Here is a 128504-nt window from a genome sequence, read left to right on the forward strand (position 1 = left end):
ATACTCTGGCCACTGTGTCTGCTGCCTGCAGCCACGATTACCTGCCTAGTAGACTCTTAGCCTTCTGTAATTGGAAGCCCAAATGAACCCTTCTTCCTGTAAGCTGCCTTGGCTGTGGTGTTTATCACAGCCATAGAAAAGGAACTATACAACCGCATGAGCAGATCCAGTGCCAGCCAGGACTGAAAGAGACACACAAAACAAAACTGAGTGTGTGCTGACTCGTGTCTGTGATCCCAGCACTTGGGGGGCTGAGGCAGGAGGATTGCTGAAAATTCAAGGGCAGCCTAGACTACATCATGAGACCTTCTCTCAAAACACACACTTACTTTACTGTTTAAAATAACCCTGGACTTTTAAATTATAACCTGTTTTTATGTTCAGGCTATCTGAGTATTATTTCTCCTGCAGTTGTACATAAAATGTTTTTACATTTTAAAAAAAGGACAAATACTATAGAATTGTATTACATGAAATATATAGAATATACAAATTCATAGAGACAGAAAGATTAGATGTTATCTCAAGACAGAGAAGAAAGGAATATAGAGAAATGATTTCCTAAGTACAGAATCTCTGATCTGTGTGATGGAAAAACCCCACAAATGGACAGTAGTATCAGGACATAATACCATGAAGGTAATAAATCAATACAATTAATGTAGTTAATGAATATCATAAATATAATTATTGAATGAATACCGGGAATGTAATCAATGAATACCACAAATGTAATTAATATCATGAGTGTAATTAATGAATACCATGAGTGTAATTAAAAAATAAATTAAAAAAACACTCACATAGAGAGAGAGAGAGAAGGGGAAGAAAGAAAAAAAGAAAGAAAGGAAGGAAGAGAGAAAGGAGGAAGAAGAAAAGGGATTGTCAGTTGGGATCTTCTCAATTTCACGTAAGGAAGTGTACAGAGGCAAACACGGAATGCCTGCCACCCATGTCACAGGAAACCGTGCTCTGAGGCAGACCCAGGAGCCCGAGGGTGCAGCCAAAACTCACAGAAAATTACTCCCAGGCCTCCAGACTTCCTCAAGGGACTCCAGTGTTTAGTCAGCTGGACTGGGGGATTTTTGTGAACGAGGGTTTTCTTTACCTCTGTTTCCCCAGTTTTTGAATGGGACATGTCCCAGCTGAGATGTGTGTCAGTCTACCACTGCATGCCAGGCGGGGGAAGGGCGCTTGTCCAATTTCACAGAGCCGAAGGACGAGAGAGTTTACTCGAGAGTTGAAGCTGTGCCCTAGGCTCTCCATCCACATCCAGATCTGATGAAGATGGGACTCCAAGCCCACGGGCGGAGAGATCTTGGTCCACTTGCAAAGGAGTGAATGCATTTTGTGTACTAGAAGGGCATGGATAGGAGATGGCCAGAGATAGGACTGTGCTTGCTTAAGTAGCCCCTCAATATCCCCGACCTCCGAGGGTTCACATCTCATATACTCCCTCGTACTGAGTTGCTGAAACTGCAGAGACTTCCAGATGCCAAGGACCCCAGACTTGGGCTCCACGGTTTAGTGCCATACTCAGCAATAGATGGTCCCCTGGTGTGTTAGCTAAATCTTTATTGTCAACTTGTCTGGATTTGGAGTCACCTGGGAGACACATTCTGGGCCCGTCTGTGAAGGATTTTCTAGAAACGTTTACTGGAGGAGGGAAAATCCACTCTGGTCCTGAACAAAAAGAGGAGGAGAAAGCAAGGAGAACACACTCATAGTTCTCCCTCTCTCCCTTCCTCCCCCCCTCTCTCCACTCTCTCCCTCCCTTCCTCTCTCTCCCATGCCCCTCCTTCCCTCCTTTTCCCTCTCTCCCTCCCCCCACACACCTCAAGCAGCTCACCCCACCCCCACCACTGCTCCCAATGTGCTTTCTGCCCTCCCTCCGTGACCCTCAAACCGAGACCTACAAAGCCCCTCCTTCCTTACGTTACCTTCCTGTATAGCCCAGGCTGGCCTCGAACTCACAGAGCTCCACCAGCCTCTGCCTCCCAGGTGCTGGGATTAAAAGGCGTGCACCACTAAGCTTCTGTCAGGGTTTTGGTCCCAGCAGTGAGACACCTGAGAGAGGCCAAAGGCTGGGGGACGGGATCATTTGGGGGTGGCTTGTGAGACCCTGCTCTGCTCTGCCTCCCCCCCCCCCCCCCCCCGCAGTCCGACTACACCTTCTCAACAAGCTGTCCCCGACTTCTCTGCTTTTTGTGATATCAGTGTTCTTAGCCTCCAGTCTGTGTTTCCCTCAGAAAGCTCATACTGAGCGGACCCCTGAGGAGGGAGGCTTTGGCTTCCTGGACTCACCAGAGAGAAAACGGCTAACTTGAGGGATCCTAGCTCCCCTGGGAGTTCAGGACTCTCACCCCGAGGTCTGTCAGGCCAGATCTGCTGCTGCCCGGCATCATTTTGTATCATCCTTTTCCTCAGACTCTGCCAGGAGGGATGATTGACAGCTGGCGCTCCTACTGGGGCTCATTAGGAGAAGCTGGGTGGGGTCTGGGGTCTCGGGCTGCTGCCCTCCCCTGCCAGGCCCAGGCCCCCTGCACTGAGCTAAGAGTGGATTGCAACCTCCCTGTCTGGATGGCCTCTGCACCCCACCAGCTTGAGACCCCAGCTGTGCCCTGTGGAGGATCAGGTTCTGCTCCGGCAGGCCTGGCAGTCAGTCTGGAATATTCATAAATTCCAGAGCCTCCCGCCCTAGCACCTGCAGGGCTCCTCGGTCCCCCTGGCGAGTGCCCTCCCCTGCCTTCCACTAGGAGAACACACCACCCTCAGCTCAGCATCGATCTCCACAGATTGCAGTCTTGTAGCACCCTGGACCTGCCGGCATCGTTTTTGGTTTGCAAATTCAACCTGCCAAAAGCTCCTTAGACTGCGTGGTATTAAAAACCAGATGTAGACATTGCTTTGTGTGCCTGGCTACTGGAGAGAATCACTCCTGCTGTTGCTGCAGGTCTGGTTCAACTCTGTTTATGTCTCTATTGTTACTCCACAAATAAGGGAAAAGATAGGTTTTTCCACCACCAAGGAAAGAGGGCAATTGGTTGTTGGCCAGATGATCAGGGGACAGGGATTTTGTTTTTAATTATTTGAAAGTATGTGGAGACGTTCACTTGAGTAGAGGTGGGTAGAGGGGTCAGAAGAGGGCATTGGATCCCCGGAAGCTGGAGAACCAGGCTTTTATGAAAAGTACCCTGAGGTGGGTACTGGGAACTAAACTTGGGTATATGCACCCCACTGACTACGGGAGCCCCTCTCCTGAATCTAAACCAGTCTTAGTCACCCACAACCTGGCAGGTTCAAAAGCTCTTCTGGCCAGTGAAGTCAGTAGCTCCCTCCTGAGGGCCTGAGCTCTACCCTCCTCCCTCAGCTCTGCTTTCCTTTTGTTGGGACAGGGACAAACCTGAGAACGTGAGAAGGCTGAGCACTGGTCACTAGGGAAGGTCCAGGCTGCACAGCCTGCCCTACAGGTTACCAGGGATGGCGGCTGTAGGTGGAACCCGAGTAGTGTAATGGGTGTCAAGTGGCTATCCTAAAGGGAGGAAAGAGGTGTCCCTAGACAACAGTAAGACTGACACCGTGTTAGAGGCACCATTCTGACCTTAAAACCCAGCCTGTAGGCCCCACCACCTGTCAAAATGGGAACAAAGACCTCATCCATAATTCCAGGATCGTCCCCGAATAAAAAGTCCCTAAATGTACTAACCTTGTTTTTTGGGTTCTGTGGTTCTGCTTCCTGATAACTCAAGTGTGACAGCAGGATATGGTTTTTGTTCATAAAAGACAAAGAACTGTAAGGCCCAGGGCTCTGGGATTTGGGCAAGTTCTCCGTGAAGTTGCCGGTTGGCAATGAAGACTTCCTTTTCAGCTTTAAGAGTGTCTGGTCTCCAGTGGGCTTACTTCACCACACCTGAAGTGCTCTGCGTGTGCCTGAGCACCAGAGTCCATCCACAGGGGGATTCTAGAACAAGCATCTGTTTGACACTTGTCCTTAGGCCATGGATGGCCTCTCTGAGCTCCGCTCTCCTCATCTGTAAAATGGTACCACAATGCCTTGCTTAAAGATGTGTCAGGAAGACCCCATGGCATAGCATATGACTTCAGGATGCTGAACAGCGCACAGCACAGTAAGTGATACAAATAAATGCTAAGAGAATGTTTTTCCTTTTTTTTTTTTTCTCAAGACAGGGTCTCACTATGTAGCCCCGACTGGCCTGGGGACACTTCATGTAGACCAGACTAGCCTCAGACTCACAGCGATCTGTCTGTCTCTGTCTCCTATTCTGAGATTAAAGGTATGTGCCACCACTGCTCAGCTTCCCTCCCACCCCCACTCTTTTGGGTTTTTGAGACAGGCTCTTACTCTGTAGTCCAGGCTGGTCTAGACCTCATGATCCTCCCTCCTTTCCATCCCTAGAGCTGGGATTACAGGTGTGCGGCTCTGTTCCCACTTCCTGAAAAGATTTTTGTTGTTGTTGTTTTTAGACAGGGTCTCTCTACATAACCCTGGCTGTCCTGGAACTCACTCTGTAGACCAGGCTGGCCTCAGACTTAGAGACCCACCTGCCCGTGCCTCTCAAGTGCTGGGATTAAAGGCGTGCGCCGCCGCCGCCGCCGCCGCCGCCGCCGCCGCCGCCGCCGCCGCCGCCACCACCACCACCACCACCGCCGCCGCCACCACCACCTGGCCTGAAAAGATTTTTAATTTGTTGACTGAGTCCTAGACTAAGAAACTGCCCAGAGGGATGGTAGAACCACAGGAGGCAGGAGGTGGTCTGGCGGGCACAGCAGCTGTATTTTCCTAATGTGGAGTCTTAGGACTCCCCTATGCCCTTCTCATTGCATCAATGAATTCCAAACCTGAAACGAGACCTGTGTGTGTGATGGATGTGGATATGTGTGCACAGGTGTGAGGAGGGCAGAAGAGGACATCAGGTGTCCTGCTCGGCCACTCTCTGCCTTAGTTCCCTGAGTCAGGGTCTCTCACTGAACCTGGAGCCAGGCCGGCAGTCAGCAAGCCCCAAGCAACGAGTCCTCCATCTCTGCCCCTCAGAGCACTGTGGCAATGTCCAGCTTTTAACGTGGGTTCTATGGATTCGAACTCAGGTCCTTGTATTTGTGCAGCAAGTGCCCTTACACCGAACCGTCACCCCAGTCAACACCCAATAGGTTTTGGGGTTCATTCCTACCCAGTGCCCACATTGCTGCTTTGTCGGGCTGGGCAATCTGCATGGGTCAGCCCTTTTCTCCTCTCCAAGAAAGGGTAAGGCGCAGCTTGAACTACCACTGCAAAGCCAATTCAGGGCTGAACAGAGAGCTCCGTGTTTAAGATCGAATACTCTTCTTGCGTGGGACCCCAGTGTGGTTCCCAGCACCCATGTCTGGCAGCTCATAGCCCCTGAAACTTCAGTCCCAGGTAACTGATGGCCTCTTCTGGCATCCACAGGCACTGCCCTTGTGTGCACACCCGATTCCCCGTAGCATGTTTGTGCATAATTAGAAGATAAAGTGAAACAAAACACACACATACACACACAAACACACACACACACACACGCACACGCACACGCACGCAAGCCCCAGGGGTTGAGGGGAAGGGAGGGAGGAGCATTGGTTGGCTCATTTTGTTGCTTGTTTGTGGTGCTATGGTGGGAACCCAGGGCACCTCACACTCTAGGCAAGTACGTTTGCTTCTGCCTAGGAGAGTTGTTTTTTTATTGTTGTTGTTTTTAATTAAATATTTCTCTTTCCAGTGTCCAGTATAAAGGCCTGTGTAAACAGGCAGAGATCCCACAGGTGGCAATTTTAAGGGTGATTCTCCAGTAGTAGGAAGATGGCCAGCTTCATCCCTCGCCCCGTGAAGGCAGTTTGGGCTGGCTGTGGCCCATTCTTTCTATTTCCCCAGTGGCTGCTCTAACTGTCCTTCCAGAAGTCTCCCCGAGGGCTTCCTGCACGCTGGATGAGGCATTTTACCAAATGATCTTGGTCCTCAGCACCCCGCCAACTTTGCATCATTTTTTAAAGTTATTTATATTTTAAATTTTAGGGTTTTTTTTTTTTTGTTTTGTTTTTTTGTTTTTTGTTTTTTGTTTTTTGGTTTTTTGAGACAGGATTTCTCTGTCTAGCTTTGCGCCTTTCCTGGAGCTCGCTTTGGAGACCAGGCTGGCCTTGAACTCACAGAGATCTGCCTGCCTCTGCCTCCCGAGTGCTGGGATTAAAGGCATGCACCACCACCGCCCGGCCAAATTTTAGTTATTTTATTTTGTGTGTATGGGTGTTTTGCCTGTATGTGTATCTTTACACTCCATACATGCCTAGTGGCCACAGAGGCCAGAAGAAGGTTCCAGATCCTTGGAATGGAGTTACAGTTACAAGCGGCCGTATGCATTGAACCTGGGTCCTGTGCAAGAGCAAACAGTGTTTTTAACCACTGAGCCATCTCTCCAGCCCTATTATCTATCTATCTATCTATCTATCTATCTATCTATCTATCTATCTATCTATCTCTTTTTTGAGACAGGGTCTCTGCATAGCTTTGGCTGTTCTGGAACTCATTAATTCTCCAGTACTGGGATTAAAGGCGTGCACCACCATACCTGACCTGTTTTTTTAATTATGTGTATAAGTGCACATTAGTGCAGTGTTTGCAGAAGTCAGAAGGTAACAGATCCCCTGAGCTCCAGTTGCAGGTGGTTGTGAACCTGTGTGTGGGGGTGCTAGGTCCTCTGGAACAGCAGTACACCCTCTTGTCTGCTGAGCCATCTCCCCAGGTCCCCTTCCTGTTTTTAATTAGCAATACCAACTAGGAGCCTATGTGCAAGCATCTCAAAATGCTTTGTGATGTTTATATTCTCGGTGTCCATTGTAATTGCCCATGTAAATAGTCATGGGTTCATTGCCAAGTTCAACAGCTGCTCACTGCAGTGTCCTTTGTCCTGTAGGCTTTATGTTTTATAACTTGGTGTGACTTCACGTCGATAACTGTCCTCAGTTTATCGCCACCCACTCTTGATTTCTCTGGATAGTTCCACTGGAGTAGAACTATTGCTTGTTAACTGTTTTTTTTTTTAATTTAATTAATTATTTTAAAGATTTATTTTTGTTTTTTATGTGCATTGGTGTCTCACCTGCATGTGTCGTGTCTGTGTGAGGGTGTTGGATCCCCTGTAACTGGAGTTACAGCAGTTCTGAATGGCCAGGTGGGTGCTAGGGACCCAGGTTCTCTGGAAGAGCAGCCAGTACTCTTAACTGCTGAGCCGTCTCTCCAGTTCTTGCTAACTGTTGTTATCATTCACGATGGACCACCTCCATCCGAAACTCCATTCTGATAGACCCTGTGAGCTCTAACTCGCTGCTCACAGTCATCACCGCAATGGTTCCCTGGAGGATGAGAAAGCAAGGTCAGAGAGAAAGCCGTACGGCCCCTTCCCTAGACCACAACCCAGTAAATGGCAGTGGTGGCATCGAAACCAGGTGGTTTGCTGCAGAAACCCAACTTCCCCTACATCCAGGGAAGTCTGTTACCTGGCTTAGGTGGGAAGACCCACCTGCTGCAGGGTTTCTTGCAAAGCCAGAGGCAGGGCAAGGTTGCTTGTCTATCTCACGTTGATACACTGCCCCCACGTGGCCACATCTTTGAACTTCACCCCTGTTTGATCTCCCAAACCTTGAAGCCCTCCCTCCCTCCCTTCCCTTGGTGGGAAACAGACAGCAACCTGGGACAGACAGACTCTTACCTCCTTGAACCTCAGCTGTATTCTTTCAAAAATGATGTGATATCAGGCTAATAGGAAATATGAAGTAAAATAACGCATCCTAATTTCTGGTCGGAGATGCAGTGCTTAATTCCTTCCTGTCTGAAATGAAGCGCCCTCCCTGGTCCTCATGCCTCAGCACTGGGCAAACTGTAAGAAGGACTGGAGGTCAACAGCAGGCCACATCCTTGTCCAGAGGGGCTAGAATAGCTTGGTGCTTTCTGCCTAGGCTCAGCTCTCCCTCTCCTCTCCCCCTTTTAAAGTTAATTTATGTGTGTGGGCATTTTGCCTGTATGTATATCTGTGAGCTATGTATATGCCTAGTGCCCAAGGAGACTGGAAGAAGGCATTAGATCTCCAGAAATGGAGTTACAGACCGTTGTGAGCCACCAGGTGGGTACTGGATCCTTCAACTTGGGTCTGTGAGAGTGGCCAGTGTCTCAGCCATCTCTCCAGCCCCTCAGATCCACTTTGAATGGAAGGCCTGAAGCCCCTAAGACAGGCTGAGGAGATGTCTCATTCAGCAAATTGTTTGCCATACACACATGAGGACCTGTGTTCGATCTCCATCAGTCACATAAAAAACTGGCGTGGGACCAAGCATGGTGATGCATGCTTTTAACACCATCACTCAAGGGGCAGAGGTAGCTGGATCTCTGAATTTGAGGCCAGCCTGGTATACACGAGGAATTTCAGGCAAACCAGGGCTAGAGAAAGACCCTGTCTCAAAAAAAAAAAAAAAAAAAAAAAAAAAAAAAAGCTTGTCTAGACAAATCAGCTCCAGGTTCAGTGAGAGAGACTGCTTCTAAATAAATAAATAAAAATAAAGGGTGATAGAGACAGAACAAAATAAACTATGTGGACCTCTGGCCTCTACATGCTTGTGTGTGTGGTCATGCACACACATATGCACATACATGCATGAATATAAATACACAGATGCACAGACATACAAGCACACAAACACACGTATACACAGGCAGGCACACAGACACATACACGTTCATGAATACACATTGACACACACATACACACATGATGCCTTTTGAAGAAGTCAGAGAGAACATCAGAATGAATCCTTGTTTTCTAGAACGGCTGTTATTCTGGGTTCCATGCCAGAGAGGCTTTCCTTTGACTTGAGTCACACTTCCTGGGGACCCGAGATGGGGGGATGTTTATTTCTTGTTTTTATCTCAGTGTAAAGCCTTCTCAAGTCACCAGCATGGTGGCTCTCAGAGCCATGGGGACACCAGCGCCACTGTGGGTTGGCTGCTCACTTTCCCAGAGGGGGCTGTATGAGGAGCCCACTCAGACAGGCCGGCATGCAGACAAAGGCAAAATCAGCATGGTGCCAGCTCTTGGTGTCCCCAGGCCTGCAAGCTGACATCCATCCGCTGCCAATGCTGCCAACGGTTATCACAGACCCCGGAGAGCTGCGGCCATATGGGGGCTGGAAGGGAGGTGAGGGAGAAACGGCCTCAGTGGGGGCTGGAAGGGAGGTGAGGGAGAAATGGCCTCAGGGCAGGTTCCCACAGGATGAGGCGACCCCGGAGAAGCTCCTCAGGGCACAAGAGTGCTCGAGCTTGTCTTCTCCACAGGGAAGGGGCTACTCTGCCTAGACTCATCAGACCAGACCATGGCCAGATTCTGCTCATGAGACATTTAGAGTTGCCCCACACACGCCAGAAGAGGTTCCCTAACTTAGCTTGTAGACCAAGCTGGCTTGGACTCAGAGATCCGCCTGCCTCTACCTCCTCAGTGCTGGGATTAAAGGCGTGCGTCACCACTGCCCAGCTGAGGATCACATTTTTGTGTTGACGTCATCATCATGCTCCATAACCTCTCCAGCTGAATTCCATCTTGAGCACCACCTGTTACACCTGGCCACAGGATTTATATGGATCTAAATGCTGAGTACTTTGCCAAATGGTGCCTAGAATTCTGCCCCAAATGGCTGTAATTATGGTGACAGCATTCCCCTTCCAACAGTGCACTAGGCTGTGGAAGGCAATTATTCGCTATACTGTTCTAGAAATTGTAGGATTAGTGGAGTCATCATTCAACCCAGCCCACCTCTGTCCGAGGTTCCACAGGCTGAGGGCAACTTAAAACAGCTGTGTGAAAGGAGAGACTGGCCCCAAGGTTGCTGCTGGACAAGGACCCTAGGGAGTCTGTGAGGTGGGATGTGGGCCAATCCGATGAGCAGTCCACAAGCTCGCCGTAGAATGGTGAACACATGGGAAATCACACTGCTAGAACTCACACTGTTTATTGCTTGGGCCCCGGCCTTCCACAGCTGTGCCTTCTTCCTCCTCCAGGGCTGATTCTGTGTTCAGGCTCCGACTCCCAGACATAAGGTATGGGGGCTACTGGTGACACACCTTATGTGATGGATACACTTGAACTACACGGGCCATTCTTCTCCACGTCCCCACACGTTCAAGGTCACACATTCCTTCCTCAAAATGCAAGACCCTCCCCTTCCCCTAGGAATCAGAAACAGCTCAACTACAAACAAGCCCATGCTATGGACTTCTCATCAACTATGGGGCCAGGTACCTACCCCCCCTCTTCTGAAACATATAAGGGAACCCCTACTCTGCTACACTGTAAGACTGTGTTTCAAAAAAAAATCACAACAAAAACTGAAACGGGGCCCTTGTCAATGAAGATATATTGCCTTCCTGAGGGCTCTCACAGGCAGCACTGGCCAGACACTCACGTGACAGGTTTAAGAACCCGCATGTCCTCACTTTCTTCCCAGGGACAGGCATACTTCTTCCTCGGCCCAGTCCACTTCCACATTAGGAAGACCTCTGGGAGAAACCTGCTTCAAGAAAACTCCGAGGTCCGGGACAGTCACAGGTGGGAATGTGACGGATGGGGTGGGGATGTAGCTCAGCTGGTAGGGTGCTTGCCCAGCATGCCTGAAGCTCTGGGTTTTAACCCGAGCACCACATAAAGCCGGCATGTAGCACTGTGGTGCACTCAGGAGGTGGAGGGAGGACCAGGAATTCTAGGTCATCTTTGGGTCACACAGTAAGTTCGAGCCAGCCTAGGATACAGGAGACTGTCTCAGAATGAAACCCCACCTGCATGGATGGACCCATCGTGTGTGGCAGCTCCATCTCACCGTCACACGGTCCCATTTTCTCATATGTGAGGCTGGGGTCCAATCACTACCATTGGAATCTGGCAGGCCAGCCAGGCCTACACAGGTCAGGACACACTGACAACGTTCCTTTTACACGTTACAAAACAGTGTGCTACAATAGCACTGTAAGGCCTAAGCACTGTGAAGAGGGCAGCCCTCTCCTTTCCCAGCTGTGAACCTGTAATTTCCTAGGAATGTCACAAGAAGTTCATTTACAGTAAAAGACATGTCATAAGCCAGGCGGTGGTGGCACATGACTTTAATCGTAGCGCTCAGGAGACAGAGTCAGGCAGATCTCTGAGTTCGAGGTTAACCTGGTCTACAGAGTGAGTTCCAGGACAGCCAGGGCTACATAAGAGAAACTTTGTCTTGAAAAACCATTGAAAAGACACGTCTTAGCCCTCTTGTGACTTCTGGTTTTATCAGTCTCTAATCTATCAAAGGCACCTTTAGAACGACCATCATATATAAAAATTGGGAGTGGATTCTTTAGTAACCCTAGAGACATAACTTAAGAGGCACCAATATCACATCTAAGGCTCTTTCACAGATCTCCAAGTGTGACAATGCTTGGATTGGTTGAGCGGCTCACACCTATACCTGCACGTGCCCCGCCCTTCCCCCCCCCCCCCAGTACCTGTAAACCCTTGTCCTTAAACCTGTTGAACTCTTAATAAACTCCAACTTTGCTTCACATGGGTTTGTCCTAAGATTCTTTGTGTTGATGTCAAGAATCTCAACTTTAGCCAGGTGGTGGTGGCACATGGCTTTAATCCCAGCACAGGCCACGTGTATCCCAGCGGAGGTCAGGCTGGTCTACAGGGAAGAGTTCCAGGACAGCCAGGGCTCAGAGAAACAAAACAAAACCAACCAATCGCTGGGCACGCCTTTAATCCCATCACTCGGGAGGCAGAGGCAGGCAGATCTCTGAGTTCGAGGCCAGCCTGGTCTACAGATCCAGAACAGCCACAAAGAGAAACCCTGTTTTGAAGAAAAAAACAAAAAACAAAAACAAAAAATCAACCAACCAACCACAACAACAACAACAACAACAACAAACCCACCAGAAAACCAAAACAACAAAAACCAAAACAAACTTGACTTCAGCTAGAGCAAAGGCTCCACTGGAGTGGTTCAGGCTGCTGTCGGCAGTACACAGAACTCTATCTCCCACGCACCCCCACTGTCTAGGACATGAATGATGGGAGTGTGAATGGTTAAGGGTGGATTCTGTACACAGGGGAGTCATGCCATTGCCTGCTAAGGAAAGTCTGGAGACTAGGCTCCTGGTGACCAGAAGGATCTCTTAGAAGAGAAAAACCACCATCCAGGCCTGAAGGAAGCAACCCCCAATTATGTGCAGATGACTAAGCGTGGGCTTCTAATCAGGCACATAGAACACTTGCCCACCATCTGCATAGCCAGGAGCCACTGGGACACAAAATCAGACTCCATGGATCCTTCCAAACAAACTGTTGCTGTAAAGTTTTAAGAAAGCCAATCCAGCCACTATCCACCCAGATACCTGATGTTCAGAGGCCTTTCTGGGAGGCAGATCATTAAAAAGTTTCATCACCTAACAGGGCCTCACTATGTGGCCCTGACCTGCCTTCAACTACGTAGACCAGGCCAGCCTCTGCCTTGGGCACTGTGATTGAAGGCATGAGCCACCATGCCTGGCTAGATCTTCTTTGAAATCTGAATTTGCTGATGAAGTTGAAGAGGCAAAAAACATCACAATATTTGTTACTTGGTGCTGAAGTCTAGGCTCTCCCTCACACTAAGTGGTGAACCAGTGATCTACACCACTGCAGCATCACATCTGTCTGCAGCAGGGTTCCTTAAAGAGCAACTGAGCTGTGGACTGACAGGAAGATAGGCTTTAGAACTAAGAGGGACCCAAGCTTCAGGACAAAGAAGGGCACTTAGCATGTCTGCAGCCAACATACAAAATGAAATCAGATCTTCTTACACTGTTCTCAAAGCAAACAGAAAAGCCACCAGAAGAGGGCGCTGGACCACAGTGACTCAACGGGGCTATGTTCAATGCCAGTTTCAGACTGCCACGTGTAACTGGAGAGTCTTCCAAGTGTGGCTGCGGTCTTGTGTTCCACCCTAACTTCTCCCCACTCAACTGGACACAAGGCTGCTTGCTGTTTGAGCTGGTTCATACATGCCCCACGTCTCCCATGAGCATGAGGCTGAGCTACGAAGAGCAGGTACAACCATTACCCTCTGCAAGCATTAACCATTTTTCCAAGTGGGGTATAGTGTATGCTGTGATCTCAGCAATTGGGTGGCTGAGTGAGCCCAACTTACTTTGGGAGGGCCTGTCTCAAAAAAACGAAACAAGGTGAGTGTATGTGGTGGCTCAGGCAGGATTTGTTTTGTTAAAACCAGTCTAGGGTGAAAGTTTCAAGAAGAAATTGCACATGGAATTAATGTATGTGTCCCCCAAATTATGGTTGTAAGAAAAGCCCCAATAGGTTGCATTAGTTGGCATCACTATTAGGTTTTCCCTGTATAGAGTGGATATATCTGTTTAGGAACTATTAAGGCTGATGTTCTCCATCATGCTCGGGATGCGTTAATGCCCAGCTGAGCTGCAGAGCTGAACATCAGATGCCAATCACAGGTGACATCTTTACAAGTGAGGCCCTTCCGTTGCAGGGATCCCACTCCCTAAGTCCCCAGACTCCAATCTCCAACATTATCTACCACCACTCCCTTCTCCATTTTACCCTCTTCTAGCTCTGCCACCCAGTCCCCATCCGCCTTACATTTCCTGTTCTAAGTAGGACCGTGATGTCTGTGCTTTTCTCAGCAGCAATGAAATACCGCACAGGCAGTGGACTCTGCTGCCGGGTCCAGCGTTCTCCTGGGAACGCGAGCTAGGACTTAGGCAGAGAACTCGACTCTTCCTTTGTCTGAAGATGGAGCCCCCAGATCAGAAGACACAAGAGGCTTGGTGACCTTAAACACCTACTGGGTACTAATGAAAACACTATACTCAAAAAAATGTCAAGAGAGAAAAATGAAGGGCTGAGAAGACACAAGCCATCCCAAACTATATTTGGAGGTCTCGGGTATTTGCTACAGCACAGAAGAACCCATGACTTTAGCCAGGTGTGGTGGTGCACACCTTTAATCCCAGCATTCAGGAGGTGGAGACAAAGGCAAGCAGATCTCTTACTTTGGAGGCCAGCCTGGTCTACACAGAGAAAACTTCTAAAAAACAAAACAAAATCCCCACTACTTTGTGGTTGTGCATGACTAATCCCAGCACTCAGGAAGTAGACAAGATTAGGAGCTCAAAGTCCACCACTACTTTGTGGGTTGGAGGCCAGCCTGGGCTACATCTAACCCTAGCTCCTAACAAAACAAAACAAAGTACACACCAACAAAGAAACAGAAACAATCCAACTAATCCAAAACCAACCAACCACCACCAGACTATCTGGTTTAGCAAGTCTAGGCTCTAATTCTGCCAATGAAAGTGAAGCAAAATAGCAATGTCACCAAAATACACTAGATTCCACACAAAATGTCATCTTCTGATTGTGGCCATGAACAAAGAAGTCCACTGTTTCTACTTGTCCTATGGTGGAGTTGAACAGTTTTAGGAAAAGTCAATGAAAGAACCGAAACCGTGAGAAGAGTTCTGTCGTTCCCTATGGTTGCCCACAGGGTCCCTTCACAGGGTGGTGGCGTCCAGGGTGAAGTGGGAGTCTTAGTGCACTCCACACTCCACCCTGCAAACCACAAAGGCACAAGGACACCACAGACACACTCTGAAGTCTACATAGTTTTGGTTTCTACAAATGATGAACTCAAGCTCCTTCTAGAACATCTTGAGCACAATTAGTTCCAAACAGGAAGTGAAGGCAAGAACTGTAGGACTACATTGATCTCATGGACACTCCAAACTCCACAGCGAAGAGCTCTCAAATCGGGATTGGTCCTTCCCTGCAGAAATGATGCAACCTGTTCAGTGAAGTACATCCAATAATATGATGACTCGGGAACTAAAGAAAAAGGACACAAGAATTCCAAGGGCTTAAATATATTTTATATTGATAATCTGTGTCTTTCTACCCTAAAATAATACATTATTATTGGTTACATACAGGATGAGGTGAGGTATTTGTAAAATAGCTGATAAAAATAATTAATATACAATATTCTACATGAGATGGACTCTTAACGAACTTCTAGGCCTTCTGAAGGGTTAAATCCATCTTCTAAATTAAACTGCCCTGAAAAGACTTATAGCTGTTCCCTAAAACCACGTTGAAAATGGAGGATTTTAGGTTTTCCCAGAATTTGTGCAGAAAAGGGTAAGTACATAATTGCAGCTACTTTCTCACATCCAAAGTTATACATTCACACAAAACCAGCATCTCCACGTTTAGCACAAAAAGCAAAAAATACTGCATTAGAGACGTAAAAAAAAAAATCTGAATAATAATTAGGTTAATTCAACACCAAAGAAATTCAAGTGGCCAACAGTCTTGAAAACGCTTTATTGAAATGTGTGAGTTATGTGCAGATGTGTCTGAAATGACCACAGCTGGCAAATGACTTCTGAAACTTCTCAACAACCGATTAAAAAAGAAAAATCCCTACCAGACCTGACTTCTAGTATAACCAGAAGCCCAGTGAAAGGCGTTCCCTTTAAAACATTTCCATCACAGAGACCAACGAAACAGCTACTGTATCTGGAGTTGGTGGAGTCTGACGTTTCCGAGGAGAAGCAACAGTTTTGTAGACATGTAAGGTGACTTCTGTTTTTGGTACATTTGGATGAACATGGACTTCACAGTTCTTGAGAACACCCGGGGGGTTCAAGTCTGTATGCTTGTCATGAGGAAACAGAGAGGAAAGGACAGGATGGTGGAGAGAGAGGAGAGCAAACAGAGAGAAGGGCTCACAGGGAAGAGGACTGGAGCCAGACATGATTACGTTAAGTCTAGTTAGAAATTTATCAGAAGCTGTGCACCTTTTTTTCAAAGTCCTAAGTTTACATTCCAAAAACTGCCCCATCCCCAGACCCACTGCCCCTTCTTGGAGCTAGTGTGAAAAACTGAAGCAAACAAAAAGCACCCATCCTCCAAACCCCCTAACGACCCAAGAAGGCTCTACTTTTTAATTTTTTTTTACATATAGGATTAATAATATAGGCATATAGGTGGCATGATTCAATTAAAAGACTTTACTTTTTATGCCAGGAAGAAACCCCCAATAAAATAAAGGTGCTCAAAATAGCATTAAGAATTTGGTTGACAAAATCTGGGAAGGCAAATCCTCAGGGGCTCCCCTGATATTGATCTGTCTCAGCAAACTACAAATACATAAATAACGCAAAGTATGATTGAGAATGTGAGATTCTTAAAAACAAGACAACATAATTCAGGTTAACTTTGCTGAACAGCGAATAAATGAAATTCATCTACACCTGAATGAACATATTTAACAATCAAAAAAATTTAAACAACCACAAAAAGGAAAAACTTCCAACAACACAAACAAGATTTGTTTAAAGGGCACAGAGATCCCCTGCAGCAGATCCGCCTTCCCCGGTGTGTCTTCTTCTACTGATGAGGAACTAGACAGGCCGGCTCCGCAGGAGCAAGGTGGTGAAGAGGGCGAAGGACAGTCACACAGCGGAGGGACCCACCTGGCTAGGACCCCCAGGTCCCACTGCAGAGCTGGCTTTGTGCATAGGAGGCACACGGAAACGGGTGAGTCAGGCAGACATTATTCAAAAGCTACTCTGCCCTGTAACCATTGAATAATGTTGGAAAAGCTTTGGGCTTTGTATTTTATTTTTATTTTTTTTAATTTTATTTTTAAAGTTTTACTCCTTGTATTTAATTTTTCTTAAATAACAAGGTCACTGAAACTCATGCACGCTGCAAAAAACCTCATGCAGTAGTTAGGTAAACCATCCAAGCAGTTTTTATTCATTAATATTCATAAATACACACAGCAGCTTCATTAGAGATCTCAATTTTCCTCTTCAGTTTGAATGTGGAGTATTAGGAGAGCCTTTTGCATGTCAAGGTACAGGAAGCAGAGATCACCCTGCACTGCTACCTACATTTACCTGCTAGAAGTAAAAATTAGTTAAGTGGAAATGATTATCATATATATTTTCTCTCTTCCTTTTGAATGTACACAATGTAACAAGAGTGACAGACCTGAAATTACAATCACCAAACAAACCCGGGATAGCTGTTGTCCACTTTCATTGGCAAATACAGCACAGAGGACATTGTCTGCGAGTGGGGAGGTCATCAAAGAGGAGGTGGTGGAGGCTCATTTCCTTTATTACTCTCTTTTAAATTTAGGGTTTCTAAAGCAACATCTAAAGGCATAATATCTACACAGCCCATAGCACCAAAATCTGCCATCTCCCCCCGATCATCCTCATCTGAGGACGAGCTCTCTTCACGCACTAATGTGGACAGAAGGAGCTCCTGGACAAACAGGCTGCGGTCTGCACGCTCGCTTTCCATGGACTGGCGCTCTGCTTCAGACATTTTGGGATCATTCAACCTGTAGAGTAAGAAAGAAAAGACGGCATGGGTAAAAAGTCACTGACTAATGCACGGCAAGGCCAACTGCTACGGTCTGCATGGGACAAGCACACGTTCCGGTTGGTGGCATCAGGATCTCAGTTACGTGCAGATAAATCCCCACACTGTAGAAGTCATGTTCCTGGGGTGCAAACCTGAGTTCAATAGATTCAATGAGATGAAAACAAACAAACACACAAACACACAAAACAAAACAAACAAGCAAATACAGAAACAAAACCTGTGCTTCCTCTGGAGAAAAGCTCTCTAAACACCTGAACAAAGCCATTGCTAACAGACTATTCTTGGGAAGAGGTGATGTCCCCAGTCAGAATTTCAGCTGTGGAGAGTGCAGTGCACACAGCCGTGACCCTGCTCACAGAACCAATCCACGGTAACCAGAACGTGCAGCTGAAAAACTGCATCCTAAACCACTTCAGACTCTTCTCTCTCCCACTTCACTTCACTGAAATACAGGTGTGCACAAAAACGCAAAGGCACACACCATGCATTTTCTTTTTCTTCTTCTCCACATTTTTCCTGTCAGGTCTTACTGGGCGGCTGGCAACCGGCTACGCAGGTCAAGAAAAGGGGCCTTGAACTCTTAGAGACCCATCCACCTTTGCCTCTCCAGTGCTGCAGTGAAGGCTTATGCCACCACAACTGTCTTTCTCTTTTTAAATGTGTGCACGCCATGGTGAATGCATGAATTCAGGCCAACTTTGCGGGGTTAGTTCTCTCCTTCCACCCTTACATGGATTTTGGGGACTGAACTCAGAGACTACTGGATTTGCTATGCTACCTCATCTGCCCATCATGTCATTTTCCTACTAGAGTAGGAAACACAGATATGACAGTCAATGGCTGGCTGGGAAACCAAGGGTCATCCCCACAGAACCTGGTCAGATGTTAAAATTTGAAAATTCAGCCAGGTGTGGTGTCGAACTCCTTCAATCTCAGCACTTGGGAGGCAAAAAAAAAAGTTGAAAATTATACTTATTACCTATTATTACTTCTTATCAACTTGTTAAAATGGGTCAAGTTCTTCCATTAAAAAACAAAACCAGCTAGGCAAAACCACATGCCTTTAATCCCAGCAATCAGGGAGGCAACCAGATCTCTATGAGTTCGAGGTCAGCCTGGTCTACAAAGCGAGTTCCAATACAGCCAGAGCTGTTACACAGAGAAACCCTGTTTCGAAAAACAAAAACAAACAAAAAACCCAACAACTAGGGGAAAATCTGCTTCGTGTCAGCACGGATCTTCTCTTTCTCCATTTTAGTGACAGGCAAAGCAGGCAGCTGTAGCATTGGCTCAGGAGAGGAGCAAACCAGAGGGCATCGGGCAGTGAGGGCGAGAGTATCCACCTGGCAGCTGCTCCTGCTGTCTGGCCAGGGCCCCCGAATCACAGAGGAAGCGCATGCTGTGATGACAGCAGACCTGACTGTTCTGTGGGCATCCTTCTGTGCCCAGCGGTTGAGACTTACCATTCACAGGAAGAGGAAACTCAAGCAGAGATTAGCTAACTTGCTCAAAGTCTCAGTTGAAAAGCACCAGGGCATAGTGAGCTCTGTGGCTCAGATAAGGGAAGAGCTAAACTAGAGAACTCCAAGGGGCAAGTACGTGGGGGTAGTCAGTTACTCAAGCGCCACGAAAACCACACTGAAAGGGAACTCGTGGTTAAGAGTACTTTAAGAATGTCACAGGGAGTACTGACAGACTGGAGCCTGAGTAATGGCTACACATTCCCAACCCAACTCTCCAAGTGATAGCGGATGACTGTTTGCTGTGTGCTCAGCTTTGGCAAAGGCCTTTGGTCAATGTGGACAGGGATCTAGAAGTCCATCTGTAACATAGTATCAGATGAACTGGAGCCATCAAGAGAAAGCTTCCCCTGCTGTTAAGATTCAAACTCAATACTGTTCTAACTTTAAGGGAAGTAGCTAAAAATGCCTAATTCTTGAGGGGCAGATAAAATATGGCACAAAGGCTCAATGTTTCGATGGGTTAGTTTTGTTTGAGACCCGAAAAGAAGCTTAAGATCTTCAAACTGGGCTGGGCGGCAGTAGCACACACCTTTAATCCCAGCACTTGGGAGGCAGAGCCAGGGGGATCTCTGTGAGTTCAAGGCCAGCCTGGTCTACAGAGCAAGCTCCAGGATAGGCAAAAAAAAAAAAAAAAAAAAAAAAGAAAAAAAAAAAGAAAAAGGGAAGGCCTCTGCAAAGACATACCTCTCTGCAAAATGTCTCCTTAAATCCACAATAAATGACAATGATCAGTATTTTAAAAATCCTCTTACAAACAGGAGATTCCTGGGGGAACCCGGACGACAAAACTGAAGTTTGAAGACAGCAAGTGGTCCGTTGAAGGGCTAAATGTATTAAGTAGCAAAGTTGGGGCTCTAAACCAAGGGTCCCTTTTCATTCTATGCCTACACAGTGTTCCTACCTATGCCCATGAACTACCGCACGGAGAGCTCAGTGTGAGATGAAAGAGTAAGTAGAGCCGGGCGGTGGTGGCGCACGCCTTTAATCCCAGCACTCGGGAGGCAGAGCCCCGCGGATCTCTGTGAGTTCGAGGCCAGCCTGGACTACCAAGTAAGTTCAAGGAAAAGGTGCAAAGCTACACAGAGAAACCCTGTCTCGAAAAAAAAAAAAAAAAAAAAAAGGATGGAAATACATTTTGAGCTGGAGAGATGGCTCAGTGGTTAAGAGCACTGACTGCTCTTCCAGAGGTCCTGAGTTCAATTCCCAGCAACCACATGGTGGCTCACAACCATCTGTAATGAGATCTGGTGCCCTCTTCTGGCCTGCAGGCATACATGCAGACAGAACACTGTATACATAATAAATAAACAAATCTTTTTTTTTTTTTTTTTGGTTTTTCGAGACAGGGTTTCTCTGTGTAGCTTTGCGCCTCTCCTGGAACTCACTTGGTAGTCCAGGCTGGCCTCGAACTCACAGAGATCCGCCTGGCTCTGCCTCCCGAGTGCTGGGATTAAAGGCGTGTGCCACCACCGCCCGGCAATAAACAAATCTTTAAAAAAAAAAAAAACAAAAACAAAGAAAGAGTAAGTAGAAATTACAGCTGTCTCCTCTCAGGTCCCCGAGAAGCACCGTACAAATTATAGTTTACAGACTGGATTCTCAGGCAGTCAAAGGTGGTCCTCGAACTCATCAGATAGCTGAGGATGACCTTGAACTCCTTATCTTCCTGCCTCCAGCCCCCCCCCCCCCCCCCCCCCCCCCCGCCAGTGTTGTATTCCATATACTCACTTTCATGCTCCCATTCTGTAAAAAGATTTATACCCAAGTCCTCAAAAAGAGCAGCAGGGCTCTCTAAGCACCTCTCTAGCCCTCCGAAAGTGTCTCACGTGTCCCAGGCTGGACGTGAACTCCCAGTGTGGGAGGAGAGCCTTGGCCTTGGCCTTCCTGAGTGCTGGCATTACAGGCTGCACCAGTGACCGTGCTGGGCAAGACTCTAACACACTGCATCCCACCCTCAGCTGCAGCTTTAGCGGCACGTGAGAACTTCAGCCAGGAGAACTGAGTATCACTGACAGCGTGGTAAGCCATTTTATAAAGTTAATTTGGAGTACTAATCTTAAGAATTTAATTTGGGTACTAACTTTGGAAACTCATGAAAGCAAATCTCCATAGTATGGAAGTTTTTGTTCTTGTATGTATCTGTGCGTGTGGTGGACACCCGTGCACCGGTTCAGTCTGTGAGGCCGGAGGTTGGCACTGCGCGTCTCTACTGCTCTCTGTCTTACTTTTCAAGACGCACTTTCTCATGAGATCTGGAGCTCACCAACTGGCCAGCCTGGTGGTCAGTGTGTGGTGATACTGTGTTGGTGCTCTAACAAAGAAAGCTTGCCTGAAGATCTAAGGGTGGAGCTAGCTATTAGCTAACCATAGAGGTCTGGAGAGCTGTATAGACAACAGATAAGAAGTGATATGGCTAGGCAGAGAGAGGAAGTGATAAGGTGGAGCGGAGACAGAGCTCACCCTTCTTTGGTCTGAGAAGTCTTGGAGGTAAGGTGACTTTGGCCAGGGCCTTGGCTTCTCTGATTTTTCAGCATTTACCCTGATATCTGACTCTTTATTATTAAGGCCAATTAGAATTCACGCCTCATCAGTGAGTGCCCCCCCCCCCCCATCCTCTTGTTTCTACCTCTCAGGGCTGGGATAACAGAAACATGCTACTTTATGGATGCTGGGGATCAACTCAGGTTCTCAGGCTGATGCAGCAAGCGTTCTACCCACTGAGCCATCTCTAAACTCTCTTTTGTCCTTTCTAACACATCTCAGCACACTAACGGAAAATCAGAAATAACATTAATTATGAAAGAAATTTAGCTGATAAAGAACATATAAATGAAATGATACTGTTTTAAGTGTTATGTGTAATGTAGGAAAGGAAAATATTTTCAATGACAATCTATACCTTGTGAACACAAAACCAACATCTTTACTTTATCTGAAACAATAGTTTCTCATGTTCCTGGGGGAACACGAACTACGTGGTTTTGACTGGAGGGCTGTAAGTTAGTTGTAACGGTCCGATTAAAAGCAGAGTTCTGAAGTGGATGTAGTCACACACACAAAAGGCAATGCTCACTAGCCTGGCCGGCGTCAGGAAAGCACCCTACCTTGTTAAAAGGAACTGGGAGTTCTGGAGAGCCTGCTGGCTGTTCTCCGTGTTGGCCGTGTTGGCTGTGGCCGTGGACTGGGTGATTGTAGTGGTGACGCTGCTTGTGTTAGTGCGCCGGCTTGCATTGCGAGCTGTCTCCAGTTGCTGACGTGCTGCCTGCGCATGCTGCCGCTCGAGCTGCAGCTGCATCTGCAATTGTTGCAACTGAGAAGCGGAAGGTCCTGAAGAGTTAAGCTGTCCTCCTGCAGAACGTCTCACTCCTGACAACTGAGACAACAGCTCTGCCAATGGAAATGCAGACCGTCAATCAACTCAGGAAAACCAAGTGCTGTGGACGGAGAGGCTCACACAACATACTCGTTCCCCACGGACCAACAACACCACATACCTACATACAACTATGCCCGCTCAGGCACAACATCCGAGAAAATTATTCCATAAAGTACACCTATACTTCTTATTTAGACTGAAGACCCACCTACAGGTGGGATCATAACCAAGCCCTCTTAACAGAAGCAGCATGAAGGCAGGGTCAAGCCTACTGTTTACTCTATTTCCAGCTTTCAGAACAGGGCCTGGCACCCTGACATCAACATTTATTCATCTCTGATCATTTAATCCGAGGAATTAGCAGGATGAAATCCCAGAGTCCGGAGCATTTCTAAGCGTGGCCTTATATTCTCACTTCTTCCTTCTCTCTAGTATCTTTGGATACTGCTCTTCCAGATTACTGGGCAGTGCTCTGCTAGGCCGGTCCTCCCCACCTGGAGCGCTGGACTCTGGTCTATTACAACCCATACTCCTGTTTTAGTGCAGCTGCTCATGTTGTTGTAACATCATCCTTCAGTACATTCTACAACAACACAGTTCTCAAACCAGCATGCGCATCCATCCCTACCTTCCTCCCCAGAAGGGCCAACTGAGTTCCTTAGTCCTTGAGATGGAATCATGGCGTTCTGAAGGCCTTCTCCACTCTGAAATCTTCCCTAAAGCCCTTCTTCTCCCCTAACGCCTTAGAGAGATGCAGTAGCACATGGACTCCTTTACACTGTCCATTTACAAATGTCAGACTTCTATAGATTTGGAGATTTGGAGGAATGCAAGCACAGGGCCGGATGCTAAAGTAAAACACAGACCACCCGAAACACGAAACCCTTGCCCTTGCCATTACGAAGTGGAAACAAACTTACCAGCTATAGGATCCATGGCTTCCCTACTGCTTGGAGAGTATGAACTCTGCGAAGACGAGAGTCCCCCAGTAGAACTGCTAGTAAAGTGCATGTTTGATCGACGAGCACGAGGACCTCCTAAGCCCCGACCAGGGTGAAACATTCTACGGACATGTCGAACACCACTCGATTCATCATAACTCCAAAGTTAAGGAAAGCTTGAGTAGTTTATGAAAAGAAGAAACAACAATAACAACAACAAAACACTGGAGCTCTTGCTAGTTAGGAATTTCTAAACTGTAAGCAGCTTAAAATAGCACCTTTAGTTTAGAATATAAATGTTCCAACTCCATGAGGCCTGATAACCCTAAAAAAGATACTCAAATATAAAGCAACAGGTATAAACGAGGCATGATAGTACATGACTGCAATCCTAACTCTTAGGAGGCTAAGGCAAGAAGACGGGAGTTTGAGGCTAGCCTGGGCTATACAGTGAATTTTGTGTGTGCTGAAAGTCAAGAACTTTCTTCTAGGTTCTAGACCTGGAACATGGCCAGAATGAGGTCAAAAAAGCTACCTGGTCAAACAGCTAAGGTAGTTTTAATATTGAATTTTATGTACCAAAAACTATACAGGAGCTGTATAAACAGCTCCTGCGACACATTATCCTCTAAAGTGAAAAAGAGCAGGCCGAATAATCTAAATTCTGTAGATGCAGCTAGTTTCTGAGTTAGCTTTAATTTCTGTCTTCAAATTTTATTTTCAGTACTGTTGCTAGACAGAAAATACTTGAACTGCTGTCTCATTGGACACAGATTAATATGCACTCTTCAAGTGAACTTCTAGAAGCCTCATTCTTCTCAGAGAATGTGAGTCAAACACAAGGTCTTGTGCAGCAAACAGCTGTGAAATCATGAAGACAAAAAAGCAAAACCAAGGTCAGGGAGTGGTGTGCACACCTCTTTAATCCCAGCACTCGGGAGGCAGAGGCAGATGGATCTCTGTGAGTTTGAGCCAGCCTTGTCTACAGAGTGAGTTCCAGGGCAGCCAGGGCTACCCAGAGAAACTGAAAAAAAAAAAAAAAATTGAAAAGACAACGTTGTATCTTCACAGAGGCAAACACCAACTTTATGATGGCAATTTTCCTGCTGGCTTCTTGGTTTTGGCTGGTAGTTCTGGAGTCTTTAAGGACAGGATGAGCAGCCCTGCATGTCCGGTTCAATGTGCAGGGTCTCACGGTAGTGCTTGGGACGAGCTTAGGGTCTACAGAAGGTTATCAGGAGTGTTGTTAAGAGGCAGCTGGGTGAGAATAGCAAGTTTCGGAAGACATCTGTCAACAGTGAAGGAGTGACCGCTGACCACAGGCAGACACTAGACACTGGTGCTAACAAATCAGGGCACCACGACACTGGAGGGATCTGAAAACTCCTCATGCCTTTAGTACCTGCCACTGCAGCATTTTGTCTTTTAAAATTTGGTAAAAAATAAAAACATGTGAAGTACCTTTCATATCCCTGTACTTTTCAAAATTTTATCTTTCCTCGGTAACCAAAGACATTCACAGAAGGCTAACAAAATGGGTCTGGATTATGTGTGGGACAGTCTTTACTGAATGTACATTGTTTCACCAGAAGCCCCAGAATTTGTTGAAAAATAAATTCAGGTTATTATGTACTTTCTGTTACTTTGTAGTGCCCCTATGAATGCACAGTAACTCAAAGGCCTAAGTATCCTTAGCACACTTAATTTTTTTCCCATCTTTAAAAAAATTTTGTTTCAGCCAGGTACTGGTACCTTTAATCCCAGCACTCAGGAGGCAGAAGCAGGCAAATCTGTGAGTTCGCGGTCAGCCTGGTCTGCAGAGTGAGTTCCAGGACAGCCAGAGCTGTTACACAGAGAAACCCTGTCTTTGGAGGGTGGGGAGGGGGGAATACACACACATACATTTTTATGTGTTTGGGTATTTTGCCTGCATAGATGTCTGTGTACTATGTGCATGTCTCTTGATCACGGAGGTCAGAAGAGGTATCAGAGCCCCTAGAACTGGAGTAACAGATGGTTTTAAGTTCCCATGTGGATGTTGGAAATTGAACCTGGGTCCTTTAAGAGCAGCCAGTGCTCTTGACCACCGAGTCCCATGTCCAGTCCTAATTTTTTCATCTTTTTATTAAAAACAAAACAAAACAAAACAAAAAACAAACAAAACCAAAACCCCAAAACCAGCTGGGTGTGGTGGCACATCCCTTTAATCCCAGTGCGTAGGAAGCAGAGGTAGGTGGATCTGTGAGTCTGAGGTCTTAATTTTTAGTTTTTTTCAATTTTAAGACAAGTCGAAGCAAAACCACAAACACACAACCGGCGCTGTTTCCTTTACGCTGCTTTGGCTGCGCTCCGCACACAGTGGAGGTCTCGACGTTCTCTGCCGTCCACTTACTGCTAGCCTCTAAGTTGGCTCAGGTTCCTAATTTCTCAGATTTATTCTATTTTCTTCAGCTTTCTGTTCATGTCCACCTTCCCTTAAGAAGCTGTATCTCGGGGCTGGAGAGATGGCTCAGAGGTTAAGAGCACTGGCTGTTCTTCCAGAGGTCCTGAGTTCAATTCCCAGCAACCACATGGTGGCTCACAACCATCTGTAATGAGATCTGGTGCCCTCTTCTATAATAAATAAATAAATAAATCTTAAAAAAAAAAAAAAAAAAAAAAAAAAAAAAAAAAAAAAAGAAGCTGTATCTCCAGCTGGGAAACTAGGATCTGTGAGTGCGAGATCAGAGCTACAGACCGAAAAAACAACAAGCAGTTTGGTCCCCAACAAGTCCAAGCTGGGGTTCTGGAATATGAAGAAAAGTCTGGCAGACAGGAAGGTTGAGGAACTTTGAACTGACTTAAACTTTCATATGGATAGAGTCCTAATGGATGACAGATTTAGAAAGACAATTTATAACCTAAACGCAGCATAATCAGTCTACAAAACAATAAAGTCAACTTTTATGAGAAGGTCAAGCAAATAAAAATAATCTGGAGGTTATGTCTTTCTCTCTGGGAACACTCTCTCAGAACACCCTCAACGACTATCCCCCCGAAGCGGCACGCTGCACCTGGAAGGATATTAAATCTCTAGGGGCTCTGTGTTCAAGTGTCAGATGAGCTGCGAAGTCATCTGTGACATGATTAGGATCGCCTCCAGGTAATGCTGCACATATCGGACAAATCTGCAAAGCAAACCGAGTGAGAGGTCAGGACACAGTTGCTGAGAGATGACACTGCCCAGGATCAAGTGTCAACCCAGCAGAGCCACTGCAGGTCTGAGCAGCCATGCTGTCACTCAGCTGCAGTGCCACGTCTCAGGGTCACAACACAGCGGGTCTCGACAGTTAAATCTGACTTCTGGCAGAACCTTCGATCAGTAGCGCCGAGCCACACTGGCATGGTCTATCCAAGCAGTTTCTGTTCAAACTTTAAAAATAAATGTTTTTTCCTAAATTCAGCCTTGAATGGTAATATCAGACATAAGTTCAGGCACGCTTCTTCAAAGCAAGGTAGGGCAGCAAATGCTTAACTGAAATGCAGCTGTGGGCTGGGGAGCAGAGAGAGAAGGATCCTTGGGGTTCCCCGAACAGCTAGTCTAGTCTACCCAGCAAGCTCCAGGCCAATGAGTGATCCTGTCTTAGAAAATCGAGGGAGCTGTGCAACAGCTATAGAACGTGTCCAGAGTAAGATGGACAATGGGATTATGCACAATTGTGCACAATTATGCAATTTTTGAAACAACCTCAAGGCAAAGGGAGAGGGGGGAGAAGCTTGTCCTAGAACCTTATTTCCAAGAAGGATGGGCAGTGTGGTGCAAGTCTGTGACCAGGCCAAGTTCAAGGAGTAATTACTTCTGTGTTTGCCTTACGGCAGGAGACACAAGCGACAGTGACAATAAAGCAATGTGCACACAGGCAGAGGCGGTGAGAGCCGGGGAGGAGCCTCCCTCCCTTAGAGCTTGAGAGAGAACCACAGGGCAGGGAAGCAGGTGAGCTCGGCAGCAGTGAGCAGGGGGCGACGGAGAAGAGGAAGAGAGGAAGTCATGTCTTTGAGCAGGTGAGGATGAGAGGGCCAGGGGAAGGGTGCTTAGGACTGGCCAGTATCCAAAGAGCTAGAAAGGGAGAGCTACAAAGGACTGGTTATGCTTTGGGGCTAGAACTTAGAGAGGGGAGCAGGATCAGCAGTGGAGGATCTGTAACCAATTCCTGGAGAGCTACTTTGAAATAGCTTTATCACGATTAGTGACTAAGGAGTAGGGAGAACAAAAGACAGTAAGAAACTATTGGAGGAAAGGCTGTCCTCTTCCAGCTGATAGGCTAACAGTGGTTTCCAAGTCTTAACAAGAGGCAAGAAAGAAAGAAGGCCCGACAGAGAAGAGGGGCCAAGGACAGCAGCTCAAAGTGGAGGTCTGTGCATCTCCACTGCTTGTCAGTCACCTCACGAGCACACGTGCCCAATATAATTCACAGGCTCAGGGACTATGTAGCTCCCTCACAGTAGCATGGGAGGAGGAAACTAGGAAGATGACCCAGAAGTCAATGCTGGGTCATGGAACAGACCAACCGATCTGACTTCCAGAGCCCAAGCAAACACAACTTCCCACCTCTGTGACTAGAGAGCCAAAGCCCCAGAGTTTGATTGATTTTATGACTTGTTCCAAAAAATAACTAAGAAAATCTAAAGATGTTCACAAGAAAACACAAGGAAGCAGATGGCCTGCCAGCAGAGTTAGAAAGGCCAGGATGGAACATGCCCAAGGGGAAGTGAGAGAAGCCAGCAGACTCCCAAGCCCTTCTTACAAAGGTCAGGCACTTTTGTTTTTTTGTTTTCTCTTGAACAGAAAAGCTGTGGTATCTGCTCTCAAGTTTACAAACTGAACCCTTCACTAGAAATCCGGGTCACTTGGTGCCATTCCCGGGTTCTGGTATTCCTGGCAGGGGTCTGCTTACTCAACTTTCTAAGAGTTTCTGCCTTGCCTAGCTAGATCCTAAATTTTTGGGGTTTTTGAGACAAGATCTTATATGCGGCCTAGCTAGCCTTGAACTTGCAGTAACCCTCTTGTCTTTGCCTTCTGAATTGCAAGTGTGTGCTACTATGCTTGGCTCTGAGAGTATAAACTTTTTGAAAGTGTACAATGGTTTGTCTGTGTTTTTTAAACCATGGCCAGATTTTAAAAGCAAAGCAAGGCTTAAAGAAAGAGAATCGCAGTCTAGGCGGGGGTTTGGTTTGGTTTTAAGGTTTTATTTTCTACTTATATGTGTGTGTCCCCTGCTTGTGTGGGTACTTGCAGAGGCCAGAAGAGGACATCAGATCCTGAAACTGGATTTAGAGATGGTTTTGAGTTGCCACATGGATGCTGGAATTGAACCTGGGGTCTCGGGAAGAGCAGCGAGAACTCAACCATTAAGCCATTTCTCCAGCCTCAACACATTCTAGTTATTTAAAGATTAAACAAGCCTATTTTGAAACTTCATTTAGCAGCAGAATTAGGTACAACTTTCTCAGAGGATCATTAAGATCATAAGATTTGTTTTTGTTTTTTTTGAGGGAGCAGGGTTTCTCGGTGTAGTCCTGGTTACAAACTCAAATGATCTGCCTATCTCTGCCTCTCAAGTGCTAGGATTAAAGGCATGTGCCACCACAGCCCAGCCTAAGGCCACATAACATTTTTATCTAGTGAGAAAATAACCATTAAGCAGAAAGCATCTTTCTCCTACAAAAGCTCCCTTTAGGTTAGCCTTGGATAAATCCCATGGCAGAACTGCACTAAGAGAGCTGAAGAGCTTCAGGACTCTGATGCACATATAAGTAGTGTTAGAGGAAGTCTCCTCTGGAGATACACATTCCCAGAAGGAAGACAGAATGGCAGCATAAATATTCAATGTACTAAGTGCACCAATTAGACAATCTACAAACTAGAAAGCACCTTTGAGATGGGAATGTAAAACAAAGAAAACCATGGTCCCCACAACTGTATGTGTTTAGTTTTATGCTAAATCTCTGGGTTCATTGCAGCTACTCCACTGAGCCACTGGGCTAAAGGTTAAAGGTACTCATGGGGAGTACTGAAAACATTCAACCTAACTTCCACAAAGACTAGGGGTAAAGAGTTACTGAGGATGAAACCTTTACTAGGAAGGGTCATTTGGCTTAGAAGCTGGCACAGAAAATCAAGAGACCAGATTTAGAAATAAGTAGAAAATGCTGTCAAGTTTGGGCCACTACAATTAACACAGGTGAGAACCTGGAAAAGAAACTCAAGCTTCGGGCCAATGGGAACAGAGGCCTGGCCATCTTTTATGCTGTGCATTTTACACTTTGGAAACTCTAAACATGCCCGAGGCCTTAGGGTCATGCAGGGCTGCATTTTCTGAGGAGTAGAGGAGGAAACAAGAGAAGAAAGGAAAATGCAAACAAAATGGGGTGAGAGAAAGAAAAAGGAGGTGGAATGGAGTGGGGTGGGGTAGGGTGGGGAGGGACCCTCGAGGGAGCAGAGCTGGCTGTCAGAAGCACAGACTGCTAGTTTTGAACAGGCTTCTCCATTGTGGTACTCAATTCCTTCACAATACGGGGAAATTCTACACAAAGGGTAAGTCATTCATTCTGAAATATGACAGCCTGTCAACATGAATATTTATCATACTACCATCACCACATAGCACAGTATTCTCTGTTATTCATACATGAAAATTCCGTAACACACTGGTTTAAAATTGTAACAACTTGTCAACAATAAGGCTTACTGAATTGGCTTATGTCAGTGTTTCCTAAATTTGGCTAAGAATACAAGTCACCTGGAGTACTTGCTAAAAGTGCTTTCCTCCTAGGCCTTTGAGAAAGATTGGGAAGGTGTAGACCTGTATTTCTGCACAAGAATCCCAGGTCTTATGGCTGGGTAAGTTTGGCAAAGAACAGCTGACACAAAGTGTGGTATTTAAAATCTCTATCTCCTTGTTAAATAAAAAGCCACATGTTATTGTTACTTATATAATCAAAACCACTCTCATCACAAACATCCCTGCTACTGTTTGGGCTACTCACTTCTGGTTCATCTTGTCAGCCATCTCATCCGTCCTGCTTTTTATCTGCAGCCCTCTTGAGAGCCTTTACCAAATGAGGCGAGGCCTCACAAAGATGGTGCTGTTTCTTTTTTTTTTTTTAAATGAAAGATTTATTTATTTATTAGGTATACAGCATGTATGACTGCAGGCCAGAAGAGGGCACCAGATGTCATTATGGATGGTTGTGAGCCACCATGTGGTTGCTGGGAATTGAACTCAGGACCTCTGGAAGAGCAGTCGGTGCTCTTAACCTCTGAGCCATCTCTCCAGCCCCGATGGTGCTGTTTCTATGTGGTCTCTGGCTTGATTACCAGCCAGCAGATCCTGAATGTAGGGACACTCTCCCCCCAACACAGGGTAGCTGCCCACCGGAAACCCCTGATGTATGGTAGGGACCTGAGAAGACAACTCAAGTCAGTAAAGTACTTGTCTTCCAATCACAGGATCTGAGCTGAATCCCAAGAACCCATGCTGCTGGGTATGGTGGAGCATGCTTGTGCTTCTAGTGCTGGGGAGGTAGAGACTGCGGAGTTCTGGGGCTCACTGGCTACGCAGCTTACCTGTGCGTGAGTTCAAGGTAGCAAGAAACCTATTCTCAAAAAAAGGAGACCCTCTAAAGGTAGCCAGCAGCATTCTTGCTCTCCACAGGAGCTCCCCAGTTTCTCCCCTACAATTACTTCCCATCTCAAGCAGGTTCAAATTTCCTCTGGTTTCCTCCTCCAGCAAACACAACCCAGCAGCCTGTTTGCTCTGGGTATTGTGCACAGCTGGACAACAATAGGAGAGGGTTAGCTCTCCCGTGTAATGTGTTTCTCTCAGCCTTCTTAAGGACTTTCTTCAAGAGCATGGTGGCACACACCTTTAGTCCCAGCACTGGGGGCAGAGGCAGGTGGACCCCTGTAGGACAGCCTGATCTACAGAGTGAGTTCCAGGACAGCCAGGGCTGTTACATGGAGAAACCCTGTCTTGAAAAACCAAACCCAAACCAAAGAAACAAAGGGAGGGAGGGAGGGAGGGAGGGAGGAAGGAAACTCCTTGCTCATTTTATTCATTTGTGGGTACAGATAATCTATTAAAAAACACTGCCTGTCTGGGGCTGGTGAGATAGCTCAGCAGGTAAAGTGTCTGTTGCACAGACTGGCAACCTGAGCTGGATCCCCGGAACACATGTGGAAAAAGAGAACCAACTCCACAAAGCTGTCCTCTGACCTCCACACAACATACTGCGGTGCACACCCCTCTCCATGTCACACACACAGATGCGACATAAACCTAGCTTTCTCTGAAGTAGGCTGCAGCAGGATGGGGAGATGGATGGGGAGCTGGGCAGGTTCTTACCCTCTTACCATTCTCAGACTACCTGAAAATGGCCTCTGAACTGGAACTCTTGGAAACGCTACTGCTTCTTTTTTGGTGCTGGTGACTGAACCCAGGACTTGGTACATGGAGCCACCTAAGTCGTAGCCAGCAGCAGACACCGCTCTTCTTGTTAACAGGAGCACATGTGGCAACAACTGCTTCAGCAGTGGGCATCTCTTGAGAAAGTACCTGAACTGAACTCCACAGAGAACTCCTCTGAACCTTGAGGAAGGAGAATATCTGCTTTCTCAAAAGCACTGACTTCTTGACATCATTTACTTTCTCCTGCCACTAAGTGTCTGGTGTACACCCATTCTCTGGCGACCATCAACTTGTAAGGAACAGCTTTCTGGGGTATTTCCTGTGGTTCACATTCATCCATGCAATCATCATAGCTAGAACTGTCATACTGAAAAGAAACACCAAGTCACCCAGACAGTACCTACCATTCCTTGTTTCTCAGCACAAGCATAGAGCCATGAAGACGCTATCGTTTTTCTGTAGAGGAGCTGAAATATCCCCATAAAGTCAGGGGACGGCTTCCTGGCTGTGAAGGTTCTTTCTCTGTTACCTGGTCTTACTGTAGGATCCAGTTCTATTTCCCAGCGCGATGTATCACTGTTTGCTATTTCCTTCTCAACAATGCATCTTGGCTGTGTCTGAATGATGCTGTCTCCTTCCGATTCTTTTCAAAACCACATCACATTTTCAAGGGCGCCCTAAGTCAAAAGCTCCCCGACTGCTTCTTTCACTGCTCTCTCACTGAGTCAAATAGTTTATGTTTGGGGAGAGCAGATTCAAAGGAATGAAAAAATAGGCAGTTTCTCTAGACAACAGGGCTATAGCAATGTGTGCGTTCTTTATTGTACCTTTAAAAGAAATAATTTACTTAAATTTATTTTATGTGCATTGGTGTGAAGGTGTCAAGTGCCCTAGAACTGGAGTCACAGACAGTTGTGAGTTGCTATGTGGATGCTGGAATTCAACCCGGGTCCTCTGGAAGGGCAGCCAGTACTCCCCCCCTCCCCCACAGAGTTTCTCTGTGTAGTTTTGGTGCCTGTCCTGGAACTCACTCTGTAGACCAGGCTGGCCTCGAAGTCACAGAGATCTGCCTGGCTCTGCTGGGATTAAAGGTGTGCGCCACCACTGCCCAGCATGAGCAGCCAGTACTCTTAAGTGCCGAGCCATCTCTCTAGCCCCATGTCTTTTCTTTTTTAAAAGGTGGTTATTTGTGTGTGTGCAGGTCCCCTCACAGCTCATGCTGACTGGAGAGCTCGCCATGCACTGAGCCCCACACTATACTATCTATGTGCAGTGAAGCTAGGTGTTAAATCTGTTATCACGAAGAGCCATTATACTCAAAGAGTTCTCTAACCTCAGCTTGAGCCAGGCATCATGGTGCAGACCTTTAATTGCAGCACATGGGAGGCAGTGGCAGGTGGATCTCTATGAGTTCAAGGCTAGCCTGGTCCACACAGTGTTTTAGGCCAGCCTGACCTGCCTCAAAACAAACAAAAAAACCAAACAACCCCTTAGGAAACAAAAACCACACATGAGGGGCTGGAGAGATGGCTTAGAGGTTAAGAGCACTGACTGCTCTTCCAGAGGTCCTGAGTTCAATTCCCAGCACCCACATGGTGGCTCACAACCATCTATAATGAGATCTGGTGTCCCCTTCTGGCCTTACATGCTATATACATAATAAATAAATCTTAAAAAAAAATAATAAAAGCCAGGCGGTGGTGGCGCATGCTTTTAATCCCAGCACTCGGGAGGCAGAGGCAGGCGGATCTCTGTGAGTTTGAGGCCAGCCTGGGCTACAGAGTGAGTTACAGAAACCCTGTCTTGAAAAACCAAAACAAACAAACAAACAAAAACCACCACACATGCACATATGCACGCGCACACACACTGCTTGAAAAGACATTGAGAAGCTATGAATATTTTGTCTTGTATTTAATAATGGTGATAATAGCCCTAAGAATTATCTAGGCAGTGTTTCTTCTATTATTAACCTTTGTAAACAAGCTTTGCTGGTAGCTACCTGCAATCCCAGCACTTGAGAGAGAGTGTTGGAGGATCAGAAGTTCAAGGGCAACACAAGAAGGTTATATGCATGTGTATAATTGTCTGGATAGGGTCTCACTATGTAGCTCAAGCAGGCTAGGAACCTGATCTTTCCACCTCAGTCTCCCAAACCCTTTCCTCTCCCCCACCCCTCGTACACCTTTCGTCTTCTACATCCAACAACTCAGTTCAAATAGCTCAGGCTCCCCCATACTTGCTACCTCTTCTCGGCTCTGACTCTGCTGTGTTTCTCTACTTTCAGTCCAGCACCTTGAAAATTCACTTCCGGTTAATGTAGGTAGGTCTAATAATGATGTTAATCAAGTCTGAAATGCTTTTTTTTTTTTTTGAAGCCAGAGTAGCCCTGGCTGTCCTGGAACTCACTTTGTAGACCAGGCTGTCCTGGAACTCTGACAGATCAGCCCGCCCCTGCCTCTGGAGTGTTGGGATTAAGTGCCACACCATGCCCGGCCTTGGGATGCTTTTTAAAGGGGTGTTCATTGGAGGAATAATAGGATTTGATGCAGAATGAAGACACAGGGGCTGGCATGATGGTTCATCAGCTAAGAGGGTGCTTATTGCTCTTGCAGAGGACCCAAATTTGTGTCCCCAGCACTCATGTGGAGTGTCTCACAGCCATCTGTACACAATTCCATGAGATCCAACACACTCTGTTCTCTGAGGTAGGGTACCTGCACATGTGTGGCGCGCATAAACTCATGCAGGCAGGCACACATACATACAAACAAACACCTTTACAAAAATTAAGATACAATAAGGAACCCAGACATTGCTATAGCCCTGCTGTCTTAGAGAAACTGCCTATTTTCTCATTCCTTCGTGAATCTCCCCAATCATAAAAACGCAACCTCAAGCTCCCCTCTACAATGCTGATACTGCTCGAGTCTGGAGCAGAAGTTTCAACAGGCTTTCCTAACAGCTCGTGCTGACTGGAGATTACTACTGTGCACTGAGCCTAAAACTGGGTGTTTACCCAAACCGTGCTTTCTAAAAACCGGGACCCCCTTCTTCACCTATGTATGCGGCCCATACGAATGAAGGTGAAAGCATGCACCGAGTCTTGCGACCGTGCCTTCAGAGAGAGCCATCTCCCTCAGCTATGACAGGCAGTGTCCCCGGCTGCCACATGTAACCCCTCCCCCACTCCAGTCAAAGAACACAAGCCACGGAAGCCAAAGCGCCATCCCATCTGTTTTAGACCACGTATAATGCCATCACCTGGATTAGCCAATTCATTAGGCACTCATTAGTGCTAACTTTCCACTTTATAAGCACAGGAGGATCAGGCATGGTGGCACATGTCTTAAATCCTAGGAGTTGGTAGGCAGACACAGGCAGATCTCTATGAGTTCAAGGCCAGTCTGACCACAGATTGAGACCCAATCTTAAAAATGAACCAAAACAACAGCAGCAATAACCACTCAGCTTTAGAATAACTCCCATCTTTTTGCAAGGTAGATTTTGTTTTTTGACTCTCCCTTAATACAATGATTTTTTTAAATTAATTCATTTATTGTGTATGTATGCATGTGTGCTAGAAGTTGGAAGACAACATATGTGGGATCAAAGGCGTGCACCTTACCCTTTGAGCCATCTCAGACCCTCAATTTATCCTTTCCTTCTCCTTGATAGCAACTCAAAAAACTTCTACTAGAATGCTAATAGCGAAATTTCTCTTAAAAAAAAAGAAGTCCTATTATCTGATTTTGAATTATGAGAACTCAAAATAAATATTTTATCACAATCTATGTCAGATGATATTTTTCTGTCTTTTTGGTTTTTTTAGTTTTTCGAGACAGGGTTTCTCTGTGTAGTTTTGCGTCTTTCCTGGAACTCACTCTGTAGACCAGGCTGGCCTCGAACTCACAAAGATCCGCCTGCCTCTGCCTCCCGAGTGCTGGGATTAAAGGCGTGTGCCACCACCGCCCGGCTATTTTTCTGTTTTGTTTCCTGGTTTTCTTGCATTTCTGGAGACTGCACCCAGAGTCTCTTTCCTACTAAACAAGAGTCTGACCACAGAGCCATACCCTAAGCAGGGACTTGCTTTTAAAGGGTTCTTCGGTATACTCAAAATTAAGCTTTCTTGAATGATGAATCTTTTTTTTAAGATTTAATTTTTTTATTATGTATACAGCATATATGACAGCAGGCCAGAAGAGGGCACCAGATCTCATTACAGATGGTTTATGAGCCACCAGGTGGTTGCTGGGAATTGAACTCAGGACCTCTGGAAGAGCAGTCAGTGCTCTTGACCTCTGAGCCATCTCTCCAGCCCTTAAAATGCAAGGGGTTCTAGTTGTTTAATACAGAGGACCAGACTGGGGGGAAAAAGGGCAGAAAAGGAAAAGGGGGGGGGGGGGCTAAAGCTGCTGTAAAATTCACTAGCCACTTCAACTCACTGTGAGCATTTACTATGGCAACTGTTTACAGTGACAGGGCCTCTTGCCCCGCAATGGTCCAAAGGGATGCTGATTATTAGCAAGCATGGCTCCTAAATCCTACAGTGAAGTGTGATTGGCCTAGAGGACATGTGCTGTTAATGCTGCAATAATAACAAATTGGGCAGTTAGAAAAAGAAGACGCTAACACTAGCCATCAAAATGAAGGGGTTTACTCTTGAAATTCATGATTCAATTTAAAAATATCTGGTTTGGGGCTCAGTGGGTCAAGGTCCTTGCTGCCGAGCCTGATGACCTGAGCTCAATTCAATACCCAGAGCACATACAGCGATGGAGGGAACCAGCTCCTACCCTTCCCCTAAAATCAATCAATAAACATTAAAACAAAAGGTTTGGTTCAGCACAACAAAACATCGTGGGCTAAGTTAAACTCAACAGGAAAACAGAAAAACGACGACACATTTTCTACAGCAGTTAGGATGGGAACAGACTGAGTCAGGCCTCTTTCTGCTGTGACTAGGGTGACACAAGAGGAAGCCAAGTTATCTGAAAAGAAAAGAACCAACCAAACAGTGTGACGACAGTACTCTGGGGTTCCCCTTGGTGTACTCAAGTGAAATCTGGTTTAGGACCAGACGAAGTTAATCCAATCTTAGGAATTAGAAGCACACACTGTCAGCATCCATGGGAACAAAGGTTAGCCTGTAGCAGAGGCCTCTGGTCAAGTTTAAATACCTGCATGCCCTTGAGTGTACGACTTCCTGTCTCTGAACTTTATCTGTTTTGAGCACATCTAGAGAATTACTATTGGATGTGGATGCAAATTCTCCGCAATCGGGATCTCCAGTTGCACAAAGACACTTCCCTTTATTACTGTTAGCAACAGCAAGAAGGAAGAGCTGAGGGTTAAGATCTAGCTCACTTCCCCACTACAGTCATACCCTCCCCCTCCCTCCCTCCCTCCCTCCCTCCCTTGATCTGCTCTCCCTGTGAAGCAGTATCTTGACTGAGACTCACTTCTGCAGACTCTTGTGGGTGTATTTACCATTGCTTACAGTTAGAAAGAAGCATATTGACTCTGAGGTGAGGTTAAAAAAAAGTCTAGAAAGTTTTCAAGTTAAGACTTCGTATTTTATTCTAGGCCTTTTTGCTTTTCGTCACTGGGGGGAAAAGCAGGCAGGGAGAACTAGGAGGCACTGAGTTTTGACGTGGAAGCAGAGATGTGATCTGATTCGAACTAAGAAAGGCCCGAGCCGCAGTGTTCTGGACTGCAGAGGGAGCACTGCTTAGTTTAGGATACAACCAAAGAATGAGTTTCCCCGAGAAAAATTCCTTAAAGACACAGGCAAGCTCCGGGGCCCTTTCTACCTTCCCCTGTGGCCTTGGACGAGGCATCCCTGCATGTGTCTTGAGGAAAAGCAGCCTGAGGGCTCTAAAATTTGCTGCTGAAGGTAACTTACATCACTAGAGAAGAAGCTCATTATACTAAGCAAGAGGTGGACGCGGCGGCAGGCCTAGTGTCAGCCATGTCAGGAGGACACGGGCTGTCATTACATCAAGATGCTTCACCTACCACTTCTGTTGATGTTTCTGCGTGCTCAGAAGTCACATGTTCCTGAAGAGATGTTTCCGTGTAGCCCATTTTTCCACAATAGGGACAAGTAAAAGACTGGGGCTGCTCTACAGAGAAAGCTTCCCCACCATAGTACAAATCTGAAAAAGAAAACAGAATTCAACTGAGAAATACCCATGCCTCTTCTCAATACACAAGGACAATCACAGCACACAACAGTGTGAAGGGAAAGGTGTGGCCTCAAGTACCAATAACCCTACTCTCTTGGTAAGTGAGGTTTTGGCTGTTTTTTAAAATTAATTTTTGAGACAGGATCTCACGGTGTAACCCTGGCTGGCCAGGAACTCATCAATCTGCCTGCCTCTGCTGAGATTAAAGGAGTGTAGATGAGGAGTCTAAAAACTAAACCAAACCAAACCACTTTAAGAGTATCAGATTACAGTGGGAAGCCTGGCTTCAAATAACTCTGTTAACATTTCTAAAACCTTTCTTTCCACATAGGACTCAGCATACTCTTCCAAAATCTTTTCTCCAGATAGCACGTAAGAGGAAACAAAGCACACAAGTTTCCCCTCACCTATAGTTTCCAGGGTTTCCCAAAAGCCCACGGATACGGTTTGGTCCCTACCCTGCGGTACTACTGGGAAGAGGTGGAACCTTAAGGAGATAGGCCAGTTAAAAGAAAGGTTAAGTCACTGTTCAAGAGAACAGTGGGACCCCAGGCCCCCTTTCTGTTTGTTCTCCACCTGTCAGGAGACTGTTGTCTGTTCCTGCTAAAACAGATTATGCCACCATCTCCCAGAGCCACACAGCCAAACAATCAGGCTAAAACCTCAAAAACCAGAAACTGAAGTAAATCTTTCAAACCGACTCTCTCAGGTATTTTATCACAGCGATGGAAGGCTAACATCCTGCCTCTATACATACTTCAATCTGAAGCTGCTTAGTCTACATCTGGATCTCATTATAATTTTACTGTATTGTTTTTTCCTTCTTTTTTCTTCTCCCTCCCTCCCTCCCTCTCTCCCACCCTCTCTCCCTCCCTCCCACTCTCCCTTAGGTTTTTTGAAGCAAGGTTTTCTCTGTGTAGCCTTGGCTGTCCTGGCACTCAGAGAGATCTGCCCACCTCTGCCTCTCGAAGACTGGAATTAAAGGCGTGCTCCATTACCACTCGGCTTCCTTATTTCTTTATATACAGTGGTAACACTAATATTGGAAGAAAGAACAGAAAGATGTACCATGCACAAGGATGTAAGAACTCAGGAAAGAAAAGATGACCATGACCAATATACAAACTGTTAGCTGCAACTATCTGTCTATAGAATATGGATGGCATCCTCAGAGCAGGAAGCCTCCCTAGGCATCCAGCTCTGGTGGATGCCAAGTTGAATATGGTATAAGCACAATTCACTGCCCCAACAGTTCTCTGAAGAATGAACCAGAGTCTGTGGAAATAATCTATCTGCATCTTTAGTATCATTCTCCACAGGTAACCTAGAAAAAAAACCATAGCATCTTTAGTACGTTATCCTACTTCACTACAAAGATGTATTTCATTTTTTTGTTTTTGTTTTTGTTTTTTGTTTTTCGAGACAGGGTTTCTCTGTGTAGTTTTGCGCCTTTCCTGGGACTCACTTGGTAGCCCAGGCTGGCCTCGAACTCACAGAGATCCGCCTGGCTCTGCCTCCCGAGTGCTGGGATTAAAGGCGTGCGCCACCACCGCCCGGCGTATTTCATTTTTTAACATGGGGGAGAAAGCTCAATTTTAAGAGTCTAAGATTACTCTGTGAGAAGAGAATGATGAGCGGGGCATGGTGGCTATAAGTGAATCTAACCTAGAACCATGGAGACTGAAGAAGGATGACCACAAGCTCAAAGCCACTCTGGGCGGATAGCAAAACCCTGCCCAAAACGAGGGATGGGGGAGGAGAAGGAGAATATTAATTAAAAATATCACTCGTGTGTGTGTGTGTGTGTGCACATGCATGTGTGCACAAGTGTACGTGTAGGTGCATGTATATGTGTGTCTATGTCTGCATTAAGACTTAGAAGGTAGCTGGGAGGTGGTGGCGCATGCCTTTAATCTCAGTGCTTGGGAGGCAGAGCCAGGCGGATCTCAATGAGTTCGAGGCCAGCCTGGTCTGCAGAGTGAGATCCAGGATAGGCACCAAAACTACACAGAGAAACCCTGTCTCAAAACAAACAAACAAACAAACAAAAAAAGACTTACAAGGTAGATTTGTGGTAGTTAAGAATTAAGAAGGAAAAAAGACAAGGATGGTGGTGTGTTCCTGAAATATTAGCACCTGGGAGACAGACACAGGAGAAACATGAGTTCAAGGCTAGCCTAGGCCACAAAGCAAATCCAAGCAGCTTAAGTTGAATAGTGAGACCCTGTCATAAAAACAAATACCCAGTAGCAAATAACAGTAAGTAGCAAAAATAATTTATTTACCCAGTGAATAGCAAACCCCCAACCATGACATCCCTGGTAAAAGACTAAAAGCCTTTTCCCTGAGATGAGGAACAGGACAACATCTCCATTCTTGCTACTCTATTCAGTATTTCCCTCGAAGATCTAACTACAGTAAATGAAAGGTATCCAATGGAAAGGAAAAAAAAAACCCCACGATCCTAAGAATTCATGAGGTTAGAACTAATCTTAAATTACTAGTACTAATAAGCCAATGTAGCAACATAGCAAGCTACACAATTCACATATAGAATTTTTTCTATAACATTTACAACAAATATTCCAAAGACAAAATCAATTTAATTTCATTTACAAGAGGCAAAGAATACTTAGAAGTATATTTAATGAAAGAAATATAATTTATTCTCTGTTAACTATAGAGATATGAAAACTCTAAGATAAAGATATTTTATGTTTACAGATCAGATTTAGTAACAAAATAACAATACTCTTCACACAAATCTATAAGCTCAACATAACCACTATCAAAATCCAGTTGGTTTGAGAAAACTGGACAGTGTCCCGAGAAACTCAAGGGACCCAGAATGCTCAAAAGTCTGAATAGGAATAAACTCGAAGACTCAGAAATTTTAACTGTCTACAAAGCTTTGGAAATGCAAACATCACTATCATGAGCAGAGATTCAGATCAATTGAAGAAACTAAGTCCAAGCCAGGGGGCGGTGGCATACTCCTTTAATCCAGCACTTCGGAGGCAGAGGCAGGTGGATCTCTGAGTTTGAGGCCAGCCTGGTCTATCTACACAGTGAGTTCCAGGACAGCCAGAGCTACAGAGAAAGAAACCCAGTCTTGAAAAACCAAAAAATTAACAATAAACAAATAAATGGGTCAAAATAAGCCCTTGTTATGGTCAACTTATTCTAAACAGAAGAAAACTAATTAAAAAACAATGGATAGTTCAATGATCCCAGAAAACTGGATACCCCCATATAAAATGGAGCAGACTCTCTACCTCAACTCCAAGTGAAAAGAACTAATTTGAATCTTAGCACTTGGGAAGCAAAGAGAGGCAGGAGAATCTCTGTGAGTTACGGCCAATCTGACTACAAGTGAAATCCCATTTCAAAGGAAAAAGTAGCAATTTTAAGAGCATGAAAAGATCTAAATGCTGACAGAACTGGAGTCCTCAGACACACATCCCAGCGACCTTAGAGTGGGCTACGGGCTTTAGATGACACCAAGACACAAAGCAAGGAAAAAGAACAAACTAGGCATTTTAAAATAAAACTTCTGTACTTCAAAATACAGCACCTAGAAAGTGAGAAGATAACAATCGGAAGGGGAGTCAAATCACTCTTCTGAAAAGGAACGTGTATCATATATATATGACATATATATCACACTAGATATGCATTTAATGTACATAATATACATATATCTAATATATATATAACCAATATGTATACAAATAGCTAATAAGCATAAGAAAAAAAAGCTTAGATCATTAACTATCAGAGACCTGAAATCAAAACCACTTGACATACTGTTTCATGCCCATCAGGAAGCTATAATAAAAAAGACAGTTAACAAGTGTGTTGGCTAGCTAAGAAATTCCAGTGAGATGGATAGCTTTTCCTGACTGCTAATGTACTCTCAATAACAGTCGCATGCTATCAGCAACAGCAGTCAGCCTGATTTCATCACTTGTTTCCAGAGGCACTCTATCTCACTGCTCACCAGGTGTGGATTTTTTCAAAGGGTTTCTTAAGCAAACTATAACTAAGAGAAAGAAGGACAGAGGAAAGAATTTTATTTGGAATGATCTGAATCCTGGGATATGCTGGTGGGGATAGTTTCAAGCTGTTCTGCTTTTTCATACCCATACAAAGCCCTCAAGTGACAACCTCTCATTAGGAACTTACCAAAATCTACCCTCGTTAATATGCACTGCATCGGGTGGTCAGTTGTATGCCTGGTTGTCGTTGCCCCGCTTTCATAACAAGATGCACAAAGATCGTAATCGTAGCAAATTAAACACTTGTATCTGCGACCTCGAAAATTTCCTTTTAAACATGCATCACAGCTGACACCTATAAAACAAGAAGAAGCACCTTCAATTAGCAGCTAGAACATAGTGGAGCCCAGCCATCCCAGCAGTGGGGTAAACTGCTTGCTCAGAAAGGTCAGTTTATGATCCTAATGACGATGACGACACTGAGTTGTGTGTGCAGGCAGGGGGACTGCGGCGAACTTGAGGCTGGCCTTGTCAACAGTGAATTTAGGCCAGGCACATGGTGACAAACTGTCCGGGAGGAAGCTTCAAATATCTCAAGACACGTAAAAGCCCTTGCTATGAAGTGCCTTGTGACCAGAAAAGGTGTAGTTACAAAACATTCTTTCCATAGGGTCACGGTCCAGTTTTTGCCAAATGGCTCAAAAATGCCACCAAACACCAGGCAGGTATAAAATTTAAATTTTAAACAATAACACACACAAAGAAATGCCATAATCAGACTCTAAGTTCATATCAGAAACAGATTAGCAAACACTTAAATACTAATTCTTCAGCTGCCATCAACAATTCTTAGCATGTTCAAATGAAGATTAAACAAGGTGGCAGGCACTCTGGAAACAGAGGCACGAAGATCTCTGTGAGTTTGAGGTCAGCCTGGTCTCCATAGCGAGTTCCAGATCAGCCAGGGCTACACAGTGAGACCCTGCCTAAAGAGAGAAAGGGAGGCAGGGGAGTTGGGGCACTTCAAGAGGCAGATAGCAGATCTGTGAATGAATCAAATGATTAGAGTTCAAATGTTTTAAAATTTAAATTGGGGCTGGAGAGATGGCTCAGGTTAAGAGCACTGGCTGTTCTTCCAGAGGTCCTGAGTTCAATTCCCAGCAACCACATGGTGGCTCACAACCATCAATAATGAGATTTGGTGCCCTCTTCTGGCGTACAGGCATATTGTATACATAATAAATACACATTTAAAAAAAATTTAAATTGAAAAGTCAACAGGCAGGCTTAACAGTAGAAAATGCCTTTTATTTAATATATGATACACTTGTTTGTGAAGAAAGCTCATATATAGCTGAACTCAAAATGAAATACTAGATGAGTGTGTTAGATAAGAAAAGACGCCCAGCAGTGGTGGTGCACACCTTTAATCCCAGCAGAGGCAGGTGGATTTCTGTGAGTTCAAGACCAGCCTGGTCTACAAAGAGAGTTCCAGGACAGCCAGGGCTACACAGAGAAACTGTCTAGAAATACCAAAAAAGAAAAGGCAGTTTAACAATCTATCAATGGTATTACTTCACTCCAAAATAGAAAGGCATACTATTTTTTTGAAGCAATTTATGATTCTACCTAGATTAGTCAAATTCACAGAGAAAGTAGAATATTGGTTATCAAAGCTTGGGGAAAGGGGAACAGGGAGTGTCTGTCTACTGAGTAGAGTTCCAGTTTGGGATGATGGGAAAATTCTGGAGACAGATAATGGTCATGACAACAATGTGAATGGACTTAGTGTCACAATAAAAGGCAGGCCATGGGGATGGGGGGAGACCTATGAATAAATCTAGTCAAAGACAGGAATCTCTTTATGAAGCAAATTAGTAAAAATGTATTCAAAGGCATTAAAGATTTAAAATACAATTTAAAAATGTGGGTGCTAGGGAGCTGGCTTAGTAAGTAAAGTACTGACTGCACAGGCATGAGGGAGGACCCAGGTAAAAATGTGGGTGCAGCAGTGCCCACTCAGTCCTAGGATCCCTAGGATTTGCTAGTCAGCCAGTATAGCCAGCCAATCCGTAAGCTCCAGGTTCAGTGAAGGATCCTGACTCAAAAATAAGGTGGGGAAGAGATCCAAGATGTCCAAAGTTGACCTCTGGTTTCCACACACATGTGCATAAGCATCAGCACACATGCCATCATGTACATACACATAAAGCACACAAATACACAGGAAGGAAGGGGTGGGGATAGACAAACTAGGCCACAGAACAGAACTGAAAGTCTAATAATGGATGCATGTATTAAGACCATGAAGGCAAGGTCAGTACAGAGCAGTGGGAGGAGGAACAGCAACCAAGGTGCTGAAAAGCTAAGGACCAGCTCAAAGATCACTGTGAGAGAGCAATGTTTTCCTCCCCCAAGGCACCACAGGACCAGAGGCTGGAAGGCAGCCGCGAGAAGAGGACTTCAAGGGGACACCAAGCTAAGCTGGACAGTGCGGGAGTTATCTGTTAACTCTCCATCTTTCCCACACATGGGACAGCAGGTAAATTCATCTACATCAAAACCAACGCTTCGCTTCATATTCTAACATGCTAGAGGGAATGAAAGGCCTCATACTTGTTATGTACAATGTTACAGACAAAAGTCTGGTATTTAGAATATGTTAGGAACTCTTACCCATCAATAAAAAAGTAACCAACAGCCAACAGAAAAGTGGACCATTATCAAGGGGCACCACAACGAACAACAAACCTAACTACTACAGGAAGAGATGCTTAATCTCCTCAGTCACCAAATACCACAAAACCATCATTAGCTATCATTTTATAGCTAGCAAAAGTTCTATGCTATTAAGTGCTAGAGGGACAAGGAGCTGCAGAAGTAATTCAGACCTTACTGGTAGGTGTTCACAACAAACAACACAATCAATTAGTCACTGTTCTATTGCTGTGAAAAGACCCCATGACCAAGTCAACACCCCCGCCTCTCCCCTCAAAGACAGGGTTTCTCTGGGTAGCCCTGGCTGGCCTCAAACTCAGAGATACAACTGCCTCTGCCCCTGCTGGCACTAAAGGGGTGCGCCACCCTCACCCACCATCCAAGGCAAATTCTTACAAACAAAAGCACTGAACTGGAGGCTTGCTTATAGTTTAGAGTCTTAGTTCATTATCACGGCGGCATCTACGGTGCTAGAGTAGCTGAGAGCTACCCTGACCCCAAGAAGGTAGGCAGCAGGAAGAGAGACACTGGGCCTGGGGGCGTGGAAACTCAAAGCCCATCCCCCAGTGACACATCCTTCCAAGCAGTTCACCAACTGGAGGCCAAGCAGCAAACAGGAGTCAGTCCACGGGACCTTCTCACTTCCACCACCACACTTCCCTCAAGCTGCTGCTATTAGTAGCTTGTCACAGCGACTTGTCATAGAGTATGTTCAAGGTACTGGGAGCACAACAGTGCAAAAACACTGTCTCGCCTCTGTGAAGCCAGGCAACGTGCGCCCCAACCCCCATCGTATACAAATGTGCACATGGATTTGTACACACGTGCACGCACGAGCACATGCACTAGCACATACAGGCACACACATACAATGTAATTTAACAAAATAAAACAAGAATGGAGAAATAGCTTAGTGGTTAAGAGTACTCCTTGTTCTTTAAGAGATCCCAAGTTCATTTCCCAGCATTCACAACAGGTGGCTCACAACTGTCTTTAACCAGTTCCAGAGACTCCAGTTCGATGAGATCCAATGTTTTTTCTGGCCTCTGTGGGCACATGCACACATACCCACATACAAATATTAAAGACACAAAAACCGTGGGGTTTATTGATTACAGTTATTTTTATTTTCAAGATTTTTAAAAAAGACTTATTTATTTATTGTGTATACAGTGCTCTGTCTGCCTACTTGCCTGCACACATCTTATTATAGATGGTTGTGAGCGCCAAGTGGTTGCTGGGAACTGAACTCAGGACCTCTGGAAGAGCAGTCCAGTCAGTGCTCTTAAATTAACCTCTAAGTCATTTCTCCAGCCTAGTTTTCAAGATTTTCGTTATTTTTAATCCTGTGTATGTGCGTGTGCATGCATACCTAATGTCCAGAGAACGCATCAGATCCTCTGAAGTTAGAGTATTAGGCGGTTGTGAGGCACCTGACTGACAAGGGTGCTGGGAATCAAACGCGGGTCCTCAGGAAGAGCAGCAAGAGTTCTTAACTGCTAAGCAATCATCTCCCCAGCAGTTCCTTTGTTTGTTTTTGAGACAGATTCTCATTATGTAACCCTGGCTGTCCTGGAACTTACTATGTACACTGTGGTGGCTTTTGTCTACCAAGTGCTGGAGTCACACGGTTTTGTTTATAGTTTTTTAAAGCACTACTAAAGTAACACTACAATGACCAAGGCTATTCTCAGCACAGTCTTGGACCAGGGAGGTGGCTCGGCAGGTGGACGTGCTTGCCACGTGTGCCTGACATCCTGAGTTTGATTCCTGGAACCCATGGTGGAGAGGACTCATTTCTGAAAGTTGTCCTCTGACCTCCAACATGTGCTGTGGCACAAGACCCAACACGCACGCATGCACGCACACGCGCGCACACGCGCGCACACACACACACACACACACACACACACAGAATTTTTAAAATAAAAAGAGAAACCTGCAGTCCTTTGAAGAGGACCTGAGATAAACAGGAAACAAATCACACTAACTTTGCAATTAGCAGAAATCAGGGTAATTTTGCTTAAGGAAGAAGGAATCTGAGACAAATGTTAACACATTACAACGCTTACATGCTGAGAGTATGTAGGGAAGCTTCCCTGTTTCTACTTGAGGAATCAGAGGAAATAAAAGTTGGAATAAAAATAAAATAAACAATAAAAAGGTCTTACAAAAGGAGAAAATATTTCAGGGGTTCTATTTTTGAAAATACTAACTTATTTATGTGTATGCATCAGGGAGCTGCAGGAACCGGAAACTAGGGGGCTGGCTCTTTGAGGGGCTCTATTACATCACCCCTGCTTCTTGAGGAACAACCCTTTAAGGCAGCATTAGAGAAGAGGAAGAGATGGGGGCAGGGAAGACAGTAGGGGAGGGAGGTGGACATGATCAAAGTACATTATGTACAAACATTTCGACCCAGGGAGGCCATGAACTCAAAATCCTCTTGCCTCAGCCTTTGGAACAGCTGGGATTAAAGGCCTGTACCATCAGTCCAGGTTAAGAATTCCTCCAGGTACGTGCTTATACATATCATATGTCTTTTCACAGGGTGACAAGTGTTCAAATCTGGCTAGCTCTTCCTAGGCACCTTCTTTCTGTCAGTTCAAATAGGGCGGGATTTCTCAGCTGTTTGCAAACTGACGTCTATTACATTCTTTCAGAGCTTTGCCATCTTCTTATCTAAAGCTTTCTCATCTGGCCTCACCCCTTCAGAACACTGCAGAGTAACAATCAACATTATTTCCAAATACATAAGCTTTTCAATTTCTGTCTTCTCAAATATATAAAGAAGTCTGTAAGGACCTGTTTAGCATGAGAACCAATAACCTGTGGCCCATGACATTAGCACATAGCTGAATTCTTAAACACTACAGCTCAGTGTACTACACTTAAATCAACACAGAAACTGTCACCAAAAAACAAGGTGCAAAAGACACATATAATGATATAAAAGACTGCCATAGTGGTGCACGCCTTTAATCCCAGAACTCTGGAAAGTTCAAGGCCAGTCTGGTCTTTAAGCCAGGGCTACATAAGGATTCTGCCTAAAAACAAAACAAAAAAACAAACAAAACCAACAAACTTAAAGAACTAAAAACAGTGGGCGTTGGTGGCGCACGCCTTTAATCCCAGCACTCAGGAGGCAGAACCAGACGGATCTCTGTGAGTTCGAGGCCAGCCTGGACTACCAAGTGAGTTCCAGAAAAGGCGCAAAGCTACACAGAGAAACCCTGTCTGGAAAAACCAATCAACCAACCAACAAACAAAAAAACTAAAAACACCCCCCCAAACCAAACAAACAAAAAGACAGTAAATACTGTATATATATTATGTATGTAACTCGTGGGGGCCAGAGGCCTACCCCAATGGCCAACCCACCTACTTTTTGAGACAAGGCCTTTCAATGAACCCAGCTTGAATTAGAGATCCACCAGTCTCTGCTTTTCTCTCACCCTGACCACCGCCCTGGGATTATCTTTAGATGTGTGAGTGATTCGAACTCAGATCCTTGTGCCTACAAGGCAGGCAGGCACTTTACCAAAAGTGAGCCATTTCTCAGTCCCCCGTTCCCCCCATGTAAAATTTAAAATATATAGTAATACTACATCGTTGTGCATGGTCATATACACAGCTGGAAAACATGCTAGTGTATGTGTGGCAAGAATCCATCAAGAATCCACCACCATGGGCTGGGTGTGGTGCCTCACACCTTTAATCCCAGCATTTGGGAGGTAGACACAGGCGGTTCTCTAAGTTTGAGGCCAGCCTGGTCTACAGAGTGAATTCCAAGACAGCCAGTTCTATAAAGAGAAACCTTGTCTCAAACATACACACACACACACACACACACACACACACACACACACACACACACACACACACACACACACACAGAGCTTTCTCTCACCAATGAGAGCCCATTAATGAGACCAAGAAAGGGTGCAAGCTGGGAGTGTGGCTCAGCGGCAGAGCACTCGCACAGCATGCAGAAGGCCAGCTTCCATCTCCTGTACTACAGAACAAAAGAGGGCACAAAGTACAACCTGCTGTGTGTACAGCACTGTCCTGTACCATGCACTGGGGGAGACACACTGCCTCATCTCAGCCTAGGGGAACCTGTAAGAAGCTTTTGGTTGGTTTGGTTTTAGAGATAGGGTTTCTCTGTGTAGCCCTGGCTGTGCTGGAATTCATGGAGATCCTCCTGCCTCTGCCTCCAAGTGCTGGGGTTAAAGTGCACCACCACACCGGTTGAGAAGCTTTGTTTCTGTAGTGTTGGGGCTGGAACCTGGCGACTAAGTCCAAGCTAGAGCAAAAGATGACTTTTGGTGCCAATTATGACTTGTTTTATAATAAGATATAAATGGGTAAAACAGATGACCTAGCAAATTCATCATTAAAACGATGCCCCCCCCCCCCCCCCGCTTTTTGAACCCAGAATTGGATTCTGAACCTCAAACTCGTCTAATTCTTGTAGAAACTATTCAAGTTTCCAGGTCACTGAGTAGCTCTCCCATGTGCATATGAGCTTGGTACACTAAGAACCCCAGACAGTGTAGACGGCTTGACCACAGCATCCAGCAGCTGTCTAATATGCTGTCTGGCTACACTGGCCCAAGGCACACAAACAGCAGTAGCAAGCCTACATCTGAGAGGCTGGCCACATTCATTCACCAGTGAAAAATGTCACCACAACATGAGGAATGAGGAACTGTGTTCACTGTTGAAGCATTAGGAAGGCTGAGAACCACAGCTCTACACTGTCCTATGCAATAAGAGCACTGTGAACCCATCGGTAGCTAAGTGGGCCTAGTGAGAGCTGGTGACCCGAGCACACCTGACCTGGCGAGCCCCGAAGCTCTTGGCATTCAAACAGCACCTCCATAAGGAGGAACCAGGGCTCCCTGAAGACATGGGTCACACCAGGGTCTGGGGAACAGCAAGTACAGGAGACACCCAGATCTATAGTGAATGACCCAGAAAAGAATGATGGGAGCATGTAAAAGAGACACGGGAGACAGTCAAGTGTGGTGGCGAGTGCCTATAGTCCTGGTTCTCAGGAGGCAGGAAGAGGATCCAGGCCAGCCTGGTTGGTCTACATAACAAGTTCCAGGCCAGCCGAAACCAGACACTGGAGCATCAGAAGGAAAAGTAGCAGTAACGACATCAGGGGAGAGTCCATGCTGACAAGAGCGGAAAGCCCAACAGGGAGAAGGAAACATGGAAAACTCTTCCTTACTGTAGATGGAACTGAGATCCCATCCCTACTTCATTAGGTCTGGTGTCATTACTTAAACGGGTAACCCTAAAGTGAAATTCAGTTCCTCAACGGCCCTGGACACACTTACACACTCATGGGACTATGGCTACTGCCTCAGACCCCGAAGTTCTGGACAATGGTATCTGAGACTGTGAGTCACAATTTTGTGAAAATAAGAGCTAGAATGGTCTCAAAAACTTACCCTGCTCCTTTTTGAAACTTTTAAAATTTTGTAATGGAATTGGGACAAAAAGAATTTCACAAGGGTGAAAAGAATGAAATGTCACAGATTTAAAAACTAGACAGTGGAATTAGGAGAATGGAAAAAGCTGAATTCTAGTCCTGGAAACAGGAAACAAAGAAAACTCAATTTAAGAGACACCAACAAAACGCCTGCACTGGCAGTGTGAGGTACTACTCCAACCAGAGCAACCAATGAAAGGGGGAGACGGACAGAACTTCCCGAGACAGCTACAGTCTAAGCTGTTTCTCCAAAATTATATTCTACCCAAGTGGAGAACAGTTCATCCACTAAAGAACACAACAGGAGTTCAAAGCATCACTGACAGGAATAAGGTGTGTGAATACAGTCAGGACAGGGGCTAGGTCACATGGAAGATCAGAAGGAAGAGGGAGGGAGGGAGGGAGGGAGAGGGAGAGGGAGAGGGAGAGGGAGGGAGAGAGAGGGAGGGAGAGAGAGGGAGAGAGAGAGAGGAGAGACAGAGACAGAGAGAGAGAGACAGAGAGAGAGACAGAGAGAGAGAGAGAGGGAATAAAACACCAAAGGAGAGCCAGGCGGTGGTGGTGCACAACTTTAATCCCAGCACTCAGGAGGCAGAGGCAGATGGATCTCTGTGAGTTCAAGGCCAGCCTAGTCTACAGAGTGAATTCCAGGACAGCCAGGGCTACACAGAGAAACATGTCTCAAAGAAATAAAAACAAGCACACAAATAAAAAACCGCCAAAGGAGAAAACTGAAGAATAGTCCAGGAATTCCAATAGTGGAGACAGAGAAAACCACCAATGGAATAATAATTCACGAAACCTTTCCAGAAGAGAGAGCACGAACTGTCAGACAGAAAGTGCTCTAGGAGCTGGAGAGATGGCTCACTGGTTGAGTGCAGCCTGCTCTTCTAGAGGACCGAGTCCAGTTTCCAGCACTTACTTCAGGCAGCTCACAACCTCCTTTAACTCAAGCTCCGGGGAATCTGACGCCCTCTTCCGGTCTCCACCAGCACCTACACCCACACACATGAATAAAAAATCTTAGGAAGGAAGAAGAGAGGGAGAGGGAGGGAGGGAGGGAGGGAGGGAGGGAGGGAAGGAAGGAAGGAAGAAGAAAGAAAAGAGAAAGAAAAGGCATCCACTGAGTACTCAACCGTGTGGATAAAAAGGACCTTCTACCAGTTTCCAGGAAAGATAGGTGTAGCTAGAGTTTTCCTGCCTGGCCCACAGTCAGGACAAATCTCTCTCACCTGCCAGTCCCACAGCCACTCAGACCCGATCAAGTAAACACAGAGACTTATATTGGTTACAAACTGTATGGCCGTGGCAGGCTTCTTGTTAACTGTTCTTATATCTTAAATTAATCCATTTCTATTAATCTATACCTTGCCACATGGCTCGTGGCTTACCGGGATCTTCCCATGCGGCTTGTCATGATGGCGGCTGGCAGTGTCTCCCTCTCAGCCTTCTACTTCCCAGAATTCTCCTTGTCCCGCCTATACTTCCTGCCTAGCCAATGGCCAATCAGTGATTTATTCACTGACCAATCAGCAACACATTTGACATACAGACCATCCCACAGCAGATAGGGAATTTAGTAAAGGTTTCCCACAGAGATCAAGAATTCTAGCTAGGCATGGTGGTACATGCCTACAGTCCCTGTACCCAGGAGGCTGAGACAGGAGGATCCTAAGTTGGGGCCAGTCTGCAATACATACCAAGACCTTGTCTTAACAAAACAAAGGCAATAAAAAAAAACAAAGAAACAAAGAAACAAATAAATAAATAAATAAAAGTAAATCTGACGTTTTCGATATGACCACTAATGTGCCCTGATGCCAAGACTCCATATTAAAGCTCTCCACCCAGAAAAGTCACCATTCAAGTATGAGGGTAGTTAGCAGACACGGACATCTGAGAATATTTCCTGTAGGCCTTGACACTTTCTTTGGAACTACAGAAACCCAAAGAGCAACAGAGTTGAGTAATGGTGCAGGAGGTAGAGACCCTTAGATCCCATCTGAAGGAGCAGCAATTCAAGTCACCAGGAAGACGGTGACATGGCAGATGACAGCCACATGAGGTGGCTATTCCACTCGAGGCCAGAGGCAGACACAGTTGAACTCAGGGTTGGAGGATGGAGCTCAGCGGCAGAACATTTGTCAGAACTTATGAGGCCCTACCCTCAGTCCCCAGCACCAGCAAACAAGCAAGAAGACAGAAACCAAAGCCTGGCTTCAAGTGATGTCGGTCATCACCCAGATCCCGAGGCCATCTATCATTACACTGAAGTGTAGCATACAGAACAGACACAAATCAGAAATGCAGCTTCATTTTCACTGGTGAACATGTCTGAAATAACAAGTGATCTAGACTCAGTAACAGACACTACCCGTATGTACTATCTCAGCTTACCACGCTGAGCATGCTAGCCCAGGCTGGCTTCTTTACACGAATGCATGTGCACACATACATGAACACACGTGCACACATACATGAGTATAGTATGTATCATCACCGGCACTACTTTCACAGTCAAAGACAAGACGCTTAGAGTAGCTTACAAGATTGCAAGGAGGGTGCACCCAGCTCAGCTCAATCCAAACCAGTCATGTTCTGCCCTTTTGGTTTCACCTTTCACACTGCGCACGGGGGACCTTCCAGTCTAGATTAAGTGCCATGGTTTCCTTTGAAAAAAAGTCACTTGTGGGGCCGGGTGGTGGTGGTGGCGCACACCTTTAATACCAGTACCCTGGAGGCAGGTGGATATCTGTGAGTTCGAGGCCAGCATGGTCTACAGAGCTAGTTCCAGGACAGGTTCCAGAGTTACAAAGATACCCTGTCTTGAAAAAAAGAAAGAAAGAAAGAAAGAAAGAAAGAAAGAAAGAAAGAAAGAAAGAAGGAAGGAAGGAAGGAAGGAAGGAAGGAAGGAAGGAAGGAAGGAAGGAAGGCGAAAAAACAGAAAAAAAAATTATCTGTGCTCTCTCTGTATTGGTGACTCTAAAGCAGGCCCCATGAGCAAAGATGAAGTGTTGCCAGTGTTCCAAACACATGTACAAAACAGCTCAGGCATGAGTTACAGTGCTGCTGGCTTATGCTGGTGAACGATGACAGTCTATACATTATGATCTATAGAATATGTAATTTTAATTACTTGTATTTCAACAAGAATTGACACAAAAAAAGCTATAGAATAATCCTGATGAAAAGGTTCTAACCAGAGGCCTCTAGGAACCTAATGTTGTATTTATTTCGTTTAGGAGCACAAATAAAAAGAAGTGACCAGGGAAAGGGCTGCAAGTGGGGGGGAGGTGGGTGTGTTACATAAGGACCCTCGCAGCCATGGGACGGTCTGCATTTCACTGCAGCAGTGCACGTGTCCACATAAGGACCCTCGCAGCCACGGGATGATCTGCATTTCACTGCAGCAGTGCACCTTTCACAGCTTTTCTTTTGTTTTGGTCTTGGTTTTAGGGACAGGGTTTCTCTATGTAGCCCTGACTGTCCTAGAACTCACTCTGTAGACCAGGCTGGCCTCAAACTGTGACTCCTGGGATTAAAGGTGTGAGCGTGATACATGCCCAGCTGTACACGCCCAGATGTATCACAGTTTTAATACTGTACTACTGTTCAGTTACTGGGAGATTCTTATGCACTATTTTCATAACTACATATGATTACAATTAACTCAAAATAAAGAATTTAAAAAGTGACTACACAGTATGTGTGTACATATAATATATATTTTCTCTTTAACCCGAATACAGAATGAAGCCCTGAGAATGTGGCACAGGGCTGGTTTCTTATCTGGACTTGGCTGGTCTCCCCTGTTCACTGATGAAGTCCCCATGCTCCCTCTAGGAGACAGAGGACTCTGTTTGCCCCAAAGGAGTGTCCTGCTTTGACCTGGGAGCTGGAAGTGGGCCACAGTGAACAGCCACCTTCTGACTACAGCCTAAAAATTCAACCAATGACAGTCCAGCCAAAGTCCAGTCCAACCAAATCCTCCTCCCTTACTTAGTGTGGGGCCTCAACTTCCAAGGTCCTTGTAAAAGGACTTCAAAGAGTAAGTAAGGAGCTCCCAGGGAGGCTGAGGGCAAACTGCTCTGCTTCCTTCCCCAGGAGTGGCATCAACAGTGTAACTGTCCCTTTTCTCTTTGGGGGTGCGGGTGGGGCTATCAGCTCCAAGTTTCCCAACTGAGCAATGGTGGCTTAGCTTAGAAGAGGAGTACTGTAAAGCTGCAGAGAGCAAGAAGTTGTTGAAGACAAAGTATTTAAGTTCATGACTGCAAAGATGCTCAAGAGAGGGGCCTATCTAATAATGCAAACACTTAGATCCATGGATGTTTGTTTTAGCCCTTTGCCCCTTTTAACAACTTCTTCCTTCTTTTAAAAAAAAAAAAAAAAAAAGACGAAGTCTGGCCTGGAACTTACTATGTAGATCTGGAATTCACTATGTAGACCAGACTGTCTTTCAACTCAAAGAGGTCCACTGCCATACCCAGCTTATTCTTTTTTAAGTACATACCCTCTAGACATTCTTTCCAATGCAAGACACATTTCTCACATATAAACATAAATGCTACATTCAAAAGGCTGGCTAGTCATATATTTTTCACAACCAAAAGATAAAATTCTTCAAGTCTATGAGGGCATTTTTATTACACCTTGGAAGGCAAGGCCTTTCTAAACAACTGAAACCACCAATGAGAGCAAAGCGGATGAGAAGGAGGCATTCAGATAGATGCCTCCTTGGTAATACGAGATGGATTCCTACAGTCCTCTGGGATTTGCTTTTGTTCGTAAAAAGATCAAGCAAAGCTCATGAAAATCTCAATAGACAGCCAGGCATGAACAGTAAAGTGGACCAGCACTACAGATCCTCTGCATCTCAACTGATCTGTGCTGGATTAAGACACTCTCTGCCTACCCGCCCCCCAAAGGGTCCCACCCGGGCAAATCTCTTTGTCACCTCCCACAGGTTAAAGCCACACTGTAGGCTTGCCCTATAAGCCAACAACAACTTTTTAGCTTTCTCATGGTTACAAATCTGCCATATTGGATTACTTGATGGCAAGGTCCTATGCTAGACTGCTCCCCTTGGCACCCCTCATTTGTAAGGTTCAACTCTTCTGAAGACCGGAAAGCTCAGGGAGCCCTTCCTGAGCACGTTTTAGAATTCTCTTTGGGAATGCAAATCTGTGCAGTGAGCCAGGGGTCTGTCCAGAACAAGGGAGTACTTACTAGTTCTATACGGCATCTTCTTCCCTACCACGCCGACTGGTGTCTTCTGCTGCTGAGGGAGGAAGGGAGCTGGCGGGAAGGCGAAAAGCAAACTGGAAGGCCAGCCTCACACTGGGAATCTCCTGCAAATGTCTTTTTAACCTGGGACATTCTACTAAATCTGTGAGGGCTCCTGACGCCTTCAGTCTTTGTTTCCCTACTCTGCCATAGTTCTTCGGTCTACTGCATTTCTCTTTCTTAGTGTGTGGCAGCACATGCCTGTGATCCCAGCCTCAGAGGCAGCTAAGGTGGGTTCCTGTGAGTTCCAGGCCAGCCAAGGCTATATAGTGAGGCCCCTCACAGCTCTCCAGAGTCCTCCAAGGCCTGTATTCTAATTAAATTAGTATCAGCTCCCTGACCCCTTCCGATACTTCTCAAGTTTGGATAGCAGCATCACGAACTCCTCCCAGTCTTCTGCTCCAGATTCCTTTCTTGAGCCAGACTGAAGTGATTCTGTGTTTCCCTCTACCTGATTCAGTTTCAGTGATCTTCTGACACTGGGCATTTTGAGTTGGAAATACCATCACAGCTGGATAAAGCGAACTCATCAGCCTCTTCTGAGAATTCACCTTAGAAAACACTGACGTGGGAAAAGCACAGGGCAGCAGGCACAGAATGCTGTGTCACACCTAAACAAACCCGCTGGAAATTTACCCCCTTGAAATGTGCCTTCCTAGTGACTTAGAAACTTACAGAAAACTCCAATCATCTAGCAGTTCAACAGGGAACTGGTTCCAGGACAACACCTGCCCAAAACCCACTACGTACAAGTCTGATATATCAAATGCAGTGTTTACATATCCTGATGCCACAGATCACCTAGAACACCTATTAGAACACACTGTAACTGATATAGACAGTTGTTATACTGTTATCATTTAGCTCAATCCTTGCACCAAAAGGGAAGAGGGGGCATATATGCTCAGCACATATACATTTTTTTTAAATGTTAGTATATTTTAGTATTTTAGTCAGTTGGGAGAACAGCGGGCCAACTGTATAAGCATGTGCGTAAGATCAGCCAGGGTTGTGGGTGGGCAAAGGAGTGTTGAGCATGTGCGAGACCTTTGGGTTAAAGAGAAAGGCAAGAAAGGGCAACTGTGGCAGGGAGACAGATTATCCAATTATCCAATATTCGTGCATGAAGGCATCACAATGAATCACATTATTTTAAATGTGTTTTAAAAAAAGAAAGGGAAGAAAGGAGCCAGGCTTTGTGGCTGCAACCCCAGCACTTGAGAAGCAGAGGCAGAAGCATCAGGTCATCCTTGGTACACGAAGGGTCAGAGGCCAGCCCAAGCTCTACGACAGCACTGAGACAACAGAAAGCAAGCTGCAAGCTCAGGCCCCACGACAGGTGTACGAGCTACTCGAGAGAGGAACATTTTACTGTGACCACACCATCCACAAGAGCTGCTGCAGCTCTCCTGCTTTTAAAATGGGAAGCAAGTCTAGCTCATGCACTGCCTGAACAGACAGACCTGGAAACTATGTCCTGATGGCTTCTTCGGCACAAGAGCCTGGAGCAGTGCTGAGGGGATGGGAGAGCCGCCTCCCTAGCGCTGGGACTGAAGGCGTGCGCCAACACCACTGCTGTTTTCTTAGGAAGTTGTCTCCAGTCATTCCCATGCCTACCCTGAAAGGCATGGCACTTCCTCCACCTCTTCTCTTGGCAGCTGCCTCAATTCTCACCTAACCTGGACTGTTTTGTCTTAAATTAGAATTGTTCTCAAGCTTAAAAACAAAACAACACAACAATAACAAAACGACAGGGCTGGAGAGAAGACCCAACAGTTAACAGCACCCAACCTGGTGGCTTACAACTATGTGCAATCCTAGTTCCAGGGGATCTGATGCCCTCTTCCGGCCTTTGCTGTCCAGAACCCATGGGCACATAATACCCATACAGATTATATATAAAATGTTTTTGGAGACAGGGTTTCCCCTGGCTGTCCTAGAACTTGCTCTGTAGACCAGGCTGGCCTCCAACTCACAGAGATCCACCTGCCTCTGCCTCCTGAGTGCTGGGATTAGAGGCATGCGCAGATCTCTGAGTTTGGGGCCAGCCTGGTCTACAGAGCAAGTTCCAGGAGATCCAGGGCTACACAGAGAAACCCTGTATAAAAGTGTGTATGTGTGTGTGTGTGTGTCCTGGGTGAGTGAGGTAGTATGCTTGCCTAGTGTGCACAAAGCCATGGGTTTGATCCCCATTACCACATAAACTGGATTTGGGGGTACAAACCTATACAAACTTAAACTTGCTTTGAAAGAATTTCTGCATTATTTGTGAGAAACTGGTACCATCTAAATCAGAGGCCAAATGATTTAACCAGTCAATAATTCCGAATCGTCTGAAAACAGGACAATGCTACCTGACGCAGAACCATCAGCACTAGGAGAATCACAATAATGCCATCAATTCTCTCAGCTGGGGGAGAATGCAAAGCCTCCAAAAGTGACAGAGCATTCTAGACGATGCCCACTGAAACGAGCTTGGTCACTGTGGTTCCCGACAGGTACTGCCCAGCTGCGGGAGGCACTCAGTACTGGGGGCTTTCCTAGCACCCACTGAGCACAGTGCCCAAGTGCTGCCTTGCCAAGCATAGGAAATGGCATGAAGAACTGTCTAGCATCCCACTGGCGACTAAGCCTCCCCAAAGACATTTAGGAGCGCTTGTTGCTATTATAGAGGTCCCAGTTTCAGCTCCCAGCACCCACACGGTAATTTACAACCACTCATAACTCCAGCTCTGAGGGGATCTGATGCCTTCTTCCCAGGACAGCAGGCATGCATGCACATGGTACCTACCCAGATATACGTTCAGGCAAAACACTCATACATACAGAAGAAAATCAATCTGGAGGAGGAAAAGATAACTAAAAACATACACAACAAACTTAAAACTTCAACAATTATCTAAGCACAGGGACCGGAGATGGCTTAGCTGTTGAGAGCGCTTCTGCTCTTGCAGAGGAGCAGTGTTCGGTTCCTACCACTCCCACCAGACGGCTAACAACCGGGTCACAGCTGCTTGTAACTCCAGTTTGATGGGGGAGGGATTCCCATACCCTCCGGCATCCTTGGACATTTGCACACAGGTGGAGCACATAAGCTCACAGGTACACATACATACACATAAAAAAAACTTTAAACAAATTATCTAAATATAACACCTATTTCTATTTTTTATATAAACACAAAACATTTTTCCAGTTTTGGCGAGCATTTGTTTTCAGATATTCTGCTGTGATGGTTAATTTTACGTGTAAGCTTGAACGGATTAGGGTATACCCAAAAACTGGGTAAGAATTTTTCTCATGTGACAATGAAGATGGGTGTGTTTCTCTGTACACATGCATGGGTATGTTTGCCTGTGTATGCACACAGGTGGAGGCCAGAGATCAATGCTACTTATCCTCAATTACTCACCAACTCATTCATTCATTCATTCATTTTTGATTTTTCAAGACAGGGTTTCTTGGTGTTACAGCTCTAGCTGTCCTGGAACTCAGTTTGTAGAGCAGGCTGGCCTCGAACTCACCAACATCTGCCTGCCTCTGCCTCTGGAGTGCTGGGATTAAAGGTGTGTACCACCACTTCCTAGCTCACCTCATTTGTTTGTTTTGGAGACATCTCTCTTGCTGTGGGATGTTCTGTATGCTCTGAATGTGTTGCTCTGATTGGTTAATAAAGTGCTGATTGGCCAGTAGCCAGGCAGGAAGTATAGGCGGGACAAAGGAGAGGAGAGGGCAGGGTAGTGGAAGGCTGAGTCAGGGGACGCTGTCAGCCGCAGCCAGGAGGAGCAGGATGTAAAGTAGCAGGATGTAAAGTACTGGTAAGGCACGAGCCACGTGGCAAGGTATAGATTTATAGAAATGGGTTAATTTAAGATATAAGAACTAAGAGCGAGATCCAGGAAAGGCACAAAGCTACACAGAGAAACCCTGTCTCGGGGGGGGGGGGGGGATATAAGAACTAGATAGCAAGAAGCCTGAGCCATGGCCATACAGTTTATAAATAATATAAGTGCCTGAGTGATTATTTTAAAAGTGGGCTGTGGGACTGCGGGAGCTTGGCAGGACCTGGAGAGAAACATTCCAGCTACACTCTCTATGTAGCTCTACCATAGAACTCACTGTGTAGACCAGGCTGACCTCAAACTCACAGAGATCTCCCCATCTCTTCCCTCCCAGGTGTTGGAATTACAGGTATACTCCACCTATTTTTTGAGATGGAGTCTCTCACTGGACCTGGAGTTCATACTGATATGGCTAGGCTAGCAAGGCCCCAGGATATGCCTGGCTACTGACCCCATAACCCTAAGCTGATGTTACAGGTGTGCACTGCTGCATCTGGGTTTATGTGAGTACTGGAAAACTAACCGAGGGCCTCATGCTTACATGGTAATCACTTCATCCACTCAGCCATTTCCTGAGGAGTGCTCCACCACTGAGTGACACTCCTAGTCAGTAAAAAGACTTACTATTTACAAATGTTTCATTTTTCTACGAAGTTTCCAGTCTAGTATCTTTATGATCTTTGATTTTTTTTCACTTTTCATTTGTAAGAGATCGGGTCTGACTACATAGCCAGCTAGCCTAGCCCGAATTTCCAAGACGCTTCAGCCTCAGGAGCTCATTTCCACACTCTGTAAAACAGAATGACTTTTCAATTTCTTTTAAATCCAAAGTAATGTATTTTAACTAGATGGAGATTCTTATCTACTACACTGTAATGTCTAAGGCAGTAAAAACATTACGTTCATGAGGTTAACTATTTCAGAAAATCAACAGGTATTGAATATGCTGTAAAAATAAAGGAGGCCCTGGCTCAAACTAGGTTAAGGACTGCTAACTTAGTTTAGTGGACATCAAGAGAACTTAGAATGGTTTTCCTGCTTTGTGCTGGTTACTATCTGTACACATGGCACTTTATTTACTTATTTAGAGACAGTCTCACTATGTAGCTCTGGCTAGGTTGGAACTTATCACAGGGACCCAGCTGGCCTCGAACTCAGAGAGATCTGCCGGCCTCTGCTAGGATTCAAGGAACATACTACCATGCCTGGTCTGAACCAGAACTTCTTTAAAATGAAATAGAGTTGACGATATTAAGACCATATGTAAATACAGTTATTATTTTATAATTTTATTTCTATTATGTGTTTATTTTATAGGTACCATAAAATGTATTTTATGCTATAGATCAAGGTCAAGTAATTCTGCAAACTAAAACTGAAGTGTCATCCAACTCGAAATGCTTTCTCCAGGGAACAGACCATACAGTTCAACAAGCCTCCTCTAAGTTCCTCCCACTTCTGCCTCCAGCACGGGTCTCGTACGTACGTGCCTCTGTGATTCATTTCCCACACTCAGACCCTCCCTCTCGTATCTTCCATCTTCCCACCTCCCACACAAAGCAGCTCCGTCTTACTTAAAAACAAACCACCACCACCGGCGGCGGCGGCGGCGGCGGCACACCTTCAATCCCAGCACTCCGAAGGCAGAGGCAGGCAGATCTCTGAGTTTGGTGCCTGTCTGGTCTACAGAGCGAGTTCCAGGACAGCCAGGGCTGTTACACAGAGAAACCCTGTCTTGGAAAAACAAAAATAAAAAAACCGAAACAAAACCTCTCAAACATGGCACTGGCTTTCTTAGGCATCCTAACGGAAAACTGAGCATGATGTAATCCCAGTTCTTGGGGGGGGGGGGGTGGCAGAAGGGTCAAGAGTTCCAAGCCAGCCTTGGCCACATGAAAGCCTGTCTCAAAAATCAGACCAAACAACAAACCGCAGAACTGGCAAAGTGGCCCGGCAGGTAAAGGGACTTATTAGTCCTGAAGACCTGAATTAGATCTCCAGATCCACATGACAAAAACAAATAAAGAAATACCAAAAAAATAAAAAATTCAAAGTTGGGGTCTGGTGAGACAGCTCAGCAAGTAAAGGAGCCTGTCAGCCTGAGTCAGCATCTGGGACCCTGTGGTGGGAAGCTGTTCTCCGATCTTCACGTGTGCCACTGTCACACGCACACAAGCATGCACACGCATGCATGCACACACATACAGGAGAACCAACTTCCCCATACTGTCCTCTGACCTACCTCCATGTGTGCCACCCCGTGTAAAAAAAAACAAACAAACAAAAAACAAAACCCACATATATAATTTAAAAATTAAGGAGTCTCTTAGGATTTTAAGGTATAAAATAATAGTACCAAACAGATGATTTTTAGCTCCCATCAATGTTTCTTTAAAGTCACTCTATTTCCTATCTTACTGCACACTTGACCAGTGGTTACTGGTGTGGGCGCTATGGAAGCATGGTGGTCACACTGCTTCTTGCCTTAGTATTTGGAAGTGGCTGCCAGTAGTCTACTACCTGCTATGTGATGACAACTGGTGAACTTTCCACCTGTCACATGACTTCCAAATGTACCAACAGGGGGAAAATGGTATTATTTATTTGTTTGTTTGTTTGTTTGTTTGTTTTTGAGAAAGGTTTTCTCTTTGTAGTTTTGGTGCCTGTCCTGGATCTCTCTCTGTAGACCAGGCTGGCTTCAAACTCACAGGGATCCACCTGACTCTGCCTCCCGAGTGCTGGGATTAAAGGTGTGCGCCACCACTGCCCGACAAAAACTGTAATTTTTTAAACACAAGTACTAACTCCATTTTACATGCAGACACTAAGTACTTGAGCAGGTTTTAACACACAATGATATCACCAACAATGCAACAGTTTGGAATGTGATCCCTTGAGTTGGTCAATACAAACAATGCAACAGCAACTACTATAGCTCATGACTACTAATAGAATGCTTATTTATTCTAGAGCGCTTATACCTTGGAGTCTATGTAGGTGGAGCTGGGCATCAAACCCAGGGCCTCTTGAATGTTTGGCAAGTATTCTTTCTACTTCTGACTACATCCCAGCCCCTGAGCATTAATATTATGAAAGACATAGTTTTTGTTTTTATTTGTGTCTGCAGAAGCAAGACGGCGCTGGACTCCCTGGAGCTGCCTCACAGGAGTGCTGGGAACTCAAGCCCTCGGGAAGAACAGGAAGTGCTTTTAACAGCTCAGCCACCTCTCCAGCCCAGAATGACTTTATTAAACACTATTTTTCTTTTATGGTACAGTTTCTGGTTATTTCTTATTTAAAAAAAAATGAGAGTAAGATGTATTTAAAGAAAAATTCCAGAAAATGTATTACAGAAAAGTGACAAGAAGCCCAACACCTCGAATCACTATGAAAAAACGGCTCTAAGAGGTTCACATGGGTGACACCGTGGAGGGGCAGCATGCCACCTGAGCCCACTCAGGCAACCAGACATTAGGGAGTTCTTGTCTGATAGAATAAGTATCACAAAATATTCAGCACCTATATAATATCCTTTCTAAAAATAAGCGTCTGGAACTGAGTACCATTTAAAAGAAATATGGAGGAGAAAGAATACATCAAATACAAGCCCAAATGGGTGTAACACTAGCAAAGAAATCATTTGGTAAGTAGTGTCTCACCCTGTAATCCCAGCTCTTGGGAAGCAGCGCAAGAGGATTGCAGCAAGTTGGAGGCCAGCTTGACAGACACCCCAAATCAAACCACACCAAAAATCAACAAAACAAAATAATACTCTCTCCCCCACCCCCACCCCAAGAACTGCTGTCCAGCCACTTCAGCCAAATTGGTGAGTTCAAGGGTCAGTGAAAAACCTGTCTCCAAAATTAAGTATCTGAGGAATGACACCCACACCAGGCATACATCCACTACAACATACACAGACTTGTAGCAAAAGATCTGGGTGTGTATGTCAAGTTCATACCTCAGGCCTGGAATTGACCTACAAGTCCATCAGCTTCCACTCTATCCTAGTACTGCAAAGCCCTCAACACCAAGAATGAAAGAAATGCTGACGTGCGAAAGATGTGTGATACAGCAAAGATTATATTGCAGGCCAGTGGTGGTGCATGCCTTTAATCTCAGTGCTAGGGAGGCAGGGGCAGGCGGATCTCTGAGAGTTCAAGGCCAGCCTGGTCTATAGAGAGAGTTCCAAGACAACCAAGACTACACAGAGAAACCCTGTCTCAAGGGAAAAAATAAAAAATAAAAATAAAAAACAAACCCAAAACACATCAAGGTGGAGCAGCACCCATCTGAAACCTAGGAAATCAAAAGGCAGCGAGCGTCTCTGAGCTCCAGTAAGACCCTTTCTCAAAAACACTAACAAAACCCAGTCACTTCAAGCAGCCCTCTCTTGACTCCAGGTTAACATCTACAGAAACAACACTGTGAACTACCCAACCAGTAAAGATTGCCTTACTTCAGTATCCAAACAAACCTATTATGTCCACGAGGAAGTCTTTAAACCATACACAATGAAGGGCAAGACAAGGCCTACAGTGATGGTCTGACAAGCCTTTGATTTGGTGTGCAAGCCTGGCGTAGCCCTGGCGGCACCTCACTACTCTTCCTCCTTAGCATAACTGTTTTCCTGCATCTTCCAGCCTTGGTCTCCTCATGGCTCCCTGGCCTGGAAGGCCTTATCTGCTTCTATTCTAAGCAGGCAAGGCCCTTTACAAACACTTTGCAACCCCCAGCCTTCACCCAGAACAATTCTGAATTCACACACCTGATGGAAAGGACTATTCATAACTCCCACAGGTACATCAGGAGTGTGTCTTGTACTCACTGACCATCAGAATGCAAACCTCTCAGGGACAGGAACATTACCACCACCACCACCCCACCCCAGGGTTTCTTGGCTATCTTGGAACTCACTGTAGAGCAAACTGGTCTCGAATTCAAAAATCCACCTGCCTCTACCTCCCAAATGCTAGGATTAAAGGCCTGCACCATCACCTCCCAGCCCTACAGGAGCAAAGCAAGTGTACGAAGGGTGTGGTAGGACACACCTAGAATCTCACCGCTCACAAGTACAAAGCCAAGGCCAGAACTTTCTAGTAGAGCTCTAGACCAGCTAAGCTTAGTCAGACTGTCTAAAAGGGCCAGCAAGATGACTCTGGGCGAAAGCACTTGCTCTGTAAGCCCAGCAGCCTAAGTTTGACTGCCAGATTCCACAGTGGAAGGAGAAAAGCTATTCCCTAAAGCTGTCCTCTGGCACACAAAGATACTACTAATAAATATAAAGAGCAAAGTTATCACAAAAATATCTAAAGCAGTACTATATACATTAATTAGCTCTATGAGCCATCCCATAAATGCACACATCTTAAAATGTGTTGTACACGGAAATATATATATACACACATATATATGTATATATATGTATGTGTGTGTGTGTGTGTGTGTATATATATATATATATATATATAGTCAATTTAAAACAATTTGCAAGGCTATTTTCTGTATCCAGGATGGACATGACACTTAGGAGCTAAAACAGTCGACTACGTGCAGGTACTGCTCTAAATACTCATCTACAATAGCCACTCCACACAACCATGCCCCACGGCTGCTAAGGGCTATGCCTATCTCACTAAATGATACACAGAGACCTAGGGGACTTACCCTAGGTCACGGCCAGTGGTCAAAGTGGGATGGAAAGCCAGGCAGTCATGCAAGTCTCACGGGGAACTTCAGCATCCACAAGAAGCTCTACCCACGGCGGCAGCCGTCCCTCAGTGCATCTATGACCTGGAAATTAGCTCCAAGCCTGTATTTCTTCTGGTCTCTCATGCCAGCAGCGTGGAAGGAGAATATTGCCTAGAGCTGAGTCATGAGATCTGAATTCTAGGCCTTACTTGGTCACTAACTTGTGGTGACTCAGCCCTTCTGGAGCACAGCTGAAGGAGGGGAGGAGGTGGCAAAGGGGGAGCAGACAGAGCATGCAGCGACAACTGACTTCCTATAAAACCAACCCGTCCATTACTCCACCTTTCTTTTGAATTGATTACAAAAAAGGACTAAAATAAACTAATTCCCATAGCTAGATCTTAGGCTGGACCTGTACGGCTCTGCATGGCCTTCTGCAGAGGCCCCTTGCCACCTAAATAAAAGGCCTAGAAAACTGGGCCACAATAAACCAAAGGACAACAATAACAGACCAATCATATACCATCCCAAACTATCTGCCCAGGGGTGGCACTGCCCCTAGTTAGCCAGGCCCTCCTACATCAATCATTAATCAAGAGAATGCCCCCACAAGCTTGCTTACAGGCCACTCCGGTGAAGGCATTTTCTCAATTAATGGTCCCTCTTCCCAAATGACTCTAGCTTGTGTCAAGTTGACAAAAACCCCTTCCTTACTCAGCACCATGCTCTCTCCAGGCTATTCTATTCGCTGTCCTACCCCTTCAGTCTTGAGAATTCCCCAGAGCTTAATGACACAGTCTCATTGTCCTCTCATTCCACAAGGTCTGCCACCCTGAGCAAGCAGCTCTACGACTGCGGAGCTGTTGGCAGACCAAGAGCTAAAAGGAGCTACTTCTCTTCAGTGTTTACTGCTCCCACCTTCAAACCAGGCTCTGATGCACCTTAACTCATTAAGCTAGAAACCCCGACTTTCAACGCCTTCCAGAATCCTTATGCCTAATCAATTTCCAAACTATCTATTACCTTCCCCAGCTCCATGACCTGTTAATCTGACAGCTACCATTCTTTATGGGATGCCTTCAGACACTCATCCATGAAACTTAGGCAAGAGCTCATGATTCTTGCTACCCAGCATTACCTGCCTTACCTTAGAAGGCTGGAGCTCCCCAAAGCCTAGATTATTTCCAGAGTGAACATAGGCAGGCATGGTGGTTTCTGCCATAATCCCAGAGTACTTGGGAGGCAGGATGATCTCAAGTTTAAAGCTAGTCTGTGCTACCTAACAAGACTTTGTCTCAGAAAAAGGGGTGGGTGGGTGCTAGAGAGTTGGTACGCTGGTAAAGAGCACTCACTGCTCTCACAGAGGACCCAGGCTCGGTTCCTAGCACTCTCATGGTAGCTCACAACCACCCATAACTCCAAATCCAGGGATTCTGACACCCTCTTCTAAGCCCCATGGGCACCAGGGATATACATGGTATACATACGTATAATCTTGCCAAACTCTCATGAATGAAAAAGATAAAATAAAAAGAGGACGAGACTCCTCTCTGGTATGGTGGAGGAGGTTTATAGACCTAAAGGAGGGCACAGTAGATATGAGGGTGAGCATGGCCAGACACAGAGGCATCTGAAGAGTTCAGGGTGAACACTACCGACCGACTGAACTGGGCCACGTGAGTAGAGGCAAGAGAGGAGAGGGAGAGAGGAACCCAGAACGGTGGCCGAAAAGGCCAGAAAAGGCCAGGGGAGTCAAAATGGCTAGGATATATAGGGAAGAGCAGCTGGGGAGGGCAGCTCAGCCCAGTCCACAGGCTGGAGAAGTTTAGGGTAGGGGTTGAGGTATGCCAGCCAAGAGGACCCTGTGACAGGACTGAGGGATACAGGAGAACTTGGCAGCCAGCATCAGCTTTGATGTTAATAGACACCTCAGCTGGCCGTCAGGGTTTGAGACCTAACAACTCATACACATAAAAAAGCAAGGACCATCCAACTTCAGCCTGAGGACTAAACGTGGCCTGTTAGCTAACAACAGTATTTATACTTTTAAATGGCTGGGAAGCTTTTGAAAGAATAATAGTTATGGCTAAGGGTGTGACAGAGGGCTTGCCTACCATTTCCAGCCTCCGGGTTTAACCCACAGGACAGGCTAAATTAAATAAATACAGCATTTAATGTGTTTGGAAATGACACGAAATTGGTATTTCAGCGCCCTAAGACTGACTGGCTCTCACAGCCACGTTCATCTGTTTCTCTAGCATCGCTGGTTGCTTTTATTACACAGCAGCAGAGTGGGGCAGCCGTAAGTCAGGCTCCAGGGCCCACACAGCCAAATGCACTCGTTGGCCAAACACAAAGTTTGCTGACCTCCAAAACAAAAGAAATGGACACTGGCTTCGGTTTCTGATAGAATTTGCTCCAAAATTCCGGCTAACATTTTAGCATTTTTTTATTCGTGTGACCTAGGACAAATAAGCCTTCAGCTTTCTAATCTATAACACAGACTTTGCGAGTTATTTTGGCTTTATTGACGTAATTCTGCATGAGTGCAGGTTTGCAATCCATACATGTGCTGTGCCATGCATGTGCACCCACACCCACACCCAAATAAAATTGTAATAGGTATATCATATGACTGATGTGACAATTAACTGGGTCATATGAAATTCTCGGACTCGATAACCGATACTTGGTGACTGTCAGTTTCTCCTTTTCCTGCCTCCCACCACCACTGCCAAGAACCCCGTGTGTAGGGAAAACGGGTAAGTCCATCAATACTTGAATGACAGGCGACACCACACAAGTCACCTTCCAAGCTAATCCCTTTTCTCTGAGCTCTGTACCATCTACCCTGAGCCCTCTGTCGCTTGCTGCTAAATACGAAATCCCTGCTCTATTTCCTGTGCTTTCTTCCTAAGAAAGCGCCAATCTCCAGGCTTCTGTGAAGAAGGCTATAAAATGCTCACCTTCAGCCTGGATTTCTCTCCCCTGAGCAGTGTGTGGATTTCCTAACCTCTGATTTCTATTGGATGGACCACTACCACCTTTAATTCAAAATGCCAAAAGCTGAACATGGTCCCCCCACCCCCACCCGTCCTTATGCTCCCAATTTGCTAGAGGAAGCTGCTGTTCTTCCAGCACCCTGTCTGCCCCTTGCTCTCTTACAATGAGACTCAATCCTGTCACCTCTTTCCTTTCTGTTCTGACTGCCACTGATAAATCGGGTCTTCTTACTTCAAGCTCTTTTGAGCAGAGCCTTTAGGCGGTCCCCTTGTCAAAGGTGCCAATCGATCCCGCTCATGCTAGCACACGAATCTTTCTAAACTCGCCACTTTTCTTGAGACCCTTTCTCGGTTTAGTTTTTAAGACAGTTTCAAGTAGCCCAGGCTGACTTGGAACTCTCGATCCTCCTGCCTCAACCTCCCCGAGTGCTGGGATTACAGATGTGTGTCACCATGTCAGTTCATTAAAACTCTGAGGCATAGTCCCTCCTCTATCCCACAATCTGTATTGACAGTGATAAACTGTCTGTCCTTCCATGGCCACTGAAATCTGCCCTTTACCTCCCTTGCTCCAACCTCCATTTCTCCCATGATAAAAACACTGCCACCTTTCATTCCTGCTGCGTTCTCTAACTCACAAACCTTACACACATCACCCTCAGAGAGGCTGCCACCACCATCCCTCTTTACAGAAGAGAACCGGAAGTCTGAATAAGGGAGTCCTTGTTCCACTTCCCCTTTGGAACCTTAGGCAAGTCAATCAATGTCTGTAAGACACTTCACTCCTACTTACACAGAGGTATTCAGTTTGAGAAGCTGCTCTCATTGACTTCAATCCAGCTCCTCTTTTTGTAGCTCTGTATTTTGCCTCCTGCAATTCTCTTACTTTGTTCCCTCCACCCAACTCTTCCCATAAAAACACACAATTTCAAGCAGGAGGTGGGGATGGGGTGGTGGCACAAGCCTTTGATCCCGACACCCAGGAGGCGGAGGCAGTGGATCTCTGAGGCCAGCCTGGTCTACAGAGTGAGTTCAGGACACCAGGGCTACACAGAAAAACCCTGTCTCAAAAACCAAAACAAATAAATAAAAACAACCACAGAATTTCTTTGTGTCTTGAACTGAAATGACACGCTTTGGGAACTACATTCTCTGAGGAACAATGCCTTAGTCTACCCGGCAGAGCTATGGAGCTTGTAGCCACTTAGATGGACACTTGTCATCATCCCAGTCAGACTACAGCCATCCTATTTACAACTGTGGCCTTTTCTGCTTCTGCTCTCCCATCAACCCCCTCAAGTGGAAAAGCATCCTCTGTAACTTAGTGCCATCACCAGAGCTTCAATCTGAGGACTCAATGTTTGGGATTGGGCAGGAGAGGGCAGGTTCTCAACCAGCAAGACACATCCCCTGAGTAGAATGGGAAATCATTCAAGAAGGTCACAATAATGTTTCCCATCACTCATTTTTCAAAGTGTAGGTAAGTGCTACTTTGCAAAGTTCTTGCTCGGTCCAGACCAGTACACGTGACTCCACGACTACTGGCCCCTGATATAAAAATCTGTTTCCCTTTTGAAAGCTAACGAAAACAACCCAATTCTAGGTGCAAGGGTTTAACATTCAAGTAGGGGAGACTTGCTTTCCACCAACACCTCCCTCCACCTTCTAGAAAAAAACACCTAAGTATAGGACACACTGGGGCTGAGTAAAACCACACTTAAATGATTTATGTGTGGGTAAAGTTTGCAAAGAAATGTTTCTGGGAGATACTTATGTGAAGGACAACACTGGACAACCCCAGCCTCTGCCATCCAGTCACCAAAAGACCCCGTCAGCTGCAGAGCTACAGAAATGCGTTCCTAAAACACTCCAACTAAACTGTCCCCAGGCAGGACATGACAGAAGGGTGTACAGGACGTGGCCAACTGTGCCAACCTCATCCCCCCTTTCCACCCCAATCACTGCCCTCCATCCACCAGGCCTCTCCAAAAGCGTTCCAAGTTCACGAGCCACGGCTTGTCGTCTTCCCTTCTCCTTTCAATATCAGACTTCCCCTGAGGAGCCCCATCTTCAGACAGGCCCTCTTGATAACCTTATTTACAAGGAGATCTAGTCCCTTAACCTGCTTTATGAGTTTTCCTACTTCTTGCCACCTCCAAATACTCTACTGCATATTTATTCTTTATAGCTCATTGCAGAAACCTACACATTTTTTCTGTAAAGAACCAGACAGTAAATATTTCCAGTGGTTTTGACAGAACTCCTCAACTATTCTATTACAGTACAAATATAGCTGAGGTGACATATAAATGACCAGATGTGGCTGTTTCTCAATAAAACTTTATTTACAAAAACAGAACGGGCTCATTTGGCCTATAAACTTCTAACAAAGTCTAAATGTCATGGGGATAATAAGAAACTTTTCTGTTTCATTCACTGTCATATCCTGTGGCCAGAACAGACCAACATCAAACATGAAACCAGTAACTGCTTGCAGCATGGGCGCATAGACAGTGGTTCATGAAGTACACCTTCCCCACCTTCTCGGGTGACAATACAACAGTGGTTCAAAAGGAATGAAACCGAGGCCAACAGCTTTATTTTTATTTGGCAAATGGTCCCCAGACCAAGTGTATCTGTCACCAGCAATCATCATGCCCCATTTAAACACTTTGGTCCTTTCTTGGTCTAAGTAGAAACCTGTTAAAATACAGATTGCTGGGCCCACTCTACAAATTCTCCTCCAGTAGACAGATCTAGGCAGAGCCAAAGAATCTAACTTTTCAGCAAGTTCTACAACCAAGCATCCACTTTGCATTTCAGGGTCACAATTGCCCCGGAGAGTTACAAATCCAACCCAACAAAAAATCACTAAGGGTAGGTGGGTGGCTTTTGTTTGTTTTTATTTAACTTAATGGCATGATTATTGGGGGGGGGGGGATAGAAGGTGTGTGTGTGTGTGTGTGTGTGTGTATGTATGTATTTATATCTCCCTGGCTATCCTGAAAATGACTGTGTAGAGCAGGCTAGCCTCGAACTATGCAGATCAGCGTGCCTGTTTCCCAAGTGCTGGGATTAAAGGCGTGTACCACCACCACTACCCCAGGCTTAACTACATGATTCCTGAGGGTGTACTTTTTAGATGACATGCCCACTTAATGATGCCCATACTGGTAGTACTTGGACCACACTTAGAAAACCACTGGATGGGGCTAGAGCAATGGTTAATTTAAGAACACTGAATGCTTTTCCAGAGGACTGGGGTTCAATTCCCAGCACCCACATGGCAGCTTGCAACTGTCTGCAACTCCAGTTCTGGGGGATCTGACACCCTCACACAGATATGCATGCAGGCAAAATACCAGTGCACATGAAAAAAAAAAAATTAAAAAAAAGAAAACCACTGGAAGCCGGGCATAGTGGCGCACACCTTTAATCTCAGCACTTGGGACGCAGAGGCAGGCCATCTTTGTGAGTTCAAGGCTAGCCTGGTCTACAGATTGAGTTCCAGTAAGCCAGGGCTACACAAAGAAATCTTGTCTCAAAAAACAAAACAAGAGTACCAGCTAAAGTGTGGGGAAGGAAAAAAAAGAAACAATAACAACAAAATGCAGCAAACTCTACTTGTAGGATCTTACACTTGAAAACAAATGTAATAAACACACGACGATCGTCATCTGATGGGGCAGAGCTGAAGAGGAGGAGCCTGGGGAGTGCCAGCCCTTGGCACAACTGCCTCTTCAGTAAAACAAGGGCAGAAAACGTCGAGTTTCTAACAGTGAGATGGCTCGTGTTAAGACACTTGCCACCGAGCCTGCGGCCCTGAGTTCAATCCCCAGCATCCACACGGTGGAAGGAGAGAGCAGTCCTCTGACCTCCAGATATGCTCCACAGCATGCGCTCTATCACTGAGCTCTAGCCTCAGACCTGCATTTTTAAGGCAGGGTCTGTAATTGACAGCAAGCAAGCCTTTTTAAAAGAAAAAAACAGGACAGCTACTTGAGATCAAATCTCTTCATAATGTTAATAATCTGCAGCCAGGGGTGAGGCAGCTTTAGTTCCAGCACTTGGGGGCCAGGGACAGGTGGATCTCTGTCTCCAAAAGGGAAAAATAAAATAAAATAATAAACAATAAAATAAAAGCATCTGCAATAAATGACCAAGCCTAGAGAGGTCGTCCTTGCCTAAGGGCTGAAAAACTGACCTCCATCAGAAATAACCCTCCGTCCTCTGAACTACTTTAGAACTTGTCACGGAGTAGCCACGATTTCACAAGGTCTGCACTCCAAACCCCGTCCTCTTCTGACCTTAGGTGATCAAGCGGATCATAATTAAAACAAACAGCAACAAGAATGTGCATTAGCCAGGGTGGCTCCTGCTGTAAACCCCCTGGAGCTCAGGTAGGAGGAACCAGTGAACTCAAGGCCAGCAGAGGCTCACACAAGACTGCCTCAAGAAACTAAGAGATTTAGTTGCTGTTTATAAAGTGCGTTTCTACTGCCGAGATGGTTATAGTTTGCTAATGTAGGTTAGAAACCTTTTTAATAGAGAAAAATCCAGAATGTTACTAAACAGCCCAGTAAGCAGAAGGCACTATTATACAAAAGTTCACTTACGGATATGATGAAAAGATGAACTCACAAATCTATGCACCAAACTTTCTAAAGATGAAACTCAGCTGAGATCTAGTATCGCTACATAAAATGTCCACCAGATTTAAGATTGCATAAACAAATGTACAAATATCTTATTAAGGGCTGCAGATGTCATTCAGCAGTGGAATACCGCCTGGCCCGCACGAAGTTCTGAGTTCAATTCCTGAGCAGTACCAACAAACCAAACCAAGCCAAAAGACTATTATTTTTTTAAGCAGGTATGATAAAACATGCACTCACAAATTTGGGGTGTGGATGCAGGAGAATCCAGAGTGCAAGGTCATGTTTGGCTACCCAATGAATTTGTGACTAGCCTGGAAGATATGAAACTGGGGTCTTTTGTTTAAGGATTTATTTATTTACTTATTTTGTTTTTTTTTGAGACAGGGTTTCTCTGTGTAACAGTCCTGGCTGTCGCTGTCCTGGAACTCACTTCGTAGACCAGGCTGGTCTGGAACTCAGATCACCTGCCTCTGCCTCCCAAGCGCCAGGATTAAAGGTGTGCACCACTACTGCCAGCTAAAGATTTATTTTTATTTTATGTGTCTGAGTGTTTTATGTGAGTACACATGTGCACCACATGCCTTCCTGGTGTCCCCAAGTGAGTCTTGTTGAACCATCATCTCTCTACCCCCCAAACCAGGTCTTAAAACAAAAACAACAAAAATACTGCATAAGTCTAATGTTACGAGTAGCATGTTATAATATTAGGGCATTATTAACTTACTAAAATAGCACCTCATTTTAATGTAGCTACCAGAGAATTTAAGTACACATGTGATGTACAACTATAATCCCAGCACTTGGGAAGCTGAGGCAGGGGAATTGTGCTAAGTTGGAAGCCAGCTTAGGCTATCAACTGAGCTATATCCCAGTCCCTCTTCTGACCTGTACCACCACTATGTCTGTCCATAACTACAGCCACACAAAGATCATACAAATAACTATCAGAATCTGGAATGGTCAGCTGATGAGCAGGGTACCTGGATATGCAAACCACCTGCTTCCTATCCACCAGCCAGCCAGAAAACGGCGCATCTACAACAACTCTTACACAGTGTGCTGCCTGCTTCCCTTAGTGTCCTTAGCCCCTCGGAGAGCCCAGCTGCTTGCACTGCCAAGCCTAGACAGGCATGGAGGGGACACTGGTGGACAAGGATGACAGAAGGGGTCTAGCTGCTCGGCCCAGCAGTTGTTAGTTACATAAGCAACAGGACCGTACAAAGCCCGTAATGCAAAAACTAAGTGCTCTGAACACAAAATTAAACATTTAATCCCTTGAGCTCTTTTCTCACTAAGCATCAAATATAATTACAAACCTATGAGGAATAATCTATTTTAACATACTTTTACATATGCAGATGTGCACCGAGACTTCAGAACGGCACCACGGTTTAATACCGAAAAGGAAAGAAATGAACCGCTGGGCAGAATCAGACTGTGAAATGTAAATGAAAATAAACGTAAAGGAGGAAGGCTTGTGCAACTGTTGACAAAATATTAAAATACTTACATGGTTTAACTACCTTGTCATAAAACATAAACTTCAAGATTAATTCCAGCACACTGGAAGAGGGCCCAACAGGAAAGCATTTCATTTCCAGACATGTGTTTCAGACCCACTGAATAGTACATCTTCTAGCAAGGGATCTACAAGTCGCGGCAAGCACTGAATGCCTTTGAGTGGCACCAGGGTAGGCAGTCCATAAGTACTCACCGAACCAACCATGAACGGACCAACAATTCCAACACACGGTACACTCAGCACAGAGTCAACCTGACAGCAGAGGCAGCACTGAAACCAATGCTGCCCAGGGCCATGCCAGGCCAGCCCGAGGACTCAGCTCCCTGGACTGTTTCTGCTCTGGGTAGTTCGTTCACTGATTCTCTTTCCCACAATCCCCCTTCCTGTTGGTTAATCAGCATCCCCCAATAAAAACAGGAGAGGATTTCCAATCTTGGTTGTTTTAAAGCGAGGGCTCTCAGCAGCCAGACACTGGTGGTGGTAAAATTCACAGGTAATAACTACTATTCCTACCTAGCAAAGGGAGGGGAGGGCAAAAGTAAACACTGTGTAGAGGAACCGGAGAGACGTTCCTGGAGGGGCCCTTAACTTCGAAGGCAGAGATGGCATTGTATTGGTCTTTAAGGAACAATAAACAAGTCATAACCAAAAGGTAAATTACAGACTTTCTGGAGTATTGGGGATCTAAATTCAGGCCATATGCTTACGCAGCAGGGGCTTTAGCCACTGAACCAGCTCCCCAGCCTCAACTTAGCACTTGAAAAAGATTCTCAGTCAAGCCCAGTGGCTCATGACTGTAATCCCAACACTTGGAAGGCTGAGGCAGGAGGACTACTGTGAATTTGAAGCCTGCCTGAGCCACCATCCATAGTTAGGTCTAGATCAGCCTAGGCTACATAGCAAGGATGTTGTCTCAAACCAAACCAAACCAAAAAGTAACAAACATAAAAAGGGATTTTCTAAATGAAAGTTCTTCAGCTACAGAAAAAGGGTATAGTTCATGCCAGCTCAATGTAAGAAACACACATAAGCACACACACAATTCAACAGAGAGAACGTGCAACCTAATTAGGCCTAATGTCAAGAACTCACTCACTGTTCTGTTCCTCCTAGCCCAAAGTGACATACCTGGCCCACTCTGTCAGTCCAGGATTTCCTCTCTAGTGGCAATGATAAATTTCAAGGGTCCATATCCGTCCATACTTTCTCCCCACATCCTGTAACCACTGGCAAAGTTTGTTGGGACTGCTGGTTGGCACCAGAGCCAGAGACAAGATGAGACAATTTTGCATTACTGATGGACCCTCCCAAGCTCTGCTCTGCTCAAACTCAAACAACTCCCTAGGCGGTGACCAGCACTAAGAAGCACCAGGAGGGCCACAAGCCAGCGTGCAGAGATGCTGGGCATAGTGATTCATCTCTTGCTAAATGCACTGGACACTGAGCCTCCTGGTGTCGGCTTCCCAGGACACTGCACCAGGCCTGAGAGGTGTTTTCTGTTTCTGACACTGCAGCTATATTATAACCATTGCCAAGTTTTATACTCACTCTCTCTCCTAGGCCAACACCTGTCTGGCCTCCGGTCCTTACAATCGAGAGTACCCTGTGTTTGTTTTGACCATTCACATCCTTCCAGAGGTTTTTCCTAGGTAAAACCTAAGCCTTGGAAACTGTCTGCTTTATTTTATTTTATTTTATTGTACTGAAGATGACCAATACATAACAATGAACACATTTAAAAACTGCTGAGCTCTGTATACTTATGGACTCTTTCATCAACCTTAATGAATAACTTCAGTGACTTAGAAAAAAAGCTATTTAAGGAAACGAAAAAGGTTACATCCCTTAGGACAACATTAAAATTAATATGAAATTACTACTTTGCATGTATGTATGTATGTATGTATGTATGTATGTATTTGGTTTTTCAAGATAGGGTTTCTCTGTGCAACAGCTCTGGCTGTCCTATAACTCGCTTTGTAGACCAAGTTGGCCTGGAAATCAGAGATCTATCTGCCTCGGCCTCCCAAGTGCTGGGATTAAAGGTGTGCGCCACCACTGCCTGCAATTTTTTTTTTTAAATTACAAATAACACTCTACTTTTCTGAAGTATAGATGCTTCCTTTGAATGCACATCCAAGAAAGTAGCCTCACAGCAGTAATAATTAATTATGCAATAACATTTCAGAGGTAATTCAATAATCTTCACTAAAAACCTGTGGAGTCAAGGTATGGTAGCACACTCCTGAAATCCTAGCACTCAGGAGGTGGAGGTAGAAGGGTCAAGAGTTCAAGGTTAGCCTTGGCACATTGTTTGAGGCCAGTCTGGGTCACATGAGACTATTTAGAAACAACAACAACAACAACAACAACAACAAAGGATGGCTCAGTGGTTAATAACACTGGCTGCTCTTCCAGAAGACCTGGGTTTGATTCCCAGCACCCACCTGACAGCACAAGCACCTGTAACTCCAGTTCCAGGGGAACCACTGTCCTCTTCTGGCTTAAGTCTGTAATACACAGACATGCACGCAAGCAAAAGCAAAATGTATAGAAACTTTTAAAAAAGAAACAGTGGCAGGGTAGGGATGAGGAACGTCTTTAATCCCAGCACTTGGGGCAGGCAGAGGCAGACAGATCTCTGTGAGTTTAAGGCCAGCCTGGTCAACAAAGCAAGTTTCAAGACAGTCAGGACTGTTATACAGAGAAACTCTGTCTCAAAAAACCAAAACCAAACAACAAAACCCCAATAAAGTAGCTCCTGCACACAACAGATACTATAAAGTGAATGCTTTGAAAACTAAGTCTCAATTCATGAGTGCACAGGCTTCTTTCTACAAGGATGCAAACCAAATGAACGGATCTGTTTGACCAGAAAGTTCCTAAGTTTGTACTATGACAAAACTTCCTTTCTAATTACAAAATGATTGGTAGTCGTCTGGTTATGGTTCTTTTGCTTTTTTTTTTTTTTATTTTGGAGACAGGGTCTCATGTAGTCTAGGTTGGTCAGGAATTGCCTGATCTGTCTGCCTCAGCCTTCTGACTATATACATAGCCTAATGCAAAGCAATGTAAAATTCTAAGATTAAAACAGGAAAGTACTATTTTAGTACAGTTTGAACCTAAATACAAAATACCAACCCATGGAAAAAATATATTTCAAGTTGAACTTCATATGAAGAACCTAGAAATTAAAATACAATGAGTCTGCCGTAAATCAAACAGTGAAGGGGAAGACGAATAGGAATCTCACTTACACAACTTAAGTAAAACATAGCTCTCTGAACAGGTGAAGATAAGTCTCTTCTGTATCCCAGAATCGAATCAATATTTATATGTATAAAATAACCCTGGACTTTTAAATTATAACCTGTTTTTTTTTTGTTGTTTTGTTTTTTTGTTGTTGTTTTTGTTTTTTTGAGACAGGGTTTCTCTGTGTAGCTTTGAGCCTTTTCCTGGAACTCACTCGGTAGCCCAGGCTGGTCTCGAACTCACAGAGATCCGCCTGGCTCTGCCTCCCAAGTGCTGGGATTAAAGGCATGCGCCACCACCGCCCGGCTTATAACCTGTTTTTATGTTCAGGCAAAAAAAAACAAAAACAAAAACAAAAAAAACAAAAACAAAAAAACAACAAAAAACAATGTGTTTTCTCACAAATTTATGTTCTTATCTATTGTTTACGGAAAGTCCAAGTAGCTGAGCATGATTGCTTATGACTACTATTCCAACCCTCAGAAAAGACAGGAGGATCACAAGTTCAAGGTTAACGTTCGCTACAAAATAAGTTCCAGGACAGATACATACACATAGCAAAAAAGGGAAAAGTCGAAGTAACTGCGACCTGTGATTTATTGGAACTGTGTCTTAATACTGTCATGATCTTTGAACACAGTCAAGACATGATGGCACAAACCTTTTCAGTGAGAAGTAAAACTGCATGCCAATTATCAAGCCTGGCTTGAGAATTCTAAAAACAAAATTCAAATTCTGGAAAAAAAAATTTCAATTCACTCTATGTCTTTATGTGTGTTTAGTGCTAGAGTATTTTTTTTAAAGAAAAATATACAAATGGGCACAACTTTCAGAAAGTTATAACTGATACTCTACAACACACACACATTTAAACATGTTGTACATGATAAAAGTTAATACAGAATTTTTGTCAATAAAAAAAGTCGCTAGGTACAGTGGTAACCCCAGCACTTGGTAGGCAGAGGCAGGAAGATCAGGAGGTCAAGGTCATCTTCAGCTACACATCAAGTCTGAGGCTGGTTAGGGCCACATGAGACCCTGCTTCAGAAAACCAAAACTGTTAGGGATGTTGCTCCATGGCAGCGCCCGCCGGTACAGCATGTATACATCAGTCCTCAGTTCAATCCCCAGTGCTGCGAAAAGATAACATAAACCAATACTAACGAGACTGCTGCCTAGACAGCGCGCTGCTCTTCCAATTCTGCAAGTGAACAGTATTAGATGTTTCTGAGAAACAAGTAACAATTTGTTACCTGGCCCATCTATCACTGTCATTATGCAAGTAAAAACCCTCAAAAAGCTAGTGGAACAGAGGTCAGATAAAGACAGCCCTGCGGCACAGGCCCGCAATCCCAGCTACAATGGAAGCTGAAGCAGCAGGATCACATGTTCAAGGCCTGCCTGGAACACAGAGTCAGTTCATAAAGTAAGGAAGACTGTGTCAGAACTTTAAAAAGGCTGAAGTATTCGTTTGGTGGTAATTCCCCTGTCTAGCATGAAGGAGGCTCTGGGTTCCATTCTCAGCACTACAAAACCACCAAGTAAATAGAATAAATGTGAGGAACAGATTTCTACTTGACATCTCAAACAACTTCTCTCTTGCCAAGAGCACAGGAAAGGTTGGGGTTCAGCTCTCTTGGGCGACGGCTTGCCCAGCACACATGAGGTTCCATGTTGGCTCCCCGGCACCACATAAACACGGCATGGCGGTGTGCCCCTGGAATTCCAGCCTTAGGGGGTGGAAGCAGGAGGGCCACAAGTTCAGTCCCCCCAGTCACAGTGATGACGACACAGACCCTGTCTCAGACAACTTCACAGCAGCAGGGCTGCCAGTAGCAGAGCCAAGGAAAGTGCTTGTACCAAACCCAGGATTCCTGTGGAGGTGAAAGGAGAACCCACTGACTACCCCAGACACACTGCGGCATGTGCCACCCCACTTCCTGAACAGAAATACACGCAGCAGCTTTTTAATAAAGAGTTTCAGAGAACAAGCTTAAAAGTACTTGAAAGTGGGTACATAATCCCCAAACTCGAGGTAGAAGAACATGAGTTCAAGGTCAGCCTGCACAATAAGAGACCCTGTCCCCTGCCCCCCACCTCCCCCCAAAAAAAGAAGAAGAAAACCACTTAAGATATAAAATCAAAACAGATTCCCTCTCTAAAACTGGGCAGAACAGGGGAGGCTATCTCAGGAAGTAAAGGCATTTGCCACCCAAGCATGGTGAGCAGAGTCTGAGAGAACTGACTTACTTCCAAAGGTCTCCCGATTCATACACACGCAGTGCTCACACACACACTCCCAACTCATGTACACTAAATACGCTAAAACTGGGCTGAAAAGGCACGAACCAGGTTGGGGAGCACTCTGACACCCACTTGCTTATTCTCTTTCTTTGGCCTACCTTGGGCAGTGCTCCTTGGGAGACTGTCCACAACACCTCTCTCCTACCAGGATTAAAGGGAGAGGCATCGCCTCCGTATTTCCCACATTCCTTGGTACCTAGCAGTGCACTTTACATAGTAACAAAACAGTCCAAGGACTTAAAGCTATCTGTGCTAGCGCACATAACCAAAGAGAACACTCCTAACAGCTAATGAGCTGAGTGATCTGACAGGACTTTATTTACAAAGCCGTTTCCTGACTTTTAAACTCGGAATCGCATACATTTGAAATATGTTGTTTACCAAAACATGACATTAAGGGGTGTGTGTGTGTGTGTGTGTGTGTGTGTGTGTGTGTGTGTGATACAGGATTCTGTTATGTAGCCCAGGATGGCCTGGACCTCTAAACCCTTCAGCCTCAACTTCCTGACAGGGTGCTGGAAATACAGGCCCGAGTCTGAAGGTTTTGTTGTTTCTTTTGACAGAACTGGCTGGCATTAAATTCCTAGGCTCAAGGGATCCTTACCGGAAGAGCGGCTGGCTACACCTAATAGCCAGGTGACGCCATACCTAACTCCCTTTTATTTTCTTCTGGTGGTGAAGTCTAGAGCCTCATGGTGCAGGTCAACTGCAAAGCCAGGGATGCGGCTTAGCTGGTAAATGCTTACACAGCATGTATGAAGGCCTGAGTTCAAGCCCCAACACTCCATAAATCAGGCATGCTTGTAGGCGGGAATGAAAATCAAGAAATCAAGAACTCAAGGTCACTCTTGATCACAGTGTCATCAAGGCCAGCCGGAGATACCTAAGACCCTGTCTCAAAAGAACAAGAAGCCAAAGAACACAAGAGCATGTACTCCATAACTGAGCTACAGCCCCAGCCAGAGACATTTTAAAAAATAAACACAGAAAACAGAAAATGACTGGGTTTGGTGTGTAAGAAACAGAATTAGATATTGTTGATATAGAGAACACAAAGTGACTGGGTGCTAGTACCTGGGAAATGTTTGCTAACATGACAAGTACATTTCAAAATAAAATGAAAAGAGGCCTTGCAATTCTCCTGAGTCAAGTCACACAGCAAACAGGAACTTCGCTGTGTGGAGCGGAGCCACCTCCACAAAAAGGTAGCGCTCATTCCCCAGCCCTTCCCGGTCTGTGCGGTACTACCTCAGGAGACACTGGAGCTGGCCGTCCCTGCTCACGACCCAGTGGAAATACTGGCACACCAAGGGGGCGGTCTCCCACCAGCTCCAGGAGCCCAACTCTAAACCTCCACCGAAGGGCAGAGGCAGGCAAACTACAAGGCCTGGATGAACTGTGGCCACCACCAGCTCTTGACGGGCCGCACTAACTAAGAATGGATTTTACATTTTTAAATGGTGGTGGTGGCAGCGTTTCAAGGAGTCATATTTCATGACACATGAAAATTATATGAAATTCAAATGTCAGCGTCCATAAATAAGGTTTTAATTGGAACACAGCCACAACCACTCGATTAGCTGGTTTTCAAATCACAACTATGGTAGTGACAGCTTAGAGCTGGCTAAGCCTACTACATTTTCTACCCGGCCCTTCACTTTGGAGAAAGTATGCTAAGCCTGGCCTAGAGCGGTTCTCCGTGTCCTTGGCTGTATCCACTTTTCTCAGAGCAGTCCAATGCTTGACAGGTATTCATCTTGGGGCTGTGTGGTCCAAAGTTCCATCATCTGTACACTACAGAGTAACTAGTTAGAGCTGGGAGAAGACAAAGTAACAAGTCACTTGCGCACAGAAGCCTGGAAAAGCGAGGAGAAGGCAAGAACATTAGAGGAGGCAGAGCTCTACCCTGTACTAGACCCAGTTCTGGGTCAAACTCCTGAGGAGAAAAACTGCAGACAACGTGGAGGACAGAAGAGAAAGAGCTCAGAAACCAGAGCACTAAAACAATGCTAGGCTAGGTGGGGTGTCACAGGAGGGAGGGGACATAGGGGGACTGGCTGGGTGGCTGCAAGTATGAGGCCAGCCTAGTGCATGAAGTGAGTTCGGGCCAGCCAAGAACCAGTACCATGATCCTGTCTCAAAAGCAAAGCTGAGGCCAGACAGCGTGGTGCACACCTTTAATCCCAGAACTCAGGAGGCAGGGTGGGCAGATCCCTGAATTTGAGGCCAGCCTGGTCTACAGAACAACTTCCAGGACAGCTGAGACTACATCGGAAAAACAGACAGACAAACAAAGCTGAAAGGATTAGCTGGCCCAAAGAAAGGAAAGGTAAGTGAAGACCTGGGCTTGTACCCTGTATCTGCTGATATGTCAATCCCTCCTGATGAAAATAACCACTGCCTGAAATGATATACAAAACATAGACATCTCTCTCCAACAGATGTGATACTGAAACTACCATTCCTGCATTAGGCCAGAGACTAGGCCCTTAAACTATTTCTGTCTGTTGACACATAACTTTAATTACAGTTCTGGGGAGGCAGAGGCAGGCAGAATTCATGGCCAGACCAGCCAGGGCTCCTTAGTGAGACCCTAACTCAAAGTAAATAAATAAAATAATAAATTTAATTAATGTATGTATCTAAATATAAAAATCACTTGTTAAACACTACACAGTATCTTCAACACATCCATTTAGAAAATATCTAGCATTAAGTTGCCAAAAAAGATGTTGCAAGTTTGAAGATATCAAGTAACTGAAAGGCAGCAAAAGTTTTATAAAAGCATCCTTTCCAGGACCAAATAGGGAAAGACAGGCTTAAATACATAGTGTGTGATTTACTGAAGGATATTATATCTACCTAAGCCATTTTAACTACTCTAACACACCATCTGAGGGTAAAGGACTCTTTCCAAGCTACTGCTCATTAAGAATATTCTGGATCTGGATGCTTCCTTAAGGTGAGGAGCAAAGATCTCAGTCCCCCATCTTCCTAGGCTGTTCTTCTGTCATTTAATCTAGTTCCTGAGGTAGAGCCTGCAGCCCATGCTCACTTCCATTTTGTCTTGAAGGTGGTCAATACACCTACTGCCATGTAAAACTAACCTTAACATCTCCAAATGGAATTGATTATAACCTTAATTACAACTTTTTTCAACAGGATGGGTTAACAGGTAGAGTTCCAAATATTTCTGTTCCTGACGGGGGCTAAAATAGTTATCCTGCTATTCCAACACTTGAACAGTTAGTAATCAAAAATGCTCCAAGAAGTCTCTTTCCTATTAGGTTTTTTTTTTTTTTTTTAAAAAATACAGAATCCGTGAACACAAAATGTTCAGAGCTAATCTCAATCTTGCCATTAGGAATGCAAATTCTGAAACTTGCACTAAATATATGTTAATCAATCAGGGTTTTACAACCCAGAAAATCCATGGTCTGTATTTCCCTAAGAATGCCCTTCCCTCGGTGAAGCACACCCTAGGATCCTCCACAAACTTTCTCCACTCCCACACCACCTATCCAGGACTTGAGAACCTAAGGGACATAATACTTTCAAGTCACTTCTCCAATCTCCCATTAAGCGTAGCGAAATAAACTTTCCACTAAGTCGGGTGACTACTTTTGAATGTAAAACCTGCTGTAGTGAAACAAAGATCACATAGCCCCCTCCCCCCTTCCTAAACCATATGGTAGTAAATTCAAGTTAACTTATTTTTCACCCGTTCCTCGCCTATCCGTCGGCCTTAAAAACACTTGTGCCTTTGTGCCGTGGGGCTGAGACGTGAGTGGTCTGATTCGTAGCCACAGAACCCTAGCGTGTTTTCGCAGGGCACCGCGGAAGTCCAAACGCCCCCCGACCGTAAGCCTGCTTCGGTGGGCAGCGCACGCGGGTGAGGGCCCGGGGCCGGCCGGGAGCGAGTTCCGCTCCGACCCGGTGACGGAGCAGGGAGTTTGCTCGCCGCGGCCGGGCTGGATCCGCCCCGGGAACTTGGCTTACCCGAGCCCAGGGACGCGCCGAGGCCTACCGCGAGGCCGGGCGAGCTCCAGTCAGCGAGGGCTGCCCGAGCCCGGGCCGCGGCGCCTTCCCGCCCGCACGGCCGCGGCCCTCAGGCGGGGCCGCCGCTCGCCCGTGGTCTCCCGGACATCGGACGCGTCCGCCGGGCCCGGACCCCGCTCCCCTGCCGCGGCCGCACGCCCGCGACCCGGCTCGGCCACCGCGCCGAGCTCTTCCGGGAGCCGCCGCAGCTAGGCCGCGCCGGGGGGCCCCGCGGTTCTCTCGGCCCGGCCGGCCAGGCCTCGGCGTCCGGTATGCGTCCCGAGAGCCAGGCTCCCGCCGGTAACGGGCCCCGCCGCCTCCCCTCCCCCTCTCCCGCCCCATGACAGTGCAAAGCCTCCGGCCGCCCGGCCGCCCCGCCTCCGGCTCCAGGCCCAGCTCAGGGCCGCCGCCGCAAGCCACGGTTGCGGCCACCGCTCCCGCTCTCGCTCGCTCTTCGGGCCACGGTCGCCTCGGGCCCACCCCCCACCCCCCCCAGCCCCGCGACTCGGGCCCGGCCCGCGTCGCCGCCGGTGCCCCGCTGCCCTCGGCAGCGCCCGGACCCCGGGCGGGGTAGGCCGAGGCCCAGGCGGTGGGGGCGGGGGCTCGGCTCTCACCTTCATGTCGGGACATCCTAGTTCAGACGCTGGCGGCGCGGCCCCTCCCGGGCTCCCGGCTGCAGTGTGCCCCCACCGCGGGCTCCCGGCGCTGCCCGCGCCCAGCCGGCCGACTCCCACTCGACTCCCGGGCTCGGCCGCGGGGGCGGGGTGGGCAGGGGAGCGCTCCCGCGGCGGCGGCGGCGGCGGCGGCGGCGGCGGCGGCGGCGGGGAGGCGGCGCGGGGCGGGAATGGGGCCGGGCCTGGCCGGGGCTGAGCTCCTCCAGGAGGCGGGTCCGACGCGGCCGCGGCTCCGCCGGCGCCCGCCGTGACTCGGTCACTCTTGGGCCCCCGCCGGCTCCCGGCAGCGGCGCGGCGTCCGCAAATCCCGCTCGTCCCCTCCCCCGGCCCGCCCCCCGCCCGTCTCCCGGCTCGGGCCGCCGCCTCCTCCTCCTCCTCCTCCTCCTCTTCCTCCTCTTCCGCCTCCTTCCGCCCGCCCCGCCTCTCGCCGCCACCCGAGGCCCCGCGGCCGGCGGGCGACCGTGCTCGGCGGCGGCCCGGCCGCGGTCCCGCAGCACCCCGAGCCCAGCCGCGGCCCGCCACGCTGCGCGTGGGGAGGACGAGGACGCGAAACGCCCCGGAGGCGGCTCCCCAGCGCCCAGGCGCGCGGCTGCCGGGCCATCGCGGACCGCTGGGGGACATGGGTCTGGGTGCTTCTGGAAAGCTTCGCGGGGGGACTCGGAAGGGAAGCAGTCGGGCGGGTCTCCGGGGCTTGCGTGTCCCCAGGCCCCGCGGGGAGGCCGCGGCCGAGGCCTAGCCAGCCACCTCGGTTGACGGCGGGGTTGCCGAGCCGCGCTGCCCGCCCCAAGGCGCTGCCGGGAAAACTTGGTGGGTTTCGGGGCTGGCTTGCTTTCTGCTCGTGGACTGCTCTTCTGTGTGTGTGTGGGGTGTGTGTGTGTGTGTGTGTGTATGTCCTTTCCCCCAACCTCACCCAGGCTGTGTGTGTGTGTGTGTATGTGTGTGTGTCCTTTTCCCCCAACCTCACCCAGGCTTCTTACAGTCAACTTTCTTTAAAGGCATTACTAATTCAGCAAATACTTGAGTCTACTCCTGACCACGTGTCAGTGGTGGCCTGGTGTAGGTAGAGCAGACCGCGTGTGTGTGTGTGTCCTTTCCCCCAACCTCACCCAGGCTTCTTACAGTCAACTTTCTTTTCAGGCATTACTAATTCAGCAAATACTTGAGACGACTCCTGACCACGTGTCAGTGGTGGCCCTGGTGTAGGTAGAGCAGATCGCGCCCGGGAGTTAAGACGCGTTCAGCCCTGGGATTCTGGTTCTTTCTGATCGGCTCGGTGTAACCTTGGACAAGTGACTTAACCTTGCTGAACCTCCGCTCTTTCTTGTGCGCTCTTGGTAGTTCATTTTGTCCTTGCCCACTCGAAATTGGGGAAAGTTCCCAGCTAAGTTTACTGAAACTGGGTTCCAGAATACTGCTTGCTTTGGCGATTTTCCTAATCTGCCCCCCACCCCCCCGACTGTGTGGCCTGGTTCAGGCGCTGATTGCCTTGGCTTCTGTGGCTTTCTAAAGGGCATACCAATAGATGCAGAAAGAGGTACAGTAACAAAATTTAGCATGTAAACTATCTAGCAGAGAAAGGACACTGTTCGTTACAATATTTTACTGAATGTGGTTTAAGATATGTCTGTTTTAAAAAAATATTAAAAGGTTTAATTTGAGGAAGTACGTAGTAGATCACCCCCTGCCTACTCAAGGAACTGTATATAGCTGTAATCACTGAAAAATAAACCTGAGGTTTCTTTGTTTTTTAATTTGGGGATTGTTTTGTTTGGGATAGAACCTCATGCAGCCAAGCCTGTCCATGAATCACTTATGTAGCTGAGGATGACCTTGAACTCCTGATCTTTCTGCCTTCCCCACCTCCCAAGTTCTTCTACCACACCCCCACCTTACTTGGGTTTAAATTAGGACTAAATCACCAGAAATATTCCTGATTTGTGTATGGAATTCCCACACCGATGTGAGGAGGAAGTCCAAGCTAACCAAAAGTAAGGTTACAAAGGTAGAGCAGGGTTGTAGTTGGCCTGCCTAACAAAGACACCCTGTTAGTAGGCAGGATCCTTTTTAAGCGGTTTTAAATTATTGGCAAGGGATTGTGGGTATCAGTCCAGTCTCTAAACTTCTTGAACTGTGAAAGTCAGACTAGCAGCTCTTACACACACACACACCATATCTCTTGAGTGAATGATGATTTTATATGAATTTGTATCAAAGTTTTTAAGCAGTCCTGTAAAAATGCTGGAACAGGGTGGCCCACAAAAGCAACGCCTCCAGAAAGAAATACCAGTAAGTATGAAAAATTGGATATGAAAAGAGGAGACTGTTTAGGAAGAGGGAGGGAGCTGGAGGTGGAGTATACTCCAGGTATAAGGAAAGTTCTGAGGAAACTCGGTATTGTGAACATGACTTGCTAAGGAAAAGGAAGTTGTGTTGTGTTGAAGGGTTAGCTCGTCTTGTTCAGGGGAGCAGATGTGCTGCCTTGTCTGACCTCCGAGGGACTCCATCAGTTCTCTGACGGTGATTTCATTGTTTTCAGTTGGGTAAGAGTAAGAAAATGAGCATAAAAAACTTCTTCCTTTTCCAGTAAGATTAGACTGGATCATGACTATAGTTATGAGGTTTATCAACTTCACTCAGGGGTTGGGCTTTCAATTCAAAAGAAACCAAAGTCCAGCTTCCTCAGAGGATGGCGGGAAGTTCCTGTAAGTTCAGCTCAGAAAGTGGAGGCAGGAGGAATTCAAGGCCTGGACTGCCTGGGTAACAGTGAAGGAGCTTGCTGTTGAATTCAGTCCTTGGGATCCATATGGTGAAGGAGAGAACGAACTATACATTGTCCTCCAATCTCCTTGTTCATACACTGACACAAAATTCAAGGCCTGACCCTGCCTCAAAAAAACAATATAAGTACAATCATTTATTTGCCTTGCTGCCATATGGGAAATGTCATTAGAAAAAAAATTACCTGGTGTGGTATACGTGGGAGGCACAGACAGGCAGAGTGCTGTGGGTTCAAGGCCAGCTTGAGCTACAGAATGTTACCATGTCTCAAAAAAAAAAAAAAAAAAAGTAAACCCTTATGCCAAATTGCTCATCAAATGAATTTTTTTTTTTTTTTCAATTTAGTATTCTGCCTCAGCTTCCCAAATTCTGGGGTTACAGGCACAGATGCTCAACCACTCACCAGATGTTTTCGTTGCTTAGTACCCAAGGTTTGCCTTGGCCTTGAACTCTTGATCTTCCTGTTCCCACCCTAGAAGTGTTTCCTCCCAGCACAGTCTCTCTGTCTGTGCCTCTTTGGTCTCTCCTAGTCCAGTTGTAAGTGACAAGTGTCTTTACCAAGCTAAGCTGTGTTCATGCGTGGCCCAGGTAAATTCTAATGAGATTCAAATAAAGTCTGTAGTCCAGCAGATCACTTCTTCCCATTGTCAGTTTTTTGGCCTGTGTTTTTCTGTAAAGGTTGTGGGAAAGTAAGCCAGGCGTAGTGGCGCACACCTTCAGTCCCAGCATTTGAGAGGCAGAGGCAGGCATCTCTGAGTTTGAGGACAGCCCGGGCTACATAGTGTTCTTTAAAGTATGAAATTAAATCATATGGGCAAAACTCTCACAGGCAATTAGATGCAGCTGAGGCTGGGGAGCTTGCTCGATTGTCTACGGAGAACTGAGATAATGGGAATATTCTATACTGTGATTACAATTCTTTACAATGCTGGATATACTTACCGGAAGTCAGAACTATATACCAAATAAAACTCCTTCAGCAAGAAAATCAATAGTATTTGGACATAGTGGCTCAAGCCTATGATTCCAACACTCAAGAGGCAGGATCAACACAATTGTGGGTTCAAGGCCAGCCAGATTTACAGGTGTTCCAGGGCATCTAGGGCCACATAGGAGATCTTGTCTCAAAAGTAAGACTAGAGAGATGGCTCAGCAGTTAAGAGCACCCAGAGCAGGTGACCTACAAGCACCTGTAACTTTAGTGACCTCTTCTGACCTCTACAGGCACCTGCATGTGTGTGGTGCACATACATAAATAAAACAGTCCTGTAAGTTTGGGTTGTTACAGAAGAAAAGATCTACTTTGCAAGTTCCAGGTCAGCCAGCCTCATAGGAGGTATCTGAAAAATCCTTCTAAAAAAAAAGAGCCAGGTGGTGGTGGTGAATGCCTTTAATCCCAGCACTCGGGAGGCAGAGCTAGGCAGATCTCTGTGAGTTCAAAGCCAGCCTGGTCTACAGAATGAGATCCAGGACAGGCACCAAAACAACACAGAGAAACCTTGTCTCGAAAAAATTGAAAAAACAAACAAACAAACAAAAAACCAAAGAGTTTGGGTGTAGTAATGCATGCCTGTCCTAGAACTCGGGAGATGGAGTCAGGACAAAGCCAGATAAGCTATACTGATGCCCTGTCTCAAAAACAACGAAGAAGCACCAAGGGGCCTGGGAGAGGGTCAGAGTGCTTGGTCTTCAGAGAATCCAAGATCAGTTCACAGCACCCAGGTTTGGCCCTTCACAAATGCCTGCAACTCCAGTTCCCGGGATCTGTTCCCTCTTCTGGTTCCACAAGTACCTGAACACAGGTGAAATACACATGTGCACATAAGGTGAAACTTAAAAAGCCAACAGCGAGCTCCTGTTGGCTAGGATGGGCTGCAGTTAACTGTGTAAGGCCGGATGTGTTTTCCAGCATCCTGACTTTCTGCCATGACCCTTCGCCTGCTTGCCCGGTGTTGATTCCTGCCTCTGGGCCACTGCACCTGCTCTCCGTTCTGTTTATTGGGAGATCAGATAATTCAAGCCCCTGTTCAAGTTCATATTCCCTGTACCTTAGTAAGTTTTCCTGTTTGCTCAGCTTGTCCCCATTCCAGCTCTCTGTCTCTCTGTCTGTCTCTGTCTCTCTCTCTCTCTGTGTGTGTGTGTGTGTGTGTGTGTGTGTAGGATATTTTTCATGTTTTTGTTTTCCTGGTAGACTCCTCTGGGGGCAGGGACCACAGGACCTCCTTCCATCACCAAGATATAATAGTGATGAGTGAGTGAATCAAGTCATTTGGAGCCCAGATGAAGTGGGATCATAATCAGAGGTGGTACAATCAGGGAAAGGGGCATCTCCATTCTGGGATGCAGTGAGGCTATGAGATGGCAAGACAGGTCCGTTTGGAAGCTTCTTGCTTGCTGCACTTTCTTATCACCTAGGGATGTGGGTGAGTAAACAGTTGGAGATAATCGGTCAAGGTTTATAATATTTTTCTATTTGTTTATATATGTGTGTGGTACAAACATATATGTGTGCATGTTTGTATGATGTGGCTGCACATACACTTGTGTGGAGGCCAAAGGTTAGTGTTAGGAATCTTCAATGACACTTCCACCTGATTTATTGAGTCAAGGTCTCCATCAAACCCAGATATCACCAATATGGCTAGTCTTGCTGGTCAGTTTGCTCTGGGGATTTCCATCTCTGACCCTCACTCACACTTGATGGCAAGTGGTTCACCCATGGAGCCATCTTCCTAACCCCACATATAATAATCTGAGAGGGCCTGAAGGAATGGCTCAAGGGTGAAGAGTGCATACTGCTCTTGCAGAGGACCCCAGTTCCTATCACCTGCATGGGTGGCTCACAACCACTCAGAACTCGAGCTTCCGGGGGATCTGAAGCCTCTGGCTTTCATAGGCACCTGTGCTCATGTGCACATATCCACACTCAAACACATGATTTTACATATAATTTAGTAAACTATAAGGGATTGGAGAAGTAGCTCAGTGGCTAAGTGTGAGTATGGCACTTACAGAGAACCTGAGCTTGGTTCCTAGCACCCAAGTCTAGTGGCTCACAACCATTGTAACTCCAGTTCTAGGAGCTCTGACTCCTAGCCTCTATGGGCACCCAAAAACTCACACACACACACACAATTAGGTCTTTAAAATAATCTGAGAACAGAGCTGAGATTGTAGCTCAGTTAATAAAATACTTGCCTAGCATGCAGGAAGTCCTGGGTTTGATCCTCTGTGCTATGTGCCATGTAAACAAGGTATAGTGTAAACAACACTTGGTAGGTGGAGGCAGGAGGATCAGGATTTCAAGGTCATCCTCAGTTTTGTAGTTGAAGGATATCGGAGTTACCTGAGATTCAAGAGGTCAGGGAGGCCAGGAGTGAAATCTCAGTGTGACAGTTCCAGTGCACTTAAGAACTCCAGCAGGTGTGGTGGCCTGCCCAAGATCAAGCCAGGCATCATTCCAGCATGGAGAGAGATTCATGAGCTCCACCCCTCACTGAGGAGCTAAGGAAAGTTGATGGCTTCTCCAGGAGGGAGAGTCAGTTTTCTTTAGGGGTGTGGCTCCTGGTAGGTCAACCATGTTCCAGTGGAGGAGCCCACACCCAGAAGTATATGGGCAATACAAACTGGACCTGATGGATTACTAAAAATTATAAAAGAAATCTGGGCGGTGGTGGCAAACACCTTTAATTCCAGCACTCAGGAGGCAGATGCAGGTGGATCTCTGAGTTTGAGGCCAGCCTGGGCTACAGAGTGAGTTCCAGGACAGCCAGGGCTACACAAAGAAACCCTGTCTCAAAAAAACCCAAAATAATAATAATAATAATAATAATAATAATAATAATAATATAGAAGACACACATTTGGGATGGGGCACTAGGGTGGAACTAGGGGGAGCTGGGGATGAATATGATCAAAATATTTTGTATGAAATTCTCAAAGATTAATAAGAAAATAAAACAAGGGGTTGGGCTAGGTGTGGTGGTGCCTGCCTTTAATCCCAGTACTTGGGAGTTCGAGGCCAGCCTGGTCTACAAAGAGTTCCAGGACAGCCAAGGCTGTTACTCAGAGAAACTGTCTTGAAAATCCAAAAACAAAACAAAACAAAACAAAAAACTAAGGGGCTGGAAAGGTAGTTTAAAGCATGTGCTGCTCTTGCAGAGGAGCTGGATTCCATTCTCAAGACCCACTTAGTGGCTCACAATTGTCTGTGTAACTCCAGTTCCAGATGATCTGACATCCTTTTCTGTGCTCTTTCTGGCTACTAGGCACACATGTTGTGCACATATATATATATTCAATCAAAACATTTATACACGTAAAACTTTTAAAATCTTAAACAAGGATTGGTAAGATGCCTAACAGTTAAGAGCATTTACTGCTTTTACAGAGAACCAGTATTCAGTTCTTGTACCCATGTGGCAGCTCACCACCACCTGTTACTCCAATTCCAGAGAGTGTCATGCACCTATTTTGGTCTCTGTAGGTACTGCACACATGTGGTGCAGTTACATACATGACAGCATCCCTCATACACATAAAATAATTTATAAATAAATATAATCTAAGGCCAGCCTGGTCTACAGAGCGAGATCCAGGACAGGCACCAAAACTACACAGAGAAACCCTTTCTTGAAACAAACAAACAAACAAAAAAATCTAAGAACAGTACGGCCAACAAAGACAAAAACCACGTAGTGGTTCTGAGTATGTTTCTAAAAGTCATAGACTACATATCTATCATTTAAACTTCTATGCCCTACACCCCAAGCAAATTATAAGTCAGGGAAGCAGTATTTAAAAGAGCTTTGTAAGCTGTGTGTGGTGGCGGCCCAGAATCACAGCACTTTGGAGATGGAAGCAAGAAGATTGGTTCAAGATCGTCTTCACTGCATAGTGAGTTTGAGGCCAACCTCGACTACATGAAACACTATTCAAAAATACTTGCAGTGGCCATGCTGATATATTCTGTACCCTTTCAATTTTCAGTGTATGGTCAAGTAATATTGGGAAGGAATTACTATTTAGTTAATACAGGACAGAAAACTTTTAAAAATGGTTGTCTTAGTTAAGGTTTCTATTGCTGTGAAGAGACATCATGACCACGGCAATTCTTAAAAAGGAAAACATTTAATTGAGGTTGCATCTTACAGCTCAGAGGTTCAGTCCATTTTCATCATGATGGGAGCAAGGCAGCTTGCAGGCAGATGTGCTGGTAAGTTTTGATCAGAAGGCAACAGGAAGTGGACTGTTACACTAGGTGTAACTTGAGCATATATGAGAGCTCAAAGCCTGTGAGTGCCCTGGGTGATATGGATAGGTTTGATGGGATGATCATAATTACAGCATCCAACTTAGGTCATATGTCCAGCACACCCATGGCAGACTCCAGGTGCGCCACCCTCTGAGGGCTGGTAATTAAAGACAGGTAAGAGTCCATTAGGTGGACTAATCTAAGACAGGCACAGCTGCCATGTTGGTGGGCTCCTGAGGTGGAGACGACAAGATTGGAGCCAAGGACCCCAATTCCCACTGTTTGCCTGAAAAAGTTTTAAAATAAAAGGGTTCAATGAGGCAGATAAGGCCCACATGCCAGATGAACAGGCTAAGCCTCAAGTAAAAAAAAAAAAAGCTGTAACATGCACAATAACGCCTTGACCCAGAGGAGCCTGAAACTGGACCCCCAAGATGACAACTGCCTACATAAGACCCAGGGCCAAATCAAGAAACACCACAATAGCCATAGAAGCAAAGCCCGCCAAACAGCCCACACATAAATACCTCAGCCCTTTGTTTAATAAAAAGCTTGTTTGCAACTCCCAGAGTCTGTGTCATTGACTCTGTGTCTCCTTACCCCCTACCACCCCCTCCCCCAAAGGGTACCCGGGTCAGTAGAGCCAGTACAGCAACAAAAGCCCACCTCCACAGTGACATACTTCCTCCAACAAGGCCACACCCGATCCAACAAGGCCACACCTCCTAATAGTGCTACTCCCTTTGGGGGCCATTTTCTTTCAAACCACCACAGTGGTACAATGAGGATAAGGAGTCTGAGGAGCTGAACCAACCACAAAGCATATGTTGTCAGGGGTATAGGTTAAAAGGAAAATAAATAAACACAAATAAAGCCAAGAGGGGACATCAAGGAGTTCTGCCGAAGCAAGATAATAGATTTAGGACTGTTTAGCTCAGCAGAGAGGCACTTGCCAAGCATACAGAAAGCTCTGGTTTCATCCCCAGCATAGGGAAAAGGTAAGTTACAGAGAACAAGAAATAGCCACAAGAGAGGAAGTTAAAGTGCCAGATACAGGCACAGGAGGTGGATGATGTGGAAGTGCAGATAGAGTTGAAGACATCAAGGCATTGCGTGGTGATGGATGAAGTCAGTCAGGGAGGCAGAATCTGGAGTGAAAACTGTGGAGAAGATCTGAGGTCCTGATGACTCTTGGGCAGGTAGTGTGCGATTGGAAATGTGGTGGTTTGAATGGGAAACTTTCCTCGTAGGCTCAGATGTTTGAATACTTGGACCCCAGTTGGAGGTACTGTTTGGGTAGGTTCAGAGGGCCTTGCTGAAGTATGTGATGTGTGTGTGTGTGTGGGGGGGGGGGCTGTGAAAGTTTAAAATCCACATGACATTTCCAGTTCACTCTCTGCTTCCTGCTTGCAGTTCAAGATGTATGTTCTCAGCTTCCAGCTCCATTGACCATGACTGCCTGCTGCCATACTTTCCTACAGTGATAGTGATGGATTCTTATCCCTCTGAAACATACACTCAAATTATAAACTCTTTCTTCTGCCTTAGTCATGGTGTTTTATCACAGCAATCGAGAAGAAACTAGCATGGGAAGAGGACACAGCTGATCTAGTAACCATATAGCACATACCTTTCTTACCCTTCCAGGCTCTAATCTGTGGTTAGAATCAGGGATTCTGAGGTTCAGGAGGGCTCAGATGCTGGCTTTACCATTGACTGGCATTGTGGCTCAGGGTGGTGAGTCTTGGAGAGCCTCACTTACCTTGTCAGTAAAAAGAAGACACAATGGCACCATACCTGAAGCTGCCCCCCCCCTTTTTTTTGACGTTGATTTACTTTGTGTGGAAGGGGGCATGTGTGCCACAGCATATGTATGAAAGTCACTGAACAACCCGTGGGAATCGATTCTCTCCTTCCACAATGTGGGTCCTGGTGATCAAACTCAGGCCATCAGACTTGGAGGAAAGTACCCTTACCCAGGCCCCATCCTGCTGGCTCCACATGCAAAAATTGTTTTTATTTTATTTATTCATTAACAATTAAAAACATAACAATTAAAAAAAATGTCAGTATATATATATATATATCTCTGTGTGGATACATGAGTGCGGATGCCCACAGAATCCAGAAAAGGCTGTCTGGTCTCCTAGAGCTGGAGTTACAGGCACTTGTGTGGTGCCGACTGGGGTGCTGGGAACCCAGTGCAGGTACTCTGAGAGGGCAGGGCTCAAGCTTAACAACTGAGCAGTCTCGACAGTCCTTCTTTTCTTTTACTCAAAATGTTTTACTAGATTTTTTTTTTTAAATACCACACAGCAGGCTTTTTTTCTTTTTTTTGTGCATTGGTGTTTTGCCCTCATGTATGCCTGTGTGAGAGTGCCAGATCCCCTGTACTAGAGCTACAGACAGTTGTGAGCTGCCATGTGGGTGCTGGGAATTGAACCTGGGTCCTCTGGAAGAGCAGTCAGTGCTGTTAACCTCTGAGCCATCACTCCAGCCTTACTAGATTTCTCTCTCTCTCTCTCTCTCTCTCTCTCTCTCTCTCTCTCTCTCTCTCTCTCTCTCTCTGTGTGTGTGTGTGTGTGTGTGTGTGTGTGTGTATGTGTGTGTATGTGCATTTGTGTATGCAGATACCTGGGGAAGCCAGAAGAGGGTGTCAGATCTCCTTTTACAGGAGGTTGTGAACCACCCAAGATGGATACCAGGAAACAAAGTCAGGTCCTCTGGAAGACTAATAACCTGTCTTAACCTCTAAGCCATCTCTCCAGCTCCAATTTCTTATTTTCTGACACCGTGACATAATTTTTGCTTTGGTGCTTTATTATTTGTTCTCTGGATCCCTCCATAACAATGTAGATTTCTTTCTTTCTTTTTTTTTTTTTTGTTTTTTGTTTTTTGTTTTTTGTTTTGTTTTGTTTTGTTTTTTGGTTTTTCGAGACAGTGGTGCCGTGCGCCACCACTGCCCGGCAACAATGTAGATTTCTTAAGGCAAGGACCTTTTCTACTTTCTTGAGTTTATAAAATTTTTAACTTTTGCCAGGAGTGGTGGTACACACCTTTAATCCCAGCATTCAGGAGGCAGAGCCAGGCAGATCTCTGTGGGTTTAAGGCCAGCCTGGTCTACAGAGTGAGCTCCAGGACAGTTAGAGCTAGATAAAGAGACCCTGTCTCAAAAAAATAATATTAAATTTTTAATTATTATTTTATTTTTGGTATGTGTGTGTAGTGTGGTTTACATGAGTATGTGGGTATGCATGTGGAGACCTTATTGCCTTGAGACTGTCTCTCACTGAGCCAAAAAGTTGGATGGTCTGGCTAGGCTGGCTGGCCAGAATCTCTTGGAATCTGTTTGTCTCTGCTGGGATTGCGGGCACATACAGGCATGCCCAGCCTTTTATGTGTGTGCCGGGGATTTGAACTCGCTCGTCATGATTGTAAAGCAAGAACTTTTACTCACTGAACCATCTCCTGAGCCTCAGCAGCATCTGAGTCATTTTGTTGAGAAGCTGTGTCACTGTGGAGTCCAGGACGCCTCCTGACTTGCTCTGTAGACTAGGCTGACCTTGAATTTAAAATCCCCTTGCCCATGTCCTCTCAGCACTAGACTTACACACAATTTCATTTTCCCTTTTTGTTTTGTCGAGTTAGAGTCTCACTTTGTTGCCTAAGCTAGTGAAGACTGATTCTGTGAACTCAGGGACTCATGCCTCAGCTTTTCTCATGCTGGAATTTATAAGCATGAGTCACCATGCCTAGCTGTTAAAATCTTTCCAAGCCAGGCACTGGGGATGCATGCCTTTAATCCCAGCACTCCAGAGGCAGAGGCAGGCAGATCTCTGTGAGTTTGAAGCCAGCCGGGTCTACAAAACAAGTTCCAGGACAGCCAAGACTACACAGAGAGACCCTGTCTTGAAAATCAATTATTTTTCTAATAAAGTAAATGCATAATGACTGGATGAATGTTAGACTTATATGGCTCTGAAGGGTGTCATAAGACAAATTTTTAAATGTTTTGTGTATGTGCACACATGTTTGTGTGTGTGAGTGCAGGCGTGTGTGTACCACAGAGTTCCTGTGGAGGTCATAGGACACTTTAAAGTATCAGCCCTCACCCTCCACATCGTTTAAGACAGGTTTTCTCATTGATAACTCTGTGTATGCCAGGTTATCTGAGCTTCTGCGGGAATTCTCCTGTCTCTGTCCTAGGAAGAACAGAACACTTGGATTCCAGCTACGTGCTACGTGTCCCGCTTCTATGTACTTCTATGACTCAGTTCCTCACGCTTCCAGGGCAACCTCGTCATCCACTGAGCTACGTTCTCAGTCTTTCTTTCCTCCTCGCTTTCTGTTTCTGATTTATTTAATTATTATTTTTATCTTTTTATTTTATTTTATTTTATTATGGGGTGTTTTGCCTGTGTGAGTATCTGTGCACCATGTGTGCCTGGTGCTCTCTGAGGCCAGAAAATGACATCAGTTCCCCCAGAACTGGAGTTATAGACGGTTTGTGGGGTACCATATGGGTGTTGGGAATCAAACCCTGGCTCTGGAGGAGCAGCCAGTGCTCTTAACTAGTGAGCCTTCTTTCCAGCCCTTTATTATTATTTTTTGCAATAGTATTTCACCCTTGTAGCTCTGGCTTGCCTGGAACTCACGATGCAGACCAGGCTGGCCTCAAACTCACAGAGATCGGCCTGCCTCTGCTTCTTAAGTGCTGGGATTAAAGGTGTGTGCCTCCTGGGCATTTTGTTTTATTTTTAATTATGTGTATACATGTGTATCTATGTATGGGTTTGTTTACATGAGTTCAGGGCCTGTCTAAAAGGAAAAGAGGAGGAGGAGGAAGAGGAGGAGGAAGGACGCAAGAACAAACAAATAGGCTCCAGAGGTGGTTAGTAGAGAGGCTCAGAGTGAGGGTTGAGTCCAGTGTTTAGAGGCTTAACAGAAGGATCCAGGAGAGGAGACAAATCGAGGAGCTTGGGGCGGGGCCGGGTGAGGGAGGCAGAGAGGTCAGCTTTCACTGGGAAGATACTTCCTCACCCTCCTCGGTGCCGAAGGGATAATTGCCAGTGGAGAGAAGGGTCCGTCTGGTGGAGGAGGAACTTGTGGTGTCATGGCCATCTTTTCAGAGTTCAAGGCTAGTTCTGCCATTTCAGTCTCCTTTGACTTCCTTCATACTCTAAAAAAATCTCCTTGGCTACGTAGGAGTTCAAGACTGGGATAGATGAGACCCTGTCTCCAACTAAGCAACACACACACACACACACACACACACACACACACACACACAAGGTTGAACATGGAGCTACACCTGTAATTCCAGTCCCAGGGAAGCTGACACTAGAGGATCTCAACATTGACGTGAGCCTAGACAACAGAATGACACACACATTTATGTGCCTGCACAATACAATAAATCATTTAAATTCAATATAATAATTAAAAAGAAAAAAGAAACCAGAAAAGGATAAGGAACGAAAAATAAGCTGTAGGACTGGGGGTGTAGCTCAGACATACAGCTCTTGTCCAACATGTGTGAGGCTTTGGATTAAGTCTAGAGAGAGACTCATGGGCCGACAGGATGGCTCAGGAGGTGGAGCCTGATGACCTGCCTGTTTGGTTTGCTTTCTATCGCTAGGATGAAACACGGTGACTGGAAACAACTTGGAGAGGATAGGGTTTGTTCTACAGTTCCACATCACAGTCCACCACTGAGGGAACTCAGGGCAGGAATTTCTTGGAGGCAGGAACCGAAGCAGAACCACAGAAGAACACTGGCTTGCTTCTCCCAACACCACACCAGGATTTCATTATGTAGCCCTGGCTGTCCTGGAACTCATTGTGTAGACCAGACTGCCCTCTAACTCACAGAGATCTTCCTACAGCTGCCTCTCAAGTGCTGGGACATGCATCACCCCACCCGACCATGGGGGAGAGGAGGGAATTTTTGAAGGGCTCACCAGGAAACTGAGGCAAGGAATGGGATGGGGGGATGAGCTGGTCAGTCCAGTTGGCCAGCAGGAGGTGTCCAGCACCCCGTCTCAGTTCCAGTGGTTCTAAGTGTTGCTCCTAAGCAGCATGCTCATGAGGAGAAACGAAGACATAAAGAGGAAACAGGAACCGGAACTCTTCTGACATTGCTGGCTTCTAGCAAGGACATTCTTGGAACTGCTTCCTTGGGGTGCTTGCCCTACCTGACCAGTTTCTGTCTCCTGTGTTCATCAATTCTTCCTTCAGGATAACCTTCAGGAAGGACATAGAGCAGGGAGGAAGTCAGGAAGTAAATATTGAATGTCCCTGAACACTTAGATCAGCTCCATCAGAATTTCTGAGGGTGGGGCCCAAGGACCCACAATTGAAAGGACACCCCACCTGTAACCTGATAATGCAATAAGTTGAAAAAACTCCCCATTAAGCACTCAAGACCACTTTCACAGTATTCCCATCCCTTCCCCCACTAGGCTGCCCTGTACCATTTATACACTTACCATTTACAGACTTCCAGTTCAACCTTACACTTGACTTTCACAGTGCCCCTTCAATTCTGATTTGTAAAACGAGTGAAGGATTGTGTCCCTATCCCCATACCAACATTTTGCTCTGTCTCATTAACTGCCAAATTCTTCATGAAGCCAGTTCCTGTTTCAACTGAGGCTTCAAAATCACAATTTAAAAACCCTTACATATCTACACATACCCTTGGAGGAACAGGACTGTGTATGGCTACCCTAAGGAATGTTAGAAAATGAGGTTATGTGAAAACATAAGGGCTTGAAGGCAGGTGTGGTGCTGCAATCTCAGCACTTACGAAATAGAGGGGCTGCCAGGGAAATTGGGATTCCCTAGTATTGTTAATAAAAGAATTTAAGGGCTGGTGAGATGGCTCAATGGGTAAAACTACCTGCAGTCAAGCCTGAAGAGCTGAGTTCAAACCTCAGGACCCACATGTTGGAGGGGGAGAACTAACTCCCAAAAGTTGTCCTCTAACCTCCACAGCTATGCTGTGGCACCTCCTGGCGAGCTCTGTAGCAACCACACCATGGATAGGCCTTCTGGAAAGAAGTGCATTATCTCACTAGAGGGATAATTATTCCTCCCATCTCTTTGGCAAGGCTTAAGGTAAATCAGCCTTCCTGAGGCATGGTCTCTACCAGGTGATTGGCAAGTGTCTTAGTTTATTTGTTTGTTTATTTATTTATTTATTTATTTATTTATTTATTTATTTATTTATTTCTGAGGCATGGTTTCTCCATGTAGCCTTGGCTGTCCTGGAACTCACTTTGTAGACCAGACTGGCTTAGAACTCAGATATTCATCTGCCTCTGCCTCTGAGTGCTGGGATTAAAGACTTATGCCACCACTGCTTTGCTTTTAGTTATACAACTCAGGACCACCTACCCAGGAGCGACACCACCCCTTGTTGGCTAGAACTTCCCACTTTGGTCATCAAACAAGAAAATGCTTTACAGATTTGCCTGTAGGCAATCTGATGGTGGCATTGAGTCCCTTGAGATTCCCTTTTCCCGAATGATCCTGGCTTGTGTCAAATTGTCAGAAAAACAAACAAACAAAAAACAGAACAATAGTCCCAACTGTATTAACTCTTCTGTCCTGAGTAACTTGGAATATTATGTTTCCACCCAGGCCAGACATAGATTATTTTGACCAGAAAGAAATAGCTTTCTTTCCCTTATGGAGTCCAACAGAGTTCTGATATAGGTTATTGTAATAGAGGCAGGAGGATCAAGATTTGAAGGCCAGCCTTGACTACATAATGAGTTTGAGGCAAGTCTGCGATACATGAGACTCTGTCTCAAACCAAATCAACAAATGATTGAAAGGCTAGAAGCCACCCAAAACAGCTGGACCAGCGGGGCAGTGGCATGCCCTGTGATTCCAGCCACTGGGGAAGCTAAAGCAGGGGGCTTTCGAACTTAAGGCAAACTGATGAACTAAACCTTTTCCTGCAGTACTTGTCTATTCTAAGTGTGGTAGCCAAAAATCATGAAGTCACAACAGCAGAAAAGGGTTCCCGAAGGAAGCAATAAATAAGGCAGTAATGAACTACACCAGAAGGTTTTTGGGTGTGGCCTCATAAAGTCAGTAAACTCCACATCCATATCCCTAGATAGCATCTTACACTCTAAGGACAAGATGCACTGAAACTATTAGCCATAATATTAATTCAGAGACAGCCTGTCCAAAAGAGTGCAGGCTCATTTTAGGAAAAACAGGCATTCCCCATGTGAGCAACTAATCTATAAAAAAAAAAATTAAATTACATTTATTTACTGTGTGTATGGGTGGTAGGGGACACATGCCATGATGTGCACATGGAGATCAGAGGACCACTTTCTTTGGACTGCCAGCTCCTGAAAAATGACACAGAGACTTTTTATTAATTGGGAAAGCTTGGCCTTAGCTTAGGCTTGTTCCAAACTAGCTCTTAAAACTTAAATTAACCCATTTGTATTAATCTACTTTCTGCCACGTGGCTCGTTACCTCTCCTTAGTACCATATGTTCAACTTCCTCTGCATCTGGCTGGCAAATCCCCCACCTCTCAGGTTCTTTCCCTGAGTTCCTTTCTCTCTCCTCAGAAGTCCCACCTATTCTCTCCTGCCTAGCTATTGGCCCTTCAGCTCTTTATTAAACCAACCAGAAGGTGCCTTAGGCAGGCAAGGAAAGACACAGACACATCTTCACATGGTGTGATCAAATATCCCACAACACTAATCTCTTTAATTATTCAAATCTTTTTGTTGTTTGTATAGATCTATCTATCCATCTATCTATCTATCTATCTATCTATCTATCTATCTATCATCTATTTGTGTTGAGTGTATGATCATGTGTATGTATTTGTGTATGTATCTGTTGCATGTAGATGCCAGAGGAGTGGGTCAGATGTTTTTTATCACTCTCCACCTATTCCTTTGAGGCGGGGTCTCTCCCTAAACCCAGGGGTTTGCATTCTCTCAGGTAGGCTGGAAGCTAGCAAGCCCCAGTCTCTGACCCTGTTGAAAGTGGTGTTATAGGTATGCTTGGGATGCCCAGTGTGTTCCATAGGTGCCTGGATCTGACCTCTGGTCTTTATGATTGAGGAACAACTGCTACTAACTTCTTAACCATCTCTTCAGCCCTGTTAGTTGAGACAAGGTCTCCATGTGTATCTTAGGCCAGCTTAGAACTTGCTATACAGACCAAGTTGGCCTCAATTGTACGGTATGCCTCCCTGCCTCTACCTCCTAGGTGTTGGGATTATTGGCATACATTATCCTATGTCCCATGTATTTGTTGAACTAGCTAGCAGTTTGAGATATGAAAAAGATCAAAACAGGCACAAACACTGTTCTTGAGGCATCACAAGGTTATTCTTGCTCACTTCCAGCCTGTAGTTCTGTATGCTTTGTGGGTTTGCCTGACATGGTATTGTGTGTTGAGCCAATAACCAAAGCCAATTGTTTTGCAGTCAGACCTCCTGTTCTCACATTAATAACATTCTAGTTTGAATCATTTACAGCTTGTTTCCTCGGAGATGGACTCCTTAGACACAGGGTAAAAAGCTGGGCTAGTTGCTATGGCCAACAAGACAGCCCCTCGCTGCCAAAACCAACACCCTGTCTTCAGCAGGCTTTGCGTTAGTGCATGGCCTCCATCATCATTAGGGCTGTATGTCTCCTCCATCATCCCCTGACTCCATTTAGATTGTATGTGTCCTTTGCTCCCCACCCCAAAAGTGGCAGAGAGGATTCTTAGAGCCCTGGCACCTGAGCATCCTCACTGCAGAGAGCTCATTTCGGAAGAAGATGCAGAACACAGGGCTGTGTTTTAAAAGGAGGAGTGGGGATAGGGCTAAGTTGAGGAGAGGAGACAGATGAACACCAGCTTGGGATTGGCTGAACCTGTAACGAGCTATGAGGTCAGCCCTAACTTCTTAGTTTCTCTGGAAAAAAAGCCTGAGGGTCAGGAACAGTATCCCGAGGACCTGCTGTACAAATGCCTTGAGGTTTGAGAGTCCAAAGCTTACCTATGGAGACCAGTGATCCTTTTTTTAAAAAATTAAATTACATTTATTTACTGTGTTTGGGTGGTTGCGGACATGTGCCATGTTTGGGAGATCAGAGGACCACTTTCTGGTTCTCTCCTTACACCCTAGGTTTTGGAGACTGAACTCAGGCCATCAGACTTGGTAGCAAGTGCCTTTTCCCACTGAGCCATCTCTGGGCCCAAGACTGGTGACCCTGAGGGGAAAAAGTGCAAATAGATGGAGGGCCTCTGAAACCCTGTTTTGGTAAGTGAAGAATCCTGAAGCTAGAGTGTAGCAAGCTTTTTTTGTTGGGACCGCCAGCTCACAAGTAACGACATGGAGACTTATTATTTTTTTTTATTATTTTATTTATTTATTTATTTTTGGTTTTTCGAGACAGGGTTTCTCTGTGTAGCTTTGCGCCTTTCCTGGAACTCGCTTTGGAGACCAGGCTGGCCTCGAACTCACAGAGATCTGCCTGGCTCTGCCTCCTGAGTGCTGGGATTAAAGGCGTGCGCCACCACCACCCAGCTGGAGACTTATTATTAATTATGAAAGCTTGTTAACTTAAGCTTGTCCCACTAGCTCTTACAACTTAACCTGTTTTTATTAATTTATGGTCTGCCTAGTGGCTCGTTATGTCTACTCTATGCTTTACGTCTGACCTCTTTGACATCTCTCTCGTACCCCTGCCTTTCTTCTTCCCAGAATGCTCTCTCTTCCCAGGAATCCCGCCTATTCTCTCCTGCCTAGCTATTGGCCATTCAGTTCTTTATTAAACCAGTCACAGTGACATATCTTCACACAGTGTAAACAAATATTCCTCAACAGTAGAGCTTCAATAGTTTCACAGAAGACCTACCTGTAGCATTGACAATATCTCTCCAAAGACCCAGAAAGTACTGTCTGGATGCCTAAAAGGAGGAAGTAGGTACAAACAACAATTTTATGAGCATCAGAATTTTGCCTACATGCCTGGTGTCCCTGGAGATCAGAAGAGGATGTCAGATCCCCTGGAACTGGTGTTACAGATGGTTGTGAGACTCCATGATCTGGAAACTGGGTCTTCTTCAAGAGCAACAAGTGTTCACAGCTGGGTGTGATGGCACATACCTTTAATGCCAGCAGAAACAGAGACAAGGGAATCTCTGTGAGTTTCTGGTTAGCCTGGTTTACATAGAGAGTTCCAGGCTGGCACTTAGAGATTTACAAGCCTAATTCTGAGCTGCTGAAGAATTTGAACCCTTACTGCTGATATGGAAATACTGGGAAGTCTTTAGAGTCTTTAGCTCATCTCTTGATGAGCTAGGCTTGGGGGAAAGAGGGCAAGAACAGTCCCTGAAATTTACAAAGTCACCAAAGTGCCCTGAAACAGTGGATTTTGAGTTCTTGTCTAGAGAATTCGAAGGATGAAATTCATAGACCACAAAGGACGAGTTTGAGAAATTTATTAAATTGATTACAGATTCACAAGTGGGAGTTTAGGAAGAGAGCAGAGCTCCTGCATGATGGCAGGGGTGGGGCCTAGGGTGGGTGGGGTGGGGCTGTCCCCAGGGTATCTCTGAGCTACCATTCCGGGAGCCTTTTGAAGGACTTAGGGCTTTAAGTGGAGCTCAGGGAGGGGGATGGGCTGGTCAGTCCAGTTGGTCCAGCCATGAGAGGCCCCAGGTCAGTTTCAGTCATTTTCTCTCCTACAGCCTCCAGGCAGAGGTGTTTTTTCAGGAGATAACATAAACAAGAACCAGAGCTTTCTTCACTTGCCTCCAGCCATGTCCTTTCTCAGAACTCCTGCTTCGGGGCCTTGCCCTATCCAACTGGTTTCTAGCTCTTGTTCATCAGGACTTTTACACGTGACGTAAGTAAACTGTTGAAGGAGCAGATGGGTGAGTTTGTGAGTGGGTTCTCTGAGATAATGAAGTCCTGAGTCCTCTGTAGTCCCTTCCTAATTCCTCTTTTCTCCCAGTGCTGGGGATCACCTCCTGGGCATCACACTTGCTAGGCCGGTGTTCATGGAGCTACATCCCCTGCCCATTCCCTTCTTCTTGACCATGTCCAGCAGGAGGAGGACTTAAACCTGAGTTTGAAACCCAGCTTTGCTGAATACCATCCATAAGACCTAATATCTCTCTGCCTCAGTTTCCTAATCTGTAAAAGGGAGCCAATACCAACTTACTGCAAGATTGCTATGAGGACCAAGAGAAAAGTCAATGAAGCATCTCTTTCATAGTAGCTTTCAATAAAGAGTAGCTTAGGCCAGCTTGATTCAGGTCATCAGGCTTGGCGGCAAGCATCTCACCTACCACCCCCTTTTCTCTTCTTTTCCTTTCCTTTTCTTTTGAGACACAGTCTAATGTATCAGGCATGGCCTCGACCATGCTACCCAGCTAAGGATGACTTTGAACTCCTGGACCCCCTGCCTCCCAGGTCCGAGTGTAACAGGTATGTAACATCATTCTCTGCTTGTATGATACTGGGGATGGAGCCTAGGACTTCATGCATGATAGGCAAGCCTCTACCAACTAAGTAATCTCTCTGTGTTTGGGGGTGGTGATTGGTGTAGACAGTTTCCCTCAGTAGCCCAGGCAGGCCTGTCTTCTAAATGCTGGGATTATAGGTGTGCCCTACCACAGCACCTCCCTGGTGTAGCTTTTAGGATTTAACCTTGTGGCTTGTCTTCATTCTAATGGCAGCTCCATATCCTTAGCCTTGCAAAAGTGCCCCTTCCCATCATGCACCAGGATGTCATGCCACATCCAGGGGAGAAAATGCCATATAAGGACAGAAAAGTGGAGTAAGCCCCATTCTGGGACAATCCCGCCCATTCCTGGAATTCTTCGCCTTTCTTCCACCTGAACTCATGAACAACACTCTTCCTTCCCCCACATTAAAGTCTGTAGTTAGAACGTGTTGGAACACATCTGTAATTCCAACCTCCAGGAAGCAGGAGCTGGGGGATCAATTCAAGGTTTCCTTCAGGCTGTGTTGTGAGTTCGTAGTCAGCTTGGGCTACTTGAGACACTGTCTGGAGCCAAGGCTTGTGGAGGCTTGTTGTGATGAGTCATTTGGAGCAGCAGGGCAAAGAAAAGGACATTTCAGAGAAGGGTCGAGGACTCAGTTTCGGATCGAGACAGGTAACCGGACCATCCAGCCCTGTGGACTGTTGTGGATCGTGTATTGAACGCAGGGTGGAGTGGGAATAGCACTAGTGTGTGAGAGCTGGCACATCTCTAAGACGGCAGACTGAGTGTTCCTCCCGGTGTGCCCTCGTCCTTATCTCCACCGTAGAAGGAGTTCACAGGGACACACAAAAAGGCACCTGGAGGAAGTTTATTTCAGGGCAAAGGTGAAGAAGCCTCAAGAGGTGAATAAGGCTTCTCAAGAGTTGTAGGGTGGGATTTTGGATTGTTTGTTCTTTCGTTTTGTTTTGTTTGAGATGGATTTGTTTTATTTTATGTGTATGAGTGTTTTGCTTGAGTGTATATGTGTGCACCATGTGCGTGCCTGATGCCATCGCAAGTCAGAAGAGGGATTTAGATCCCGTGGATCTGGAGTGACAAATGGTAGTGAGCCACCGTGTGGACGCCAGGGTCCTCTGAACCGACAGCAAGCCCTCTAACATTCTAACCTCTTCAGCTTTGGATGGCTTGTTTTATGGAGACTTTTTTCTTTTCTTTTCTTTTTTTTGAATTGAAAAAAAAATTGAAAGAGGGTTGTTGGCATTCTGGCCCGCCCTTTGGGGGCCCGCCCTTCGTCCTGACATAAAGCCTCCTTTAAGAGGAGACACTCGCCCCTCCTTCTTCCCCTTTCCCTCTCTTTTCTACCTTTGCTTTCCTTTCTCTCTCTTCCTCTCTCTCTCTCTCTCTCTCTCTCTCTCTCTCTCTCTCTCTCTCTCTCACTCACTCTTTCTCTTTCTCTCTCCACCCTCTATTCTCTCTCCCCTCCCCCAATAAAACTTTCCGCGTGGATGTGTGTCTGCATGGTATGAGTGACTTTCCACTGTGCCACGCCGCTGCCGGCTGCTGCAGCATCTGCATGGTGTGCCTCACCCACCGGGGGGCACCTTGGTCCAAACCGGCCAAGGCCTCACGCACTGTATCATTACAAGGGTCTCACATAGTCCAGGCTGTTCTCACACTGGTTTAGTGCCAAGAATGATCACCTAGATTCCTGACCCTCCTGCCTCTGCTTCCTGAGTGCTAGAATTACACTGTTACTGGAATTTTTTGGGTCCTTAGTCTTATTAATAAAATAATTTAAGAATGGACTCAAGTGGAAGCCCAAGGGCAGGATTTTGCTTGTTTGTTTGTTTTGTTTTCCAAGAGTTTCATTGTGTAGCCCTGGCTGTCCTGGAACTGGCTCTGTAGAACAGGCTGGCCTCGAACTCACAGAGCTCAGCCTACCTCTGCCTCCAGAGTGCTGGGATTAAAGGTGTGTGCAGTTTAATTAGGAAACCCCAGGGCAGGAAGGCTGTGAACTTCAGCTGCCTCCTGCCCTGGTAGGATGGAGAGAGGGAAAGAGCCATCCTGTTGACACTGGCCGCCACATGGTGGGGAGTGGTTCAGAGAGAGAGTAAGGAAGCCCAAGAGGGGGGCGCCCTAAGTTAGGGGAGTGTGTTTAGAAGAGAGAGAGAAAAAAGGGTAGACTGCTGCATGGGGCGGGGATTCTGGGAAGGAAAAACACAGCACCTCACAGCCATCTCTTCGGCATGGCTTATAGTGAGCCCACTTTCCTAGGGGTGATCCCTTGGCCAAGTGATTGACCTGGCCCAACGGGACCGTTACACTGACTGGACTGTCCTTTTGACCAGTGGTACTGGGAGTTGAACCCAGGTCTTTATGCATGGTAGGCAAATGCTCTACCCACTGAGCTACATCCTTCCCCTCTTGTGTGTGGTATTTTTGAGACAGATTCTCTGTAAGCATCTCAGCCTGACCTCACACTTGTGTCTGTCCTCCTGCCTCAGTCCCCAAAGCACTTTTTTTTTTCCCCCAGGTGAAACCTGTTCTGATCTGTATCTGTGGTGTTACTTATCAGGGAAGTTATCTCAGTGGCTTAAAAGCTCAAACACATCTAACACAGAGGCTGAGGGTATGGCTCAGTGGTAGAGAGCTCACCTTGCACGCACAAGGGCTGCAGGTTCAAGACTCAGCATGAGGGAAGACGATTCAGCCTAGGGGCCAGTCAGAAGCAAGCTGCTGTGCCATGTGCCTAGGAGGGCTCAGTGAGCATGTGTGTTTTTCTTCCTTTCAAGAACTGAAAAAAAGCACATGCCTTTAATTCCAGCACTCAGGAGGCAGAGCCAGGTGGATCTCTGTGAGTTCGAGGCCAGCCTGGTCTACAGACTGAGTTCCAGGACAGCCAGGGCTACACAGAGAAACCCTGTCTCTGGGGGGAAAAGAGAAAAGAAAAGAAAAATTAATTGAAAAAACCCAGACTGTTTTTTTCTTTGTAATATGCTTGTGCCTAATTGCCTTATTAGCAGACATTTTGCTTGTGGCTATAGAAGATTTGGCTGGTAAGTTGTTGTATAAGGTGAACTTTAGTGAAAGAAGAAAGACTAGGAAGTCTTTGAAGACGAACTGTATTTTTTTTTTTTTTTTCAGAGCTGAGGACTGAATCCAGGGCCTTGTGCTTGCTAGGCAAGCGCTCTACCACTGAGCTAAATCCCCAGCCCAAGATGTCAGATCTCAGGGAACTGGAGTTACAGACAGTTGTGAGCTGCCATGTGGGTGCTGGGAATTGAACCTGGGTCCTCTGGAAGAGCAGCTAGTGCTCTTAACCGCTGAGCCATCTCTCCAGCCCTTGACAACTGTATTTAGAGTCATTCTTTGAGCTGCTCCTGGCTAGGGTGGGAGGGCCCTTGGGCTGCTTTCTGGGACCAGTGCAGAAGCATAACTTGTGTCCACACAAAACAGTTCTTCCTTACAAAGCAATAAGACACCTTACTCTGGAGGCTGGAGAGATGGACCAATGGTGAGGAGCACTTGCTGCCCTTGCAGAGGACCTGGGACACCCACCTGGCAGCTCACAACTGCCTGTAATTCCAGCTCCAACACTCTCTTCTGACCTCCAGGGGCTCCTGCACTTATGTGGCACACAGACATAAGCTCACACACGTGCACATAAATAATCAATAAATATTTTCTAAAGAGAATTTATTCTGGAGACAAGTGTGAGTGATCTTGGCTCAAGAAATCGAATTTAAGTGACCTCAAATACCACGTTACAACGGTAATGGTTTAATTCATTCATTCATTCATTCATTCATTCATTCATTGAGACAGGGTCTCACATGGCCCTGGCTGGCCTCTAACTCCCTATGTACCTGAGGATGGCCTTGAACTACTGGCCCTCCTACCTCTCCCTTCCCAGGGCCAGAGTCACAGACATGTGCCACCGTGCTGTTTATGTGGTGCTGGGGAGAGAACCCAGCGCTTTGTGAACACTGGGCAAGCATGCTACCAGCTGAGCTGCAGCCCAATTTCCTCAAGCCTTTATAGGAACAGGACAAAGAAAGTCATAAATCAAGGCACTTTTAATATACATCAGTGGAAATGGCGTCGTACGGCAAAGCTGCGAGACCTCAGAAGCTATCTGATGATATTCTTAGCCTTTGAGTTGGTGTCTTGTCAGTACAGCTCAAAAGATTTCACCAGATAATAAGTAAGGATGTTAGGTCAGACCCAGAGGTGTGAAAGGGACTAGCAAAGGGGCTGGACGTGGCCTAAGATGATTTGACTCTGTACCTGCAGTATTCCAACTCCCACAACCACAGTTGTCATGAGACTTTAGATTCTTTAGCGCAGGTGAGGCTTTTTCCTGAGAACCTCAGTTCATATCTGTACACTGCCTCTGTCTTGGTGGTGGTGTTTCTCTTAGTACCTTTCTGGGGCAGGAGCATAAAAGACCATTTTTTTTTTGGTTTTGTTTTATCTGTTCTGCTGGGGATCAAACCCAGGGCCTCATGCAGTACCTGCAAGTGTTCTCACACTGAGCTTCATCGGAGCCCCAAAGCTATGCCAGACGGCACACCAGTATTTCAGAGAGATTTCCCCAGGCTTTTCTCCTTTCCTTTTGAACACACTTTCTCTGCCCAGACACCTATGGTTCTGGTCCTGCCTCTGGCTTCTGCCCAGCCACTTCAGCCTGACACTTTGGAGTGCACCTCGGGGTTCACCAGTAGTAGCCTTCCTTATCCCACACACCTCTCCAGCATCCTGCCCTGCAGCTCCTTCCAGCTAGCACCTGGAGAACAGATTCCCCAGTTCCTGGGCTGCTGTTCTGTATCCTCTGATTTATAATCAGGTCCTGCGAGCCAGCTACACAGGGACAGCCAATGAGCGGGCATGTTAGCTCAAAAGCATTGCATGAGTATGCCTTGTTGGAGAGGTGTGTCAAGTGCGGGGGTGGGGTGGGGGCCGCTTTGACATTTCAAAAGCCCACGCCAGGCCCAGTGTGCTCTCTCTGCTTGCTTCCTATGGATCAAGATGCAAAGCTTTCAGCTACTTCTCCAGCACAACACCTGCCTGTGTTCGGCCATGCTCCCCACTGCAATGATGAACTAACCCTCTGAAACTGTAAGCTAACCCCCAATTAAATGCTTTTTTCTATGATTTGCCTTGTTCACTGTGTCTCCTCACAGCAATAGAACAGTAACTAAGACACCCAGCATGCAGGGGGTTCTGGGTTCAATCTCTGGCACCATGATAAAATCAAATATACTACACTAAGGGGCTGGGGGTGTAGTTCAGGTAGGTGGTAGAGTGCTTGCTTACCTAGGGTCTTTAAGCTCTGGGTTTGATCTCCAGCACTGAGAAAGGAAATGCAGCCGGATCAGATGTTCAAGGTCACCCTGGGCTAGGATGTGATGGAGGTGCTAACTTCCCTGATTGAAACAGTAAATATTGCACTCATGTCCTGAAATTAGAACATCACACTGTGACATATAAATGCACAGTTATTTAGCAGTTGAGGTGGCACAAGCCTTTAATCCCAGCACTCAGGAGGCAGAGGCAGGTGGATCTCTGAGTTCAAGGCTAGGTTGGTGTCTGCAGAGTGAGTTCCAGGACAGCCAGGGCTACACAGAGAAACCCTGTCTCGAAAAACCAAAAACCAAAAAAAAAAAAAAAATATATATATATATATATATAAAATACATATAATATATAAATTATTAACAAGTAATAACTATATACAGTTATTATATATTATATAACTGTATATAACCACTATTATACATAATGTATTAATATATATAACTATATAATAACTATATATTATATTACTTATTAACAAGTAGTAACTACATGTAGTTATTATAAATATACAGTTATATACTTGTTAAGAATTTAAGGCTCAGATGTAGCACACTGATGATTACTTGCTTAGCATAAGCTGGACCCTAGATTCTTTTTTCTTCTTTCTTTCTTTCTTTCTTTTTTTCTTTCTTTCTTTCTTTCTTTTTTCTGAGACAGGGTTTCTCTGTGTAGCTCTGGCTGTGTTGGAACTCATTCTGTAGACCAGGCTGGCCTCAAACTCACCGAAATCCGCCTGCCTTTGCCTCCCGAGTGCTGGGACTAAAGGTGTGCATCACCACACCTGGCTTTAGACCCTAGATTCTCACCAGCAGCACGACAGAAAACCAAAAAGTGTGTGTGGGCATGCCCCCCTTCCTCCCCTCCCCTGTAATGTGGCGTTGTATGAGAAGGTGTGCCCCCTATGCGAATGCAGAGGCCAGAAACAGATGTCAGGTGTCTTCCTCTCTCTCTCCACCTTATGTTTGAGACAGAGTCTCTCTTAGTGAGTTGAGCCTGGAGTCTCCATCTTGCCTAGATTGGCTACCCAGTGAGCTCCTGGGGTTTGTGTGGCAGCTGGGGATCCAAACCCAGGTCCTGATGCTTACAGAACAAGCACTTGACTCCCTCAGCTACCTCCCCAGCTTCCCAGGGAACTGTTGAAGGAGTTATCATCTACCTTGGTTTGAGTATCCATACACAGGGGAAGCGAAGACAGCAAGAGGCAGCAGGTGGGATTGCTTTTTCTTCTTTCTTTAAAAAATGTATCTGGGCGGTGGTGGCACACGCCTGGAATCCCAGCACTCGGGAGGCAGAGCCAGGCAGATCTCTGTGAGTTCGAGGCCAGCCTGGTCTACAGTGTGAGATCCAGGAAAGGTGCAAAGCTACACAGAGAAAACCTGTCTGGAAAAACCAAAAAAAAAAAAAAAATGTAGTGGGCTTTAAAAAAATGAATATGTGTGGTCTGCCACATATGTGCAGGGGCCCACTGAAGCAGTTGTGAATCGTCCTATCTGGGCACAGTGAACTCTGATCCTTTGCAAGGGGATTGCCCTTAACCACTGAGACATCTCTCCAGGCCCTCTCCCCACTCTTCCCCCGCCCCCAACACACAAGGTCTTGTGTGTCCCAGGCTGTCTCTAAACCTGATGTGTTATTATCGAGGACCTTGACCTCCTAATCCTCCTGCCTCTGCTTTCTAAGGACTGGGATTACAGAAAGCGAGGTGTATGCAATGCTAAAGATCAAACCCTTTCTTACATGCTAGACAAGCTCTTTATCAGCTGGCACATCTCCAAATCCTGGAGGACATATGTCCAAACCACGGCAGTGGGACATTTTTCCTGTGATGACTAGATAGTAGTGAATTCTTTCATCATAGTGGGCCAGTCTTGGCTATGACCTCTCAGCTCTGTTGCTGTGCAAACCCCGAGAAAAATGTCCTGGTTAGCCTTAATTGTAAACTTTACACAGTCTGGTGTCATTTGAGAGGAGAGTCTCAACTGAGGAATTGCTTAGGTCTGATCGGCCTATGGGCATGTCTGTGGGAGATTGTCTTGATTAATGATTGATGTGGGAGGTCCCACTGTTGTTGGGACCATTCCTTAAGCAGGTGGTTCTGGGCTGTATAGGAAGGTTGGCTAAGTAAGAGTCTGACAGTCAGAGAGTAAGCTAGGAAATAAATCACCAAGTGTCATTTCTCTGTGGTTCTAGCCTGGGCTAATACTGAGACCTTGTTTAAAAAAAACCACAACCCAAACAAACAAAACCAGTAAACTTGATGTAGTGGCTCACCCCTGTAATCTCAGCACTTGAGATGTAGAAACAGGAGATTGCTTCAAGTCTGAGGTCAGTATGGTCTACATAGCAAGTTCCAGGCTAGTCAGGAATACAGGGAGACCATGTCTCAAAAGACCAAAAAACCTTTTAGGACCCTGGTTTCTGCCAATCAAAAGCCTTAGAGTCATCAGATGGCATCCTAAACCTATAGTTGAGACTTCTCTGCTTTGCTTAGTCATCCACTTAATATTTCTCCCAATGTATTTAATAAATCCTTTGATTTACACTTTATTTATTCTGTTACTATAAAAACCTCACCCTACTGTTACCACATTAGAACATGGAATTTGTGGTGGCTTAAATTTGTGTTCCTGGGCCATGATCACTCAGATTTGGCTCCAGAATAAACTGTCTCTTATCCCCTTTGAGGTGAGAGTTGGGTTTTCGAGTCCTCCTGGTACATAAATTTGTATATTACTTAAAATTGAATACCTTCCCGATCATAATTGTTAACTCAGTCTGTGGCCCACAGTTGCTCCTAGCTGTAAATAGGTATTTAGACAGAAAGGTGGGTTGCTGAGAAGCCAGGTGAGTCTAGATTGTAGCTGGAGACAGGGTCTGAGGAGGGTGAGGACAGAGAAACCAGCCCAACTACCTCTTGTCCAGCATTGGGAAACACCGATCGTCTATGGCTAGCCGCCTCTACTAACTAGATTCTCTTTTGTTGAGGGTCCCTTACAGGCCAGGTCCCCATGATGGGGGAGGAGTCTCTCCTCGGTTGTGGCAGAAGGAAGACTGCACCCGGGAAACAGGCAGGAGCCACACCCAGTAGAGGTGGGTCTCAGTGGGAGGAGCCGTCCGGGGTGGCATGAGTCACCCTTGAGTCACCTCTGAGTGACTCAGAAACAGGAATGGAGTCTACTGCAGGGAGGGCAGTGGGACAGGAAATTCCTGGCTGACCTACTGAAGGGAGGGATAAGGGTCTGGGGTTGGTGAATTGATCACAGACGTTAAGACGTTTAGGAGCAAAGGGGAGGCTGTGGAGCAGAGAGAGGAACCATCAGAACTGTGTAAGCGGGAGACAGAAGGTCAGATCTGAGCTCTGGGGAGCTTTCCCTGGTGAAAGGGCGGGAGGAGAGGCGGGGGCAGCAGTTAGTGATCCTGGGTCCGGGTGAGAAGTAACTAGGCCTGAGTGCTGACCACAGTGCCGAGGTGAGGCACACCTACCACTGGCTCATACCCAAAGGAGCCTCCCACACCTGCTCGGTCCTCTCTCGCCTCCTAGTGTGGCCAGTGGTGAACCCGGTACTCAACAAACCCCAGGGATGTATACTGGGATCATGTCACTAGGATGGCTTTTTTTTTTTTTTTAAAGCCAGGGTCTCACTATGTAGCCATGGCCGGGAACTCCCTATGAAGACCAAGCTAGCCTGGGCCTCACAGGAATTCCCTTGCGCTTCTTTCTGTGTCTCCCAAGTGCTGGGATTAAAGGGATGTGCTACCACTCCCGGCTTAATAATGTTTTTTTTTTTAAAAAAATGTTGGTTTTAGGGGAAAAAAAAACCCCTCATATTTTCATGGTTAACAATTTATCAACTGAACTGTCTTCCTTGACCTTTTCCTTTGGTCTTTGACTTAAAAAAATGCTTTGGGGATATAGATGGTGCAGCAGATAAGAGCCCAAAATGCTATTACAGAGGATCTGAGTTTAGTTCCCAGAACCCACATCAGGTTACTTACAACTGCCTGTAACTCCAGCTCAGGAGGATCCGACACCTCTGGTCTCAGCAATCCCATGTGCACTCATGTGCACACTCAAGATACATACACAATAAATTGGGTTTGGGATAGCTGGAGAGATGCTCTCTTGCTGTGTCTCCAGCCAAAAAGGAAGGTCAGGTGGCTGCTTCTCAGCCTCTCTGAGGTAGCAGGTTTTCACTCCAACATCTGACTCCCGAGTCTTTATTGGTAAACAGAACGATAGAGACTTAGTTAAAACTATATTTGGCAGCCTAGGACAATTAGTGCCAGCAGGACCAGAAATCCCTCCAGGCCGTGGTCTGAGTAGAAAGGCCCAGGCAGTGGTTAAAATATCAGTAGATTCAGGAGTGGCACCAAGCTGACAGAAAAACAACAGGTTTCTCTGTGCAGCCCTGGCTGTCCTGGAACTCACTCTGCAGACCAGGCTGACCTCCAGCTCTGCCTTCTGAGTGCTGGGATCAAAGGGGTGCACCACCACTGCCTGGCCAATTTAAAAAAAAAAAATTAAGTCTTCTAAAGAGTGCTTTTTTTTTTTTTTTATAACTACATTTTAAAATTTACTTTCATTTCATTTCATTTATTTCTTTTGAGACAGGGTCTTACTATGTAGCTTTGGCTGGACTGGAATTCCTATATAGACCAGGCTGGCCCTGAACTCACAAAGATCCACTTGCTTTTGCCTCCCCGAGTGCTGGGATTGAAGGCAGGTGCCACTAGACCCAGCCTGGCTTTGGTGTGTGTGTGTGTGTGTGTGTGTATGGCATACATGTGGAGGTCAGAAGACAACTTGAAGGAGACAGTACTTCAGTTCTTACCTTCCACCAGGTGAGTTCTGGGGATTGAACTCCTATCATCAGGCTTGACTGCAAGAGACTTAACATAAGGAGCCATATTACTGGCCCTGGTCTTTTCTTTGTGTGTGTGTGTGTGTGTGTGTGTGTGTGTGTGTGTGTCTGTGTGTGTCTGTGTGTGTCTGTGTGTGTTTGTGTTTGGAGACAGGGTTTCTCTGTGTTGCCCTGACTGTCCTAGAACGTACTCTGTAAACCAGGCTGGCCTCTTAAACACTGACCCCAATCTCCAACCCCATCCTTAACCTTCTGATACTCCAGCCTCCTCCTCTAAAGTGCTGGGATTATAAGGGGTGCCCTGAGTTTTTCATCCTTGGCTTTTAAAATTTAGGAGTGGCCACTGCATTCCAGCCCAGCCCCATCCCAAGCTGGTTTGGGGAGCCCTGTCATGCTTTCCAGGGTCTGTTTCTATGCATCTCTTTGGCTTTATGACTACTATTTGGGTTCTGTTTCCTTCAACAAGGCCACATCTCCTAAGCACCCCCAGATAGCAGTATCAAGTGGGAACCAAGCATTTGAATGCCTAAGACTGTGGGGAACATTCTCATTCAAATCACCACAGCTACATAGTAAATTCCAGACTGGTCTGAGCTACCAAGTGAGACCTTGTCTCACAAACAAAAACCTGTCAGGTAGCAAAGCCCTGGGTTCTAAACCCCAGAGTCACATATATCAGCAAGTCCAGGATTTCCACACTGAGGAGGCTGTGGCAAGAGGATAAGAAGTTCAAGATCAGCCTCTGCTACACAGTAAGTTTGAAGCCAGCCAGCCTTGGATATTCATAAAAATAAAAACAATAAAAAAATAAAAAACATGGTAGACAAGATGATTTAGCAGGTAAAGGTGCTGGCCAGCAAGCCTGTAGGGAATTTTCTTAACTAGTGATTGATGTGGGAGGGCCTGGCCCACTGTGGGCATTACCACCCTAGGTTAGTGGTTCTATGTTCTATAAGAAAGCAGGCTGAGCAAGCTAGTAAGCAGCACCCTTCCATGGCCTCTGCATCAGCTCTTGCCTCCAGGTTCCTGCCCTGTTTGAGTTCCTGTCCTGAGTTCCTTCAATGATGAAGAGTTATGTGGAAGTGTAAGCAAAATAAACCTTTTCCTCTCCACATTGCTTCTGACCATAGTATTTTTTCACAGAAACTCTAAGGAAGACAGTAACTCAGGCTAGCCCAAACCTTCTGCAACCCCCTACCCCTGCCTCCTGCAGTAGCCTCCCAAGCACTGGACTTTTAGGTGTGAGCCAAGCTCATGGCTGTTGCTCCATCCTGAAGCTACCTAGGGCCTCCATCCAAGAGCTATCCATCATTCAAGGGCAAAGGTCACCCATCACTCCCGAGGTTTCCAGGATTTCAGGAGCTGTGTGTCAGGACAAATGACAAATCCATCTTTCTCACAGTGGGTGATGGTGTTATTGGAAAAAAGTGGCAGATAAAAAAAAAGAGGAAAAAATACCTGTGAGGGCTATTGGTTGTCAACTTGACCACATCTGGAATCAACTAAATCACAAATGGCTGGGCACATCTGTGAGGGATTTTTTCTTAATTAAATCATTTGATGTGGGAAGACCTACTTCTAATCTGGATCTTTGAGGTGGGAAGATCCATCTTTAATCTGGACTACACCTTATGGTGGCTGCCTCTCTAAAGGACATGGAAGAAGGAAGTTTGCTTTCTTTTTGCCTGCTTTCACTCTTGCTAGCAAGTCCATTCCTTCACTGTCACTGACGTCTACTTCTTCCAGATTCCAGCATAGACTGAAGACCGGCTGAGACATCCAGCCTTGTGGACTGAGCAACTGCTGGATTCTGGGACCAGTCACTGTTGGACGAGCTGAGCTACAGCATGTAAGCAATCCTAACAAATCTCCTTTACACACACACCCACACACCCACATATATGTACATATATACACAATTCATTATAAATTATGTATACACACAATTCATTTAAATTATATATTACTAATTATATATGACTCATTATGTATAATTTATAATGAATTAAAAAATATTCATTCTATGAGTTCTGTTTCTCTAGAGACAAATATGATGTGTAATAACTATTTTAGTTAGCTAGTGTGTGACCCAAGAAGCCAGCAGCTACTTGTTACGACTCACGGAGACAAGACAGTTAGTACTCTTTGCTCCACACCAAACTCAGTTGATAATCCCCAGGCTCTCCCAGGGCCTGGCTTTTCCTGGCTATCACCTCTGTCTTCCACATATTGATGTATTTGCTTTATCTGTGCAGCAGGCAAGGCTTCTTGGTGGACTCCACTCTCAGAATGCCTGAGTTCTATCAACGCACCTAGAGATCTTTCACAGGCTCCTGCCTGTGTCCAGGTGGTTCAGTGAGGGAAGGTGCTTGCTGCCTAGTGTGATGACCTGAGTTCAACCTCTGGGTCCTACAGGGGGCCTGGGGAGTGTTGTCCTCTGGCTGCCACACCTATTCTGCAGCAAGTGTGTACACACACGCACACACACACACACACACACATACACACACACACACCAGACAGGTAAATTAATTTTTTTGTTTCTTATTTATTTATTTACTTCTGAAACAGGTCTCACTGTGTAGCTGTGGCTGGCTTCGAACTCACAGAAATCTGCCTGCCTCTGACTCTTGAGTGCTGGGATTAAAGGTTTATGTCACTATATCTAGCATAAATATAATTTTAAAACAACAACAACAACAAACCATGAGCTGCCCTGAGTTTGGAGCTGGGTGTCTCTGTTTTTCTGAGTCCTGATTCAACAAGGTGCAACTTTTCCTTGTTTTCTTTTATGCCTTTCTTTTAGCTGCTGGTCAGAGCCGTGGCAGATGTTTCTGGTACTTTGGGCTTCCTAAACACTTCCTCTAACGTTCCTCTCACCACCTGTGCATCTTGTCCACACTGTGTCTGACCTCCTGTCACCCCCTGGTGACCCTATCTCACTTCCTGTTCTCCGGATTCTTTCCACGTGGCAACAAGTCTCTCCTTGGTCCTTCCATGGGTAAGTCAAGCCTCACAGAGAAGATTCGTTACCCACAAGTGCCTGCATAGTTCCTGGAACCACTCTGATGGGGCCAGGACCAAATTTGTTGGCTCCTGAATGATCCCTGAGCTCAGGAACCGGCAGAGGAGCCTGGAGGTAGAGTGGTGCCTTTGGGGTTGGGCGGAGAGACGAGTCACAGGCTTTTACTGGAATATGAGTGGGTGTGTGTGTTTTCATATCTCTGAAATCTTACATACCAGCATAGTGCCTGGCACATCTCGGCCCCCAGGGGAAATACATGGTACCTGACAATATGGCCCCGCTGAGTCTTCGTGCAGAGACAGGAGCTGTGTTCCGGGATAAGGTCAGCGTGGGCACAAGGAGTTATCAGTGCCTGTGGCTGAGTCAAGATGCTGTGAATGCCCTCAAAGCACAGGCCTGGTTTGTTTTAGATAGTTAATAAGTAATCCTTCTTGGGAAATGTGGGGTAGAAGGGGAAAAAAAAAAACCCAGCATGGTGAGGCTGCAGTGTCTAAGGATTGCTTCAGGTTACCGTAGCCTGAGTTCTCGGACAGCGGAACCTAGAGGCCCAGAGGCTTCACTTCCTCCTTCCTCCCTTCTTTGTTTTGTTAAATTTAAACTTTATCTTAAAATTTTAATTATGAGTAATAGGTTTTCTTCTTCCTCTCCCCCCACCCCCATAATCAATTTCTCTACCAATGTAGTAAGCTAGATCAAGCCAAATTTAAAAAGTGTAATACCAGGTTTATTTGAGCAAGGCAACTCCCTGGTGGGTTCTCTAGTTCCAGAGATCGAGGCTGGAGAAGCTGCACCCACAAACAAAAGGAGGGAGACTTTATAGCTTGTAGGCCAGAGGTAATGATGTATCCGCCACAAGCTGGGTTTGGGGCCAACTATGGTCAAAAGCTGAGCACTTTAGGCGGGGAACTTGGGCGGCTGGCAACTTCAGGGGAGGAAGCTGTAGTAGCCGCCAAGGAGGTGGAACTGGGCTTTTTGGTGTCTATCCTTTGTTTGGAGACACTCTTCAGTGGGCAGGGTTTGGAGAGAGATAGGAATGAGGCTTTCTGGATCATGCAGGGGCAAGCTGGAGGTTCCAAATAAACAATTAGTTTGTGTGTGTGTGTGTGTGTGTGTGTGTGTGTGTGTGTGTGTGTGTGCGTGTGTTGGGGGATATGTACATATGTGTGGAGGCCAGAGGTAAACTTTAGTTATCTTCCTCAGTGGCTCTCCACATTATTATTATTTCCTTTTTTTTTTTTCGAGACAGGGTTTCCCTGTGTAGTCCTGGTTGTCCTGGAACTCGCTCTGTAGACCAGGCTAGCCTCAAACTCACAGAGATCTGCCTGCCTCTGCCTCCTGATTGCTGGGATTAAAGGCATGCACCACCACTGCCTGGCTAATCTGGAACTCACTCTGAAGACTAGGATGGTCTCAAACTCTGCCTGCCTCTGTTTCCTGAATGCTCAGGTTAAAGATATGCCACCAAGACAGGTCCTTTAGTAATCTATTTTTATTTGTGTATGTGATTGTTCATCTATTTATGCATGATCTATGTGTGTATATATGAATTTGTATTTGTACGTGTGTATATGGAGTCCAGAAATCAACTTCCTCAGAAGATATCCATCTAGTTTTTGAGACAAGGACACTTACTGGTACCTGGAACTTACCGACTAGGGTAGGCTGGCCAGCCACCGCACCACAAGGACATTCCTATCTCTGCCTCCCCAGTGCCAGCATTCTGTGTGAACCACCATCTCCCGCTTATCTCAGATCTTCGTGCTTATGAGGCAAACACTTTACCTAACGAGCTATCTGCCCAGCCTCTGACCTCGAACTTCTGGTCTTCCTGTCTCCACCTCTGGAGTGCTAGATTTATAGACTCACAGGTGTGCACTACCACATCTGGTTTGTGAAATGTTGGGGATCAGAGCCAGGGCTTTGTGTATGCTGTGCATGCACTCTACCAACTGGGCCACCTTCCCAGCCCCGTGTCTTCCTTCGCTTTCTATCGCTGTGATAAACATCATGACCAGAGGAGACTAGGGGAGGAAAGGGTCTGTGTCTTCCATGTCCTGATCACAGTCTGTATGATGGAGGGAAGTCAAGGCAGGAACTCAAGCAGCCAAGGAACCTGGAGGCAGGAACAGAAACAGGCCACGGAGGAGTGCTGCTTACTGGCTTGCTCCCATAGTTTGCTCAGCCTGCTTTCTTGTACAACCCAGGACCTTTTTTTATACAACACAGGGATGGCACCACCAGTTGTGGACCGGAATCTCCTCCATCAACCATTAATCAAGAGAATGCTTTAAGAATGTGCTAACCAGACAAATGGCCGCGGGAAGTTAGATGGCATTGAACGGCAAGAGCTTTGGCTGGAGGAAGCTCCTCTTCACCAGAACTGTGCCCTCTTGTGCAGCCAACTCAGCGACACAGGAGCCTTTGCAAAGCTGTTTTCCCAGAACAAGGGTCAGGATGGCTCCATTGGCAGCTGGGGCGCTGCAGATGGGACAGTGAAACCAGCAGGAATTAGATGGAGGGCAATTGGGCAGCAACTGGTAAAGATAGGCCGCCATTTATTTTTCTCCTAGACACTACTCTTATCTCAGGAAAAGTCCTCTTTTCTCCCCCAAGAGTTTATTACTACAGCAGTGCCAGTAACCTCTGAGATCAGAAATAAGCCCAACGCTCCACACAATGAGGATAGTGCCGCCAGTCCATGGAACATAGTACAGACGTGGGAACGAGGAGACTTGTGATGAACTAATATGGGACATCCTCTCGGGCACACTGGTAAGAACTATGCCATAGTACACTGTAGGAAAAAAGAGGAAAATTCTTCGCATGCACATATAATGTATGTATAGAGAACATAGTAGTTTAGTATGGGGACCTGGGTTCAATCCCTATCACTATCCCTGGTCCCAAACTCACTGTCTACTCTCTCTAGATGGGGATTATTTGGGGGAAGGCATGCCAGACTCAAACTAGGTCTCTCTCTCTCTCTCTCTCTCTCTCTGTTTGTTTTCCGAGACAAGGTTTTTCTGTGTAACAATCCTGGCTATCCTAGAACTCCTTCTGTAAACCAGGCTGGCCTCGAACTCACGGAGAGTTTGTTTCTGCCTCCTAAGCACTGGGATTAAAGGCATTCGCTACCACCAGGTTCTCTCTCTCTCTCTCTCTCTCTCTCTCTCTCTCTCTCTCTCTCTCTCTCTCTCTCTTTAAAAGACAGGTTAGCTTGAAACTTATTATATAGCCAAGGATGACCTTGAACTCCTGATCCTCCTCTCTCTAAAGTGCTGGCGTTACAGAGTGTCCTGCTTTTTGGTCTTTGACTTTTAAAATTCAGGAGTGGTCACCACCAAGAAAGGAACCCCATGCCAAGCTGGTTTAGGGATCCAGCTCTGGCTTTCAGGGCCATTCCTGTGAATCCAGGGCTTTATTCCTGTGGTCTGGTGTCTGTTTTGTTGGTAGGCCTACCTCAGCTTCTGACTGCTGGGATCACAGGACACACCACAGTGCTGTGCTCTGCCTTGTTGCCTTGTTGTCTGGATTATTATTATTATTTTTTAAGAAAGGGGTTGCTTTGTTGCTTTGTAGCCCAGACTGATCCTGCCTCAGCCTATTGAGTGCTAAGGTTACAGGTGTCTCTCACCATGCCCTGCCTTAGTCAGGCCTTTATCCTTTGCCCAAAGGCCATCTTGGCATCTGGTTCCTCACGTTGACGTGGCATGAATTTACTGTTATTTTTTTTGACAGCTGCTTACCATAATGTCAGCTTTCATTTCCCTGTTGCTTCTCTCTAAGAAAGAAGGGAGGCTTTGAGGTGTCACAACTTCAGGGCTTGCTCCTGAAAAGGTCCTGGGTCTCCGATTTTTGGGTCACCTGCTTGGGTCCAGCTGCTGGCAGCTGTGTGGCTACTCCATCGACTCAGCCAATATGGCTCCCCGGATGTAGGTGTTTTCTGGCAAGTGTGGTACCTGGTCAAGGCTTTGCCCATCATCAGCATTTCCTGCTTGGGGAGAGGAGGTCCCCTTTAAAGCCACAAGTTTAAAACTGAAACCAGAGTCTAACGGCTGGCTGCCACAAAATCGGGCCTCTACCAACTGTGGGGTTCCAGTTCCTTCTAAACCCTGTCCGGGGAAGTTCAAGGCCGTAGATGCTCAAGGAGTCCAGCTTCTGGCAGTATCAAAATCTGGATCAATTTTGTCTCTATAAAGCAATTTTGTCCTCCGCCTCTCTGCCTCTTCCAAGCCCTTTTCTTTTCATCATTCACATTTAAAATCTAGCCAAATACTGTAGAGTACATTCAAAGGTGAAAGGGACCAGCGGGCGATCCTGTTTTCCTCCAAGGAAATGAGTCAGATGCATCACCCCCGTTTCCTTTGGAAACCTCAAGAGAGGGTAGGCATGTACCTTACGGGCCAGGCAGGTAAGGCGAATGGGAATAGCTTTCTGGGGGGTGGGTCCTGTGAGAGCTATGAGGTCTTGGCTTCTACTCACCAGGCACCTGCCCTCTCCAGCCTCTGTTTGTTTTCCTTATTTTTTTGAGTTTTGTTTTGGGGAGGGGAGGAGAGGATGTCGTGTGTGTGTGTGTGTGTGTGTGTGTGTGTGTGTGTGTGTGTGTGTGAAGGTCAGACGTAAACTTTGGGTGTCCTTTCTTTGGGGAGGGGAGGAGAGGATGTCGTGTGTGTGTGTGTGTGTGTGTGTGTGTGTGTGTGTGTGTGTGTGAAGGTCAGACGTAAACTTTGGGTGTCCTTTCTTTGGAGAAACTGTCCTTGCTGTTTTTATTTGTTCCTGTCGTCATCACATGCCTGGAGCTTACCATGTAGGCAAGGCTCGCTGGTCGGTGAGCCCAGGCTCAGCCTGTGTCGGACTCCCCAGCCCTGAGATGACAAGACTGTGCCGCCAGCCTGGTGTTTACGTGGGTGCTGAACCCGAACTCAGAACCTCATGCTTGTGTATTGAGCATTTTCCTGAGGTGTCTAGTCAGCCCCTGCTGTTTGTTTTTTGAGACAAGGTTTTCCTAGGCAGCCCAGGTTAGCCCTGGACCCCTGGCCGTCCTAGTGTCCTGGTGCCGGGGTTTCAGGCAGCTGCCGCCACACTTGGCTGTGTTTGTGTTTGTTTTCAGAAACAGTATCCCATAGCTCAGGCTAACCCGCAATTCATTTGTAGCCAGGGATGGTCTTGAACTCTTTAACTCTGCTTCCTGATTACAAGTGTGCTACCATGCATGGTCTTGGCTATAGTTGTGAGACAGGGTCTTGTTATGTAGCCCAGGTTAGTCTGAAACTCAAACTCCTCTTGCTTCAGCCTCTAGAGTTCTTAAATTATAGGTATTGTAGATATACTCATTCAACTGCCACATGAGACTTTTGACATGAAATTCTGTATGAATCTGTCTGTCATCTACCAATCAATCAATCAACCATCTATTTAATTGATTTCTTTGGTTTTAGGGATCTGTGATGGTTTGAAAGGAAAAGGCCCCCAAAGAGAGTGGCACTGTTAGGAGGTGTGGCCTTGTTGGAGTAGGTGTGGACTTCTTGGAGGAAGTGGTCTGTCTTACTGGGTATAGCTTGAGCAAAGGAGACCTCAAAGCCCAGACCCACAGTGACACACTTCCTTTATTCCATTTTTTAACCTGTTTATCTCCTTGAACATAGAATTTAACTCCATTCTACTTCCTGGTACTCCTTTTCTCCTCAAAAAAAATTAAAATAATTTTTTTTAAGATTTATTAATTTATTATATATACAGTGTTCTGCCTGCATGTGTCCCAGCAGGCCAGATTATGGCACCAGATCTCATTACAGGTGGTTGTGAGCCACCATGTGGTTGCTGGGAATTGAACCAGGACCTCTGCAAGATCAGTCAGTGCTTGTAACCGCTGAGCCATCTCTGCAGCTCTTCTCCTCAGATTTTACATTTTACATTTTGCAATTCACCATGTTCAGCTGTTCAGTTGTTCCTTTTCATTATAAATCTTCATTAGAGTTAACACTAATAACCACATCACAGTCTATAGTAGGCTGTTTTGAGATTTCCTCTGCAAACGGAATTAGTCCAAAACTCTTCACTTTAGCCCCAGGCAGACTCTTCAGACAAGGGCAAAAGGCAGCCATATTGTTCACCAAAATATCACAAGACTAGTGTAGTAGTTTGAATGTGTTGGCCCCCATAATCTCATGGGGAGTGGCACTATTAGGAGATGTGCTTTGTTGGAGTAGGTATGGCCTTGTTGGAGAAAGTGTGCCACTGTGGGGGTGGACTTTGAGGTTTCCTATGCTCAGGATACTGCCCAGTGAGTCAGTCAACTTCCTGTTGCCTGCAAGATGTAGGACTTTCAGCTCCAGCACTGTGTCTGCCTGCATACGGCCATGCTCCCCATCATGATGATAGTGAACTGAACCTCTGAAACTGTAAGTGAGCTATGCCAATTGAATATTTTCTTTGTAGGAGTTTCTGTGGCCATGGTGTCTCTTCACAGCAATAAAAACCCCAACTAGATAACCAGTCTCTAGGCCCTGTACCAACATTCTTCTCCTTTAAAACCTCTTGATCCAGGCATCCATGGTTCAAACCACACTCAACACCACTGTCTTCCATGCTCCTACTAGGATGGTTCATTAAGCAGCACTTAAAGTGGTCAACTGCCATTTTTGTTTGTTTTTTGAGACAGAGTTTCTCTGTGTAGCTTTGGAGCCTGTCCTAGAACTCACTCTGTAACCTGGGCTGGTCTTACACTCACAGAGATCCACCTGCCTCTGCCTCCTGAGTGCTGGGATTAAAGGCGTGCACCACCACCACCCGGCCTCAACTGCTTTTCTAATCTACAGTCCCAAGGTCGATATTACTTCACATAAAAGCATGGTTGGGCCTATCACAACAATACCCCACTCCTGGTACCGACTTCTGTCTTAGTTAGGGTTCCTATTGCTGTGAAGAGACACCATGACTACTTCCTGTTGACTGCACAAGATGTAGAACTCCCAGTTACTTCTCCAGCACCGTCTGCCTGCATGCCACCATGTCCCACCATGATGAAAATGGACTGGACCTGTGAACTGTAAGCCAGCCCCAATTAAATGTTTTCCTTTGTAAGAGTTGCTTTGGTCATGGTGTCTCTTCACAGCAATAGAAACCCTAACTAAGACAGGATCATACCTAGGGTCTCACACATGCTGGAACTGTACCCCTCCTCAACCCCTCCATTCTTACTGAAATGTAGTAAGTATCCAGATCTAGGATGGGCCTCCTGTGCACACACCCAGGGAAGCTCTGCACTTCTCAGGCTAACTGCAGCCCCCAGCCTTCGGGCTCTCAGAGCTGCCTCAAGGCAGCTGCATGCTCTTGACCTTGGGCTAGTACCAGGCAGTCTTTACACTTGTGTAGCCCAAAGGCTCTTTGATCAGTGTGATCAGCCCTGAATTTTGAGTGCTTCAGCATTTATTTTGCTTGTTTTACTATTTAATTAGCGTCTCTGCCCCTTTACGACTTCAAAATTCACTATGTGCCTGTAATGCCAGCACTTGGGAGGTGGGGACAGGAACATTAAAGTTCAAACACCGCCTGGGCTCTGTTAGGATTCTGCTGCTACTCCAGCTACATGACCGCACGTGGGCAGTTCAGGAGCTGAGCAAGGGATCTTACGTCTTACATCATCCATGTGCTGCATGATTGCACAAATGTACGCAGCCAGGTCACACAATCAGTGCACGCGTGGCGTAGCTCCGTAAGTCCACCTGCACATGTGCTCGGGAATCCTTAAAAAGCCGGACACAGACGCCTGGTTCTTTTGCTCCCCCCCTTCCCCATAATAAAGCTCTAATATTGGTTTTTGTCGTGGCTTGTGCCTCATGACCTTTCCGTACAGTAACCAGCACCGCTATAATTTTTAACAGGCTCCATGAAGTTTTTTTCTCAAAAATCCAAAGAAAAGGGGAGAGAGATCCCATTTCTTCCTGGAAATCTATAGGCAGTTTGTGGCTACTAGAGGATGAGAGGTATTTTCTTCAGTGGTGTAGCCAGCCACTACTAAGATACCCAGGATCAATAAGCCCCTGCCATGCCATGCCAAAGGTGGGGCAGGACTCAACCAGGAGCCACCTGGGGACTCCAGCTCCCTGCCATGTCAGGTAATTGGCGGGGGTGGGGGTTGGGGGGGTGGGGGTTGGGGGGGTAGGGGGAAGAGTAGGAAGACTCTAGCCCAGGGGAAGGGAAGGGGAGGGGAGGGTGGGAGAGAGAGAGAGAGAGAGAGAGAGAGAGAGAGAGAGAGAGAGAGAGAGAGAATGAGTCATGTGCATGCGAGAGAGGCAGATTTGAAGAGGTGAGGGAGAGGGAGATGAGGAATGGGCTGATGCAGATGCTCTGTAGCCACCCAGGGCCAGATGTCTGGGTCTGGGCTGATGCCAAGGGCCATGACTTGGTCTGTGACCCTGTTGAAGGCAGAGAGGATAGGGCTGTTCAGAATTGGCCCCGCCCCTCACTGGCTGAAGCCCTCAGGAAAGAGGGTCCTACACCTCACCTGGGCAGTACAATATCACTGACCCTGTTCACAGGGGCATAGGCAAGTTGGTCCTGACACCTGGACAACCAGAGCTACACAGAGAAGCCCTGTCTCTAAAAACAAAAAACAAACAAAGAAACAACAATAATAAAACAAAAAGAAAACAAAACAACAGCAAAAAACACACCAAACGGCCCAATCCCTCTAAACAGCAATTCCCAGCCTTCCGTCTCAGGGCCCAGCAGCACCACCGCCATATCTCTGCTCCATGGCGACCAAAGAGTTGCTGGTTCTGACCATATTTCAGATCCTCACAGAGTGGGGGAAGGCCTCGTTGGGAAAGTTTTCCATTATCAGTGATAACAACTCAGATTAACCCCATTGACTACAGCACTGACATTGCACAGGAATTTGGGGTTTCTTGGCTTTTTTTGTTTATTTGTATTTTGTCTAGTTTAGACCGTGTCTCATGAATCCCAGGCCAGTCTTCAATTTACTGTGGATGATGGTTTGCTTTAACTGTCAGCTTGACACTGTGTGTGTGTGGGGGGCAAAACAGCTTGACCACACAGCTGCCATGACAGGCTTAGAGGCCCAGACACAGCTTCAGGCAGGCAACACCTGGACCCAGGAAAAGCCATGAGCTGACCCCGCCCAGTGAGGCCGGCATCTAAGGGGAAATACCTGACATTCCAAACATTCCCTGTACAAAAGTCAGCCAATCAGGATCCTGAACCCTGGAAATCCCCTCACCCCAACCTCTGCTATGATAAAAACCCCACCCCACCTGAGCTCAGGGCTCTGCTCTCACTGCTGACAGGCAGAGAGACCAAGCTTGGAGCTTGAAAAATAAAGGCTCTTTGCTTTTACACACGGGATTCGGTCTCTGTGGTGGTCTTTTGGGGGTCCCCGCGATCTGGCCATAACAGACATAGTCTAGAGTCCCCTAAGAAGGGAGTCTCAATGAGGGGATTGTCTAGATCAGGTTGGCCTGTGGGCATGTCTGTAGGGGACTGCTCTTCACTGGGTTTAATGAGGTGGGAAGATCCATCCTGAGTATGGGTGGGATCATGCATGGGCAGGTCTTAAACTGTATGAGTTTTAAAGAAAAAGGCAAGCCAAGCAAGAGGCATGCGTGTGTCCATCCCCTCTCCGTGAATGTGATGTGACTATCATCATTTCCTTTAAGCTCTTCCTTGACTTCCCCACAGTGATGGACTACCCAGAAATCCTTTCTCGCTTGTTGCTTTTTGTCCTGCATTTTATCCCAGCAACTGGACCGGAAACTAGAACTATGTCATGAAGGATGATGTTGAACTTCTGATTGCTCTCCCTCCATTTCCCTAGTGTTGGGATTACAGGTATGCACAACCGTGATAGATTTATTTAGTGCTGGAGAGCCAACCCATTGCCTTGTGCATGCTAGGCAAGCACTCTACCAATGGAGCCACGTTCATAGCCCTTGCTGCAGTCTAATTTCAGGATGAAGACATAGTTTAGCAGTAGAATGTTTTCCTGATGTGTATGGGAGCCTGAGTTAGATTCCCTATCCCCAAAACCAACCAAGCAACCACTAACAAAATTCCCCAATCTACAAAGCACCTTAAACCCGTTCTGAAACAAAATGGAGGTTGAAATTGTAGATGTATATACCATTACATCCCCTCATCTATAAGGGAGTATCCTAGTTTGACTAAAAACTACTCAGGGGAGGAAAGGGTTTATTTCACCTTACACTTCCACCTCACGGTCCATCACTGAGAAAAGTCAGCACAGAAACT

At 46.1% G+C, this 128504-nt stretch overlaps 1 protein-coding gene across 1 annotated transcript; it reads right to left on the reverse strand.

Annotated features, from left to right (window-relative positions):
- Positions 1–16843: 16843 nt before the first annotated feature.
- On the reverse strand, positions 16844–84573 carry Kcmf1 (potassium channel modulatory factor 1). Its single transcript, XM_059258002.1, has 7 exons — positions 84411–84573; positions 42171–42338; positions 37816–37955; positions 26416–26517; positions 23330–23504; positions 22138–22420; positions 16844–17466 (listed from the first exon to the last, which is right to left on the reverse strand). The coding sequence occupies exons 1-7, from the start codon at positions 84424–84426 to the stop codon at positions 17205–17207; spliced, it is 1146 nt and encodes a 381-aa protein (XP_059113985.1). The 5' UTR covers positions 84427–84573; the 3' UTR covers positions 16844–17204.
- Positions 84574–128504: the final 43931 nt, after the last annotated feature.

Source organism: Peromyscus eremicus, chromosome 3 (genome assembly GCF_949786415.1).
Source record: "Peromyscus eremicus chromosome 3, PerEre_H2_v1, whole genome shotgun sequence".
Classification (NCBI taxonomy): domain Eukaryota; kingdom Metazoa; phylum Chordata; class Mammalia; order Rodentia; family Cricetidae; genus Peromyscus; species Peromyscus eremicus.

What these genes read in the sequence shown, in the direction of transcription:
- Kcmf1 (XM_059258002.1), bottom strand. An exon ending in CAGAAACATCAACAGAAGTG is followed by an intron (nt 26,518 to 37,815) that starts GTAGGTGAAGCA and finishes TTTGCTTTGCAG; the next exon opens with ATTTGTCCGATATGTGCAGC. An exon ending in AGCCATGGATCCTATAGCTG is followed by an intron (nt 22,421 to 23,329) that starts GTAAGTTTGTTT and finishes TTCCATTGGCAG; the next exon opens with AGCTGTTGTCTCAGTTGTCA.